Source organism: Dermacentor andersoni, chromosome 5 (genome assembly GCF_023375885.2).
Source record: "Dermacentor andersoni chromosome 5, qqDerAnde1_hic_scaffold, whole genome shotgun sequence".
In the NCBI taxonomy this organism is placed as follows: Eukaryota; Metazoa; Arthropoda; class Arachnida; order Ixodida; family Ixodidae; genus Dermacentor; species Dermacentor andersoni.
In genome coordinates, this window is record NC_092818.1 from 174,999,248 (window position 1) to 175,143,426 (window position 144,179).

Sequence of the window (144,179 nt, forward strand, 5' to 3'; positions counted from 1 at the left end):
TGCAAAGCCTCCACGTACGTGTAACTAAAACTGTCTAATAACTGTTGGTGGGTCCAGCTGCTTCACGTGGACATGTTGCGTGAACACCTTATAGACTCTCCTTTTGCTTTCACACTAATGGCTTATGTCCTGAGCAGAGATTTGAGTTGTGTTTTAATACCTCACTTCATTTCTGATCCCAAATCGCGACACTGTAGTTGTCTCCCACGCCAGTCAGCTGCTCTTTGTCACTGAGTTACATTCTAACATCACGGCATCTATGGCATACCTGCTAACCTGGCGAGATCAAAAATCGGGAGACTTGTTATTCACGCCACCTTCCGGCGGGGGGAGGGGGGGGGGGTGTCGTTAAAACTTTCAGACAGTGTTCGACGAGTCGTTTTGCAGGGACCTTGCAGTAGCAGACTTGGCTCACTTCAAAAATTTGTCCGAGTAGCATTGCTCAAAACATGGTCCAGACTGGCAGCCCTTCACTAGCAGCAGCTAGGTGTTGGAGGGTTCTGTTGCACATTGACGAGCGGAATTCAGTCCTAGTTTCTCGCGCCGTGCTAAATATCCTCTCACACTCGGCCTTGCTATGCGGTATCACGAGTAAATCGAGCATCACCTTAGCAATTCGGTGAAACATGTTTTCCATCAGTATTTTTCATTTTTCCAACCATAGACCACTGCACATCCTACCTTTCTTCATTCAGAATGTCCTCTTTAACACTGTACGCCTGTAGTGTGGCAAACTCAGCTTCGAGAGCATCTAAAGCGTCTTCAGCAGATTCATTGGAATCTCGAGGCAGGAGTTGAGGGAAACTCTGAATAAAGAAACGAAGACTCGAGAGAGATGCCTGTGAAATAAATTTCAGGTTGGCCACCTCCGTATCCTTTAGAGTTGCGTTTCAGAGTTGCGTCCACATCCATAATGCTTCGCCTCGTCTCATTTCAGAAACATTTTCTGTAGAAGAGTCACAACATGGTCACTGACACTGAGGGGTAGATTGTGTTCGACGAGGAATCCCGTAAACAGGCACTCCACACGCATGACACTGTCGTCGCAATTGTTCCGGATAAAGTTCACTATGTTGTCTTGCTGCTCAGCGGTGCGAACATAGCTTTGATGCTTTGCCGTGGAAACGTGCAGTTTCAAGTCGCCTTTGCCACCGTGAGAAATGCTGACGTCGCATCTACACGTTGTACAAAATGCAATATGTTCTCCTTTTCATAATGTCAAAAAGCACGGAAATTCAGAAGTATAAGATAGCAAAAACTTCTCCAAATACATTTTCTTGGGCTTTGATAGCGCCATGGCATCAAGCACATGAGGATTGTAACTTTACATGGTGCACCACATACACACGGCCTAGCCAACACTAATCATACACACAAGCAGCAGCAACAAGGTGCACCATGGTGGAAGGCATGCATGAAATGCAAGAGTTACATTGGCTCTGGCTTTGGTCGGCTTACTAGGCGCCGTAGTCGGCTGCTTAGTCGATAACACCGATGGTGCTAATGCTGCCGTTGTTGGTAATGCTGACGATTACGATGTGGCTGTAGATTCCGCCGTGCCGGTTTTGCAAAAACCATTATTGCACGAACAGAGACCACTTTTCGGGATATATAAGACAGTAATTGTACAATCGGGAAGTTCAGTAAACCCGAAGGTTTGTATGTTTGGTTCCTTCATAAATTGGATGCATTCCAAGATCATTTGAAAGCAATTAAATAAAAAGAAATTAAATGAAAGTGACAGGTTACACTCCCAAGAATCTTGTCATGTGCCAAGAAATGACTTACACAGAGGAAATTGCAACCTTCAACTTAAACTGCCAAAAACAGAAGACCATACATGCAATCTATACCTTGCCACAGCAGAGAAATCCTCACTGTATGGCAATCTCAAGATGTCAAAATCTGCCAGGCTGCATTTTAGAGTGACAGCTCTACTACTGAAGGTACAAACCCCGAAAATGCCTGGTTCCGTAAATCTGATTTTCAAGCTCAGCCAAGGTCAAACTGGGACTTAGCCTGCCACTACCAGAAGCTGTTTCGCATACCGTGTGGGTGCCCATATCCTGAAAGCGATCTGCAATGTGGACAATATGCCTCATCTTCAAAGCAATCTATGACCTGTACAAGGTATACTGAGTGCTGGTAGTTTCGTATGCGCTGTGCTTTCAATGCTTAGTTTGCACTGAAGCAAGATGCAGCATGAAGGTCAATTCGCTTGCTGCTGCTGGCAAGCCGAGCAGTCTGTGTGTTGTTTCGTGGTGCGATTGTCGATGCGGTAGCTGCCAACGGTACCAAGCAGACGTCTGTGTCCTTTCCCAAAGCAAGCCAAACTGTGCTATCGCTTGACTAACTTCGTTTAACCACCTTCTACCACGGCAAATTTTTTCTTTCACATTAAAATTGAGACGCATTTTCACATTAAAATTGAGACGCATGTTGTCATCCATGCCTGTGCAACAACAGCACAGCACACAGATGCTTATTGGGCTCTTCTTACATTTGTTCCGTTTCTTCTGATAGCGGGAAGCCCAAGGACCAGGCATCAGGCGTCGTCATGAAATTTGTATCGCAGAGCCCCATGCTGTATCCCACTGAGTTTTCCTCCTGTGCAGAAGCAACCATCCAACATATGCCTCCTTCTCTACGCAGAGCCTGCCACTGCCCGCCACACCCTGAGATTACTTCACTGCCACACCACCTGAAACATGTGCGGGTGTTACCGACAGCCCCATTCCATTTTTGTTTCAATTGAAAAGTGTGGCAGGTTTTTTGCGATGCAATCCTACACGCAATGAGTGAGAATAAAGGGAACCGCAGGGCTCAGTTTTTTGTTAGTTACAACCAGATGAACCAACAGACATTAAGCTGGAGAAAGCATACGAGAAATAACCTGTCTTTATTTTAATGGAAATTTAGAAATAATAAGGAAAAGGGTAATGTAATAATAAGGAAAAGGGTAATGTAAGCAGATGAAAAGACAACTTGCTGCAGGTGAAAGTTCACTCCACATCTATAACATTATGCGTCCAGCGCTTTACCATTATGCTACCCCAGCAACCGTCATCCAATTAACTTTTTTGGGTATCTGTGTATGTGTACATAATTAGGCCTGGAAGTGTTAGCTAGTGCCTTACGTGCAGTGCGACAAGCCTATATCTGAGGACAGCTCCACCTTTGAACAGTCTGGTTGCAATGAACCAGACTCAAGATGCTTTAGCTTTGCAGCTATTTGCCAGTGACGATGAATGAGGTAGTAAATTCAGCTGAAGTAAATGCTTTCTGAGGTTGTTGCATACGGCGGCAAGCACATCTGCTTTTCAGAACAGACAAACATATTGCCGTTTACTTGTATACGGGCCATGTTCAAAAAATTTATAACCAAGAACTAAGTGGCCTTATTTAAGCAAGAATAGATTGTAAAAGACTTAAAAAGATGCCGCATTTTCTTGGCACATGGTGATGGGTCCAAGAATGATCTCTTTATGATACTATAATGAATAAGCCACAACTAGGATTAGAAGTTAGCATCTTTCGCTTTTTTCTTCCTTCTTTACTAATCCTTTTAAGTTTAGACAGCTGTTTCCTAGAAAGGAAAATATTTATGTCTTGGCAGTCGTGGCTTTGCGTTTCCTTTTTGAGACTGGTGTTGTCTTCAGTACGGGAGCCTTTGTCAACCCAACCTGCAATGAGCAAAGTGAAAATGGAAAGTGCATCTGTTAATGGCAGTGTCAGCAACATCCCAGGGGAAATCTGCAAGATTTCACTCAAGGTTATGCAGAAATTGAAAGAAACAGGAGCTGCAACTTAAGCCTGTTTCACATGCAAGTGACTGCGCGGTGGTGGTCGTGGCAGCTGAGCGGCACCGCAGCACACAGATGCAGCTTCGTTTCACATGCTCCATTTTGGTGCGACGCGTGCCACTGTGATGCACAGTGTTGCTTACAGAAAGTGCCTGTGAAACGCGGGTTTTAGCAGTCTTCAAGAGCTGTACCTTGCTCCACCTTTCAATGTTTCGGCACACTTGAGCTGCGGTTTTCATCAGCGTATTAGAACTGGCAAGTGTCACAGCTCCCTAAGTAATTTACTGCAACATTTGTTTGTACATACCAGCTTCAGTACTCGTTAGGTGGAAAAATTATGATGTCATGTGGATACCACACATAACACAGCCAGAAAAGACGTGCACAGCTCTTTTCTGTATTTTTTTTTTCAGCAACGTCATCATTTCAAGCTTTACTGCTACTTGGTGTTAGCAAGTTTAGCTATATATCAACATCACAGTAATATTGCCAAGTCACCAGATCTCACACCAGGTCTGGCGCATTGAGACTTACAGTAATCCCGCGTTATAACAAAGTCAGAGGGACGGCTAAAAATTTTTTTAGAAGTGGTAATTCGATATAAGCGTCCACTCAAGAAAAGCTAAACCAGTTGACCTTTAATTGCGCCACAACCTTGAGGAAGTCAAAATACAATATATTCAGTCAAGCAAAACTTTATTCAGGCGCAAAAAAGGCAGTGAGCTTTGGCTGTTTCAAGTTCCTAATGGGTGTGAGCAACCCCTGCTTTAATTTGCCCAAGCATTGCATGAGGCTGTGGTCACCGCCCATGCATTCAACCTTATTTCACAGCAGACGTAGTTACTCCCGCATCTGCACCATAGTTGGCACTTCATGTGGCTCTCCATCCGCTGGCTCTTCATCATCGACGGGGCCCCCAACAGTGTCAAGTATCTCCGCATCTGTCGGTGGGGCAACCACAGGAGCAGCATCGTCAGCCGATGCGAATGTCTCGAAGTTGCCTTCAACCCCTTGGCCAGCAATCTTATGAACAGCCTCATTCAGATTACTGCAAGTCTGGTCATCGTCAGGCTGGTTATCGTTAGGGTTGCTGACGATGGTGCGGGAAAAGCTGGCGTGCGCAATGCAGTTGGTGACCTTTGAAGGCACAAGTTTTTTCCATGAAAAGTTCAGCAAATGGATCACAACAAGCAAATGAACGTTGGTTGTACCTCTTGCTGACGTCATATACTGTGAGCATGCGCTACAAAAGAGCCTTGCGGTACAGCTTCCAGGGGATCTCAGTGATGCCCTGATCCATTGGTTGCAGTACCGTGGTTGTGTTTGCAGACAAAAATTCCACAGCTGTCGCCTTGAGGTTGTCGATCTTCCCATGGCTCGGACAATTGTCAATTATGAAAAGCACTTGCCAATTCTTTGCTTCGAACCGTCTATCCAGAAAGCACACATAGTCTTCAAAAATAGCAGCAGTCATTCATGCTCGCTTGTTACTTCTGTAGATGCATTCCTTGAGAAGAGTTGCATTTCGGAAGCACCGTGGCTTCTCTGCCTTCCCCAGTATCAACAAGAGAAGCTTGTCCTTGCCTGTTGCATTAGCACCTAACAGCACTGTGACACGCTCCTTGCTCCGTTTTCCTCCGGATGAGGATCAACCAGCAGTAGTGAGCATGTGATTCGGTAGCATCTTGTAGAAAAACGCAGCCTCAGCTAGGTTGTAGATGTCTTTGTCTTCATAGTTTTCAAGTAGAGCTTGGGGCTGATGCTGGCGCCCACACGTCTACAGTGTCACGGTTCACGGTTGCGCTTTCGCCAACAATCGACTTGGAGGTCCCATCGTGTCGTTTTTTCAACCGCTGAAGTCAGCCATTGCTGCACTTGAAATCTTTATTATCCATTTGGAGGGCGAGAGCAGTAAGTGCAGGTCCATGTACGGAGAGGTTTGTACTCCTGGCGTTCTTCAGCCAATGAAGTGCACCTTCCACTTTGGGGTATTTCGAATTGCAAATCCTCTTTATCTTTGCCGAGAAGCTCTTTTCAAAGCCATCCAGCACAGCTTCCTTGTTTTTGAATACACTTGATAAGGCAGATGGCAGTATGCCGAATTCCTTCACGATGCCAATTTTCTGCCAGCTGCCTTTTTCCACGTCTTTTATCAGCAGAACTTTCTGCTCCAAAGTCAGACACTTTCGCCCGGAGACTGACGGAGCCATTTATCACTGTAGACCACAAAAGCACATGCAAGGCACACTGAACGAAGCACTCCGAATAACACACAATCATATAGCCTGCAGCATGGATCCAAACACATGTGCCGTCGGCACCAGAGTGACTGAACCTGGCGACAACGCAGAAGGCAGAAGCTTCAAAATGTCGTCATGGCATCTCGCTTGCCTCGTCAGTGCACGCTCGTGATGGCGATGGTTGCAATGGCGGGCTTGGAATCAGCTTCATATGTAGCACAAGAAAGGCGATCGGAGTTGTGGAGACCAAGAAGCAGAAACCGTGGAAGGGCACTCGTTGGTGGAAGACTGCTCGGGAGGGCATGCCAGAAGAAAGCAGCTTTTGAGGAGCAGAGACATTGAAACTGGCATCAAGGAGGCTAGGAGTTGACACGAAGACGAGTGAAAGGAGTGCCGGGCGTCGAAACAGCTTGCAGACTCGAGAGCAAATGTGGGGGGGGGGAGGAAGTGGCCGCATTTATGGGGGGGGGGGGGGGGGCGGCGGTCACGGAAGACTACAAGAGCATTGCGCTGGAAAGCATCGCAAGTGCCGTCGCTAGAGTGCGAGTTTGTGTTTGTTGTGCTTAGCCGCCAACAATTAGCCGCCCATTATGGGTACACAGTGCAATCGTTAAAACTGAACGATTATGTTGTAGAGGCTTTGCATTATCACTGGGCAATTTTTACAAGGGTGTGCAGCCGTGAAGTTTGTAAAACGCGAGTCTTTCGGCACACCGTTTGTTGACGACACTGCTAATTCTACGGTTTGAGTGTCGGTGTTTGTGCATTGTCGCATCCGTGCCATTAACAAATGTCTATGAACAAAATTCAATGATCCTACCACGTATTTAGACCATTTGTCTAAAGTCAGATGGCGCGAATCAAGCATGACCGGCTCGAGAAAATCGCTCGGAAAACACCAGGTTGCACTGACCCACCATGTTGACTGCCTGACTCTCTGCTGACGACGCTCAGACTTTTCATGTTTTCGGCAAGTTGTCGGTCAATTTGCACTGTAGAAAGTGCAACGAAGCTAGAGGTGGTATTTTATTGTGATGCAGGCCGATTATGGCAAGCGGCGAGCAAATTTCTGGACCAGCTTCTCCAATGTCGCCTTCCCGATTTGTGAACGCCGCGTCGGACATGGCACTTATAATCAGAGGGACACTTGTGCTTTTCGGCACGTTTCAGCGCCAGAAGTGCTTTTGAGCGCTTTGAAAATTTTGCTCATTAAGCGCACCCCATGGAATGCTACGGCACAAGTCTGCCCGTCTTTTGCCCACTTTCAGCATCCAACAGACCGCGGTTTTCTGGCATCACAAACCGTTAGGATAACTTTATTTTCATGTGGATTCTATCAAGGGTACATCAGTGATGCGACTGCGACCGAGATTAATGGTTCGGGCACCTTGCACCATGACAGTTTCTGTTCGCTCCGCAGTAAACATCTGGGAGCACTCGGCACTCGCTTGGCACCTGTTATTAGGCGGCCATCGATCGTGGGTTTGGAACTTTTGTGGCCTGTTCTATAACTGCATAAGACTAATTCGTCGGCGGTAATAATTTAACATTGCATGTGCAAAACGGTTGCCACCGCTCTGTAGCAGCGATGCCTCCGCTCACCACTTCGCTCGAAGCGGGTCCAGCTCTTCGTGTGCTTCGAGTAATGCAGCTTAATATGCATGCGCTTGGGTCAGGACCAGAAGAACTTTAGAATAAAGCGATATTTCAAGTAAAGTGATTTCATTATAAAGTGAAACCTCGTTAAACCGTAGTTGACCGCAGCTAGGAAAACGTACATACTAAACGGTAGTACTGCTTAACCGAAATAGCACGATATCGCCCACTTACCTGTCAAAAACGGAACTTAGAGAGTGCGATGAAAGGGGAAAAAGACATGCAGTATTTATTCACTTCGCGCGACAAAAGTGTTATTTACATTTGATGCTGCAGTGGCCGAGCAACGACGACAGCAGTCTCAAATTTACTGAAGCTGTGAGCCAGCTTTTCAGCCTTCTCGGCAAACACTCCCATGGCAGATTCCTCGTTGGCGGTACGTAATCTGTGTGCACGTGTGCAGTAGCGCTGCAAAAGTTGCGGGATGCCTTTTTCATTGCAGGGTGCTGTTCTTGTCACGACGATTGCATTCGTGAGGCTGACGTAACGCGCAGCTTCCACCACTGCCGGGCCTGAATCGCCCGTGCTGTCGCTTTCCGTGCCATCCTCATCACTGTCCCTAGTCAACACTTCGGCAATGACGACAAAAAGCTGAACCTCGTAGCCGACATCTCTTCGCGGTTGCAGCAGTGCCACCGAGCAACTTCTTCGCATTCCAAGTGCCACACACCGTAGTCGACAGCAGATCCCTGTCGCGTGCCAGTGCCGACTTCTTTGTGTCGCATTCGATAGCATGAACCATAGGCACGAACGATGTCTACTTTTTCTTCTATGCTGAGAACCCGGTGTCTTTTTTTATCCGAGCTTCAGCATGAAGCGAGTCCTTGATTGCACGACCCGCCGTGGTTGCTCAGTGGCTATGCTGTTAGGCTGCTGAGCACAAGGTTGCGGGATCGAATCCCGGCCACGGCGGCCGCATTTCGATGGGGGCGAAATGCGAAAACACCCATGTACTTAGATTTAGGTGCAGGTTAAAGATCCCCAGGTGGTCGAAATTTACGGAGCCCTCCACTACGGCGTGCCTCATAATCAGAAAGTGGTTTTGGCACATAAAACCCCATAACTAATTTTTTTTTTTTTTTTGATTGCACAACGCCACAACGCTCTCTGGCACGGAGCCGAAATGATGTTGATGTTGATGTGGCTGCATGCGCAAACGCACAGGCCGCTTGGAGACCGTTCCAATCTCCGAGGCTTGTTGTTCTGCTGGGCCGCCCGATGGAGACAACGCACCGCCGTGTTTGCGCGATGAAAAGTGGAAACACTACGTGTTAACCGATACGTACGCAATAAGCTGGAACGGTTTATGCGGACACAAAACACATTATGTTCAATGGCCGCTGAGTCGGGGATTTAGCTTTCCTACTTTTAAAACGAAATTACTGTTCAAGCGGCTATGGTTTAACGAGGTTTTGCTGCATCGGGGGATACTGTACTTTGGTATCAAATTAAAATATTTTTTTTACCGTATTTACTCGAATCTAACGCATACTTTTTTCCGATAAAATGGGTCCAAAAATTGCGTGCGCGTTAGAATCGAGCACGACCCTAAATCTGCGTTACCATATCACCATCGGCATTTCAAGATGGCTGACTCGTACACGCTTTGAGCCTAGCTGCCGTAGCTTTCTCCATGTGCTGTAGTACGTGTGCTTAGGAAATGCTTCCTTTGAATTAGGTTAGTGCACCGTCTGTCTTCTTGTTTTCTCCCTTTGGTCTATCAGCATGGAAGGACTGACGGCAAAGACAAGAGTTCATCAGAATGCTGCAATTAAAAGGAAAGCGATTACGTGTGCAGAGAGGGACGGAAATCGGGCTGCATCACGGGCGTTCGGAGTTCCCAAATCTTGCTTGCAGGACTGGTGCAAGCAGGAGAGGCATTCTACGCCTGTGGCTGCTACATACAGCGTGGCCGCATGGCCCCTATCTTGAAAGCCATCTCCGATGGAGACAAGAGTCTACACATCTAGGTGCACCACACTGTGTTCTCATCGCTTTGTTCGCGTCGAAACAATAGGCCGCACAAAGATCAATTACCTCGCTCCTGCTACTGCACTTTCTCACCCCAGCGTTTAAAGAGTTTCTGCAATCGAGTGAGACGTGTTCATGTTTGTGCACGCGTGACACCATGCTTGTTAATTTAGTTAGTAAGCGAATGTTTAAAAGTTTATACGGCCGATAAAACTACTATCCTTACTTTTCGTATAGCTGTCTACTAATTTGCTACAGTAATCAATGCTTCGCCTTTCGGGCGAAACTGACTTTTTCCATTTATTGCAACCTTAGTGCATTGGGAGTAAATATTTAATTTTTTTCCAAATGAGAGAAAGTTGTATTCCTGTATGAAAGAATGAGGTGCGCAGTGCTGTTATGGACTTTTCTTAGGTCATGGCAAATTGGTACGCCTTACAATCGAGGGCGGGTTTCTTTTTCCTTTATTTTGGGGGGGGGGGGGAGTAAAGGAAAATGGGTGCGCGTTGTAATTGAGGGCGCGTCACAATAGAGTAAATATGATAAGTTTCATCTTTTTACATACAAGCAGCATGCGGTAGGAGTTTCTAAAACTTTGAAAATGAGTGTCACTATCCCTTAAAACTTCAAGTACGGCTGTTAAGACAACAAATTGATGTGACACAATGCTATCACTCACCTTGGGAGAGACAGCCTGAGGGGTGGAAACAATGGGACCCCGACGCCGCGTCTTGGATCCTGGCGAGGTGAGCAGCTTGGCAGACTTCTTGGGCGACGTAGCCTGCCTGCCAGGCGTCACATCCACAAGGGTAGTGGCTGGTTTGCTGGGTTTTACCTTGCGTTTCTTGCGTGTGCCAGGTGGAGTCTTGAAGGTGATGCTGTCATCGCTCGAGTCGACCACAAAGGATGGCAAACCCGAGTCAGTGGTCACACTAGCTTTGCTTGTGTCCTTGGAGTCCAGTGGCTCTAAGAGCTCAGTGGGAACCTGTTCATACCAATAGGCAGAAGCTGTAATGGGCATGGAGGTGCAAGAAAATCGCAGACAATAATCCGTGCCCAACGAAAACAAGCAGATTACATGAGCGCACGTAAGCTCACACCTCAATTCTACATTTGCATATACACAGACCTTACCTCCCTATCTGATATAGCTACAGAAAAGTGGCTGATACAGGAAACACTCCCAGGTGTCAGCGTTGGCATGTGCTTTCATGCAAAAATGCATGTCCAACCAAAAAATCCAGGTTACAAAGGAGCATGTGTGTTCACACTATAATTCAATCATTACACATAGCTTCGAGCCTGTTTTAATTAAGCCCCATAAAGCCTAATGCACGGTTTCTGATACACTCATTTTGATACCTCCAAACTCTGATTTCATAAGGCCACAGTAAGATGGCTGATACAGGATGCACTCCTTGCAGTGTGATATGGGTCCACAAGCAGACTTGTTAACTCTTCCCAATTTACACCTAGCGTATTGGTACTGTATCTAGATGGATCTAGACAAATGGCTTGACATCTGCATGCATTGCTATGGGCAGCCCTTGTGCTCTACTTATTACAGTCAACGACTGAATTCTCGGACGCCCAAATTTTCAGACATGCCTGATATTTCGGACGTCTTCGCGGTACCGCCACGAGCCCCATAGAATCAATGTATAAGGACATCTGAAGTTTCGGACTCTCGAACCCCCCGCAGTCCAATTTTCCGGACTTTTTGACGCGACGGAAGGTCCTTTGGCTCCTCGCGCAGCGCCCTTGTGAAGGAAATCGACTTGCAGCCGAAGCATATCACCGCTTTGAACCACAACTAGCTGAATCTAGCCGTCACACACCGATTTGGTCTGGCCACGCTGGCTATGTTCATCGCCGCACTTCCGCCTCCGGCGGAGTTTCCGGAGTGGCGCCATCTCGTTTGTTTGCGCAGGTACAGTGTACTAGCACAGGCCACGTTTTGGCTAGCGTGGTGTGTGGTTGTGCTGTTGTGTCAAGTGTGCTCTGTGACGCTAGGCCTAGGTGCTTCGCGCTCGTCAGCGAACTCCGCTGTTCGCAACTTGAGGATTTCGCTTGCCCCCACTCTGTCTTCGTCGTCCTCGCCGATGGCATCGAAGCGCGGAAAGCAGTACCGTCGCTTAGCACCGGCGCAGAACTGACTGACGAGGAAATAGTCCGTCAGGTTGTGGGGGATTCAGAAGACTCCAATGTTGAAAATGAGGAGCCAATGCCTGCGCCACCTACAAGCGCCGAGTTGACGCGAGCACTGTTGGCTCTTTCATCGGTGTACAGTGCTGACATGACCCTTGCTCAGATCGAGGTGAATATGATCGCATGCAACCGGAACACCGTCCAAACAACAATCAACAAGTACTTCAAGCCACTGCAGCAATAACACCGGCTGCCCGATGATGCACATGTACATAATAAACCGGCAGCCGGCTGCCCACAGAGTTTTTAAACACCTCTTTTTATAGCCACTTCACTGATGCTTTGGCAGGGTTTCAGAAGCCTGGTACTTCGCCCTTTACCTCTAGATCCGAGAAAAAAAAGAAAAAAGTGCGTTTTTTTGCATGCATTCATTTTTTCGGACTGCCTGAATTTTCGGACGTTTTTACGTTCCCTAGAGGGTCCGAAAAATCGGTCGTTGACAGTATTTCGCTATCTTTAGTAAAAACCATAATCTTGGCGATAAGAGTACGATGTGCTAGAATTCACATTTTCGTTCCGTGGCTTTTGATACTAATAAATGCGGCCACCCATGCAGCTGCCAAAGACGTTCCACCGACCCCCGAGCCAGGAGGCGGCGGAAGTTGTGAACGGCGGTGCAGAGCGGACAGCAGCAGTGGCTGCGAGTTCAGCTGAATGACTATGCAGCATTGCGCAGGTTACCAGCCTCACCTCCTAGTTGCGCCTTCACTTTTTGAGCACAGATGTAGGTCTTGGAAAGGGCTGGGATTGGTTATGCTAGCCACGCTGCTCTTTGATGCGATAGCGTGATAGGCACCGTGTCGCAAAAAATCCTGTGCCCCACATCCAGCGTCGACCATCGTTTCGGCAAAAATGATTTCAAACCATGCATACCCACCATGCAGGCCCTCCATGTAGGGCAAGAAAGTTACTGAATTGCATTTCTCAAGGTAAAATACATCAGAAAAATCATAAAGTACAACTTATAAACTTCTTAGCATTCCAAATGCCACACACCATGGCAAATCCCTGTCGTGTGCCAGCGCCGACTTCTCTGTGCCACATTCGATAGCACAAATGATGTCCAATTGAACGATGTCCAATTTTTCTTCTATGCTGAGCACCCTGTGTTTCTTTATCTGAGCTTCGGCATGATGCGAGTCCTTGCTTCCGTGACGCTGAAATGATATTGATATGGCTTAAAGCGCAAACGCACAGGGCTCTTGCAGGCCGTTGTTCCAATCTCTGAGGCTTGTTGTTCTGACGGGCTGCTCAATGGGGAGATGCACCGCTGTGAGTGCACGCCGAAAAGTGGAAACACTACGTGTTAACCGATACGTACACAATAAGCTGGTGTGGTTTATGCGGATACAAAACTGTAGTATAGTGTCGCCCCCTGTCAGATCTCTGTGTCATCGTACATGTATGTTTTGTAGTTGTTTAGCTAGATGGCGCACCCCCCTTCTGTCATGTGACGAGCTTGTACCAATCGGGAGGTGTCATCTAGCGTGTGAAGCCTTTATAAGTAATAAACAGCCGCGGGTCGGCGGAGTCTTCGTTCCGGTTTTCAGCGGGAGCAGTTAGCTCCGTGTCTCCTTCACTGCGCCGGCGCTAGCCGCGCGTTCGCCCGTCGGGGCCCCCCGCTTGCCTGCCGCTGCCGACACAACATCTTTTGGCGACGAGGATGGGATTCCCGCAGCGGTTCCGACCGAAGCCCCGGGAAACCAACGAGCTTCGTAAGTGAAGCGACCCTTCCCGTGTCCGCACGGCAGGCAAACGCCGCCGACGCACTTGGCGTCGCGAGGCTTCCGAGCCTAGGCCTTCTCGCCCCCTTTGTTCTTCCTTGCCCCATTCCTGCTGCGAGCTCCGGCTTGTTTTCTGCACTGTCTCCTGCACGCTACCGGGCATGGCGTCTTTCACGGCGAACCTTCCCGTTTTTCTGGAATTGCCCGGGCCACCGTTAATTCCATGGTATCGCTGGAAAAAAATTTTTCAGGCCCACCTCGAAGCGGCCGGCGGTGGCGACTGGACGGACGCGCGACGAGCGTCCGCGCTCGTCAGCGCTCTCGGGCGTGAGGGACAACGGAAGTACTTTGCAGACGAGGAGCAGGAAGCAGCAAGGCAGTTAACCAGCGCAGCGTCAGCTTCAAGCGAAGCAGCAAGGCAGTCAACCGGCGCAGCGTCAACGTCAAGTGATGCGGTCCCGCCAGCGTCAGAGTTTCCGAGACTCTTGGAGCGGCTTGACCGGCTGTTCGCCGCGTCAACAAATGTCCTGGCGGAACGGCACGAATTCACCAGTCGGAAGCAGTTCGACGGAGAAGGATTCCTGGAATTCGTGACCGCATTGAAGGAGAAGGCGGTACAATGCAACTTCGGCACAACCTATGGCGAGCGCGTCCGAGACCAAATCATACATGGGGTAGCGAACGTCAGCGTTCGCGAAAAGTTGCTGGCTCATGGCGAAACCCTGACCTTGGACAAGGCAGAAGAAATTGGACGCTCGTTAGAAGCCTTGCATCGAGCGAACCGCGCGTTCGGCTCCGAAAATGTTCGAAGAATTGAGGCATCTCAACTTGGCGTTCCGTCGACGGGCCAAGATGGCCGACTTCTTCCGGGGAGCCGCCAAGATGGCCGACGTAGTCCGGGAGGCCATGAAGATGGCCGACTTCTTCCGAGAAGCCGCCGAGACGACAGACTTCTTCCGAGAAGCCGCCGAGACGACCGACTTCTTCCGAGAAGCCGCCGAGAGGGCCGACTTCTTCCGGGAAGCCGCCGAGAGGGCCGACATTTCGCACATGGCTCCTCCGGGAACCGTGGTGCATGCGATCGGTGTGGCAGCACGAAGCATATTGCAACGTACAGGAATTGTCCAGCAAGGAATCGGCGGTGCAACGCCTGCCACACGTTGGGCCATTTTGTATCAGTTTGCCGAAAAACCCGTACTGTTCAACACGTCTCTTCCGCAGAGACGCTGTCTTCGACTTCCGCAGGGCAGCCGTCCGCGTCTGTCTTGACGGTAAGCGCTTTTGAAACTAAAAAAGATTTGGAAGTTCCAGTCGTAGTGAACGGCGTCTCCATGCGACTGCCGGTGGATACGGGAGCGTCTGTCTCATTGATGACGGCCGAAGATTTTGGAAAGCACTTTGGTCGACAGCACAGACTGTCACAAACAGTGGACTTGAAAAATTTCTCCAAGCAATGCATCGACATTCAAGGCCTGTTTCAAGCCACTGTCCAGTTTTTCCAAAAGTCATGCTCCGTCACGTTCCACGTAACGACTACAGGAACATCACTGCTGGGTTTAGACGCCATCCAACGCTTGGGCATACAGATCGACGGTACGTCGCTGACATGTCGTCTACCATCGCTTCCTTCAGTACAGAGCCCCACAGGTGTGCCTCCGGGTTTTCATCACCTTTCCAGTGACGAGTTGGGCCTCGTCAACAACTTTGTGCACCGAATTCATCGGCAGCAAGATGCGAAACCAGTATCTTCAAAGTTGCGCCGACTACCCCTGGCTCTCCGTGACCAGGTCACACATGAATTGCGACGTCTCGAGGACTGCGACGTCATCGAGAGCGTCGAGGCTACTGAGTGGGTGTCTCCACTCGTGGTGGTGCGCAAGAAGGATGGAACCATGCGGCTCTGTGCAGATCTACGGGAACAGGACAGTCTTGTGTCTCAAGTTCAAGAAAGGGTCTTGCAGAAACAGTCGCAGACTAAACAGTACGTAGACAAACGTAGAGGTGCTCAGGCAACTCGTATCAAGGTGGGAGACACCGTCAGAATCAGATTTAACAGGAAAGGAATTTTTAAGTACAGTAAACCTCGTAAAGTCAAGGCCCAGATAGGACCATCTATTTTTGTACTTAGTGATGGGCAAACGTGGCATGTGTCTAAGTTAACCGTAGTGAAGGATCCAGCAGGTAGTACGTTGTGTACAAGTAATAGGGACTTTTTGTACTCGTATTCAAACTTGGATAGTCATTCCGATGACTTGTCTGTAGTGACAGCGTCTTCTCATAGTCATAAGCTTCAGTTAAGTTGTGCGTCTGACTGTATCACTTCCGAGTCTACACAGTCAGCAGTCGTCTCTGATTCCGTTGGGGAATTGGTAGCCTCCCAGGACTTGTTGGGACGTCGAGAGGAGCTTCCTGGGCAACCCTCTCCAGCTTTGAGAGACAACCACATTCAATTGTCCAACCAGGGGGAGGGAAATAGTAGTGGGACGACTGGGTCTTCGAAGTCGACCGATACGCGTCGCAACCCCCAAAGTTCTTCTGAGGTACGCACGCGTCCTCATCGTGACAGAAAACGGCCTCCGTGGCTCGATGATTTTGTTTATGTAGTGTAGAGTGTATTTCCGTCTTCGAAATGCCACGGCTAAGGGCCTCGTTGTGACATTTAGCGGACAGTCCACATGTTTCATTAACACAGGTATAAAATGTGCTCCTTGTTGCGGTGCAGTGAGTTTTGTGCCCTGTTTCTTGTCAGACTTTGAGTGACTGCCCGTGTTTTGGTGCCCAAGACTGGTGCACGTGTATGTGAACTTGGGCAGGGATGGATTGAATTTGTTGTGGACTTAAGTGCGTGCTTGTGTGCATCTGGTGCACGTGTGTGTGAACGTGGGGGGAACGAACTGAAATTGCCTTTGGACTTAAGTGCGCGTCTTGTGTGCGCGTTTCACTGTATGCTTGCTTTGTTTCCAGGGGGGGATGATGTAGTATAGTGTCGCCCCCTGTCAGATCTCTGTGTCATCGTACATGTATGTTTTGTAGTTGTTTAGCTAGATGGCGCACCCCCCTTCTGTCATGTGACGAGCTTGTACCAATCGGGAGGTGTCATCTAGCGTGTGAAGCCTTTATAAGTAATAAACAGCCGCGGGTCGGCGGAGTCTTCGTTCCGGTTTTCAGCGGGAGCAGTTAGCTCCGTGTCTCCTTCACTGCGCCGGCGCTAGCCGCGCGTTCGCCCGTCGGGGCCCCCCGCTTGCCTGCCGCTGCCGACACAACAAAAACGCATTATGATCAATGGCCGCTGAGTCGGGGATTTGACTTTACTACTACTGCTTAAGCGGGTACAGTTTAACAAGGTTTTACTGACAGTTTAACGGGGTTTTACAGTATACGAGAAAACACAATTCTGTTACGCGGAAACTCAAAAACAAACCCTTTTTCCAGCGTTTCTACCATTCATAGAGCAGCCATGGCTTCTGCTGGCGCGCAAATCTCAAAGGCCATAAGGTGGCCATAAAGTTCCTTGCAACACCTCCAGATGGCGCTCGCCTCCGCCACATCGTGGCCCACGCAAGAGGCCATGTTTCTACCAGAAAGCTTGTCTTCGCGCATGGCGTTCGTCACCAGCGTTTCCCAGTAAACATTACGGTTACATAAGCTGCAGTTGCCAGGAAGCATGAGAAGCAGTCAGGGATCTTTGAATGCTATCACATTCCACTTTTAAAGGCAAAGACTTAGGTGTCCTCCAAATTTTTTCTTTATTCTCTGTGTTTGTATCCGTACACTGTGCTGTGTGATAGCTGTGCTGTTTCAGCAGGTACCCACTAGCAAACAATGATGCCTTGCAAGCGGAAAGCCCTCTCCCTTCAAGAGAAGTTGGACATATTACAAAAGGTGGATGAGAATCCCAAAAGACCTGAACCTCGCATTCTCAACATTGTGCACGATCGGTGGACAACGCGATCAAATAATGAAGAATGTGCTCTTCAGCACAGAAGCGAAAGAGGCAAAGACAGCCTACCACGTTAGACTGGAGGAAGCTCTATTGAAGTTTAAAGGTTTAAAGGTGATTGTGGCTGGCACGAACACTGATGGTAATGTCTTCCAAGAAAAAGCCAACAAGATGGTGCTTTTTTTGGGCATCGATGGGTTCTAGGCTTCTGGTGGCTGGCTCCACTGCTTCAAAGCAAGGCAATTACAGGTGGTTTGGCTGCACCAACCACGGAATACCGTGTGAAAGCACATTTGTAAAAGCAGAGCTGTTTAAGCTTTAGTTACGCCATGGAGCGTTACCAGAAAACTCAGTCCAGCTGTGAGCCACCTCGCGTTGCGCAGCAACCAGCTATGAGAGCACCGAGCCACAGAACCTCCTCGCACCCCACGCGCATAGGGCATAGTCGTGACGTCACAGGCGTGTAAAGCTCGCAACAGCCGGTGCAGCGACACACCTCTCGCCTCCTTTACTCCATGCGTATGTGCCGCTGCCAGGGGAATACCGCAGAAAGTCCGGACGCCCGAAGAAGAAGCGGCTTACCAGGAAGAGCGCCGTACTGCCAAGTGAGAAGCGATGCGCCGCCGAGCTGATACAGAACACCGCGCCAAAGCTGTGGCTGAGAAGAGGAGATGCCGAGTCGAGGATCCCGAGTTTCAGGCCAGGGAATGCGAGAGTTGGTGCTTGAATGCTCGACGTCGCTGAGAAAGCAATCCCAGCCAGTGACTGCTCGATAACTTCCAGCGTCAAGCCCGCCACGACAACAACTTAACAAAACCTAGCATAACCTCGCAAAAACTAGAAACAACTTAACCAAGCCTACCATAACCTCACAGAACCTAGAAACGACTTAGCCAAGCCTACCAACAACTTAGCAAAACCTAGCATAACCTCGCAAAACCTACAAACAACTTAGGCAAGGCACGTAAAATCTATGTGATCACAAGCTCCACTATTGACTCCAGCCTTGCACCACTAATGCAAGCTGCGCATGTTTTTCTTGGACCAACTTAGCCATCTTCTTGCACCAAGTTAGGCACTGGTAGGCCGTTGTTTGACCGGTTGCTAATCAAATCCTTTGCAGTTGCGATGTCACTGTTAAACTATTGTTTTATTGCACACATGATACGCATAGCCAAGTACACTGGGTTGCATAATGCGTACAGGGTTATTTGGTGGACACAGGAGGATTGCAGACTTGCACAAAGACCATTTTGTCGTTTCAATCCATAATGGCCAGTGTTGTAGAGCAGCCTTCGCACTTGGATGAAGGGTATGCGAGGGAAAATCATGCACTCTGCTATACACTTGAGTGGAGGGAGGTGGGCAGGCTTGACCAGATATTTATACTCAATGCTCACAGAGTACAAAGGCACTTTAGTTTGGGCAAGCGAAGACTTACACATTCTACACCCCTTAAATGAAGATCAATGTCAGAAAAGGCCAGAGCCAAGGTCGCATACATGGAGGCAGTGATGCAGTCCAAGTCCTTTAGGTGCCAGTCAGTCACATACAAAACACGCAAAGCCGAACTGGCCGTCCATGAAGTCAAGCTTGAAGCTGGCCTTCGCAGCTGTTGCCAAAGACAGACGTTCCTTGGCCTTGCGACACTGGTATGCAACATCTGCAGCTAGGGCTTGTTGCTGTTCATTCGTTACGGCAGCACACTTGGCACACTTCGCAATCTCTCGTTCTCCAATTGCTTCTGCCAGTCTTTGGCAGTTTAGTTGGCACAATTCAATGCCATGAATTGTCTTCTTTGTTGCTACAGTCACCATTGCTTGGCCACATCTTTTTCACCAGTTGACTCCCACTGCCTCTGTCGCCGAGCTCGTTGTTGTTTAGTGCACTCGGCGAGACACATCTCTTCTTTAGGCATTTCCAATGACGATCCCGATTCACTTTGAATATTTATTTCATAAATACGCACGCGGGCGTTTCCGGCACTGTCTTATCACAGTGCTGGAAACACCATCACCTATCGACATATCCAGTGCTAACCATACAAAATATTGCGAAAGTGTATCTGTATATTACTGTGCAACAATACGGCCAAAGTTTGTAAACGCGTTGATGCACACGTGTGTTTGCCTTTGGCCAAGACAGTCCACGATGGCAATTTTGTAAGGATTTCATAGCGATTTTCTTTTCACACTTCTTACGCTGCGTCAGACATTGGCTCACCCACGTTATCAACAGCATCAGCCAGCCATGAACAGTGGATGATAAGTCATCACTACAAAATCTTGGCTCACATCTCAACCATTGTCATGCAGTTGGCATAGAAATACAGTCACTGCATCCATTGAATCTTCATCTCCTGGCAACATACCAAAAGTTGATTGCGATGCAATAGTTGAGTGACCACATATTTCTTTGCAACAGTCATTGTTCAGCGCTTCCCTTGCCATCCTCATCGGCGCAGACATTGAGGGTGGAATTGGCGTCAGTTGAAAGTGCTTCAAGAAATCACCCGGGACCATGTAGCAATTTACCATGTAAGTTAACAACTGGTGCACACACGGAATGAAACTCATACAACAAGCTATGCAAATAACAAATTCAATCTTTACAACTTAGTGGCTTGGCTTGTCTTGCGGTTTGGGCAACTAATAGATCAGGTAGGCTTCACTAGTTTCGGTTTCGAGGAGGTGCAGATGACATAGCCGACTACTCCGGCAATGGATCAATACTAAAATATCACTACTTCTGCTAGACTCCATGGCCAAATTAGCATGCAGCCATGCAGTCAAATTATCGCACAGCAAACTGCAAGGTGTCCGAAATTTCAGTCACATATTTTAAGTCTATGGGGCCAGTGGCCGTGCCACGGATCTGTCCAATTAATCAAGCAAGCCCGAATTATTGGTGTCTGAATTATCAGAGGACGACTGTAGACAGGTGGTTGCTCACCTCAGGGACAAAGTCACAGCGAACTCCCATCTTGCGCAGCTGAGCCCTAGTCCGCTCCAAGGTGGCCAAGCGGCGATGGGCACTGCGCTTCTCGGATTCAGCCGTGCGACGGCGGTTGTGGACGGTGCGCACCACCTCCTTGCGCAGCGGGAACGGGTAGCGGAAGTGCCGGAACAGGCCCTCGTGCACATGCTCCCTAGGTACCACGCTGCCTGCAGCAGCAGCAAAACACGAAACATATCAACTTAGGCCACTAAAAATCACTTTGTGATTCAGTGTTACCATCAGCTGAAAAAAGAAATTCTACCCTTTATCCAGCAGAGCGAAGTTATATCTTCTTTTATAAGGACAACTAGAGAGAAGCACTAAATCAGTTTAAACTGATAAACATATCCTTTCAAAACTCTATTTGTGTCAATTTCACACCAAGAGGCCAATTATTAGAACAGAACCTGAAGACAAAACTTCCGCTTACTGAATTTTAAAACATTTTCCCTGTATTTGAGCTGCTGTGGAGCAGTAACAGTTCTCAACAACATTGCCAAGTTCAATTTTTGGCTTCTTTAGAGTACAATGCAGTTCATTCTTACAATGAAAAATTTGCTAGTCCCGAGCAGATACCCTCAATATCAATGACATCACAGCAAGTTGGTGCGATAACTTCAAGGTGGCATTGCCGCCCATCTTTAATTTTTTGCATCTTTTCTGATTTATCAAACCTAGTCTCAAAGTAAGAGTGATATTTTTTTATCCGGTTGTAGAAGGGTAACTTACTAATACAGCAGGACTTGTTTTTCTGATTAGTGGGCCTAAATAATCCTTGTGCACGTTGCTGCATGGTTCCTTTGAATGGCAAACTTCTAATAGAGCTCAGTCACGCAAGATGCACAAAACCAGAACTTAGTACTTCTACAGTGTTTTTCACAAGTGTTAAGAGAATGGAAAGCGCCATACCAATTACCAGTAAATCCACTAATTGTGGAAAGGTGCATTGCAAGGAAAGCAAGGAAACAAGCGAGTGGAGTGGCTGCAGTGCATTGGGCTGTCGGTATCCAATGGGTGCCAGGATCTACGTTTGCGGCCATCACTTCATGCCGGAAGATAGGTAACACGATAGGGAGTTTTAGCGTGTCCAGTATTCTGGTAAACACAGGCAGACTTGGCATTTTTGCCAGATGGGTGGAGGTGCAAACGTAAGTGGCCTGCAAGGTGCAGCCACCTGGTAGCACAGAGCTCAACTAACCACATAGCTACTAATATAGCAGTAACCAAGTGTATTCTACTTTGCTGCTGGTGTAAATCTTTAGTAGCAGCATAGTCGTGAACATGTACGTTTTTTGATACGTTTAAACAGTTTCTCACTTGGTTACAACAATATTAGTAGCTCTGTATTTGGCTGGTTAAGTTCTGTGCCACCATGGAAGCAGCTCACAATGTTAATTTTGTCTGATGGCTTCTATGGCAGTAGTATGGGGGGCCTTTAATTTACGTCTCCGTGCATCTGTCAAAACACCCAGCTTGCCTGCATTTACCTGAATACTGGACACGCCCAGTGCTGCAACAACACTCGCAATGCACGCTGCTTGGATAGCTCTTGATGGAGATCGACAGCCAGGCGGCTAGCGGAGAAGTTGAAGAGGTTTTGCGAGAGTCGAAGATACCGGAAGTCGATGACATGACGTCACATCATGGTACAAGAGCCAGTGAAGGTGGTGCTTAGCCCTGATCACTGGACGAATGAGTTGAGAAGAAAGAGCATGGCTAGGGAGGAGGGTAACTCATAACCATCCATAGCTATATTAGTGAGACACTGCACTTAGATTACAGTGGAAACATTTTACTGTAGCTGTACCCTACGCGTCTATAAAATTTGTCCAAAACAGTTTCAAGGACCCGTTAGGCATCTGTTAGCACAACAAAAACTCTTGATATCAGCCACCATAAACTACCAAAAAAGCTATAACATTCATGTGCATTCTGTGTACCGTAAAGAGTGGAAACTTCATTCGAAGTGCGCCAACAAATTTAGCTCACATTTCATTATCTTGTTGAAGAAGAGATAACCATCCATGGTGTCAGCAACAATCTTGGCAACATCTTCAGACAGAAACTCAATAAAAGCATAGCCACGGCTGCCACCAGTCTGCAAATGAAAACACATGAAAGTCAGTGAGCACAAGAACATTTGACAAAAATTCAACTTCTTCCTTTCTGCAAACATGAAAGGCTTCTCAGTAGCCTTGCAACAAGGTAAGGAACACAAAAGGGGAAACTAACTGTACATTGTCTAGGAATCTGCCAGCACCTTCTATTTTGATTAGTTAACTGGATTGGTTACTTAGTTACCCTTTAAATTATTTATCTGCAATTTATGGGGTGCACAAATATTAGAAATTTAGAATACTAATAGAATATTCCCTGCTATATGATTCGATAATTCACTTTTCATTTCTTTCATTTGAATACTACGTACAAGGAACAACAGCAGTTCTGGCAGCCTACAGGGAGAAAGATAGATACAAATGGTGACTTGTCTGAATAAGAATGGCGCAGGAGAACCACAGTTGTGCAGATAATCCAATTTGTGAACAAACACATGGAGCAGGCCATTTACATACAATAGTTGCTAGCAGGTGAGTAAGCATGTCTCGCCTTAGGCAGCCTATGAATTTGCTGTCTCTGTTTAGACAAAGCTCGCCATGGTTCCATTCCTCCAAAACTGTGCAGGATGCTGTAGTATTGCCCTTAGTGCATTCAACATGGACTACATGGACATGGACTCTTAAATGTTCCTTGAGTCGAGTCGCGGCGACGTCGCACTCGACTCAAGGAACATTTAAGAGATGCTACGAAAGCCACCCATGCTACACGTGCCATGACGGAATTGGTTGATCATTGTTTATCAAAGGGACAGATGTTCGATTTTGACAATGTAACCACGCTAGCACGGGAACACCGATGGGGCCCAAGAAAATTTGTAGAATCATGGTTCATCCGTCGTAATCAATCTTCATGCAATTCTAACCGTGGCCCCCTGCCGGATGTTTACGGCAGTTTCATAGATAAATAGGATGTATTTCCCATTTGTTGCCATTTATGTACTGACGATGCCACCCGCATAGGTGGCGAAACGTCTATGTTTTTTGTTATTTTTCGTTGAGTAAAGCCAGTGAAAACATCACTTTGAAGAAAGAAGTTATGCAGAAGCTGACCACACACATCGATGCGTGAATTCGAGCTGGTAATGGACGTCTGCGTATATGTTTCTCGCGTTTCAAAGACGTAGGTGATTCTAAAGCGTCACAAACAAATCCCGCAGGAACAAAAAAAAAAAAAACTGTATCAACAGGACGACCGTTAATTGAAATGACATGAAAAGCAGCTTTCGCGCGCAACTTTCTGAACGTACCTTCCCACTTCGTGATAGCCTCAGGTTAGTTACCGTACCGAACTGTGAGAAATACTTCTTCATTTCTTCTTCGTAAAACCCGTGCGGGATGTGTTTGATGTAGATGACGCCACGCCTCTGCTCCTTCTGCGGTTCCTGTCCGGGCTAGAAAGATAAACAAAAGACACGCCATTACACGTCACGTTCACACAATGCCACGAGTCATCATACGTTAGAAGGTTTTGTAATCAGAATGGTTACAAGGTAGCGGTCCAGAGTCGAGAATCACGTGTTTACAATGCGCAGCTAAACTAAACCGTTGCTGGTAGGAACATTATCAGCGTAAAGCAGATGTCAGACATTATAGTTCGAAAACGCGTGGTTCATCGAGCAGTTCAGGAATACTTGCCTTTCCATGCTCATTTTTCTTCGAAATCACCTTTTTCTTAGCCATCTTTTCGAAGAGACGCGCACACCACGCTGCCAAACAACGACAAAAAGAAATAATTGTGCTAGCGTTGCCAGACCAATAATCTGCCTTATGTGTTTCCGCTGCTACCTCTGAAAAGCAAAAACTATGGTTGCTAGCGTGCACTCAAAAAGCAGCAGCTCTAAAGAAATATAAGTAACTAATTATAGTAAAACCTACTATTTGTATTTTTTCAATAGTTATTTATGTTGTAGCAAAACATATTATTCAGAAAAAAAAAGTTATTCTGGTTTCGTTTTCAGAGTGCACTTATGTCGCGCTTGCGTGCTCGTATTTAAGGTCCCTTATTCGTGTTCTAGTAATTTCCTAACTTTCCTTGTCGTACTTTGCTTTAATTTCGCACTCATGAGCGAGTATGTGATCACGATATCATGATAATGGCACATAGTTACCTACAAAAATTGCTGTCGCTAAAACTACCGATTAAACTTGAATAGTGTAGGTGGATTTGAGAAGTGTAGAGAAATTTGAGAATATTGGCTAACGTAGCGTAAAGCATTTACTGAAACATTTCACGTTCGTCCAATAAGCAGTGACTTTATCAACATGGTGTGGAGGGCTTTTACTTAGCATATTTTAATAACAACGGATGATGACAGCTGAAATTTTGCGCTTGCTTTCATGTAGTAAGGTGACAAATCAAGAACGGTTCAAAAGAGTACGAGTAACACGATTTTCTCAACACGAAAACGCTCTTGGCCCAAGTTATGCCAGCAAATTTTCTAGTGCTTGGCACTCGTGAAAGGAGAACTAAATTGTGCAGCATGCGCTGAGTCATGTTTTTAACAACGCGATGACAATTGCGTGCCGCACCGTATAGCCAATTTCGGTAGCGTACTTGTAGCTTTTGAATAATAAAGTCCCTAAGTGCGTCCTAGAAAACTGTTTTCATAGCAAGTTTGTAACCTTCGAAGTCGCTAGCTATGATGCCACCAAAGTGGTCTGTCACGTCGCAATAAAGAAAAATTTGTCGCTAGAACATTACAACAAAATAAGTCACTACCTCTGTAGCGTCCAAATTGCTAAAATTGCAATCCAGGCTGCAGGTATTACATCATGGGGGAACGATGACAAAAAGATTATGGAGTTATGCGTGCCAAAACCACGATCTTATTATGAGGCACGCCGTAGGGGAAGACTCCGAAAAATTTCGACCACCTGGGGTTCTTTAACGTGCACTTAAATCTAAGTACACGGGTGTTTTCGCATTTCGCTCCTATTGAAATGCGGCTGCCGTGGCACGGTTTCGATCCCGCGACCTTGTGCTTAACAGCCCGACACCATAAGCACTAAGGAACCACGGCGGGCAATGATGACAACATATTGTGTTATAAACGTAATGATTACGCATGGACACAAAGACTTATTGCTAACTTGCCGCGTTTACAAAACTATGATTTGTTGGAAATTTAGAAATATAAAGCGTCTAGAATAAAGTCACAAGAACATCTGAAGCCACAAGCACGAGCATTATATAGTCCATGTACAAACCATCATTGCCATGGTTGCTGAACGATTTCAGGGCGATAGTTCCCTTGAGTTTTGTATAAAATTCTATAAATTATAGCGCTGGCAGGCAGTGACTTTGCGAAACCGCGAAGTGGTTAACGGCTCACTTTAAGCTCGCGCTTATTTTTGCAGCAAGATACGTGCTATAGCATTTCTTTAACAGCCCTGGGGGCATTCTGTAAGAGTCCACATTTTCGATTGTCCATTTGGGTCACTGCTGGTTGGCTGGAGCTTTACGAGCGAGGAGACAGGCGCCCCCAACCACTCTCTTTCTCGCACGTCGCAAACGTGTGAAACTGCGTGGCAGCTGTAATAAAGTTGAAAGGCGATTGAGCCTCTATATAGCAGTTGTGTATTGGGGAGGAATCACTGCGCATCTCTGCGGCGTCTCCCCTCGCGTGAGAGTAGTAGGGGGAGCGTCGGTCTGCTTAAATGTTTTGACTGCACTGTCTTCGGGAAAGGTTCCTAGTTTTAGTCGGCACTACCTTCGGAATCGGCTTACATTTTTAGACTGCACAAACCCACGGGAACTACTTTAGACTGCACCACTATCGGGATCGGCCCATATGTTTAGACTGCACTATCTGCGGGACAGGCCCACGAAAGTGGCTGGAACATACCAAACAAACCCAATACGGAAAGGGGAGAATATCTCGCAAAGGAAGACACTGTATAAATGGTCAGATGATTCCCTATCGCTGTGGCTGTATTGCAAGTCATTCCACACCCATTTATGGTCCAGTTATCGACAGAGCTTGTGCTGCGGCGATCCCAGCTTTCACCCCGGTGAGCGCGCAGAAAGTAATCAACCAGACCCACATAGACAAAACCCACGTCTGTCAATTTATTTCACGTGCTCCCTTTCCCGGTGGGTGAGGACGAAGCGCTTGTCGAGCCACGACTCGACGTCCCGGTAGAAGTACGTAGTCCAGCGGATGTGCTCGCGCGCGTTCTGTATCATGCGCTGCACCTTCTCCTCCTCACTGGGTAGCACGTCTCGGGTGCGCTCGTAAATGGAGTGAAGCTGCGTAAAGAGAGTTTTGTTTTCACGTACGCTCTCGCTCGCGGACCATCCTGACTTTGCTCAAAAAGGAATGCCAACAATATAAGTGCATATATTACCTGCGGAAATATCAGTAATCAGTGTAAGCACATATATGTGCACAACATTGACATATTGGTGGAGGAGACGGCAGGAAAGAAGCATTCATGTTGATGTAAGTCGGCACGTGATGATGGAATATACATATTTATGCTTACTGTAGAACAATATACTATATGCTAGGCAGGTTAATTGAATGTCAGGCTAAATAACATCCAGAGATGACGTCGTAGCTGGATTGCATGAGAATTGACATAATTGCGGTTGCCGTGATGGTGAAGTACAGGACAGCCGTGGTGTAAAGGTCAAGCAATGCGGCTATGAACAAACGCGCACGATGGAAAGATTCGCATTAGTTCAGTCCGTTTATCTCCCACTTATACTGTATAAGGCACCGAATAGGACAGCCATATGGCGTTCGCGACATCACGTAACCTCCACTACCTCTGCTTGTAGCAAAAAGCCATGTGTAATAAGAAGCACGACATGTTCGCACGTGATTGGCTCCCATGTTTGTCCTCGCTACGAACCTTTTCGAGCTCGCTTTCATGTCGAATGTTGTCCACGATTGTTTGCAGGATGGAATCGAAAAGGCCTTGCAGCGTACCGAACCTGCGAAGCAGCCGTAGGGTGAAAGGTGAGCGCTGGCACGTGAACTCTTTGAGACACCAGCAACAGCATAATACACAATACTTCAGCCTGAATCTGTTCAAAAACAAAGTTTTGAAAATTAAACCGGTTTGCAAATTTACCTTTATTGGTGAATGTTTACCCGTTTAACGGCATATGCCGCTTGAAACTGGAAACTCGGAGCTTGTAGTTGAATAGGCTCAACACCACGATTAAATAGCGCAAAAAACACGGACACGTACGATACAAGCGCTGCACATCAGATGCGTCGCCTTTCGCTCATTCGAGTTGTGGGCACTGTTTCACTTTATATGGAACGTATCTAGAACTTCTCCGCGCAGTGAAAATTTACAAACCCGTGCTCGACACACGGAGGTTTGACTGACTTTTCCGGAGAGAAAAAATTATTCACCTTTCCTCCTGCACACTGACCCCCACCCCTCACGGGAAAACACTTCCCAAGTCCAATTGAGGCCAAGCATCGTATTTTAGCGGGGCCCGGCTGTGACCACGGTTGTAACATCATACCGGTTGAACATGGCGTCCTGGTGGTCGGTCATGAATCGGATAACACTCTTGCTGCCCGATATGCTGGTGCTTGAGATGGCGTTAAGCAGGTTCGCCGCCTTCTGCGTTGTCTCCACGCCGGAGTTCTTGTTCACCAACTGCAGCAGCAGCCTGCGGTGAAAGAAGGAACAACGGAACACTGTCTAGGACAAGAAAGCGGTAAACAGCTGGAAATTCTTTCTAGCGTTTATGCAGCTATACACAAACGAAGCCAGGGCCTCATTAAATTTGAGTTGATGGCTGTGTAACATCGGCTCCCATACGGTTAAAAACTAAAGCAATACGCACTGTTAAGCATTTCGTCCGTAATTGAGGTGCAGTAACCGCGCGACATCGGAAATAAGTTGCATGTGGTTGTCATTGTATCTTTACGATGTCAGCGAACGCGTCAAGAAAGCTCTGCATTGCCGCCTGCTCTGCGGAATTACTGGCGAAATGGAGGCACTTTCGTAGGGGCTCCTCTGATGTTATCCCCATAGACGGCAATGTTCGCACCATGTGTGTGTATTGTTCTACAGACAGCCGCCTGGACATTGGACAATTGCTGTGGACTGTGGAAGTGTTCATGCCTTGATGGAAACCGGGATCAATACAAGGCAGTGGGGCCCTTAACGAATGGGTGTACCCTGCAGGCGACAGTCGAAGCGCTCCAATGGCGCGATAGAATGTTATCGTAGAAGCTGGCCTGCGGGGTCATTATTCGTAGTCATGAACATTTCCTTTCCTTTCCTTCACATGATTAACGCCTTGAGCAATCCTGTGCTGTTAAAGTTTCATTCATTTATTTCTATGCCGAATGTCTCACCTCTCTAGTAGCTTGAGATCCGTGGTACAGGACAGCGCCTTGAGCAGCACCACACGCTCCTGGGTGTTGGGCGACATCTCGTAATGCTTCCACAAGAAGTTGAAGTCATTCTGGTTCCCATGCTTGATGGCCTGGCAGAACACGATGGGACGGTACGAGTACGGCACCCTGCACGAAATTGAGCGGTCGTCGGTGCATTTCTACCGAAGCCTTCGTCGTCGTGAGTAGTGACTGCGACAGCTTCGCCTGCACATTCGGCTTACAGCTGAGTGTCCCGAACCTGACGGTTGCATCATATACGAAGCTCGCCACAGGTAACTTAACATTACAGCATGATGCAAAGTGCTGCGCAACATACATACATACATACATACATTTATACATACATACATACATACATACATACATACATACATACATACATACATTACATACATACATACATACATACATACATACATACATACATACATACATACATACATACATACATACATACATACATACATACATACGTACATACATACGTACGTACATACATACGTACGTACATACATACGTACATACATACATATGTACATACATACGTACATACATACGTACATACATACATACATACATACATACATACATACATACATACATTACAATACAATACAGTTTTATTCGCCCGTTTTTTCATACACATGAATCTGCTGGTCAGCCTAAGCACATAGCGCTTGTCGGCTGACCTGGCAGCTGGTGGATACATCAGCAGTTACAAGGCTCAATGATATACAACACAAACACAAGATAGCAGGATCCCGTCCAGCTCGACATAAAAAAAAAGAAAACAGATATAAAGAAAGGAATCGATAAACAGAAAAGCAAGTATAACTTGACAAGCTGCGATAAGTAGGCTAGACACATGACGTAAGAGTAAACATGGAACGGAGCATGACCCTAAAGCCACACAGAATTGTCATTCTTGCATTGTTTCTAAGCACCACTTTCTTATCTTTTTCACCAGTGTTCTTCTTTTTGCAATATTGCATAAATCGTCACTGAGATCATTACATACCGCTGGGACATAATAGTTCCTCGTTTTTTTTTCCATAGTTTGTGAAAACTCTTGGCTTAACGTATCTGTCTGTTTTCCTTAGTGTCACTTCTTTGTAGACAGCTACCCTGAAATCTCTTGAAAAATAGTGTCGCAGAACCACTGAAAACCGAAACATTTCGCTTACCTTGAGTATGCCTAGTTTAGAGTATTTTTCTTTTGCAGAAGCCATGTGTAAGACTGTTCCATAAGATATACTATTTACTATTCGATTGATAAGCTTATTAATCGTTTGCCTTTTGTATTCTGAGCATGTACCATATGACGTTATTCCATAGCGCAAAACAGACTCCACTAATGCTTTGTATATTGTAATTCTTAAATTGAGAGGACATTTCCCACGCAAATTATAGATTAAAACTGCCATATATATAGTTCGTAACCTTTTGCGCAAGTGTTCTACATGATTATTCCAAGTTAGGTGTTCGTCCACAAAAAGTTCTAAATATTTTACCACTGAATCAGGCTGCATGGGCACACATTCACAAGTGCCGCAGGTAGATTTGTGCAAGTATAAGTTAGGTCGGTGAGGCTTACATGTTTATGTGGATTTCTGAAACATAAAAATTTGGTTTTATGAGGCTTGATGAAAATACAATTTTCCCCAAACCCCTCCATGATTTTATGTACATCTTCTTGGAGGCGCGTGCATCCTCTCTCATATTCGGCGGTACCTAGAATAAGCGCGGTATCATCTGCATATTGGAATATGTTGGAGTTCAGTTGTAAATTGCCCAAGTCAGCGACATAAATATTAAAAAGTATTGGTCCCAAAGTGCTACCTTGCGGTACACCGTATTTTATGTCTTTATAGCTGCTGTATGTATGCTGTATGTATGTAAATACATACATACATTATTTACAGCACATACAGTACACACACACACACACACACACACACACACACACACACATATATATATATATATATATATATATATATACACGCAGGCATGCAAACAGACAAATAAATAGACAGCCAGACAGACAGACAGACCTGAGTTATTGACTTAAGGCTAGAACTACGTACGTACATGTGGTAAGCGGCGTCATAATTAGTCTTGAGGTTTTCGAACATCCTCCGGCAGAACGAGACACACGGGTTGTGATCGTAGTCGCAGCTCAGCGTCAGGACAGAGCTTCGCAGTATTCTGTAGTGAACAAGACGCGGTGCACACATGTGTTTAGAATGTAAATATGAAACAATAATATCTAAACAAATTAAATTAGGGGGTTTTACGTGCCAAAACCACTTTCTGATTATGAGGAACGCCGTAGTGGGGGACTCCGGAAATTCGGACCACCTGGAGTTCTTTAACGTGACCTAAATCTAAGTACACGGGTGTTTTCGCATTTCGCCCCCATTTAAATGCGGCCGCCGTGGTCGGGATTCGATCCCGCGACTGGTGCTTAGCAGCCCAACACCATAGCCACTAAGCAACCACGGCGGGTAAAAAATATTATCTCTTTGACAACTTCATAACAGCCCGTATTGTTGCACTGTTATTTTTTGTTTATTTTGTTTTATCACGCTGCGACGACTGTAGGTCGGAGTGTCAAATACCGGCTTTTTGTCGCGGCAGCATATACCGCGCCGCAATCCTATTCGTCCATGCAAGCAAGAGAACTCGTGTAACGTTGAGCCCAAGCACATATCGCATATAAAATACTGCGGAGGTATAAAATGCCGATGGTGCCCATTTCATACTTCCCTTTTGTTTCACTTTAAGGAGACAGAGACTAAAGCGTTAGGTTTTCAGAACTCGTTAATCAGTTTCGTGCCTTCGGCGCCTACCGCATCGCAGACCTTGACAGCGCCCCAGAAAGTGCTCCATTGATGGAGCGCATGCGATGCCGCGTGCGCTTCCGATAATGAGAGAGGAGCGTTTGGTCAAGTGACGTAAAGCGCGGTTTTTCTCTAACACGACCAAATAGTGCTGAGACCCACCGACTACGCTCGCCGTAAAGTGGAAGTGTATCCCTCAGCGTTGCGTTAAAGGGCCATATAATGTAAAGCTATTCCAATGTGTTTTTATTCCAATCTCCTGACGTCACATTTGCGTAACCGCCGATGCGAGCATCGGACGGTCACCCGCAAGGCTGTATGAAAAAAACCAATCAAACGCTCTCCTCTTTCATAGGAGGTCACTTTTGTTTCCTTGAAAAACGAATAACATTGCCTACGCTGAGCGGCTTGTCTTATCTAATTAGCTGGCAAGAGGCGAGGAGCACGCTCAAGTGGAGAGGGATTCGACGGGGCCGAGCCATTGCACTGAAAATCGATAAACGGACGAAGAGGGTGGTGCCAGCGTCTGCGATTGGTCCGCTTTCCCTTACTTAGCTTGCGTTGGCTAGTTGAAAATCACGGCGACGTGCAACGGAAGCTTAAGAATGACGCTAAAACGGATCCTTAGCAAAGAAAAGTTGGCAGAACGAGATCGTAAATATGCCGAAAGTGCTGGAAAACGTCACACGGCCAAGCAAGAAGTTTTATGATACGCAAATAAACCCATGTTTTCCAGCAGGTGCGAGTATTCAGTGCCTGAGCGATAGGCGGCAGCCATCGGGGGCTGCCTGCGGCTATTCAGAAAAAAGCTCAGTTTTGTTCGGCATATTAATGCATCTTTAACGCGTACACGTCACTTTGACGATGTGAGTTCTAGCGGTTTTGTGACGTCGCATGGCAGCCAGGTGAAGTGGGTGCAGCCCGAAAGCTTTGACCAATAGCCGAGGGCTAATGACTAAAAGGCGTCGAATCAAAAATCTTAATTTTTCTTTTGTTGAGCCAAATCATGCATAATCAGTGTGTACACGTCATATCAGATGGGGAGCTATCGCTTTTTTCCTGACGTCGCGTGACAGACAAGTGAAGGAGGGCTGGTCCAAAAAGTTTTTGATCAATCACGTAGGGCTGATTGCAGAATTGGAATACAAAAGTTTGGAATAGTTTTACGTTACAGCGCCCTTGGTGTCTATGAGAGTGCCGGCGGTAGTGGCACGCTCGGTGAGCTTCTGCGCGCTCGGCTGCGTCAGTGTATGCTTATAAAGCCGGCTAGCGCTCGGTTATTGAAGAGGAACGTAGTAGCTTAAAGCACAACGATGCGGAACATCCTTCACACTGAAATTTCATGGAGAAAGCAGGGCCTTCTCACAAACGATTCGGCGAGTCGAGATTGTCTCGCCCGTACCACAGCTATACAGCTTAAAGGGCCCCTAGCTCACCAGGCCACATAGCAAATTTCGGTTATACAGTGGAAGTTACGCACCTTTAAGGAGTGTTCTACAGCAAGAATTTGTCGCAGAGGACAAAAAACACTTGGGTTAAAATTTCAGCGCTTTTGGCGGCGCGTAGCGTTGTAATACTTAGTAAACACGATCGTTAGCGCGCATTGTATGCACTGCGCTTGTCAGCTCAGTATGGTCAGAGCTGGTGAGGGGCCCTTTAAACATTCGTGTTACACACTCATAACTGTCGTGTGATTTTTTAACTATCGCTCCCCTATTGGCAAATAGAGGTGCTCACTTTAGACTTACGATATCTGCATCGATTCGTCCTTGCTCTCCTCGGACATGAGACGTTCATACTGGTTCGAGAGCAGGTGGTTAACGAACCTCTGAAGAAGGAGGGTGAAACACGGAATGACAACAGAGCCGTAACGTACGTTGAAGCAGTACAATTTGTTATGCCGCTCTGCTTTCGTAAGGTGCGAGACTCGTCAACTATACGTATAAGAATCGTTACACGAATGCAAGTAAATATCAGAGATCCTATCTCTACAGGCTGCCCCCTGAACAACACAGTCCCTAAGCACTGCAGAACATCAAAATGTCATGGTGCTGTGTTTAGTTACCCACAGACAGCTGCGATATGCGCATATAGGCAAGGAAATGTTGACTGTATATGTAATACACTTTCAATTAAAAGTTCACAGGTGGCGTAATAGGCTTTTACTATGCGGTACTTTCGTTGGATGTAGAAAGAAAAACCGACCGACACCAGACGTTTAAAGGGAAACAGAATAAATATAGCAACCCTTAAGTTAAATAGCTAGATTATGCTTCGAAAAATAGGAAACAAGTCACTTTTACCAATAGCACTACCTTGCAGGAAAAAAAGATATGTATACAATAAAGGAAGACCGTAGAGATAGGGGCCGACATTGGTGGACAATACATCGAACACACTTATGACGTATTTTCGGCGCGTCGGCGTGCTCAGAGGTGTCGACGCGATCATTTAATGTTGAGGGATGACCAGATTTTAATTTTGGCTTACTCTGTCGTGGCGATCTTCTGTTACCGATGAAGGAAGATATACTCTAATTATGGAAAGCATGGTATGCATTCCCTGCATAACTTAAAAAGAATGTTGCAGTGTGCTCTTTATTAGTGAAATTAGATCTTTTTTCCGTTTACTTTCTCGTCTCAGGAATGAAGTTTACTTTTCGTTCTTTTCGAGCAGTCATTTCATTTCATTTATTTTCGCCCAGGGACGAGGAATTACAGAGATGAGTGGGTGGTATCAAAACAAAAACAAAACACATTCACACAGTCATTTCGTGCTCTGCTCAGTCACAATTCTTTGTCTTTATTTAGACGACTTGTGTCTCACGGCTTTTTTTTCTTTTTCTTAGTGACACGATTGTAAAGCATCATTGTTTTCCTTGAAGTTGGTTCCAATTTACGTTATTTGCTGTAATTTGATTTCGTTCCATTTATTGTAACCTCAAAGGAACCCGAAGGGGCATTACGTATGTGGGAGCTGTAACAAGGTAGTACGATATATACGAAAAAAGAAAACACCAATAACTCAAGAGAAATACGTTAGAGATACATAAATAGCGTTTAGTTATTACGTGAATGCTGAAACAAAGGAGCAATGAAATAAGCCAAAGAATAACACTGAAAACAAGCAAGTTAATAAGGTAGTGGCAACATTCGTTTCAATGTGAAGAATGGTCAAAAGTAAAATATGCAAATATTTGTTTCAATCAATCAATCAATCAATCAATCAATCAATCAATCAATCAATCAATCAATCAATCAATCAATCAATCAATCAATCAATCAGTCAATCAATCAATCAATCAACCAATCAAATGTTTGTTATAGCGCCCAGGAGCAGCTACGGAGCCTTCGTACTGGTGCACATAAACATTAATACGCGAGACAAAATCTACAGAGAAGACAAATAAGGCATACAAAAAAATGTAAGACAGGAAAACAGAAACAAATAGGGCAACAGAAAACAAGGAGGCCGTACGTAAAAGGGAAGTTAATCACCCAACATGCTTATCTACATATATACAGAACATAGGAAATGAACTCTGAATTATGTCCATATTGTCAGAATACTTATTATATATCTTTTGCAGTCGAGCCATATATAGGACAGTCTCTAATGCAACAAGGCCATGCAGAAAAAGCGGCATTCTGTCTGGTATGCGTTTGTGGTACGGAAAATTGCACATGATCAAGAAGCTTTGGACAATGTATAATGCCATGGTCCACCTTAAAGAGGAACAGAAGGTCTGGTTCAATACGTCTTGATCTTAAAGGTGAACGTAAGTTGAGGTATACTTGAGATGACTGGGCTATACCCTCCAGAACGGCAAAAGCGGTGCTTGAAAATAGACACCAATTTATTCTGGACGCATTCAAGAAAGTCAGAATTAGATTTACACGTTCCGTCCCAAACTACAGAGACATATACTCTAGTAGTGGAAGGCACGCAGTAAAATACAATATCAGAAAGGCAACAGGGGAGTGAAAGTCATGAGACACAATCAATACCAAAAACATGAAGGTCACGTTGTTCCACATATTTGGCGTGTGGAGAGAAGCTTTGCCTTTTTCAAAATACACACAAAAATCTTTCATTTCATCGACTCTGGGCCATGGAGCATCCTGAAGGGTTTATGAAAATTGTACACGGTGGGTTTCCCGCATTTAGCTTAATACCATAGTTTTGGAAGCATTTAAGAGTAGTTTATTGTCTCTGCACCTGTTTGAGAGTGAAAAAAAACTGTTTTTTGGAGATGAATGCAGTCGTAAACATTGTTGACAGTCCTAAATAACTTTAAAGACCGCTTTAAAGGTAAAATAACTTTAAAGACTAAGGAGCACCTGCCGAGCAAACGCTGATGAGCGCAGAGACAAGGGCTACAATAGTGTTTACAACGAAAAAGACTGTAATACAAGGACGTTTTGATATATCAAGCAGTTTGACACCCCTTTATCTGCATTTTTTTTCAGAACGCAATTTTTGGACATATTTGTACCTTCTTTGTTAAAAAACTGCTGAGTGTATGGGAACTCAATTTTATGAACATTTGAGTTAGTGCTTCGTACAAACGTTGAACTATAATGATTATCCACATGCCAATGGTAGTTTAGAAAACAAACAAGAGGCATGAAATTGTGGTGGGTATACAATGTAAAAAAAGAAAGAGATGTGTTGCCCTATTTTTTGTACTGATCTACATAGTTTTAGTTCCTGTTGTGTAGCAGACCATTGTCTTTCGTTTCACAAAATTTGAAAGCTCTGCATCTAATAGTTTTTACAAAAGGTACATTTGTGAAAAATTTGAAATAAAAATAATAATAAACTGAAATTAGCTTTTTTTTTTCATTTAATATTTATGAATAGCCCGACTCAGACTGATACCATATAAAGAATGTAAAAGGAACAACCATGTAAATTACTCATCTGATTGCAATTCTTCCATACTGCCTTTCAAACTTTTTACATCGTCAGCATACAGAAAGAATAAAGAGTGTTGAATTGCTGATGAAAAGTCATTTATGAACAGTAGAAAAAGAAGTGGGCCAAAAACGGATCATTTAGGAACTCTGCTATAGTGACCTCATAGCCAACAGAGCTCTGTCAATGAATGGCAACGATTAGACACCAATTATATACCAGGGCAGGTATGGAAGACGGTATCTTCATTCGCGTGAGATTTGTTATGAGACGCTCATGGCAAAGCACATCAAGTGCTTTACTTCGGTGAAATAGTGTCTAATTCTGAACTTTAACGTTACAGCGCGAATACCTAAGACGAACCACAAGAAGAAAGACTCGACACACACTGGCGCTGGCGCCAAATAGTGTCTAATTGGCACCTACATACCACACTGGAAGTACGGCTCATAAATGTAACCAAGTTCATTGTTGTGGAGCGCACTGATACAAATCCACGCTATTCATCTATTAAAATGTTCTTAGCACTAACAGAAAGCGGCAATGTGGTACAGATTGAAATACTTTTGATGCAACACAGAGGATATATGTAGGCCAGTAGTGAGCAACTGCACTTCTAGCCCCGCAACTTGTGTACGGGCACTACCCGTGCTACCTTCCAAGTGCTAGGAAACGTACTAGACTTTAGGGAACTGCTGAAGTTGCTTGTGAGAACAGGGACAAGTATGTTTTTATACGTCTTAAGCAGTGCGGAAGGCATATTATCCGCGCCACCGGAAAGTGTTGAGGCGCTGTATGCACTTCAAAACAAGGTCTTTATTGAATAACAGCGTGCGCACCGTAACAGACTGAGAAGGAAGGTTACTTGAGGAAGAAGCAACTTTTACACCAAATACTGAACAGAAAAGTCCTGAAAAGGCATCAGCAGTTTTCGAGACATCACCATTTTCATCGAGACACACGTTTTCGGCGCTCTATTTAAGAGAGTGAGAGAGCGCTCGTAGTTCCAGAAATACTTTGAATTACTTGTCATGTTGGCTTCAACACGTTCAATGTGGTCATGTGTGTCATTGTTATAATAATATCTGCAAAGATAACGACAACGCCTAAATTCAAGTTTGCACTTACCTAGGCCTGCTTGCCCTGGTTAATAAATAATAATAATAATAATAATGATAATAATAATAATAATAATAATAATAATAATAATAATAATAATAATAATAATAATAATTGTTGTTGTTGTCTTATGTCAATCTAGCAGCGCAGTTATCGCGCGGCGCTATGTATGACTGATGGCAACGGCAACCAATGTGGTTGTTGCCGTTATATCGCACATGAGCGCACTCACAGTGCCAGTGGTGGGCAGAATACAGACCTTCCACTTTTGGTAGATCTTGGTGTGCCTGAGCACCGGGTCTAGCTTCTGGAAGTTGGTGAGTGCCGCGTTCCAGGGTACGTGGTGACGCTCCTTCGGCAGGTACTCGAGCACGTCGAACGCCAGGTCATACTGCAGCTGGCCGCCTCTGCAGGCGCGCGCAGCTCAATTAGGTTTATTGTGATAGCAATTAAACGGACACTCGAGGCGCGTTCGCGCGTTTGTCGCCGCCGTGCTGTCCTGAGTTTCAAAGCGCATGCGCGGCCAGCGTAGGCCAGCTCGCCGAGACCATAGGTGCAGCGGCCGCGCACTCTGTGTTGGAGGTCACGTGATCTACTGCGGGTGCCAGTGAGAGCATGCGAGGGCGAGTCGAGAAAGCTGGTGGCTTCGTGCGTGCTGTCTTCCCGCGCGCACAATGCTGGAGGCCACATGATCAGCTGAGTTTCGGAGGCGCGGCTCAGTTGAAATGGTGAAGGGAGCGGCAGCAAGGAACGTTCGATTCCGGACAAGCCCACGCACTTTCCGTTGCCGGCGCTACTCGTTGCACCAGCTCTGTGACCGCGAGGGCTCCCTGTCATCGAGTTAAACCTCTGGCCTTGTGTCTTTTGGACGCGTGACACCAGGCGTGTTTAGGTAGCACGCGAATGTTTTCTGCAATTTGTGCTGCTAATAAAACGACGAACCTTACAACGTGTAATAGTCTAATACTCTGCTATCGCTGTCAGTGTTTCGCGTTTCGGGTGAAACTGCACTTTTTTGTTGGCGTGTAGTGTCAGATGATGTCAGTCCTTTTAGCCATGAACAAAGCTAACGGCTATCTATTCGACTCTGCCCTATCCTGGAAATCAACATTATGAGATATACGGCACAATTGTCGTTCCAGCCAACAACTATTCTCCTATTCTGGACACTGTTCAATTCAGCCTTTTTATTTAAATTCGACATATTGTCGTCTCTGATTGGTTGACAGGGTCGCTACGGCCTCTCTGATTGGCTCAAAACGCCAACGTGGCGGTATTCGACAGTTTCCGGAATAAGCACTCATGGTTGACAGGCGAAAAGGACCATGGGAGCTGTCCCATTTGCATAGCGCGAGAATACCTCTTGCCTTTCCGAAAATTCCTTGTGTGTTTCTTTTTTTAAAACTCGCATCGCAGGAACTTAAAGTTGTACTGCAACGTCTACAAAGCCTAGCCAAACTAATGCACTCTTGGCTAGCACCGATCAGCACGGCCTCATCAGCTGGAAATGAGGTCGTACTGTAGGCCACGATTTATGTACACAGAGTAACATAACAAAATGAATCAGAACTGCGTGTAATTTTTCAGGGCACGCTATTGCACTTTCATTTTTTGGTAGCTGACTCTGCCTTGCGTACCCGCGCATATATATACTATATTCAACCACAAAAACAGAGAACGCAGTGGTGCAAGTCTCATCCTTTCCGCTTTTCTTCTAAGCTCTTTTTTCCTAATGTTGTCCATGGTACTTTTATTGAGCAAGTATAGTTTTAAAAAATGTATTACCAGTGCACGTATTGTAAGTCTCAATCGAAATTCTGAGAGACAAAACGAAACAATGCGCGCTTTGTTGTTCAGTCGTATCCGCGGTTCGAAACAAGTCGCTGAGTGGGCGTTGAAGATTTATTTGCTTTCATAGTTATCCACGAATGCGATATGTGTTCTCCGGCTCGCGTCCTAGTCAAGTCTGTCAATGCATGTAGGGGAGAATTTTCTAGGCAAGAAAAACATAAGATGATCTCAAGTGGCGTCCCTAAGCTCATTACTGTGTGCTTGTAACTGGTGTAAGTATCGGTTTAAGCTTACCAGTGAGTGACGAAGTTAGTGAGTATTGAGTGCAAAGACGATTGGTCGGAAAGAAAAACAAACAAACAAAGCAAACTGAACGTTGCGAAGACCTACCGGGCAAGGTCGAGGGCATCATCGATGAGCTGAGCCCGGTTGAACTCGTGAATCACCTGGCAGAAGGGGAAAGTAAACGCAATACGCACTCTGCGAGTTTGAAATACTGTAAAACGTGCGCTGATGAACGTCATATCAAAATATATCAAACATAAGGCAGCTTTTGACAGAGTCACAGCAGCAGTCGCAAGTTGAAAGGTGCCGAGCCAATAACGGAAAATTAATGAGACCTCCACGAGATTTCGCATAAAAATAAAAATAAAAGTGAAGTTAAATGTATCAATTATTCCATTGCTACGCGCCGCCTGGTTTTGTTTTGATTATTCTCGCAGTCAAAGTCTACAGTTGTGGCGGCACCAGTATGGCTTTAAGGAATTTAGCGCTGCTTAGCGCTGCTTGCACAAGTTGTTAGTCAAACATGAAATGCGAGTACGAAATTCGTAATTTGTATCGGTTGCCTGAATCTGAGTCCATGGTGAAGATATAAAATAGGGGCACGGTCATCGGAAAGGAAGACGCGAGATTAGCACAAACAAGTTGCTGGCGAGAAGTTAAACTGGAATATGTTCACCTTGTGGTCAGTCTCCAATTGACTGACGAGCAGCAGCCAGTTGTTCCTGTCGTAGTTCACCTTGTAGTAGTAGGTCTCCTGAGCGTTGAGCAGCAACCAATGGGTCTTGCTCGGCGCGCCGAAAAGCGGAGCTGTGGATGAACGAAACTGAATCAGCAAAAAAAAAAAAAAGCGCAACAATGTGATTTCCAGCTTCGGTAGTCCTTTCTTCCCGGATGCCTGGCCCATCAAACCATGTGGTCAGTGCTTAAAATCGATGCGCTTAATTAAATCTATACGCTTTTCTAGCTCTATTTCGACGTATGAAAACAATGAAAACAGCGAACGGAGGGCGAACGGGTGAGTGGTATCCCCCGCAGCAAATAAATGAAATATGGGAAAGTATAGGCTCAGCGTAGGACCTTTACATTGGACAACGCTAATGAAACTTATGCGGCCGCTCACAATGCTACTTGAAGAATGTTCGTCCGAAAAGAAGCGCACATTCTGCTGCCCGAACAATGCTATCGCAAATGTAAGAATCACTCACATGTCCTCGTATTGAACCAGTGCTTGGGGGCGGTCGCTGTGAAGTCAGGGTTGTCCTCCGTGACGATCGAAATTGGGATGTGCCATACGGTGCTGTCGAAGGTATCGGAAAGAAACAGTTGAAAAGTAGTGCAAAGTCTTACAAACGATAGAAGACTGTTACGCATTTTTTTCTTGGAAAAAAAACCTGGAAAGAAAAGCTTTACATTTGCTTTCCCGCTGCACATTTCCTCTCTGTTTTCGTATCTGCTTACGCCCTTTCTATTGGCAAAAATGCGAGTGAATCGCCAAATAATGTAAATGAGTGCGACACTATATAGACACGAATATTTCCCTCCAGTGTTGATTTAATGCTTTGCAAAAACGAGTTATTGAGTCAAGCACTGCGTTTGTTATGCTGCCTTAAGGCTCTAAATACACGACAACTAGGCACTTGGGCATTCATTGTAGCCACCAAAATTAGATTCCCTAACCAGTGCTGGGCAGTATAGAAGATACGTGTATCTTAGCTACTGTCTTAGATACTCTTTGGGTATCTTGCATCTGTATCACGATACGTCTGGCAAGACATTATCAGTATCTGCTTTTCCAATACATGAAAGAATGTATCGTGTATCTTTAGATGCAATATACTGGTGGGGGGGGGGGGGGGGGGGTCGCAGCATCACTGTGCGAAAGTATAAACATTGGCTAAACTACGCTTTCTTAAGCTGATACTGCTGCCACTAAGCCATCTGAATAAAACTAAAGGCAGAAAAATTCTTTTACCTTCCCGCCAGAGCCCTCCAATGAGGGCAGGCGATGAGATCTGCGCGTCCCTATTGTGGAGCAGAGTCAAGTGGTCGCGCTCCATGGTCGTATTTCTCTAAAACTCCCCAGCGGTATTTGCGCCATCGTGCACAGGCTTCTTAATGATGTTCTTGTAATTATATGGCGACCCTCTAACTGGTCGGCAACCAGGGCAACGACTCCCATCAATTACAAAAGCGACAAGCTTAAGCACGAGGTCACGGGATCGAATCCCTACCACTTTGAAGAATCAAGTTGCGCATTCAAAAAAGACACCACAGGAAAAGGCGACGGAGACGGAAAGGGCGCAAATAGTTTGCGCTCTTTCCGTCTTCGTCGCCTTTTCCTGTGGTTGTCATTTTTGAATGCGCAACTTGGTTCTTCAAAGCAATGCCCCAACTAGCCCAGCAAGAAGTTCTAAATAATCCCTACCACGGAGGCCGCATTTTGATGGGGGCGAAATGAGAAAACATCCGTGTACTTAGATTTAGGCGCACGTTAAAGAACCCCAGGTGGTCCAAATTTCCTGAGTCCTCCACTACGGCGTACCTCATAATCAGTTCGTGGTTTTGGCATGTAATACCCCATAATTTTTAAAAGCGACAAGCAATAACCACGGACAGCGCAGCGTATAAAGAGCTTTCATGTTAAGCAGCTAAAGCAACCCGAAGTTGTTTCAGAACGAAAATATACTTTGAGCAAAAAAGACAACAACTTTGAGATACTAAAAGATATTTCATTAAAATAAAACAAGTTTGGTCGGAGTTAAGGAATTTCCAAGCAAACATTTTTGTGCTTACGCGTTTGCTGCAACATTATATACGTGGATCTATGGTAAGAAACTTGCGAATGTATCGAAGTATCTTAAGATACAAATGGAAAGTATCGTATCGGATACAACAATTGCGGTGGTATCTTGTAACTGTATCGCAAATACTCGTAGCCCGAGTATTTTGTATCGTATCATGATACAATTGCAAGGTATATATGCCCAGCCCTGGTCCTAACCGCCTATGATGAAAGAAAGCTATCATTATCATGAAAGTTAGAAATGCATGGGCGACGTTCCATAGCGTTAACGCTTCGTAAATTACAAGAACACGAAAAAGAACCCTAGAAAAAGAAGCAGCTAGCTGTGTACTCAGCCTCCTACGCCTATAAATGATGCGCATTCTAACTGAAAACATGCCACTGGCATTCAACTTCTGCAAAGCACTTGCGCAAAGCAATGCAATTTTATAAGTGAGTTGGTATCACTGAACCGGCGATGATAATAAGCACATTTCCTGCGGATTCAAGGAAGGAACAGCTGTAAGCTTAATATACTAATTAGACAGCTGTCCGCTGGTTGCCTGGTCATTTTGCTTGAGCGCATCACAAGGAAGGACGAAGCATAAGCGAAAGGGGATATACATAACACACGGCACATTGCGAGCCTCATTTTTTCGTGTCCATCGCTCTTACCAATGTACCTGTGTTTGCCGAAGGTGTTCGGGTAGTTTGTGCATAAATGGGTATTGAAAAGACTGTATCATGGTTAGCTAGTTTGTTCAATAAGACGTCTGGATTTGGGAGATTATAGGCCACTCGCCACACAAGGAGATAAAGATAGCGCGAATAATTTATTTGTGGTGGTGCGATGCGCCTTAATATTTTGGCACTTTGCATAGCAGCCGCAGATTTTGGCAGCTAACTGTTCTGTGAACGTTATTTGTTTATCAACCAATAAGTAATGTTGGGTTGCATTCGAATGTAAGCAAAGACACTAAACGTGACCGCTGTAGTGAACGTTTAACAAACAAGAAGATGACAAACGTCACGTTCACGTCACGTGCCGCTAGTTGGGGGCAGAGCTCGAGAAATTTTAGTCGTCATTTTTGTTGATGATAATACTCTCTTTCCTGCCAAGGAAATGCACAGATAGGTTTTTGAAGAAGTATTCTACCAGCCTAACAGAATTCGCGTTTCACTTTAAGGGTCCCTTTAAACATCTGGCAGCGACGTTCAGAGAACCAGCACTTGCTTGTCGACGGGTCCGGTGCCAAAAATGAAGCGCCTCTGGGAGAGCGAGAAGGTGTTCGTCTCGTAGGAGCGGTTCACGAACACCACCGGAAAGCCTGGCATGTATGTCCACTCACGCATCACGGTGGTCAGGTTCACCGTCACCCGGTCGTACATGGCCTTCTGAGCCTGCCCATGTGATGAGGAGAAAAAAAGTCGACAGGGAGCTTTTAAATACACGTACTTAAGTAATACGGGCTTTCCGCATAGCTGATGTTGCTGTGGATGAAAACGGCGTGACCGGTGACTGCGATGCCCGGACGTCAAGGCAACGTTTGACACATACTGGGAATCTTTTGGTGTACCCCAACCTTCACGGTTGGTCCCGAGTTCAGAACTACGCAAAGCATAGCAAGTTGGTCAGGAATTATGGCACGGGAATGTAGGTGTGCTTAACGCGCGCACAAGAATGAAAAGCTCAACGCAAATACAAAACAAAAGTTTGGGTTTCCTTTCTCGTTTTCTTCTGTGTCCGAGTTTTGCACGCCTGCATTCCCATACCACGGTCCCGAGTGCACCTTATGCTCCTTGTCCCGCAGCGGTAGCCCATATGGCTATCGTTGCGCTGCTGAGATCGAGGTCGCGGGTTCGATCTCAGTCGCGGCAGTCGCATATCGATGTGGGCGAAGAGAAACGCAACAACACTCGTTTACATAGGTTTACGCGTGCCCGTTGAGTAATCCCAGGTAGTCATATCCGGAGCTCTTCATGACAGCGCGACTCATATATCCTTGTTTTGGCACGTAAGTACCCCAAAATTTAGTTAGTTTAATATAATCTCATTCTACGAATAATTAGGTGAACATCCGCATTATTTTTTGTCAGGTGTAAAAATCGAATATCGATCGCAGCAGAATTCGCCGAACAACATTGCATTTGCTCCTGGAAATTTGTCTTTGAGAACCGAAACGTTAGAACCAACGATGCTGTTACCAGTACGAAAGCAACATCATGGCTGGCACATTTAGGTGTAAAATATGAAATGACTTTTTTTAATAATTGTGATAAGAAAGTATCATTTTGTGGTGTTATGAGCACTGCTAGGTATAGCACTGCGGAGACACTCCGCCCTGCGCAGTTTCGCAGATGCGCTACGTGTTTTTTATCTGCATCACTATGCATTTTAAAGGATGAAATGCGAAACTGATAGCCGTGTGACTGGCTTTACTGGTTTGACTGTTAACCGTAAATTAGAGTTCTGATTGGCCTTTGATTTGATGGGGATCAGTGGCTGTGTTATTTCTTCCTTTTCTGTGAGTACAGACAACCGCGAGTGGTTAAAAGAATTTAGCTCTGACACACAAATTTATATGTTTTTTGTGACGCAATGTCTGCCCCAAAATCGTTAAATTGTTTAAATTCCGCGCTTTCGACTCCCTAAGCATTTTCAACTACATTTAATTCTGTTTTATTACGTTCTCCTATTAGGCCTCCGGCAAAACAGGGAATGATGTAAAAAAAAAGGAAAACAAAAACACGATACTATAAAAAAAAGGCAATCAAATGGCTGGTAATGCTAACAGTGAACAGCAGTTCATGCCCATGAGCAGTCACAGTGCACCGTTGGGGTTTTCAGTGGCAGTACTTGATAGGTTTAGCGGCTGATAGGTTTAGCAATCCCTTCATAAGTACATATACTCACAATGTGTATTTCCTTGTATAAATGCTGAGGATGAATGGACTGGTAGCTGTATTTCTTGAATAGTTCCTGCAAAGCACATGTCCATTAGACGAAGATTAAATGAAGTCTTATAATAATTATTATACTTAAAGATATGAATGGCTTGAATGTTATATGTGCTATTTGAATCTTAGAAACTGTCTGTACGTTTTAAATGGTATTTCACTACACAGACGTTTCATTCGTCGCTTTTGCACGCGCTTCACGATCATTGACGCTGGGAAAATGTGTGTGTGTGTGTGCGTGTGTGTGTTTGTGTGTGTGTGTGTGGGGGGGGGGTTGTGTGTGTGTGTTTGTGTGCGTGTGTGCGTGTGTGTGTTTGTGTGTGTGCGTGTGCGTGTGCGTGTGTGTGTGTGTGTGTGTGTGTGTGTGTGTCGTAATCAACACGCGGTGATCATCTCAAAGAGGCAGACGGCGTCGGAACAAGAGGAATATACGTGCGATCGTGGCTCAATGGCTAGAGCATGGGGCTGTTGGGCTGGGGGGGGGGGGGGGGGAGGAGAGATAAGCAAGAGCTACTCCTCAGCAAGAGAGCAACAGTAGCACCCACCCACCCAGCCAGCAGCCACGGTCGGCAAAAGTCCGGGAGGGTTCGAAATGAAAGCTTCTATATATATAGAAGATGACCGCGGCAGAGCAGCTAACACATCACAACTGTGGAAACGGTCTCTAGAATGAACGCAATATCGCTTTTTGTGGAGGATCGCAGAAGGGCGCTAAAAGCGGCGGTCCCCCGCTCGCTAAATATAACGTGTCCGACCTACAGTAACAAACGTAGGTGTTTTCTTACATTTACTTACCGTCAAAGCCAGCCGAAACAAGTTGCTCGGAACCACATGCGCCATCATGCGGACAAGAGCTGCGCCCTGAAAAGAGAGACGACTTCGCTGGTGGCTATAGCGGTGGAGGCGTTCGTAAAAAAAAAGGCTTTTATTCGAATAGAGGTTAAATGTGACGGCGCCTGTGGAAGATGGCTTAAATATGCTATCGGGATTATTTGGTCAGGCAGACACGACTTGCACGACGAATCCGCTTGTTCAATTCGCAAATGACAAGCAATGAAAAAAAAAAATCGAGCTAATAAGGTTCTAGTGTGAGTTTCGATTCCGGAACTGTAGTTTATCGCATTCCAAAGTTCATGCTGTTTCGTAACTGCCTTCTGTCAGAGTTTTTTTACATGAATATAGATATACATAGTATATAGATAGATGGTCAGAATTAATTCTGTAGAATTTAGCAGATCATTTCGCCTTATCATATATTTGTCATTCGGGCTGCACAATACATGTATACTGCCCATAAACAGAAATCGCACTTTTCTTAAAGTTTTTTATTTGGTCTGGCTCTTGCGGTCTACATAGTACTGAGCGGGTTGTTTGTGGAAAGGGTATGATATATTTAGTCGACAAAAAGTGTTGAGCCATGAATACACATGCTGTCTGTTGACAATCAATAGGCTTCGAAGAAAAAAACTTCAGTGGGCATTATTTGGTGATCTAAACGAATATTTGTGAGGGTTGTGTGTCAAGATGGTAGTTGGTTGAACATATTGTGTCTACTGATATCGTTAACTGACACACTGTGAAGGAGCGAGGTACATCCTGGTATCCTTACTCGATTTGATTGACGATGACATGAGCCATGCTATTTCGCAAGGCGCGCGACTTTCCTTCTTTTGAAGTGATGCCTGCTAGCTCCAATTTTATGCTCCAGATATTGCAACGCAAGATCGCGATGCAATAGCTTTACGAGATAAAATTCCTCCAAATAACTGCAAACTACTAAACAGCAATGCGAAAAGAACGCACTAAACACTGTAATTAAAAAAAAGTATAAAGCTTTGTTACTAATAGTGATGAACGGCGTGTTTTATTTATGAAAAAGAAAATGAGAAGATCACTTTAGAAAAACTTGGGAAGAAAAAATATGAGAATCACAACGAACAGCCCCGACGGCTTCAAAAGATTTTACGTATTCCGCTGCCACATGCAGGGAAAAAGAGAGACATCCATGCTCAGACATATAAATGAAACGGCGCAGAGTCCCCTGCCGCACACAATTGGTCAACACTTATATACAGAGTGTGTGCACCTTGCGAAGGCGTTGAAGTATAATTGCACAGCATGTCAACTTCGCAGTGTAAAAAAGTGAGTCAAACATACCGTATGCTATAGTGGCAAGAGCTCAAATGCACTTTCTCAGCAAGTTACTTTGCCTATATTTGCAATCAAGCGCGAAGTTGCTCTTGGCTGCGTTAGCGGAACGATGATCATATCAGCCGTTCTTAATGTCAGGCGAGTGCATGTCGAAGCGCAGGTACACAGTATACCCACCTTAGACAATGTAACCATGTTGATGTGCTTTCGAATATCCGAAGGTGAGTTCAAGGGCCTGGACACTGCCGCAGACGAGTTGAACCCATCCGCCTCCATGGCGAAGTGAGCATCGGCCTCCAGTATTGTGAAGCTCTGCGTACGATTCGCTCATTATGCGATATGAGTGCAACGTTCATTGCTTTATTATTACTGTGAAAGCATTCCGCGGTGCGAGCGTTTAAGGTGCTATTAGTCTAGCAACGTTGAGCCAGACATGTGACAACCAACGTTCCTGGTCACAACCATGTCACATGCGTCCCATCAGCCCTAAATGAGCAGGCGCATATGCTATCATACTGCGTGTCGCCCACGTTCTGTACTGCCAAGTCAGACTTATAGTAGTCCGCCATTTTAATCCCTACTTGATCAGAGAAGTACGTGGTGTCGCGGCATCTTCCTTAACGCGTCGTTCATAGCGAATTAAACGCAGGCAAGTTCAGTTCACTCGCTACTTCATTTGCTGTGTTCAACTAGTTGCTTTTGCTCGACGCGTCTGTAGATAGTGACGCCAAAAATTCGTTGAGTATGCTACACCAGAAGCCTGACAATCGCTCAGAATCTAGTGAAGCCGCAACTTTGTCATCAAAATTTGTTTCAGGAGTAACGTCATCTGTTGATTTTTTCCTCCTTGAATATTAGAATTTCTGCTGATGAGTGCATCCTGTTTGTAGGAATTAAATAATGAAGATGACTGCCACACTGCGTTCACCTGCATGATTGCGCTTAAGCGATTGCGCCTTTTGTTGCGGGAAAACCGCCCCTCTATGCAACTTTATGAAAGGTCTCACTATTTAGCAGAAAATACTTTCTGCAAAGTGACACGAATTCTGCTCAGGAAATTCGAACTCTTGTTTCATAATAGAATAAACTTTTGTTTTTCAGCGCATCATAAAACATAGCCTTCATTATATATATGCAATAAGAACCATCAGCATTATAGTTTTCTTTGCTAAAAAAACATGTATCGATAGGGACAGAAAATTGTGTCGGGTGAGTAAAATTGCGTAAAAGAAAAGAAAGGTTTAAGCCTTGCCTGCTTCACCTAAGTATCGGAGGTTGCCGATAGGGACAGAGTTAAAGCTGCAAAAAGACAAAGCAGACACGAGTTCAGGGTGCTATGCTCTTCCTATATTTTAACATAGCTTGAAAATGCCGTTCACGTAAAAATCATAACGCTAGGGGGATGCGCTCGCCAACTTGATCACATGAGTTTGACCAGCGATGCAAACATTACGTTTCTGAGACTCCGGAGCTCATAGTATCCATAAAAATAAAGTGGTTTGACGATAAAATACACGTAAGAGTGCGCTCTGAGCTGGCCGATAACATGAAGTTCATTTCTGCTGCTTGAAACTAAGAGTAGCACGCGTAATGAGAAGCACTCATTTGGGTGACTTTTTCTTGTGTACCTTAGGAAAACCCTCAACAACTCGTGCAACCTTGAAGACTCACAATCCAAATTCCAGCGAAGCAGAGTCCAAGACAAAAACTACGCATATCTTACATATGCTTGGAATCTATTCTAATACGAAGCATTTGACGAGAAACGTGTGTGCTGGGTGACATGTCTTAACGTTTCGATTTACGTATTTGGAGCACTGATGAAACTCCTTGAAGGGACATCAGAAGCAAATTGGAGCATATACCTTAGGACCTGTTCTAAATACCATAATTGTGAAACCTCCCCAACACCTTGTGTAGTAAAACGCGAGATGCCATCTCGAGTACAACGCTCGACACACCAGCGCAATTGCAACTAGGGAACACCACACATCATACGTGGCGCTGAACTAGGCGGATCATCTGCTTTGTGTACGAGAGAGAACTAAGGAGGAAAATAACGCTTCGCAGCACTCTCAAACACCTACAAACGACCTTGCGGGTGCGGCGCGTTGGCTGTGATTGAGGGAACATCTATAGTGCCACCTGAAGTATAAAGAACGATACATCAGCGTAGAGAGAATGACGAAACGCTCGCACTTATACAGCGCACAACTAAAGTATACTCAACACAAGCTCGGCGTCTCACAGCGCTGTTTTCGCGGGGAAAGGATAGTGAAATCAGACGCGCTTCCGCTTATATAAGTAAATTGTTGCTATGCAAGTTGACACATGCGCCAAGCGTCTGAAAGCGCTAGCTTGCACGAGAAGGGCTGATAAGGCTGTTATACAATGCTAAGCTACTAGCATGCCTCTGTGACCTAATGAGCAGAGCATAAAGCAGTTGCGGTTGGGGTACCCTGGTTCAAAACCCACCATCGGACATGCAGACTCCCATGGAGATATGGAGACTTGAAATAATCAACAGTGGTCGAACAAGAGTTCTCTGAGACAAAGGGACTACTAGGCTTACATGTTTAAGCTAAATTTGGCACAGTAAACCAAACTTTGCATGTTTAGGTACGGTATTTGTCATTGTGATGCAGTAGGCCTCACGCTAGCGGTGGGCGCTGTTGCTTTTGAGAAGCAGCAAAGTGCAACTGCACAATATTCTTTTCAGCCTCTCGTGATTGCAAAAAATTAATATGAGACGTTTCTTAGACGAGACTTCTCTATTGAGAGCGAAGGTGCTTGCCACGCACGTCAGAGAATTTAACTTGGGCTACATATACAAGCGTTTAGGTATTGCCATCATGGCGAGGCGTAGCTGGAGGCCGCAGCGTTGACGCCTTATGAGGCTCTTTTCGAGGTTCCGCTTTTCGCTGTCAAGTTTTCGGTGGAGGCCCGCCCTTGGTACAGACATGCTTTACGCAACACAATAGCTTTTCGATCAGATCACACTTCAATGAATCAATATCCCACAAGATGTCGTAACCAGTGCTATACATCAGCCGCGGTGCTATTATTATTAACACACATGATTTGCCTTTTTCGAGAAGCAGCAGTAATTGGAAGAAGTATGAGCAAAGACGTCTAGACGGGGTGCCGTACCACTTCCGTCTGGGGGTCAGCCCTGTTAGCCGCTGTGTAAGTGATGTAACGAGAGATGCCCTCCTTGAGCCACATGTCGTCCCACCAAGCCATGTTGACCAGGTTGCCCATCCACTGTCAAAGAACGACAAAGGCCGGAACTTAAAATCTAAAATCCCGCTTGATAAGCGTGCAGCGCTTCATGCGGACGGGCTTCGGCCCAAAGCACATATGATATTGGGAACGGGAGAAAGAGGACGAAAAAAAAACTATCAGCGCATTCCTCCTTCGTGGGAACAAGAAAAATGAGGTTCCGAATTCACAAAGCCTTCCATTCGTACAAACTGTTCGCCAGTGGTGGCTCGCATTTGATAATAATAATATATGTCCGCTGTCAGAATTGGTCGAATTTCCTTTTTGCAAATCACTCTACCTTACGAACTGTTTTTGAGAACGTGCCTTTGGCCTGCATTTTGTAACCTCCCAGTTCTGCTTTTCCTACAGTGCGGCACTCCGAGTGAACGATGCCATTGATAACGGCAGTGCTGCCACAACATGCAAGCTAATGACGAAGGACGAAAAGAATTGAAAACGACATCGAACGTTAGAAAATACGGCTCTGGGAATCAATTTACAACGCTTTCAGTTTGAAAATACTGTTCGCCGCTTTCCAGCTGCCTTTTGTGATAAAAACTTCATTACGGCGATTATTCGGTGCCTGTTCTTACGGACACTTTTGCTATTGGACTTGTGGATGCGGGCTCATTACCTGCTGCGCGATCTTGTTGGCGATAACCCGGAGCGAATCGACCTTCATCTGGAAAGGCGTATCGTCGCTGCGGAAGGTGAGATAGACGTCCTGGAAAGTGATCATACCCCACTGGTCCATGGCCGGCGCAGGCAGAATCGGAGTGGACACAAGGTCTGCAAGCGAACGGCTTTCACGTGAAACGGGTGTCCACACCCCCGCACCCCACCCACCCGCCCCCCGGGTATGACAGTAGTCTAACCGACACCAAGCGCTCGTATGAGACTTTCCTATCCATTACTGATGGCTATGCGCTACAGACCAGACCCTACGAAACTAATATTTACCAGTGCTGTCTGTGGCCAGTCGCGTCCGCTTTATGATTGTGGCTAGGTGGGGTTTCCCAAAGCATCGAACACGGAGTGGAATGGCTTATTTCGTGTTGAAGTGTGGCAACCCAGCAGCCGTAACCGTTTTCTAGTGCTTGCATAACAGTGAACAAAGGGGCGTGTTATTGCGCAGGAAACATCGTAAAAAAAAAGAAAGAAATATCGGCGCTCTGGTCGAGGTATGCACAGGTTAGAAATAGAACCAAACATTGCGCTGTGTTTTTGTGCATTTCTGCGTTTCTCATACTCAGTGCTGTTTCTTTATCTCACAATATTCTTAACGTCATTTACGTCTCTGCCATGTCTTCTCCGTGATGAAACGACGTTCCACCCATGACTTGTATTTTAGCGAGAGTGACCTGTGGTACGGAGAATGGAACGAAGAGAATTGCCTTCCTTAGTCAGAGCTCCAAGGAAGCCGGTTAGGTTTACTAACAGGCCAAGACTTGATCTGGCCCATTCGCTTGCCCGTACCACAGGTCACTCTCACTAAAATGCAAGTTTGCATTGCACGTCAAGAGTACATCAGGTCCGAATGTGCCGATGCGTGGCCGCCAATTATTCATATCAACTGAGACCGTATGCGTGCACTGAATGCGTGTGCCTACCGAGCTTGGGGATGGGATAGTTCAGGCCGAAGGTGTCCTGACAGTACTGGAGGATCTTGGGTGCCACCTGGATAGCATAGTCCGCGTTGCGCACCTGCTGCGTCGTGCCGTGTACCTTGATCTGCGGAAAGCAGGGCCGTGCGTCACCACGCGATGAGAACCGTTACGCCATTACTCTCTGTACCACATAGTACACGCATGCGCTGTTAAGGAAAAGTTTCGCTCGCGAAGTAACATTGAGTTCATTTTACAAGCACACGAAGAATGCGGTGCGCCAAGTCCAAGAAGAACGTTCTCATCCACGTATACTAGGCAGAAAGGAATTGGGTTCAGTAATTTAAGCATGCCAGCAAAGACGACAAAAATGGCCAGTTCTCAAGCGGGAAGTTGAACGTTTTAAATACATAATAAAACTCAACATATACTCGACAGAGCACTCAAATAGCACAAAACAGCTCGTTGAAAGGCGTTTAACGAAATACTATTCTGCTGCGTAACTTTTCAGAGGGCCTATTTATAAAGTGTGCTGCACTGTATGGTGCTAGTGGTGTTCATTTAGTTTTCGCAGAACGTGGATATGTTTTATTGCTGGAGAGCTCAAAATTACGTTTTTTTTTTTTTAAATTTCGAAACTTTTCTATTTTACCAAATTTTAGAGGCAATAGACCGATGTAGCAAAATAAATAGTTTGCTCTCTAAAGTGAGAAAAGAAATCGTGCTGTTTGAAGCTCAACATTTCTTTTTATGCCTCTTAAAGGACTACTTAAACTCGATCGTTATTTTTCTGCATATTCGGATAAACGAACCTGTTACAAGGTGTCGCTTGGCGTCTGCGCGAAGAACACTCTAAGTGCGATCGAATAGCGTCCGGTATGGCCGCCGATCAAAAGAGATATTCGGTGATACACATTTTGGCCATGATAATGTTGTTATTACACGGCACAAAATGGTCGCGCCGGCGCCGAGTGACCAGACGTCACAAATAGGCTACTTATAGTTGTCGCTTTATACCAGAGCACTCCATGAGAGTAAGCCTCTCATTTCATGGTCTTCACCTCACCGAAATTCCTGTCATGAAAACTGCCGACAATTTCTGCCTGAGCTCATCTTTTCTTCCTTTACGACGTTTATAATAGGTTCGTTAAGCTAGAAGGCAAATGTGTGCGAACGAAGGGCATTTCGAATAGGGATTTAGCTTTACCGAAACTGCTAGTGCGGAGGAAGTATTTGCCAACAATAGTCACAAATGCAGGCAATAGTCAAATTTTTATCTTAACTGCTTCAACTGCACCCAGTAAGGCTTATTTCACATACTGTTTCAAACATTTTGTACGATTTACTATGCATAAACATCGATGGAGCCCTTGCAAATGTGAAACACTACTGTGCGCCAACCAACCTGAACCTTCGCTTTAAAAAATAAGATTGCCGCAAGCAGTGTGCTGTTGGCCCTTTTACGCCTACGAAAAGTACAAAAAGACTTCGCACTGACCATGGCATTTCCGGCTGTTACGTATGGCCCGATAACAAAACCCAGGCTGTGGCTTGGCATTGGAGGCGTCCTATCGAAATAGTCAGCCACGAAATCTCGGGACCTGGAGGAAAATAAGAGTGTAGTTGAAAAACAAAAGAAGGGAAAAGGAAAACAGCAGAGAAGATATTGTTAGCGATCATACAAGAAGGCCAGCTTAGCGATTTCGGCAGTTTGGTCAAAGTTCAAGGAGAAAGAGTAGCATAACGCACCGAAGTGAATTAAAATTTAATTAAATTATTCAGTGCCACGCATAAGAAACCACGATCTCACTATGAGGCACGCAGTATGGGAGAGTCCGGATACATTTTGGCCCCTGTGGTTTCCTCACGTGCACCTAAATCTAAGTTCACGAGCAGTTTTGCATTTCGCCCCATTGAAATGCGGTCGCCGCAGCCGGGGTTGAACCCATGACCTCGAGCTGTGCAGCCCAACGCCACAGTTACTAAGCTACCGCGGTGGGTAGCACAAAAGATAGTGCGGAAGGAAAACTAGAAGTGTGATTAAAGAAAAGGAAAAGTGTGTTATAAATATATTCGCTTTGGTGCATTATTTGGTTTTAATAAAATCTGCTTTGTAGCTGCAATTCAGCAAAACAGCCGATCAGTGCAACAACTGAGAGAGAGTCGACAGAAATAAAACGCACAGTGACTATTACTGCAGCTGGCCGGCAGCTCTTATGTTGTTTCGTATTTGTCAAACTATCAGTTCTTTTTTAGCGTGTAGGCGGTTCCATGCACGTTCTTTAAGGTTATTTATTTGACGCATTACTAACTTGGCGTGGACGCAGGCGCTCCTAAAGCATTATGTGAGGCTTTAAGTTGAACAAAAGAAAGAGGGGGGGGGGGGGGGGAGTGGGCCAATTGTTTAATGATATGGTACTTTGTATTGGCACTCTGATGTGATGCTGGCTGGGTGCATTTATTTAAAACGTTTTGCATGTATTTATTTTTATTTTTGCAACGCTTTTGTGCTTTGTCAATTTTGACTTTTTCTTGTTTGACTATGCTTGTATATGTATTCATGGTTATATTGCGCTCAGTTTTACAAACACGATATAAGGAAGGACAGGACGTGGACGGATGTAGCGCAAACTACCAACTGTTTAATACTGGTAAAGAACGCGCTTATATACAAGGAGATATGGAGCGGGGGGGGGGGGGGGGAAGGGGGATATATCTCCTTGTATATAAGCGCGTTCTTTACCAGTATTAAAACGTTCACCAACTAGCCCCCTTCATTGCTTTACTAAATTGTATATGTATGTTTGACATTGCGCCGGTACCAAGCACTGACTTCCGGGCCTGCGTGCCTCGTCAAGCTGCCGAAAAGCAGCTTTTTTCCGCAGTCCCGCCATATGTATGAGCGTAGAAGGTGGCAAACAAAACGATGTGACGGTCGGTCTGATAAAGTGCTATTTGCCATTTGTCGGTTGCCTTTGCTGTTAGCATCTCCCACATCACAATTAGCTAGCATCTGTTTTAACAAACAATTATAGCGTAAGAAAATGTCCGTAAATTTGAGCCCGGACACGTATTTACACAACAAGTTGCCCGCTTATTAGTTCGCAAGAACAGACTGCGTCAACTTGGGATAGCGAACGTATTATTAGCGAAGGCCCGGCAGGTAGGTCAATGGCAAAACATTCTCGCGAATGAAAACTTTTGTGGATTCATTCCCTGCGGGCGAATTAACAAAACCACACGTTCAAAAGAATGGTTTGTTATGGGTCGATCGCCTTCGCAAATGATATGCTTGCTATCACTATTTAATGACACTTGTTCTTCCGAATACCGACACTTCCACCCGAATTCACAAACATTTTAGTTCTTGATAGACGCTTCTTATTTGTCAGGCCCCTTCACCAGTGAAACCTTCGCTGTCTTTATTGGCTGATATTAAATTTTACAAAGTGACATAACGTAAAAACTACTGCTGGCCAATCCTGTTGGCGAACACATTATCAGAGAATGAACCAGGCTAATGATTGGGAAGAATAAAATGTGCAACGCAGACAAGGACGAGAGGCCAAGGAACACGGCCTAGCGCAACGACAAGCAGTGTTACATACTAACAAAAAATGAGGTGGGCCAGTTAATACAAAGTACTTTAAACACTAAAGTACAAAGTCCGGTAAGTGCACTAAATAAAGTACGCTTATGTACGCGGGCAAATTCTGATAGCGAACGTATTGGAGGATGGCCACTTAAGAAGAAGCTTTAGCTCAGGCCCAACTCCGAAACCGCTTATTCAAATACATGTAAAACACATAAACGCTTTTCTGAGATAACCCCGAACCAATTCTAACAAAATTTTTTCTATTTGAAATATAATGTTAAATTCTAGTGAGAGTTAAAAGCGGAATTTTGTTTTAGGGCCTGAATTTTTAAAATATAGTTTCAGGAATGTGTAAGTTAAAAAGAAATAGCAGCACGAAGATCACAAATTCTTAGCTCGGCGCTAAGAACAGATCTACTTTCTGTAAGCTGCGTAAGAAGTTTGCAGGGACGGCATGGCCGCAATTAGTACATGACCGGGGTTGTTGGAGAAGTATGGGAGAGGCCTTTGCCCTGCAGTGGGCGTAACCAGGCTGATGATGATGATGATGATGATGATGATGATGATGATGATGATGAAGCTGCGTCCATTAGGCCATCCAAAGCGGACAAAGTTGATAAATCAGTTTATATCTTGCGAAAATTTGTTACATTGTTTACAAGGGTTTTGCGAAAGGTCTATTCACATATTAATTTTTTGAGAGACATGTGTAATACATCAATTTTGTCCGAGTTAGATGTACCATTAGGCGCAATTTACAAAACTGTGATATCACATTTTGTTGCTGAGTTAGAGTTGTAAACATGATAGTTTCGTTCTCTGAGAATGTGCGATTTTTGTCAATTTTCATTAATAAATTGGCAAAATAAATGAAAAATTCGAAACCAACAGTCACTAGATTCTAACGTTTGCTTTAAAATGCAACAAACCTTGTCAAATTTGGTGGAGTGGTTGCCGGGAAAAACGATTTCTCCTTTCCTGTGTATTTAGACAGAAGCACCCGAGCTAAAGCTTCCTCTTAATGAAAGATGTTCATGCAACTTAGTTAGGTATAATCTAACTAACACAATGGAGAAACAGGAGGCACAACTCGCCAGCTCAGACCCGAAGGTGCAGAAGGATTTTCTTGGTCACGTTCGGCTAGCGGCAGAAGCCATTGGAGCCCTGGACTTGGGGAGCCACTCATCAAGCTCCTAATCCCCTATCCCCCTTTCCCCAATTCAATAAAGTTATTCTCTCTCGCTCTCTTGCAAAACAAGACCTATGTGAATTCTGGCCCTGGAGCAGAATTCCTAAAGCATTTCGTTCATAAGGGTTCTTTGCCGTTGATCGAGCGCTCTCGCTATTATTGTCCGTTTGGCTGGCAGATACTCTTGCGTACAATTACTTCTATATAGAGCAAACTTTTCTTCTTTTTTTTTAGAAATACGGGTCCTCGTATTTTGCTTAAGGCCGTTTCAAAGCCCAGAATTTGAAGCTCGACATTCTGAACAGAAAAGGAAATAAGGCAAGCGCCACGCACTGACAAGACAATTTTGCCGGTAAGAACTGGTGCAGAGGTCGGCATGCACCTGTCCACGGTTACCTCTCCTCGCTTTTCGAGAGCGGCATGTTTGAGAAGCTGCGGTAGTGGCTGGGCCGCACCACCACCAGGTCGAAGGTGGTCCTCAGGGAGGGCTCGTCGAAGCACGGGAACACCCAGCGAGCGTAGGTTGGAAAAAACTGCGTCGCCACAACCGCGCTGTGTCGAGAAAAAAAAAAACAGATACGTCACATGTTTAGCACCTGCGCGGATTACATTTCGGGATCTGTGCGATCACATTCTCGACGCAAGAGCTGTAGGCCTCCTTTAAGACGACAAAATCTTTCGTTAAACGTTCAGATACGAACAACGCGTACTTTTTCGGAACTGGACAACCTGAAACAAGAAAACATAGGTTGAGCAGTATACCTCTCACCACCTCCACTGCCTCTTTCTTTTCTGTCATCTCGTGTTCTCCCAATTTGCAGTGTAATGTAGTTTTCGCGTGAGTGATGCGTCAATGAAGCTGACAGATGAGAAAGTCTAGATAAAATAAAAATAAAACAATAGACATAATTATTGCTTTCATGTTCGCATTATCTGACTGGCAGCGTTCGTGACGCATCCGCTTGCTTGTGGCGTTTGTCGAAGTGATTTTGCGGCATCCCAGTTACGTGGCAATTACAGGTATATGACAGCTCTTCCGGCGCACACTAAATCGCGGCACCCGCTATTGGTGATTGAGCAATGCACTCGCTCACAGCGATGGTTTTTGTAGCCGTCGCAAAACTAAGCTCCGCGACAAAGAATTGCACTTTATATATCGACCAACTTAAGTTTCAGCTATAATTTGGAACATTTTGCAAGTATTTTGAACTTGCCTGATTAGAACGGCATTCTACATACCATGAAAACGTGTACGGAACAACGTTTCATACATTTGAATCGCATACTATTTAAATACATATAGTAAATAAGTGAGACTATATTCTAGTCGCATAGCCACAGCTATCCGGGGCAGTGTTCTGTAGAGCTGTACTTATTATCCTAAACATTGCTCCACGCTCCTGTACTTGAAACCATGTTTAAGTATGCAATCCCGCATACTTAAATATGGTTCCAGGTACAGTCGTCCGCGCCGTGACGCGGACAGCGCAAACGCGTCTCGAGTGTTAGTATATATAATTGCTTCCGCAATAATATTAGCAATAATTTTGCTCTTATAACTGCAACCTCAGTGGGATGAGATTAAGAATGCATAAGTTTAGCCGATGTGGCTAATATAGAGAGGCAAACTGAGCTGGTGAAATCCGGATTTTCTTTGTACTTGCATGTCGGTTTTACGCCTGCAAACTGTCAGAGCGACCGCTGGCTTGTCGACTTGCTGCTTTCGAAACACTAATTTGCTTTAAACTAGGAAAGTAGAAGTTCTCGCATTTTTAACATAAGTTTAACATCCGCAGTTGATTACTGTTGTAACTTAGGAAGATTTGTTGAGTCAAGAATATTCTCTCCGCTTAGATATGGCTCCCAAGGACTCAAACAGAACAAATTCAGCATTTGAGCATTCACTTGAATAATTGCTTAGCACACTTCTTAGCTCGGGCTAGATAGATGACCAACCACTTCCCCGTTATGCTACCGAGTTGAATGTTTTGCTCATCGGGCCCTTCGATCTGTTTTAGGCTTTAGCCTTCCCTTCTAATAACTTCTGTTGCCGTCACGCTAGCTTAGTGGTTTTGTTTGACGCAAGTATGTGCAGATGTCTAGCAAGTTCAGAAGCTTTTACGCTTAAGTAAGCCATGCCAAGGGTCTCCAAGAGATTCTACTGGGAGAGTGGCAGTAGAAAATTTACACTTGCCCATGGATACAGCAACAAAGACACCTTGTGCAACTTAGTTCAGCTTGGAATTGAGTACGCCTTCTCCTTTCTGTCATGTGTGTCCCGTTGCTTTGAGAAAAAAAAAGCAAAAGGAAGGTAACTCTAGCCTTTCCCGACTTCTGTAAGGCTACTCACACGCGTTCGTTGTCGCTGACGAAGTAAGACTTGTAGATGCCACGTGGTACGTTCCGGATGGCGCCGGCAAACTCAATGGAGAGCGTGTACGATTCGTTGAGCTCCAGTGGCGTGTCCGTCTCGATCTTAAGCATCTCGAGGTCATCGTTGATGGCCATCTTGCCGATGCCGACGAACGTTTTGTCAGCTTCCCGGACGAGCGTCGTCTGCTGCTCCTTGATGGTGAACCCGGACGCGTGCAGGTACACCGTTTGCGTGGGCTTGACGCATCGCAGCAGCACGATCGTCTTGCCCAGGTAGTAGGTGTCGCCGAACATGAAACTTTGGTCCCGGTTCGCGTCCATCACAATCTTGGCGGGACCGAGAGCAGAAAGAAAGGGCAATGTCGGTCGACGCCGCTAACAGGAGCCACAACAGAAAGTGCTATACTCCCTTACTTATTCCAGCACTGTCACTAAACGGCTGCCATGGAAAACGTATATATATATATATATATATATATATATATATATATATATATATATATGATAATTTTAGGCTTTATTAAAGAGCGTTTTGTTAAAGAAAAGTCAGCGGTACAACAGTGTATTATGGCGAGCTTAATGGCGCATCTCACCAAACGGATGTCATTCTCGGAATTCATTGCAAGTGGATACGACTTGTAAGCTCACCGGTTACAATTCTGAAATTGCAATATGCGCCGTAAAGTAAATAATTAAGAAGTTAATTAGCGAATGTTCGTCAATTAGTCGCATATGTGTTTTAAAATCTCATGCAAGTAATGCCCGCCTCTCTAAACAATCCAGCTCAAGAACTATAGTTACGTAATCTGCAACATGCGATTTTCAAACATTCCATAAAACTTTAAAAAAGAATCACCCCACATATGCGATACGTGAGGAGGCAAGGACGGCCACCCAAATTCGAGGAGCGCGAGACACGCGCAACGCACAGGGAAGTGTGTACTATCACAACTGCGTTAGGCGTCGGGGCATCAGAAGCGCTGTAAAGGAACGATATGCGCGAGGTATACCGCGCCGAAGAGCGAGCTATTGACAGACCTTGATCATGATGTCATAGTGGAGGGGAACTACGTGGAGCGGCAGTTTCTCAGGAAAGTCGGAACGCGGAGGAGGCAGGTAGTCATCGTCGGGCGAGTAGGCGCGCTCGGACAACAAGTCGGGGCCCTGAGTGGCAGGAGCCAGGCTCCCGGGAAGCGCGACCGGCACCGTGCGCTCGTCGCTCGTCCTGGGGCTGATGGGCAAGCGCGCCGCTGGATGCGGGGGCCGCACCAGGGAAGGAGGAACGGGATTCTCCACTGGCGGCATCACCGGCTGCGACAGAGGGATGCGAGATGTTCGATACGTGAGGTGGGATTCGCAGAGCTCGACCGCTGTGGTCCAGCGACTCTGCCACTGAGCGGGACGTCGCAAGCTCTGTTCTCGGCCATTGCGATTGCATTTAGATCGCAGTGCTTGCTTGTTAGCCATGGTCACAGAGACGTCTCCCATATAGCGGACTCTCTAGTTGCCTGCATGAAGGCGCGAACCTTGCTGTGCCGTTGTGAAAAAGGAGTCGTTAGCATTTCCCTGGCGATTTATCTCCCAAGAACTCACCAAGCCCAATGTGTGGTCAATATTTGCCTCATGTTCTAGGACGAGAAATTTTTTTTTCAGTGTGACATTGCTGTTTGGGTCTGATGAGGAACGGAGGGCAACAGATCCTGCAGTGGAATTTCGGTACATAATTAAGAACCTGAAGCGGTCGGACTAAATCGGGAACGTCCTACTAAGGTATTCTTGATAGACCATGCTTTCACGTTAAAATCTGGGAGTAAATTAAAAGTTGGATCGAGAGACGTTGTCCTATGCTGCTTTTATCTTTAACAACTTTTGACTCTGCGCTGGAATAAAAGGTGAGAAAGGAGCCCCACACATTCCCTCGCGAGTTGTCAGTGACAATGGCGAATGATGCATACTCAGGAAAATACAAGGGCACTAAAAGAGATAGCAAATTTACTGTCACGTCAATGTACAAATAAGTCCATGCTGGCTTGGATTCGTTATTACACATAAAGTTGAAGCAGCAGACACAACAAGAACTATGCTATACGTGTGCGCAGCGAGCAAATTGAGTCCTTCCGTCAAGACAACACCAAAGGTGGTCAATAGTAATAAAATAAACGCCGACTCCAAACAGCAAGAAATACAACACATTTCGGCTTCCGTACAGGAGCCGAATCGTATTGTACTTTATGTTCCCAGAAAAAAAAAAAAAATCCTTGAGATCAGAGGTTGATTGGGTACGCGTGAATAGATTGCGCAGGACGGCAGCATAAACGGCGGATGGAAAGCTGACGTCATTCTGATTCGTCGTGACATCAGTCGTTATAATTATTAATGACTCGAGATGAAAAAGCGATGTTGGATTTCTTTCAGCAGCCAATCACATGCTCCCCTGCCCAAACAATATCATATACTGTACTGTCACTGTAGAATGTTCAACGATAACAGCCCAAAACACACCCGTTTAGCCGCATTAGTCGTATTGCTCCTTGAGGTGCCTTTCTAAATTTCCAGTTTCACCGATCTATACGTAATTGCAATCCCTCACCCATGTCTTGAGGCACCCATCGCGTTTTACTCGCGCAGTTGAGATCATGGAAGGATTCTTCGGCAAAACCTTGTGGCTTGCAGCTTAACCTTGGCTTCATCGACATATACTTTTATTGGTTCTGAGTTGCGTATTTTTCTTTTTTTGCTTCTTGCATGCCATAGTTTGCGCACCTTTACAACCAGGCTGTACCGAAATGATGACGACTGAACTGGCTATCTTTCGGGAACACTGTGCTTGCAGAGTGACGTGGCGAAGACAAAATGACGAACTTATGGTAAATTACTTCTGCGCTATGCTCCACTATACCCGCTTTCTGTCTCTTCCTCTCTCTCTTCTTTCTCTCTTTTTTCTTTTCTTTTTCTGCATGAGAGATTTTTTTCTCCACTTTATTGAGATTTCTCAGTGTATAGGACTTCCCCTTCTGCAGTCCGTCTCCCCGTCCACACTTTCGCCGTCACAGTCGTACGCACGACAACAAAACTCTAAGAAAAGTTTACACCCTTTGGAGTGTGTATCTGCCACACAACAACAATCGTCATCTGTCTTTCCCGCATTTCTTTTCTTGAAAACGCTGCACTCGTTACTTTGCTGTCGGAAATACTATGTCGTGCTGATAACGCGCATGCCGTTCAATACTGGAAAGTACCGGGCTCGCCGCGTTAAAGAAAGCAAATGCGGACAAGACAGATGACGATTATCGTTGTGTGGCAAATATACACCACAAAGGGTGCAACTGTTTTTAGAGTGAAGAACGCACCCGGGGCGGCCTGGCAGGAGGCGCGGGGAACGCCGGTCCTTTCCTCTCGGGCATGTGCGGCATGAAAGGCTTGCGCACCAGAGCCGGAGGTGGCGAGGGCATCGGCGGCGCGTCGGTGGGCTTCTTGGAGCCGCCCATGACCAGGAGCCAGAGGACGATGAGGCCAGCCATGCACACGATCACCGCTACCGACACGTTCATCCGCGAGAACGGCGTCTTGGCGTTCGCGCTGCCACCCGAGGCAGCTGCCGACGAGCCCTCGGAGCCGCCGCCACCGAATCGGTACGAGCCTCCTGCAGCCTTGCTCGAGCTGCTGCCGGCAGCAGAGCCATCGTCTGTGGCCGTGGACATGCTTGCTGCGCGTAAATAGCTACACAGAGAAATCGGCAAGGGGTCAATGCGTGGAGACCACGTACCGGGTCAAACGTCCCGGCCATTGGGCTCTTACGTTTTATGCTGCTTATTAAAGTTCATGACTGCTCATTTCTATAGCCCACGTTGTTTTCCCGCATTTTGGATAGGGTGTTTAGTATAAAAGAAACAAGGAGTTGAGCTGATACCACGTGGGGCTTATTTCGTGCACATTTACGGCGTATTTGTGGCGCCGCGTCTGCGTGCATCGCGGAGCGGGATAAGCAAGCCAAATCAACATTCGACAGTTCGCCCGCCAGCCCGCCCAACTGTTCGCTCGCTCGCTTACTCTCACTCACTCACTCACTCACTCACTCACTCACTCACTCACTCACTCACTCACTCACTCACTCACTCACTCACTCACTCACTCACTCACTCACTCACTCACTCACTCACTCACTCACTCACTCACTCACTCACTCACTCACTCATTCGCTCGCTCGCTCGCTCGCTCGCTTTAACTCGTAGCAGTTGTTTTCACACCCAGTTATAAGCATACACTCACCAGTCACGGGCTGATGGAGTGGGAACGCGCCAACCGTCTTCTGTCGCTCACTGAAGGCCGCCTTATTTCAGCGTCCCATGGCGTGCCCTAGCGCCTCTCGCGGTTTCCACCTCCGACGGACATGCCGCTGAGACAGAACAAACTTATACAGCCACTCAAACATGTAAAGTGATTGACTGATAACTTAGGGAATAAATAATGAGAAATAAAGATTGATTGCGAAATAAAGATTGATAGTCTGCAACATAACACCGTCAATACCACCGATTTGGTTCCTTGATACAATCATAAAGGTGCCAGACAGCAGCTTTACAGCTTCGAAGACCTGACAGTAAGTTAAACGCCTAGCACACAGAAAGTTCTGCTTCTGAGTATCGTGGTGATATTATTAAAGAACGGAGGAATAAAGAACATGAATTAAGAAACGCGGACTGATTCACCACATTCAGTACAATTTATATAATTTACACATTCGCTGGATATGCACATAAAAACCGTCTGCGATTTCATTTAGCCTGTCGAAGAGGCCACCAGTATCTTGAAAGCAGCAAAATTGTAGTTAGAGATAATCTTAGCAAGCCATAGTGAATCAAGAAAGGGAGAAGTAGGGATGCAGCTGTGTGCAATGAGGTAGGCCTCTAGAGGTGAAAGTGCGGATGGCGACGCTGCCAGGACGGCTGGTTTATAAATACTGTAACAAGTTTTACGTTTTGTGATAATGAAAACTTAAATTATTATTTAATCATATGAACATTAAGTCAGTGCGCGCTTCAGGTTGGAAATATAACAAATGGCTATGAAAGGCAAAATTGTCATCCACCCGAATGTAGCACGAAGCTACAAAGTGGTGGATGACAATTTTATCTTTCATAAATGCTTCCTCCACTTTGCGGGATTCTGCAGAACTGATTTGAAACAAATGACTATATAATGTGACATATATATATATATATATATATATATATATATATATATATATATATATATATATATATATATATATATATATATATATATATATATATATATCCTTTTTGGTTTCAAAATGCGCGTGATAGATAATCCTGCAGTTTTACGACGTCGTGAAGCACACAGTGTTTTTCAAACAACTCGCAAAACAGGTTTATTTCTCGAGCAATCATGTTCTTTTTTTCTTTGTCCGCGGTACCGAAGTTTTGAACACAGTGCTCGGCGATTAACTTCGCTTCCTGCTTTTTTTTTTTTGTGGCCTTGAATATTCAGCCTTGCATATATGCATGATATTAACTATGATACGGAGAACACCGTGCACAGCGCGAGAATGAATGATCTTAAGCGGTCGATAGCGCCAATGTCCACTCAGATTAAAAAAGTCAGGTCAGTTGTCACATAAGGCACACAGGCTTGCATAGTTAATGCATCTGGTTTAGTAGCATTGGGGGTCTCAACTGAGCAAATGTAGAGCAAAGAAATCAGCAAATCAGTTTACAAACAGCAGAAAAAAAAAAATTGTCGAATCCGCACGATTCGACAATTCGTCTGACGGATTTAGCGTTGATAGAAAATACAGGTGAGTGCATACAGGCGTTACCTAACGGTAAAGCTAGCTTCATGCTGGCCCTTTCTCGCCAAGGGATAACAACACATGCTGAGCGCGCGTTTCGCCTTGCGAATGAGTTGCGGAATCTTACTTCAAGACTGCATTGAGACGAGTGAGAAGGAATCAGTACTCACACTTCGCGCTGGTCGAAAGAGTCTTTAACTGCGGGTACTTGCGAAATTTGCCCAACGATGGCACGCGCCCCAACCCCGAGCTTTGTTCTCTTCTTCTGCGCGGTTTTAGACGAGGCTATACGGTTTGTTGTACCAAGTGAAATGGCGCTGTCGGTGATGATGATGATGAAGCCTAAATTAATGGCACAAACCCACTATGGGGGATAGGCCACGAATCGGGTGGTAATATGACTGAATAAATAAAAGAAATTAGTTAATAAATAACACAAAAAAGGAAAATAAATATATAATCCAAGATGAAAAATAAACTGTGAATACATGAGATAAGTAGTCATCAACACTATAGTAAGCCTTGCGTTGATAGGAATACTAAAAAAAAGAGAATAAAAAAAGGACATACTTAAACTTGATTAAGTTAAATTTTGAATAATAATACTAGTAAGACATAAACTGTGAACCCGCCGTGGTTGCTCAGTGGCTACGGTGTTGGGCTGCTGAGCACGAGGTCACGGGATCGAATCCCGGCCACGGCGGCCGCATTTCGATGAGGGCGAAATGCGAAAACACCCGTGTACTTAGATTTAGGTGCACGTTAAAGAACCTCAGGTGGTCGAAATTTCCGGAGTCCCCCACTACGGCGTGCCTCATAATCAGAAAGTGGTTTTGGCACGTAAAACCCCACAATTTAATTTTTTTTAAAACTGTGAATTTGTGCTTTTACTTTTTGAATTTTCTAAACTGAAGTAGAAGTTGTCTTCTGAGGAGGACAGGCAAGAACCATGTCGTTTAAGAGGCACGAGCTAAATTAAATTCGAGAAAAAATATATCAGGGGGTTAACCTTCAATTTAAAAGTTTTTTTTTTTAAATCACCTGCCGCAGATGGCATAATTGAATTAATTGCGCTGGAATAATCAAAGAGGCAGTCAATACTTGCATGAAAAATGAGTGTATTGAAATGTAAAATTTGTGTATTTAAATGTGAAAGATTTGAAACAGAAGTCACGAACCGTTTCATCGTACTGAAGGGAAGAAGCAAAGCAATACAAATATTGCAATTTATTTTCTCACTAGACGGGGAAATTTTACTTCTTGCTCACTAAAGTTCAATCACTTCGACTTGTGTCTTCACATTGAAAGCATTCAAATATTATTTGACTGCTTGCAAATGGCATGGTCAGGGGTAAAATAATAATAAAATTAAATGGGACATTTCACTACTCTCGTTACTCGTGAACGCATGCGTTAAGTTGTTAATACGAGAAGAAAGAGGGTTAACCAAGGGGCCCGATTTTTATTAATAATATCATGATTGTGTTGGTTGCATCATTGTTAGTTGATTGTCGTGATTGTCGTTGGCTTCTCATTATTCGATTTGTTGATGAACGTATACTGGTGATAAATAAAAAATGTACTACACTTGCAGCGTGTAGTTATTTTTATTTTAGGCTGTAAAGTGATTTGGGTTATATTTCCTGACTGTAATATAGAATGAACTATTGATAAGATATTAATATAAGTGTATATGATATTAAAGCTGCTCACTTGCTTCTAGTTGAGGGGTCTGTCACCCATAAACTTGTGAATTGACATCAGTGAATAATCATTCTTGATCTAACCATCATTAAAATCGTCATAATCAAAGCTATAGTTCTGCAGGCTACCAATGTAACGATGACGATGGCGATGTCCTTAAAGCCAGTGTCACTTACCTATTATGTAGGTTCGGCCAAAGATAGGCGGCGCGGGCAATATGTGTATGAAATCTTCAGCTCTTGTTCGGATCGCCACATTGTGCATGAAAAACACGAATACGATTACAAGAGAATTGTTTCTATACATTAACTTATGATTTTTTCTAAGGTGCACGTTCATTTTTCGAAAACGTAACTGAACTGGAAACGAAGATAGTACGAAAGGCTTCCGTGAATTTTATAGCGATACCTGTCAAGGATGCTTCGTCCAGCTTTCATGACATCTGTCACAGAATCATCATAGTTCATTGTAGAACAAATACAAGCACTGGGGCGCTTGCAATAAACGGCGCTATAGTAAGTACACTGTAAGGGGGATTTGAACCATTACGCTTGTAATACAACCACGTTTTGTTGGTGGTTCATCACCGTCATCGTCGAAATAAAACAATTTCACACGGAACCGTTTTTCTTCTCTACCCCTAATTGTCAGGAAAGAGGCGAAACAAATTCAATTCGCCTAATGGATGCAGAGCGATTCGGCTCCGGTATTATCGATCGACGGCGCGTGACCACTCGAAACCACGTGACAGTTGATCTCTTCCACAGAGTCACGTTTGTCGCACGGTCTCCGACGCAGCGGTCAGTGCTCCGTGCCGTGAGAAGCCTGCCAATGAGCGATTGGCTGTCCAATCGAGTCCGAGCCTGCCCATTGTTCCCCGGGGCGTCCGGAAACAATTACCGCGACCTTTGCGTGAACGCGCTCGAGCGAGTATGTCACTTCCGGAAGCTTGCTGACGGGCAGATCCGGTCATCGCCTGCGCGAACTGCAGCGGCTGCAATTACTAGGGCAGCAACTACGCGCGGTCAACTCAGTGTTGAGAGAAAAATAGAGAGTGGGTTGGGGAGAGGCATAAAGAGGATTTAGCGACCCGAACGCTAACGCCCTTGTTTTTTACGCGCTCCAAGAATGAGGTCCACACGTACCTCAGCGCTGCCCATGTTCGCGGTGTACCTTCAGAGCGCCGGGGAAAATGGCATCTCTGGCACTTTCTAGAGAAACAAAAAATGATGAATGGAGTCTGATGATCGCGTGCTTCAGAAAAATCAGTCGTTTCTTCGGGTTTGTCTTCTTAAGCGGCCCTCGCATGCAGTTCCGCGGTTGTATGTGTGCCCACTTTAAGCGAGAATGCGACATGCCCTAAAATGTGGGAACAAACCAGCTTGTACTCTTCTCTTATGCGGAAGTTAGCCTTCACTGCAGCAAAAGGGGAGGCGACCCTACAAGGTTACCGTATACGTGACACGTCTTGCTCGGCCACTTAAACGCACTCTACCATGCAGAATCACTTCGCTAGTAGGGTGTAAAATAATTTAGGCCCTTAAAAGTGAATAAAGGTGTATTTCCGTCTATAACTAACACCCTTACATTCTTGTTGAATAAGGGCGTAAATTATTTTACAGTGTACTCCATATAAGAAAACGTTCTCACCCGCCTTAGTGGCTCGGTGGCTGTAGCGTTGCGCTGCTGAATTCGAGGTCGCAGATTCGATCCCAGCCGCGGCGGCAGCATTCTGATGGAGGCGGAATGAAGTACGTCACACTGGCCTCCAGCCGAGTCTACTGGAACGTGAGTTGGGCTATTTCAAACTCACAACAAAACAAGAACGAGAGAAAGTAGAAGAAAGAAAGAAGAGCGTATTAGCCTGCCGTCTGTCAATCTTAAGTGATTGCGATTTCTATTTCTTGACGAGAGGTGAGGACAATGCTATATGTGCAGCTGTTTTCATTTTCAGTGCTTTCAAATGCGAAGCATTTCTTGGCGAACATTTGCCACTTTAACATTATGTATCTATCTAGCCACCTACGTCTTGGTGCTCTCATGGTGCTCTCGTTAGCTTGGTTTGTTCCAAAATTGGCATAGAATGACAAGTGTGTATGACGATCATAAATGATCGGTCATGACATGAAAGTTATGACATGCGTGCCATCTAGGTCAGGAAACAGCCGCCTATGTCTTGGTGCTACTATGGTTGTTTCGTTAACTTGGAAGGCTCCCCGCACACTGCTTCGCATAACATCGATTCCCACAGGGCGTGCGATCTGCCGGATTTTTTTTCTGTATTTTTATTCTCATTGTGTTTTGCTCATTTTCATGCAATGAAGTGTTTTATATTTGTTTTTCCTAGAATAAAAAAAAATTACTTGCGAGTTTCAAAGTTGTCCGTAGTTCCTTTGCTCCATTGCCGTGAGTTTGGTTGCGTGGCTACTCAAGTTTTATTTTCTAATTTCGACGAAGCGGTCGCGTTTGCTCCGCAGGGCGACGTCGGCTCCAGAATCGATCTCGATTCGCCATTTTAACGCACGGCCCACGTTCCCAATCTGCCATTCAAGCACAACTGCTACAAAAAGAAAAGCAAATTTTGCTCCGGAAGTGCTCCAAATCTGCCACTGGGATTCAACGTGAGCTAACGGTAACCTCAGCGTTTTGCTGCTTATGCCGGGTCGTAGCGTGCACGAAACGTACTCGGAGAGTGGCGATGACTTCGCATATATTTCGGAGGCCACAACAGGCAGTAGGCTCACAGAACATAGCCGGTGCGCGATACAGCAGTCGTTCACCGCTCGGTTGTCAACGCAGAACTTGTCAGCTTTCAGAGTCAGGGACGACTATGCGTGGTTGTCAGTGCATCAGCCGCTTTCGCCAGCACAGTTCTGGAAGATGCATGTGTGGAACCTATAAGTTGTTTGGTTGATTGAATGATTCACAGAGCAGAACGTCTAAAAACAACACAGGGGCTATGAGAGACGGCGTGGAGACGTAGGGACCCCTGTGTGACACGTGGTAGTATAGGGCACAAACTGTAACCCGCTACAATATTCTAACCATTCAGAACAAGTAGCGTATCTTTTCTTGCCGCTGTATGGTGTGTTTGATTAGAAATGGTTAGCTCTTTGGTGACGAACGCGCGTGTATATCGGGTGTTTCAGCGAACGCTTAAAAAAATGCGCGAAGGTTGCCTGTGGCAGATTGCACCATTCTAGTTCGTGAGGTGGTCTACTCGAAGAGGCGGACATTATTTGCACAAGAAATTGAAATGCCTACTCGAATAGTCAACAAACATTTACTAATTAAATTTCCAACTAATTATCTTGTGGCCCATATAGAAATTTACAAATTCTAGCCGCGGAGTTCGCAAGACGGATCCACCTCTTTTGTTTTTTTTTCATTGTATTGTACCCCCAAGACTGTGTATTATAGAGGGAAGTGGATAAATAAACATATACATAAGTAACTAACAAAGCAGCAAAAAGTAGTTAGTTCATACAGCAAAATTGATGGGTAATTTTATCCGTGAGCGAAGATGTCTGATATGGCTGAACGAAACTTTGAGTTGTCCTTGATTGCAACAACTGCGCCGGGAAGGTGGTTTCATTCCTGAGAGGTCCTGGGAATAATTTACTCGTGACAGGTTCTGGTGTGGCACTGAATTGTTCCAACCTTATGGCTATGGTCAATGCGAGAGGAAATCTAGGTAAGAGATGATATAAAGTTATCGAGCAGGCAGAAATTGTGGAACTATAGTCTGTGCAATAAAGCAAAGCGAAAGCATTTATGTCGGGATGAGAGCGGAGGAAGTAGCAAGGAGTTTTTCATGGAAGTTACGCTTGACATGCGGCTTAATTGCTATAAATGAAACGCGCGCCATTGTTTCGGATTAGTTCACGTGATTGAATAAGGGTTTCGAAGTGTGGGTCCCAGATGGTTGAGGCGTAGTCAATTTTATTCCTAATAAGCATTTGTATAAGATTGACTGTAATGGTGTAGGAGCAAAAAAAAAATCGGCAAATATAACCTAGCATGGGGTTACTATTGTTAATTACCTTATCGATGTGTAACGACTAGGAAAGTGTAGAGGCTATGTGGACGCCTAGGTATTTATAGGAGGTTATGGCTTCTAGGGGAGTATCATTAATGTAATAGTTCGGCGGAGGAATATTGCTACGAGTTACACGCATACATTTACATTTAATTACGTTAAGTTTCATTATCCACACGTCCCACCAGTTAGAGATAGCGTTAATACTGTCTTGTAGGAATTTGTTATCAAATTTGTCTGAGATTTCACGGAAGATAACGCAGTCCTCTGCGAAAAGGTAAATGTTAGAAAAAACATCATTGGGTAAATCGTGATTTAAGTTAGGAAAATAAGAGGGCCTAGAACTGATCCTTGGGGCACACGAGAGTCTACGGGGTCAAAAGGGGCATGTAGCCATTTGACGCAACGTACTGTGACCGACTAAAGAGAAAATGTTCAAGCGATGCAAACAGGTTAGGATAGAGACAAAATTTACTAAGTTTAAATAGAAGCAATTTATGACAGACTTTGTCGAAGGCCTTAGTGAAATCAAAGAAAACATTTTGCGAATGAACCTTTGTCGAGTATAAGATGAAGGCTGTGAGCAAAAGAAGTTCAGTTTTGCAAGAGAAGTTTCTTCGGAAACCATATTGTGCTTTTGTCAAAAATGAATTATTATGTAAGTGCTTTGCTGAATGCCAATACAAAATGTGCTCAAGAACCTTGAAAGGAATGCTGGTGAGTGAAATGGGGTGGTAGTTGAGGGGTGAATTTTGGCTGCCGAACTTGTGAAGTGGGACCACCTTACCGACCTTCCAATCCGCAGGGAGCTGATGGGTGTCTAAAGATTGCTGAAAAATTATTAAAAGTAGAACAGCTGAATAAAAATAGCGTCCTTTTTTTCAGAAGCTTTGCGTTAATGAAATCAGCACCAGGATTTGGCGATAACTTCAGACCTTCAAATACATTTTCTACCCCCAGAGGTCCATCCATAGCTGGGTAATTGCAGCACTCAAGAGTAGGAAGAACAGGATAAGTACATACGACAAAGTTGTTACAGAATACAGAATTACGGGCATGGAAGCATACATAATCGGGTATCAGTGAACCACTCAAATCAATCAGCGTGACCCCATTACCTTTGGAGTGGTTAATAACACGCCAAAACTCTTTAGGGTCATTCGAAAATATTGGGGGCAATGTGTGTACTTGGGATGCCTTTTTGGCAAGTTTTTAGCATCTGTGTAGGTATTGTTCGCCTCATTGTAAGCATCGCATTTCGAAGCCGGTGCACTTTTATTCGCTATTCGATAGAGTAGTTTTTTTTTTCGGTTGGAAAGCCTTTTTTAACTGGGGCTTGAACCAGGGCTTCTTAAGATTGCATGATACTACACTTGACGGAATAAACTTATCGGTGAGCTCACGTATTTTATTTGTGAAAACGATCTAGTTCTCATCACATCTGCGAGCATCAAATTGGCTTAGGAAAAGATCAAGAAAGTTAGCTATCTCAATACTAATATCGTCAAAATTTGTCCTGTCATAGTGTAGTGATAAACATTTTTTTTCGACAACTGGTTTTAACACAGGGGACAATATATTGAACGAAAGACCCAGGTGATCGCTTAAGCCCGGTAAGCATGAAACATTGGTAAATATGTCAGGATGAAAGCATAAGATTAAGTCATGGAGGTTAGCAGCGCTGTCTGAGATCCTAGTCGGTTCCAATACTGATTGTGTTAGGGAAAATAAAGAGCAGAGATCAAGAAAGTCGCTACTTTTAGAAGAAAATGGATAACAGTGCAGAGGATCAGTAGTCTAGCACATGTTGGGGAAGTTGAAATCCCCCAAAAATATAAGGCGTTTTGAAGGATACCGCAAAGTAAGTGTGTTAAGCACATCGTGAAGCTCGGCGGTGAAAGTGGATGGGTAGGAGGGAGGGCGGTAGCAAACAACGATCGCAATTTTACGGTGACCGACATCAACGCAATCACACATAACTTCCATGCTACAGTGAATGTGGACGTGATGACTGCAGGGACTTTGAAATAACGAGTAGTACGCCTCCATCTTGGCGAGTTGTGCGATGGCAACGGAAGATAGGAAAACGAGACAAATCAAAGATTTCACAACCTTGCACATGAGGTTGTAGCCAAGTTTCAGTTAATGCAATAATACCAGCATCACAGCTATCGACGAGCGAGTCAAGTGCCTACGCTTGCGAAACACACTTCTAGCATTAGCAACAATCACGGAGGCTTGTGCTGTTAAAACTACACCATTGCCCCTTGCGCGTTCCTACGTAGCAGGGTGATGACGCAGATTGTCAGGTACGCTTGCGTGATCTGGAACAGCACGTTTAACTCGCTTAACGTTGTCACTTGTTGGATCACACATGAAACATTGCTTATCAATGAAAAGCTTCTTAAAATCCAGTTTAAATGAGGGGGAATCAGGCTGGTTTTTGCCAAATTCGAGAAGCTTCTTCCTAGCGAGCCTTGTCGCAGGCAAGAAGTTCTCAGATACTGAAGTGTTACTACCTTTAAGCTTGCTGCGCGACAAAAGTATGCTCTCCTTAATTTTAAAGTTCGATATTTTCGTTATAACCGTACGGCACTTCGTACTTCAAGAAGCCCTGATTCGATGCCCCCGTTCAACGGAGTTTGGTGTTAAGGCATTTCCCATCGCTGACGACAGGGCATCCAGAGTTTTCTGTACATTTTGCAGCCATGATTCCCGGGAATCGGGTATGCCGTAAAAAATCAAGTTATTATACGACTTGATCTGTCCTCCAAGTTGTCTAAGCGCGAGTCTACGGTGTCCTGCTGCTTATCCAACTGCTCAGCGCTCTCTTGAATTATGACGAAATCATTGCGAACAGTTTCTTGTACTTCAAATTTACTTTCATATGATTCAAGACGGCGGAAAATATCAGTTATAAGTTGCTTTCAATCGCGTTTTGGCTAGTTTTCACAGCCTTCATATCTGGTTTCAACTCGGACTGATCTTTAGTAAGCTCGACTGTTGTCTTCTTTATGGCTTTATGAATGAATAAGACAGTGCTCATCTGATCAGACTGGGATTAGGAAACACGTCTTGAGGCAGAGGCACATTGAGCCGACTTCGGCTCCTTTGAAGGCGCCGGGTTTTCCCTCAACATCACCCCATTGAAACAACAACATCGCTGCGTCGAGGTAATCACACACTGTAGCATATAAGACAAGTGGGCATGGGAGCAGCAAAAGGAAGTGATTATCGCCCCGTTTAGCATACAAAGACAAATTGTTGCGCACCTGCGGAGCGAAGAAAAGTTGTGTAAGAGGCATTGTGCAACAAGTGCTGCTCACATGCCCACTGAATGAGTAGTTCATCAGCATGCTGCTATTGAAGGGGCTGGGGAAGGGCGGAAATTCAGCACGTATCGTCGTCCTAGAAGCGATGAGGTGTGCAGATTATGCAGACCACACATGCGGGTGACGAGCTACGTCACCCGCATGTTTGAAAAGCAAACATATATAACGTATGACGAGAATGAATGAAGTAATATATGAGCGGCGCTGCGCGCTTTTATATATGTTACCACAGTGTTAAGAATGGCCATACGGGGTGGCAACGTGCCAGCTTTCAGCCCGCTGCACGTGTTCCAAGCCCACCAGTCGGGGCGCCCTTCCGAGAACTGTGGACGGCCGGCAGCCACGTGGCGCGCGGTCAGCTCAGGAATGTGGTACTCCGCCGCGCCACCCGAGACGGAGCACAGTTCTACGAAGCCCTCGGTCGTCGACTCCGGAGCCTTTGTGTGTATGGGCTCGAACGTGTGTGCCTTTGTGTGTGTGAGCCATAGTGAGGAGCGGCGGCGAGTTTGCAATGCTTGGACGAACCTTCCCGACCATTCCTGCTCCGTCCCCGCCGAACGATGACGTCGAACTATGACGTCAAGCGGAGAGCTTATAAGCAGCGTTTGCCGGCTGCTTATAAGCTGCTTATAAGTTTGCCGGCTCGTTGTCGGGAGCTGAGTGCTCTGTCATGCTAGAAATGAACTAGTGAGCTGTGTGCTCGTAAACTGTTTGCTCTATGTTAGTTTTGCGGGCTCCATATGGGAGTCGCGCTAGTCTGCCAATGTATCCTGCTTAAACTGTTAATATGTAAATAGATCCTGTTCACCGAGTTCCTGTCTACGACCTTCATCTCCTTCAAATGGTGGCAGCGGCGAGATAGTCCGACGACTCCTACATCTGGTCGACAGCGGTAATACCGTCCGACGAATCTAATAACAGTTGAATGCGAGGTGAACATCTGCATTAGAAACGGTATTTCGAACACTGGGAATGCGTGCGTGCCCATGAGTCGGAAACTTCCGACAGCGGGTTTGAGCAAACCGTGCAAGCTACCTTCACGTTCGCACAATTCAGTGAAGTACTAAAGGTGCCTCTGGTACGGTGACCACGTCTGTGGGCCAAAGTGTATCTGGGACCGCCCCTCCTTGTATGCATTTGCCGCAGATTGCTTTTGATTTGCAGGTATTTCGCCTACTGACGAAACCTCTTCCGAAACAAGGACGAACAAGGCTGAGGCTCACAGCGAGAGGTCGCTTACCTTTCCTTGGCAGCCCCTTAACAGCGCTTATTCTCTGCCACTGTCGTCGAATGCGCAGATGGTCTTTGCTTGAGGTCATCTGTCACGGAAACCGAACATCTTATACGCGTTTGGATACTCTGCAAACGCTCTGAATGTCAAAGGAGTAGCCTTTCTCTTGGGCCGTGGCCAATCGGCACCGCTACAGCATCTCACTTTGCGATTCCCACGACTGTCACGTCCAGACGAGAAACGGGGCTACAGTGTGTGATTACCTCGACGCAGCGATGTTGTTGTTTTAATGGGGTGATGTTGAGGAAAAATATGAAAAATAATGTTGAGATAAAACTGGAACGCCAATGCCTTTCTCCGCAAAGTTCGGGAATCAATATATCAAAACTGGTGTCAACCTGAGAATTCATGCCGTGGATTCGCCTTCCGAACTCCACGGCTAGAATTTGTAAGTTGCATAATGGGCCATAAGGTAATTAGTGAGAAAGTTAATTAGTCCTTTTTTTAATGAGATCATCATGCATTTCAATTTTTTGTGCAACTAATGCCCGCTTCATAGAGTAGACCAGCTCATGAACTAGAATCGTGCTATCTGTCACAGGCAACCCTTAAAATTTTTTAAAAGTATTCGCTGAAACACCCTGTATACAGACAATTTGACAATGAACGCGTTTACTTTTCTTTTCATTAAATCTCATAAGGACAATTTCATGTTTCTCACCGCGTGTGCACTGCGGTGCATATGAATCACGTACGTAGTACACTCTTGCAAATTTTTGATAATATAGCGTGAGCGTCAACCTCACGGCGTGTCAGCTAAAATGTAGTGGCAAGTGGCGGCGGGATCGAAGACCGCATGTGCAGGCGGGCAAGGCAATTTTAAGTTGGAATGTATCCTGCTGCACTGTTGCTCCACGAGTGCCCCTCACCGCTACAATCTCGCTGAAATGCCATGCGGTTGCCGCTCGCGCGATATTATTAAAAAAAAATTACAAAGGTGTATATGTAGAGTTTGCTATAGAAATCGAGTTGTTACCTTTCGTCTGCCTTTCTCCCTCTTCCCCCCTCTTTTTGGTTTTGTTAATTTGAACCACTAAGCCGAAACTGCTGTTACTCGAACCTTTGTTTTCTTCGTTGCACAGTGCGTACTGTTGCATTTTATTTGAGCTTGCGAACAACCATTGTTCCCTGAAAAAGTATTACTTTACTCGGCGAAAACGAGAACAAAAAATTTGCTGTTCAATTTACGTATAAAAAACGATGATTTATGTCAACCATCTGATGAGCGCACGTACGCAGGCAAAACTAAGCACATCTATAGTTGCCCATATACTGGTCTGAACCAGATTCCGCACATAAGCATTGCTCCGATACTTAAGGATTGTGGATTGACTTTGCGACTGTGAAAGCCGTAGTCCGTCGCATCGCGTTAGTGTGTGTCTTCTTTTTTCTATTTCCTATTCCTTCTCTCCTTTTATTTCCTTCTATTCCCTTTATCCGTTTCCCGAGCACAGGGTAGCCTGCCGGTATTTGTACTGGCTAACCTCTCTGCCTTTTCCTCTCTTTCTTTTCCGTTTCCTAGTTGCGCACACGTATATACGCACGTACACCAAACATATATAAAACCACTGTCGTCGAATGCGCAAATGGTCTCTGGTTGAGGTCATCCGTCACGGAAACCGAGCATCTTATACGCGTTTGGACACTGCAAACGCTTTGAATGTCAAAGGAGTAGCCTTTCTCTTGGACCGTGGCCAATCGGCACCGCTACCGCGTCCCACTTTGTGATTCCCACTAATTGCCTGGAACAATGCCAGCGTTCTGCCCGAGACCAACGTGGTTATTCAATCGCATCCGGCACGCGACTGTCAGTAGCTGAGCCATGCCGAATCGATACGCAACCAGCTAACCTCATTTGCTTGCGTACTCGCCGGCGAGGCACTAAAGTGCGTGTCCTGTAATAAAAGCAAAACAAAGATCAAGTCTAGGCAATGAATGCTTCCGGTGCGGTGACGAGTTCGCGGAACGCACTGGCAAAAGAAATAACGTATAACTGCTCAACAGGGCGGAGGGTGGGGGGGGGGGGGGGGGGCAAGGGAAGTGGAGGGGCATGCTGCCAGAACAAATGGTGGCGGTAAGCATCCGAGAAATGCAAACATGTATAACGTATGAAGAGAATGAATTAAGAAATATATGAGCGGCGCTGCGCGCTTTTATATCTGTTACGACAGTTGAGTGCGAGGTGAACATCTGCATCACAAACGGTATTTCGAACACTGGGAATGCGTGCGTGCACATGCGTCGGAAACTTTTGACATCGGGTTTGAGCAAACCGTGCAAGCTACCTTCACGTTCGCGCAATTCAGTGAAGTACTAAAGGTGCCTCTAGTACGGTGACCCGTCTAACTGGCGTCAAAGTGGCCCTTCTATACGGATAGAGGTGATGTGCACTTCAACGAGTTGAAATCAAAGCTATACGCAGTCTCCAGCTGCTTCAAGTTACAGCGAAATAAGAAATGTCAAGAGACCACGAGAACCGCTCTGGCCCTCCTGCAAACCTTTGCGCAGATTCCAGAAAGTCAAGCACGCAGCCATCGGTATAGTTACGTAATTGTGATTATTCTAAAACGCAAGAGAATAAATTCAGAACGAACGGCTTACGCGTAGCCCGAGATTCCTAGAGGCAGTGATTGTGTCTCACCTTCAAAAACAAAACAAGAAAAGAAAGGAAACAGTGTACTTAAACAAGAAAATGGGGCGCAAGGGCGCTCTAGAGCACAGTGTTCTCTACGATTAGCAAGCAGCTGGATTAACACGAAAATTAGTATCCCCAACTTATTCGTTATTGGTGTGTCGGATGTCAGATGGCCAGATAGCTGACCTCTCTGAAAAATGTCGCTGCCGTACGGGAGCCCTTGAAAAAATATAAACAAAGAGCAGCATGTGGCATTGATTTTTATGTGGTCCAATGCTTTGCTGCAAACATAAGAGGATATTTGTGCCTCGCGTAACGCCAACAGCACACAGAGAATAAGCGCTGTTAAGGGGCTGCCAAGGAAAGGTAAGCGACCTCTCGCTGTGAGCCTCAGCCTTGTTCGTCCTTGTTTCGGAAGAGGTTTCGTCAGTAGGCGAAATACCTGCAAATCAAAAGCAATCTGCGGCAAATGCATACAAGGAGAGGTGGTCCCAGATACACTTTGGCCCACAGGCTGAATTAACCCAGCGGCATGAGTTCCGTGACCTCGATACAAACGGTGGTTGGACGACCTGTCAAAGGTGTCGGCAGATTGGCTCTGTGGGAGTGCGTTTGTGAAGAGTTTTGAGAACTCGCAGAACACGCCTGTCTGAAAAGCTGAAGAGGCCCCCAATTGACTATGAAGGCCCGTCGTCGGTACACGCGCGACTGCTCGGTTCCGCACCAGGCTGGTCGCTCTTCAATGCCCTTTTAGAATAGGCAGCTTTAGGAGGTCCGTTGACTTCCGGTAGAAAAATGAACCTGAGCATTGCCTCCTTCTTTGCTAGACAAGCATTTCCGGCACGCGTGAGCTTATTTTTTTTTTCCAAAGCACGCATGCGTGTATCTGTTTTTGCACGCTTGTACATATATGCCTTTCAAATACAGTTGCGTAACAGCCTACGAAACGAGACTGAGGGTAAAGGTGTGAGAGTAAAGACTTCTGAAGAGGCGTCACTTCATTACGCAAGATGTCATCGTCAAAGGCCAACAACTCGAATGCGTGTACATGTATGGACGTGCTGTTTCCAAACTGGGAAATAAAAAAAATTGACGGACGACATATGACGCTCTGTGATCCACCAATGCTTAAAAGGCTCAATGCTAGAAACACGACTCAGCCGTTTCTACGACTGTTACCCACTTATTGTGCGTACTTTACTTGTTGATTGCAGAACGTGCCACTTGTTTCACTTCAGGCTGAACACAATTGAAGCAGAAAGGCTACCACTGAGTAGGCGCTTCACCATTTGGATATTTGCCTTTATCCGAATGGCTTCAGACGGTTAAAACTGCAAGATTTCCGAACAGAATAATATTTGTTTTTATTTGTTTAGAAAATTACGAATACTCCTGCTGTATGGGTTTTTGACACAACTAACGACGAATGGCTGAGTGACGTTATAGTTTCCCGTTATAGCTCTTGAGACTCCCTTTAGAGACAATCACTGTGCAATCTGCGGCCAAAATTTTTACTGAACATAATTTCTATAGGCACCAGGCGCAATACTGAAAATAAGAACATATTTAGAGAAATTAAGTGTTTGGTGCATAACTACCCACATTAGGATAATTCTTCTTAGATACCTTGGCTACGGTTCACGTCGTCACACAACAAAAGCAAATCGAAAGGAGTGGCCGCTTAAGCAATATAAGTTATTTTGACGCGGGCCCTTGTGGAAGTTAGGGAAGTGTTGGTTGCTGGTGTGCGTATGAGCATCTGTGGCACTCAGGGCAATGCCTAACTTCTATTCTATAAGGTTGTGCTGCCGTGGCTATGTTGTACTTTTTCAAAGCTGTAAGTCCACGCCTCTATTGAGAAAGATACACTGTTGAGAAGGCTAGGGGAGAGGGTCGTCGAAAACCGCACTCCATCTATGCTTTCCGAAAATACTCACGGTAACATACTTGATCACACTGCGATCGAATCGAAAGTAACTTTATGAATACATCCCGCCCAATTTCAAGGAAAAAGAACATGGTTCTTCCAGGATTAAAGCGAAAGACGGAGCAACTTGCATAAGATAACTTCTGTGTCGCGTGATGTGCACTCATAGACAGAAATAATACCATGCAAGCAAATTCTTCTTTTTTGTCATTCACTCTGCCCATCCTTGCGAATTCATTCATACTTTATCAGACCTGACTTTATTCTCCGTACCATACAAAGATCTTCCTACAGACCCTCTCTACTTTCCCTGTTCCTATTTATACTTCCCCGTCCACACATGTGGCGCCCGCATTATGATGGGGCAAAATGCAATCAAAAGAAAAATATAGGTCGTGTACATGTATTCGAGTGCGCATTAATGAGCCCTAGGTGTCCAATATTACTCCAGAGTCTACCATAGACTTAGTGTTGCTTCAGGGTGTTCAAGCCTCTCAATCAAATGGGCATGGCAATCTCTTAATTTAATACAAATATTGTTTCTATACTTTCGTGAAAGACCATAGAAACCGCATCAAGGGCCCACTTCTACCCTCTTTCTTAACTCTTCTGGAAGTTGAACACACGTTTGAGGAAGAAAAAAAAAATAGAATGTTACTGTGACTTTTCTCCACTTCGTTTTGGTTCAAATTGCACTTACTATTTCAGCATACACCGATCTTCTCAAGATGACTAGCTGCTATTCTGTCGCCCAATGTCGCAAGATGCGCATAATAAAAGGCAGTCTTTCTTTTAGCGAGCTCTTTATGTGCTTTGTTCCGGTGTGTAAACAGGGGCAAATATGCCGGGCAACGTCCCAGCCGGTACTGCGGCGGGCTTGCTCCTGGCCTATGAAAACCAGGCGTCGCAAATATTTGCAGATTGTACAGCTCTCTATAGCTAAAACAAAATCTGGTGTAGTCGGAGTGCAAACAGGAGCGGCGACCAATGAAAACCTTAGTCAACGTAATCTCGCTGCACGTGTACTGTATACTGCATCTCCTTTTAGGAGAGGTAAAACGAAGTCAAGCACTGGGGAAGGGGCGGTAAGAGTTGAAGTATTTCCTTCGACTTCCTTTTGTTTATTAATAATATTAGCGTTCTTGGGGTACTTCACGGACTTTCCTAGGGATAACTGTTTGTCTACCTATGTACCTATGTCTGTAACCGTGTTCCCGCAGTCCTGGGTTACTTTGCAGTTCATGGTCGAATGGTTAGAGCATCGAGCTGGCTGTGCTGAGCTGACAGGCATCCCAAAAGTAAGAGCGCCAAAGATTTTTCACAACCCTAAGGATGCAATCCGCATTCACCTTAGGGCGATCCACCAGACTCCACACCCAGCCTGTGTGACGTATGGACTCACTAGAGAAAAAGCAACGCTGTTGTAGCGCATCCGAACCCCCTCCTCGTACATGCCGGCTTGGTTATTCAAGACTGGACGATGCGCTTCTCCGTTCTGTGCCTTCTGCGGTGAGATCGCCGACATCGAACATTTCATTTGGATATGCCCGCAGTTCGACACAGAAAGGAAAGCGATGGTCGACAGCCTGTCTTTCTCACAGGACCTTTGAAGACGTCGTTTTCCCCGGAGGGCCTGCGGCAATCAGGAAGAGGGCACCACGACTGCTGATTGCCTTCATGCGAGACACGTGGCTCTTCGATACCTGGTGACACACGCAGTGACACTCACAGTAGGCTCAGGCGGAACAATTGCCGGCTAAGTATGCCAGGCTAACTTCGCCAGGCTAACCCCGCAGCCGAGACAGGAGCCCGGCTGCATTTAGACTAGCCGCCTTCGCGATGGGCGATTTCGACCAACCGAATGTATTATTAGAAAACCTCTGGAAATTCTGCAGAGCTGGGTAAACTCGAACCCGCTTCACAGCGGTTTCTCAAAGACAGCAGCCCGACAATTTAGCAGGCTACGCCACAAATTCATCGGGTACGTGCACATTTCAGTGAACGTCTTCAACATCAACGCTTAGCGAGCTGCGCCATGAATGCACTGGGTATGCGCGCCGCTCTTCAACGAAGCTCTCGCCAACTTGGGTCACTGATGTGTGTGCCACTGGGCGTGCGGCAAGAAAGCAGCGTTCGCACGCACCGGCGCACCACGCATTTAATCTCGGATGAACCTTCTCGGCAGCGCCACTAGATGGCGCAGCGGCTTCAGAAAACAGCGTGAAAGAGGAGCCCGGCTGTCTCATGGTGCGTTTCTCAGCGCATGCACCGGCATGCTATGCATTTCGGAGGCCACGCGCAGGCTTTGCGGTGGCGCGGGGTGCTCATAGGAAGCCCTAGACAGGAGTCCCGCTGCAGTACACACCCCATGCGTAAGTCGTCTCGACGGTGGCAATACGTTGTGTCACTATATAGGGTGTCCCAGCTAACGCAAACCAAGCTGTTCAACGAAAAATAAGATAAAAAATACGATGCAAGAAATCAATATAAGACCTACAGTGTTGGGTTTTCAGACCTCTGCAGACCGAACACCGCAGGTCTTATATTTGCATCTTACACCGTGTTTTCATAATCTTTTTTTTTTTCATTGGATAGCGAGGCTAGCGTTTGCTGGGACACACGGTACTGCTTCAATGATAAGCGCATTACCATCAACAGTCATTGTAAGATGGGTTCTGCCAATTTTTTCTACGGAAGAACAACTTTTCTTCTTTGCATATTATAAAATAAGTGGTAATTACAAAATCAGGATAATAATCATACATTTTTTACGTCAGCGTCTTGAAGCCTTGATACAAGACAGAAAAGTTATGGCGCAATATAAGAAATATGTGCGCTACTAGCTATATTCTTTACCAATTCCCCTTAGTGCGCATGCGCCATATTAGAGGCCATCACCATTACCATCAAAATTCCTGACGACAGTGTCACTCTTTGGAAAGTGCACCTCACAACGCGGTATGCACTCAAGCACAAAGTTCTATTATTTGTTAGGCCATTCCGCTCAACCCATTGCACGAACTAAACAAACACGGAATAAAAAGTATAAGGAGCTATCGTGCAGTCCGTAAGGAGTACGAAGGCTCACTAACAAAGGTGCAACGTGGTTTACAACGATAACATGAACAAGAAGATGAAGGCAAGCAGCAGCTTCATCTTGCATCAAAACGACATTCGCCATGCTGTTGTGTCGAGGGTGCAACAGCACAACCAACAACAAGGAAATACTTATGCCATTGGGTTGCACCCGGAAACATACAGTAGTTTTCTATGCGCGCGCTAGTGTGCACGCCTTTCCGTGTCAAGGCCATATATACCTGTAGGCTGTATGTAGCGTCGTCCGGCCGGCAGAGGGCTCGCCAGGGAGCGAATGATAAACAAATCTCGCGCCGCCAGGCAGATTCGTGCTGTTCCTCGTTGCGTCAGGAGAGACCTCCTTTGGCTTCTTCGCGCGCTTCGACGGCCTGGGATGAAATATGAACCGGACCGCTGATCCCTACAAACGCTGGAAGAGCTTTCATAAGTGGTTTCCTCCTCCGCGATGAAGTAACGGAGTTTTTTCGTGTTTTATTGGTGTTCTCGAGTTTATGGCGCTGTTTCTGCGATGCTCTCGAACGCTGAACTCCAAGCCGTGGCATGTGACATGTAAAATTCACGCGCGTTGGAGCGCAACTCACGTCAAGCATACTCCGACGGAGTGTGCAGAACTATTTCTATTCGCTGAAGAAACACTTGCCCATGAAAACTAACCATATGATAGAATGATCATTTCTGTAAGGCTCACGAAATGAATACAAATCGACGGAAACCATAGGAGGATGGCTGGCAAAGTAGCTACACGGTAGACCTGTTGAGATGAGCTGCTGGGGGCGCTTATTCGTTACCTCTATTGGCTAAGGCTATGAGGCCTGGAATAGGGGAGGGGGAAGAGATGGGAAGCGAGGGAGGGGCAAGAAGGGTTGTGGCGTTGCACCTACTCCATGATGAGCTCGCATTACACACCACACAAAGCCACTGCGAGGACACACATCGCGCACAGGTATCAGGACCGACCCACCAAGCCACCACCTTTCATTGCACTGTCTCCGGGACCACCCTGTTTACTCGGCCAGACAGCCGACCACGCAAAGTGGGGGGAAGAGCGAAAGAATTCTTCGCTTTAATAATCTGTGGTTCATTCATATTATGGATCCTCATCTAGGTTTACGTGAACAAAGCTCTGGAGCAGGATAGAGACACGCTCTTCCAGCCGATCTCTCCTTTCTCTTAAGACCTCCTCCTGCAATACTCTGCGCTCGTACTTTATTGAACTTGCATTTCTTTGAGATGGAAAGAAAAAATTGTCATCCACCCGATTGTAAAATGTTGCTACAAAAAAATTTCACACGGGTTTCTCAGAAAGAAAGCTTCCAGTTGAGGAACAATATCGTCCTTCCGGATTTCAAACTCAGGGCGAACGCCTTTCCGGGGCCGTCGCTCTACCATATATGAGCTAACCAAGGGGCTAGCAGATCGGTGCGCGAGAGAGAATCGACACCTGGAAGCGCAGGGACACTGAATATGACCTAGGCCTATACTATCAAAATCTTAAAAATTCCGGGACCTTAGGCCATTTCTTGCGGGCAGCGCAAGACAAGCACAAAGTAGAATTCGAACAAAACGCCTGTTCAGGACTGTCATCCTTTCTCCACTCCGAGGGGAAGGACATTGGAAACCTCAATGGCGACATCCTGGCCTACTTTGAAATTTCCTGTTATGCTATCTTCCACGGGTTTCGTGCTCGGTTGTCATTCCTTTAGGAATATGTGCATCACCATGGTGAAATTTATTCTCGAGTCCCATCGACTTTTCTCTGTTTTTCACCCTTGTTCTCCTTCCTTCTTTATTTTTTAGGCGAAAGCTTTAAGTGGCTCGTCGCAATGGCTCATAACCAAATAACGCGGCGTCTAATCGAGTGAAGCAAAAAATATCATCGTCAGCAATGGCTCGTACCCCCGTAAGCAAGCAAAGATGCAATGGCGCATGTGACTGTAAGCAATGGCTCACACCCCCTTAAGGCAGAGGCTACAAGCGCTCAACAAAGTGAAACGAACAGTGCATACATTCATTGAAATCACTTGAATTCATTGAATTCGACCTCGAGTGCTGCTTTCCCTACTGAGAGGATGCAACGTAAAGCCGAAGAGAAACGTCGTTTGCGCGAGTTTGACTCCGCTATGCGGGCGCGCGAAGCCACAACTAAGCATCGAAAACGAGCCGAAGGCGACGAACTGCGAAAGCAGCAACGCGACGATGCGAGACGGCAACGTAGAGAGGTGGCCGAAGCTCACAGACAACGGGTTGCCACACGTGTACTTCACGCTTTGGCTCGTTATTTCTTGCAAGAAGCCTGATCTCTCCGATCGTTTAACTTAATTCATTACCAAGTGTGCAGCTGGCTTTCCTTCACGTGTTACAGGAGTGCAACATGCTGCCGAACTTTTCCGCACGGTGTGTGTTGTTATATTTTGCGATTGTGTTCATTTACGCTGACTGCTTAATCACAAGATATCGCTACTCTTCTTGCCTTCATTTATTTGCCATTACTCTTACCATTTTACATTAATACATTTACGAAAGCCACCAGACTCTTGATAAATCCGCCTGAGTGGGTAGATGACACTGGTTTTAAGTACATCCTAATCTTTACTCTGCCAATAGCTTGGGCTGCTAACAATTATTCATCAATAAGCATTCACCAATTGTCTTCATATTTTTAAGCATACGGTACTATGATCGATCGCGGCGCCTGCTGAAAAGAGAACTTTTCGCGGAGTTTTTTACACTCGACCCCGTTCGATTAAGTTGCAAAACGATAACTTTCAGTTGGTGGATGAAATGCAGTCCCCGATAAAAGGGTACATAAGTGCACGTGGCAATACAGTTAAATGTGCGCAGAAATTTGCAAAAAAAGATATACCTAAGTAGCTTCTGAAGCTTGTCCATAATTAGGCTACTTGACCGCTCGTAATATGTGGGCTGCTATGTGCGTATCCTGGCACTTGCAAGCACTTCCTCTCATATGGCCTTTGTCCCTAGACAGAGCCACAGCAAATAGTCAGCATTTTCTTCAGATACTAGGGCAGCGCTTCGAATTACGTACGACACAACTCGGTTCATCAATAGCATCGCACGTGGCACGACAAAATTGCCGGGCACGAAGCGTTACAGGGATTTTTCTCGGCGTACCGCAGCGTGTCATTGCTCTTCGGCCTGTGCGCACGGATCACGGGGAATAGACGCAGACCATGCAGAAGGCCGGGGAGGTCCGCTGTATACACGCGTGACCCGTCAAGGAACGCAAGCGCTCACTCAAAGCGCTGAAGATCGGCGCTGCAGATGAGGGGCGCTTGTACACCCGCACAGCTGCCGATGCCGGACTTCTTCCGTGCCAAAGCTTCTGTCTCCACAATTCCGTGCTCGCGCCAGAGCGCAGCATCCGGGTGAAATTACTTCCGGCCGTGCGAGCTGGCCACCGCGTGCCCTCGAAGTCTCTCCGGCTTCCGCAGGAAGAAATGAATCGCATTTCGGATGACCTCGTCTCCTTCGCTCGACCACAGTGTCCGGCTGAGGTCAGTTTACAAAGGAGGTCCGTTGAAAAGGGGAATGAAATGAGGAGGACACATGGAAAGGGCCAAGAAAAAGAAATGAAGCATGACGCGACAGCGGAAAAAAAAAACACGGTCAGCCGCCGAAGGAGGGACTCGTGTCTAGCTTCGTGCCGGACACGAGTGAAGCGTGGACAGCGAGATAAGCGGTCCGCGTTGATACGCAGTTCGTGTCGGAGCGCAATATAGGGCGCCGGTGTGAAGGTGTCGCGGCGAGAACTTGTCGAAGATTGATTACGGCAGACTCGGAAACCTAATTTTGAAAATCGTGGCAATTAGTGGAGCTGCTAGGAGCTCCTAGTACAACATGGAATTGATAGAAATGCGAGAAAATTGCTAGTAAGTTTAGGGGAAAAGAAATCGTGCCCTTAAATAACAGCTTTCGCGCGGGTCCATTTCTAAGCGTCTTTTCGGCCTCAAGCTTTTTATTGTTCACGAGTAGAAACTAGATATTATGGAATCTGCAAATTGCGATGGTCACACTAAGCGCAGAGTGCGAGGGCTGCGGCTGCTACGACTGGAGAGCCCGTTCGTACAGAACATGCATTAAAAGAAAGGTATAAACCATCATAGTGGAAGCATCACCAAAGAAGGTTAAGGATAAAAGCTGTCTCAATTCAACAATGCTAAGTGTTAATGAGTAGTAGTCGAACAATGAATGACGCTTTAAGCCAACGTTATGACAAGGAGAACAAGTCTCTTTGTCGAAACGTTGGCTTAAAGAAACATTCCTTGTGCGACTACTAATCATCATTCCACGTCATATTTCTGGTGGATCACCTAAACCAATGTAAACTAGTCTTTTGCACACCACCACCATTACTCACTCGGATGGGACGGCCAGGAACGCAACCAGATTTTTCCTGCTTCGCAGGTGAACAACATAGCTTCGTGCAGCAAGGTAAATGATTAGAAAATAATTGGTGTATTGTGCTTTATTACTCAAATATGCATTTTTACTTGTGGTGCAAGTAACGTCCAGCTCTCAGTCATCTGGTTCACTGTCTAGAAATGAACTATTTACCGCAGCAGATTTGAAAAAAAAAAACATTACTTCTATTAAAAGGGAGCTTGCGTTCCATGCCCCATTCATCTCCATGTTACACTACAATGTTCGACGGTATACGTATGCAACCAAACCGGCGCCCTGCTATCGGCCTTCTTACAGTGCGTATGCAAATACCCTAGCAATCCTAGTGCAAGACAACCCAGTAGTACATCGAGCATCACCGGTTTATTGGAATGGCAAGCTCGGCGTATTGCGCCGGCTGATGCGTGCTCGATGTCGACGTCTCGTTGTCGTCGTACACGTAGTAGTACTCGAACACTTCCTCGTACCTGCGATACATTAAAGAAAAAACAACTACTTAACTGAACCAAGGTCGGCCTATTGTGACAATTTCTTCCTAATTGTACTCCTTTCTGCTCTACCACCCCGGACAAGCCGTGCCTGGTGATGTCTGCGGGCGCATCGCCGATCAACGATGAAGCACGAGAAGGAATAATCACATAGTAATGGCAAGCAGTAGCGTAAAGTGGTCTCCAGAAAATATCATAAAGGACGCAGTAACTGTCACTTGTCCCGAAGAGCCTACCACAAACCAACACCTTCCGAAACCCGATCATTGTTACCCAGAAACCATTGTTACCCAGAACTCTATTGTGATCGATGTAACGACTAATCAACGGGCGGACCTCAGACACATAATCTGGGCTTGCTCCAACCAAGGACCAAACAACACATACACGAACGCGGAGCAGTGGGAGACCGCGCTGCCCAGCTCAAACAGCGAGGTCCAACTACAAGTCATCAGGCAAACCAAATATGCCGCCGGACCCAGCGGCTCACAGCGGCCACCTAATGGAGGCAAGATAAACTCCTGTGACGCTTGCCGTTTTCAATAAAATTTGTTTCATCATCATCATCCGAAGAGAATTTGGTCGCTAACAAAAAAAAAAGAAACAGAATTCAAGCATTTCTTTGCGCACAGACGCTCCGATAGGAAAACTAACACTATTCGTTAATTTTACCATATCTGTTTGTGTGAAAGCAGGTGAGTCCACAATGAAAGGTTATTGAGGAATGAGCCTTATTTCAGACTGCCAGTTCTTGCGCTCGACCATTGTGTCCGGTTGAGGTTGGTTTACGAAAGCGAAATTAAATCAAAGACAAATGGAGACCGCCTTTCACCTATAATTCTCATTTCATATTCCCTTTAAGGCGGCCTCCTTTTTAAGCTAACTTCATCAGGACACGATGGCAGAACATGACCTCAGATGGAAAACTACAATGTAAAAGGAGCACACGTGCATACGTACCTTGAATGTGCAACACATGCAGCTGCTCAGACAAATTTTAAGACTGCGAACTGCCTAAACATAAGGCTAAGAATTGGTGCAGTTCCAGTTCCAGTTCACGTGGACGGCCTGAGCAATAAAACGCGCTTCCGACGAGCCTTCGGCCGCGGTATAGGCGAACTCTCTTTCGCTTTACATACAGGGTGTCCCATCTAACTTGGACCAAGATTTTGAAAAACCTATGCGTTCTTCAGAAGAGAAGGTGCGTGGTTGTTGTTAGCGTTCATCTAAACTTACAGTACCATTTCTTGCTCACCTTTTTTTGAGAAATTAGCCGAGATAAATTAATTAACTTTTTAAATATAGCTTGAAACGTTCAGGCGTCAACAGGAAAGTTGTGGAGGTTCACAAATGTTGCCCAGCCCAGGCACTTCCGACGAGATAGACTTAGCGTGGCCGCTTTTATTCGGTAAAAACGAAAGCCCGCGGAGTTTTAAAAATACCACGTGACAGCACGCTCCGTGCGCCCGAATGCGCCACGATTACAGCGCTCTCAACCGTGCTTTGTAAAAAACATCGCTCGCTTCGCGCCTTTCGTGCTTGCTGCCCACGACAGAGCTTCGCGTTGTGCTTGGTTCCGAGATAAACGCCAGTGGGTTCGTGCGGCAGTTGGAAATAAAGCGCTGCTCCCCTTTTTGCGGCGATAATTGCACTCTTACGCTAGCAGAATGTATGCGGAGGAAAAATTACAAGCTCATGAGTTCGAATTTGGGAGCAAGACCCCAACAAGCAAACACGCATTGTAACAAGCTCGATAACGTCGTGTGAATTACGCTGGTTGTCACAAAAGGAAGAATTGTAAACTTACACGGAAGGTTGCTTTTTAGCTTCCTGCACACAGATGGCTCATTTCATGGATAAAGGTTGTAGAGATTTATTCGCTGCGATGTCTGTCTGAAGAATGTGTTCAAACAAGTCACCCTTTGCCACAATGCATTATTGGCACCTTTTCAGCACGTCCGATGTAGCTTTTTGATGACGCAAGACGGTATCTTGCTGCAGGCCTCAGCAATCTCTGCCTTTAGCGCTTCTGGTGTAGTTGCAAGTTTGCGGTACACTCGGTCTTTCACATGTTCCCACAAGAAGAAGTCAAGAGGTGTCAAGTCCGGTGACCTTGCACGCCATGCCACTGGTCCATGCCGCCCGACCCACTGGCGTTTGGAGGCTTCGTCAAGCCAGGCTCGGGCAAGGCTGCTGCTGTGAGCTGGTGCCCCGTCGTGCTGATACCAAGTTCGCTTTAAAAACGCAAGAGGAAGATCACAGCGAAAATCGTCGACTGGGCCTTCCAAGATGTCGTTCACGTACCACTGAGCAGCGAGCATGTGGTCAAAAAATATAGGATCAATTATTCCACCGTCAAAAATACCGCACCACACACTGAATGACCATTGGTACTGGTGTCTGGTCTGCGCCGCCCAATGCAGGTTCGTATCGCTCCAGTAATGCGCATTATAGATGTTGACTTGAGAATTTCTGGAGAAGGTTGCCTCATCTGTCCAGAGCACTTTGTCAACAAAATCAGGGATTTCGTCACTGTTCACAAGGATCCAATTTGAGAAATCAAGCCGCTATTGAAAGTCTGTTTCTTGCAGCTTTTGATGCAGTAGGAGGTGATACGGATGGCATTTCAGCCTTCCTAAGAACTCTTGACACTGAAGACTTTGAAATCCCGACCTCACCACTCATATCGCGCACGCTGGAATGAGGGTTTTCACTCATGAAAACCAAAATGTTTCCTTCAGCCTCTTCACTGATGGTCCCCTTTCTGTGCCGCGTCTTCTTGAAGTTACCCGTTTCTTTCAGCCTCAACTCCTCCTAATTGTCTTACCTGTTTCTTTCAGCGTCAACTCCTCATAATTGTGTTCGCGCTAGGTCTTCCCCCACATTGCCAATTTCGGTATACCTTGGCAGCTCTCCTCTTGTCGCCCCGTGCCGCTCCCAAGGCTAAGACCATGTTCGCCTTCTGCTCGCTTGAGTACGGCATGCTTTAGGCACTGCAAACAAGTTGTTCGAAACGGCTGCGCGGCACTACAGTAATAGACGGTCGAGCTCACATGCATCTAGCCGCTGGCACAGATAGGAAGAAAAGCGGCGTTGTAGCAAATGATGCTCTCTCTCGCACAGGTTCCAGATGTATGATGCATGTTATGTGTGCATTTTTTCTATTCCGCATCCCCTTGAACGCTCGAAAAAAAATTGCACTTCTCGTCATATCGGAATAAACGGCTGATGACGGCGCGTTCTTCTGCGACAGGCGCGGGCGGCTGCTGACGAAGCACTTTTTCGGAGCGCCGTCGCCAGCCGCTACCGGTAATGTCAGAGCCGAGCAAAGATTGAAGCCCTTTCTCGTAAGTGAAGGCGTGGCACTGGGGACGTTTTTTACAAAGCACGGTTGAGAGCGCTGTAATCGTGGCGCATTCAGGCGCACAGGGCGCGCTGTCACGTGGTATTTCTTAAACTCAGCGGGCTTTCGTTTTTCCCGAATAAAAACGGCCACGCTAAGTCTATCTCGTTGGAAGTACCTGGGTTGGGCAATATTTGTGAAGCTCCACAACTTTCCTATTGACGCCTGAACGTTTCAAGATATATTTAAAAAGTTTATTAATTTATCTCGGGTAATTACTCAAACGAAGACGAGCAAGAAAATGGTACTGCAAGTTTAGATAAGCGCTAACAAGATCCACGCGATTTTTGTTTTGAAGAACGCATAGGTTTTTTCAAAATCTTGGTCCAAGTTAGCTTGGACACCCTATATATATATATATATATATATATATATATATATATATATATTAGTGTGCCTTATAAGTGTCGCTTGAATTACTTAGTCTGCACCTAGTATACTATTCCTTCGCATGTAACTATGTCCGGCTGCATCGTAGTCGCAAGTTCAACAATAAGAACTGCTTAAAATTATTGTGTATTCTTTAGCTAGTAAAGCAGATGGACTGCGGCGTGCTCCATCACAGCATTAGAGTAACATTCCGCGGCGCAAACGTACGGCTAACTTCGTGAAAGTGTCGTCACGCCGAGAAAGATCCAGCGAATAAACATTGGGAAACAGCTTATGTAAGAGAGAATTTACGTTCTCCGCGACACTATCGCCCACCCGTTCCATTTACAAGGCGCGGTGGGAGAACAAGGCAACGCCCCCGTGGCCAACTCGTCGGTCGCCGCCCGGCGCGGCGCGTGCCTGGACCGAAGTGTGCCGTCGTCACTCTGCGTGAATACGCGCTCGCACGCGAATGAAAACGCCGGCGGCCGATCCGACAAGTGCGATGCCGCCGCCAGCAAACCGGGCTCGCGGGCGACGACCAAAGCAGCTCAAGGCCACCAGTCTGACCCAGTGCCGACGGGCAGCAACCGCGAGGCGAAGACGGGCACACACCGGTCGGAAATTGAAGTGTCTTTGCCCTCTGCCACCGTGTGCCACAACGTCTCGCTGCCAAGTCGTCCGACATTGCGAAGCTTCTTAACAGGGCTTACAGGGCTGCTGTTGCTTAAAGGGCCTCTGTTGAAATCTGCCCACTGGCGCTTCGGGAAAGCGAAGATATGTCGTACTGCACGTTAGTTCCGAGGCTCTACCTTGAGGCAGGCCGACAATGGCGAGGAATGGCATGTTATTTAACAACGAGAGTTCCCTGGACAGCACACGCACACCATTCTTTAGAGAAACACAATAGCGCGTGTTGGCTGCTGTATGGTGTAGGGGTGTCATCCGACGTTAATTCACGCCGTTAGTTGAATGGTAACAGTTAGCTAGTCTAAGCCTCCGCTCAAATAAATCAGAATCGGTGACATTTGTTTTTCCTCTCCTGCCTTGAATTACTTTGCTTGTTTGAAAACCGGATTGAATGAGAACAGACGGGAACCATTCTCCTTCCGTGAGTGTATACATATGTGGCGTAACACAAGCTACAGAATTGTTTGCTCGCTCAATTACCACCAGAGGCCACGGGAGCTTGTCGGCGCACCACAATACTAACTGAGAGCTTGGCCCTAAACAAATGCGCTTGCGTGTGCGACCTCTTGAGAAGGCAAGGATCGCAGCGAGGCGCCGACACGCACTACAGTGCAGAGGTTTTGCTGAAGTAAGGCCCGGCGAGAGCAGGGCTCGGCTGAATTTCGCCACAGCTACAGCGCGAGTGCCGCAGCTGTCAGCGGGCGTCCTTGGAGTGTCCCAGTGGTGTACGAGCCACGTTCGTGTGATCGAGAGACCAACGCTGGCGTAACATGTGCGGCCTCATTAGAAGCGCGTAGTACGCGACCGGTGGGATAGCGGCTGTGTCTACAGGTGGAAATTCACAGCGTCTCCACTTGCTGGCGATTGTGCCTTTTGTCTTATGCTAATTTCGAACAATGATAAAGCGTAGAATTTTAAGCGAATCATTCGCATATATGCATGAAAGCTGCTGTCGTACTTTGCTGAACCTGCAAATATCAGCAAAGCAAGGATTCGCAGAGGTATGTGCTACAGCAACGATCATGGCGTTCGGGAGCTATAGTTTCTAAAACGCAATGCCAGCGAAACCTGTGATTTCGTGAACAACATTCGACGGAGAACGTTTCGAGCCTTTGATGGCATTGCCTTAGACATTTTATTTGCCATTCTCATAAATGAGGCTTTTTAACTGCCTTCGTTGTGGCAATTACCTCTGTGTTTCGCAAGATTGTCTGCCACAGCACTGACTAGAGTATCGACAACTTTTCCTGAAATAAAATTCTAGCATTATTTCGCCCTTTTCATGCGGCCTGTATTTCACGCAGGTAGTACTTGATGTTCACGAAAAGTTGCATTTTTCTTTTTACTTTAGATTACAAGTGCAGCATTTATTAAATAGAGACCATGCTTGTTTCAGTTTTCAGAGCTTAATTGCAACTATGTACGAGTAGTTCACGCCGCTTCCACAAAGTCTGTGCGCGCATATGTAAATCCTCTAACCCTACATGTAGCATTCGCGAATACTCTCGATAAACGTCAGCAATGCTTAAGCGTTGGCAATGAAGCCTTTCTCACGAACTTATGATGCGATCGAGGTTGAATTTATCGTGGCAGAGAGAAATAGGGTCTATGTACGGCCATCCCGAAACTGTTCCAATGGCCCCGCCTTCAAATTTTTCTCTTCAGTCGTCTGTCCAACATGATGCCCTGGCGCTTATATCCGGGCGTCAGTTCTGTTCTTGTCGGCGTCACTCTCATGTGTTAGGACGGACGCCACCGCCGCGATTCTATGCCGACCGTTTTACCATTTCGTCCTTGTTGCTGAGGCGCGTTTGTGGGACACATCTAACGTTACCGCGTGAGTAACATAATGCGGATACATTATACCTCGTTTAGTTATTAGAGAGTTTAGGTTAGGGGACGCAAGCGGCTTGCGTACGCAAGACCTAGGGGCCACGGTACTGCGCATGCGCGGACCCCTACGTCCGTGTCTGTGCATGCGCAGTATCGTCCCCCCAGCTCTTGCGTACGCAAGCCGCTTGTGTTCCCTTATCTAAACCTCTCTATTTACGCCGCGCGCACAGAATGCACGCAGCCATACTCACTCGTCGAGGTTCACCGATGAGTTGAACGTTCCGTTTTGGGCGATGCTGCCGCCGGTCACGGTCGGTGCCGACGGCAGCGAAGCGGGTGCGAACATGGTCGCCGCCGTGTCTTGGACGGCGCTGGGCGTCGTCTCCATGACAGGCGGCTCCCATTGAGCCGGCGTCGCGCTGTCCGGCGTCAAGTCCACATCCTCCACCGCGGCCTTCGTCGAAGCTGCGGTGGCAGCGGCGGAGTGCGAGCGCCGCCCGGACCTCTTGCTCTTCCGGCCCGGGTGCTTCGCGTGGCGGCGACTCCCGCCGTGGGCGCGAACACTTGGTGGCTGCTGGTGCCACGTGGTGTGCGCGAGGTCCTTGCCCGTCGACGAGGACGGCGGGACCAGCACATTGAGCAAGCCGCCTGCGAGAAGTGATGGCAGAGCGTGGACGGCACGTAAAATTAATGTGCAAACGAAATTAGAAAGGGAAAAAAAAGCTTTGACCTTTGAGACGAAGGCGTATGGAACTTTCCGTCCGGCTTGCCGTTCTGCTTATCACCTGCAATCACTTTACGACACTTTGTAGCGCCTAATAAATTATTTTCATATATGGGCACAGATATTACAATATTTTGAGTATCATTGTATCGTTTATTAAGTACGTCTCTTATGCTTGTAGTAATACCTACAGTGCATTATCAGTGCACATCCTGAGAATTCTTTACTTTGAAGTATTAGTCGAACTTGTATAGCGTTATCCTGTTTCTGCCGTTGCAGTGTTCTCATTGACAAGTATGTAGAGCTAAGCTTATAAGTTTAAGCATTCATTATCTGTGGTGTATATCTTCATGTGCGGTCACAGACCCTGCCTTTAGTATCACTCTTTTCTCTTTTTCTCTTTTTTTTTTTTTTGCTTTCTGCTCTGCCTCGCTGCCGCATGCTACCAGGCGATTGAGAGTTTTTTACGTCTTCTCTTCGCGCTTTCTTCCTCACCGTCCTCCATTGGTAAATTTGAACTAACCTACTAACTGACTGACTTGACTGACTGACTGACTGACTTGACTGACTAGACTGACCTGACTTGACCTGACTTGACCTGACTTGACCTGACTTGATCTGACATGACTTGACCTGACCTGACCAAACTGACTAACTGATTGATTGATTGATTGATTGATTGATTGATTGATTGATTGATTGATTGATTGATTGATTGATTGATTGATTGATTGATTGATTGATTGATTGATTGATACGTCGGTACTTGGGCGAGAAATCTCATCGCAATCTTAAGTGCTAATGGCGCCGCTTTGCTACAGAATAGTTCAGGTGTCTACCCCGAACGAGATAGTTACGGTTTCCGCAGCAGGAGATTGCTTTCCAAAGGCAGTTTCATAAAACTGACCACCTTCGATATAACTGTTCTTGAGCTGTGTAACTAAAGTATAAAATTTTAATTGGAAATTCTAAAGTAGCTACTTAGCCATTTATGCGTACCGTGCCCTAAAATACCTTCAAGGAGGAAACGTAGCAGCTGAATATTGTCACGTGGTGGTGACGTAGAAGAACACAGTAGCAATACTGTGAACGAGAAAACTAACTTTTATTGGGCGAACAGAATCGTCCAATGTTCCAGACTAATCGTTGGGACTCGCGTGCCTTCCACAAAGTTCTACAGCATTCGCGTCAGGCGAATAAATCAGATAACACAAGGTTCGGCGACAACAGACTGCGGATAGAAGCATCGATAACTTTCCAGAAACTTCAGATACATGCAAGCGCGTCCCGCGCTGTGCGATAAGATTTGTTAGGCGGCGAAACGTGGTCGCCCGATAAATATAAGTACACGTGTCAATATTCTACACGGTGCTTTCTTTATTTGCACCAAAATTTTAAAAACTGCTCGTGGTAGATAACACAGTTCTAACTTTTGAACCAAATTACTCAATGAAGTGGCCATTACTTCTAAAAAATCAATATGCTTAACTAAATAATTAGCAGGATAGCGTTAATTAACGTGTTAGTTATTTACTCTACGCCACATGAATAAATCTACGAACTATAGTTAGTGAGTATGCATGGCATATCGGCTTAGAACAAATTCTCAGGACTATGCCAGTTTCGAGGTGATTTTCCATGTGTCAGACAACATACAATGGCGTGCTGCAATGCATAAACAGCGTTTTCTTGAAAAAGGTAAGCGGAAAAACCGTGCACTTTGACCGCAAGTTTGACGGCGCATATCTCGATGCAAGACAACTACACAATGCAACAGCACGACACGACACCGGTGCACGACGCAGCACAACACACACACACACACACACACACACACACACACACACACACACACACACACACACACACACACACACACACACACACACACACACACACACACACACGCACACACACACACACACACACACACACACACACACACACACACACACACACACACACACACACACACACACACACACGCACGCACATACACACACACACACGCAGAGAAAAGGAAAGACAGTAACAAACCGTGTCCCTCCTTGGCGGCCATGTGAGAGTGGCCTGGGATGTGTGCGCTCCTCTCGCTCACTGCAGCAGAACAATGTCACTTAATCAAGCATTCACATCAAAGACACGTGGCGAAATTGTCATCGTACTGAATCGCAGAGTTATATGCCAGGCGGCAAGTGTATATTCGACAAAAAGTGGCACGGTGTATGTACTATACAGGTCTGTATTGAAGCGCTTATGCACCCCAGCACCCCAAGGAAGCTTGCGACAATTTAGGTGAAGCAGGCGCTGTCAATCAATACAAGATGCATAGGATGTGGCTATATGGCGCTGTTTATACTGGCGGCGGTTTATGTATGGCTGCTTTCTTCAGAGGGAACACGTCAGTAGTATTCCAGTCTCTAGCGCACACATATGATTGAAATGAACGGCTGGCGGTTATTCTCAAAATGAATATCATTGTTAGGTGTTGCATCGGCTACTTCTCCCCTTAAGTTAGATTAGATATAATAATAATAATGAGGGGTTACCGTCGAGAATGCACAGAACCCTGCGCATGCTACTTCTCTTCTAGGGGGAAATACGTCAAAACATGGTAACTTCATTTTTCCTAGTTATTCATTATGCGCGTACTGCAGATATCATTTATCTGAAGGCTTACATTAACAATTTAATCTTCCTATATCCCTTCCTCGCACTTGGTGCCTGTTACGTCAATCATTTTTTTCTTTTCATTGTAAGTTTCTTTGTTACCCCCCCCCCCCCCCCCGTATTTACACCATCGTTTAGTGCTGGCAGTATTCGGCGATTATAAACAAACATTTTTTCAAATATATCGTTGAGCTAGAGTTCATGTGAAGTGCATCTCAAGATGCTTCCTTCTCCCGTGATTGGTTATCTGCCCTAGATGAGCACCCTCGTTCAGTGTTTCAAGACTAATTGAATGATTACAAGAATGATTACCGACAGAAATTTTTGTTTGCAAGTGCCTAAATTACAAATTCACTCGGACAGGTATGCTCGACAAGGGCTGCAAGAAGAATGCCAGAGTGACAAGCACTCTCTCTGAAGCTTAGAGGGAAAAAAAATATTTTTGTGAGTTCTGTTCACTACCTTATAATGCGTCAATAGAAAGGCAGTCAAGTGCGTGAATGCAGCCTGTATAGTGAAGTCGTCTATGTATGAAGTTTTATAGTGAACTACGTCTATGTAGGTGTGCAAAATTACTAGGCGGCTCACTCGTCTTGGATGCGAAGGCATAGGAGAAGGCGCACAGTGCCATGCTGCCAATGAGGAGCGCGTAGTAGGCCATCGGCATTCCCAGGATGCGGCTCCGGCGTATCCTGCGTTCAAGGACGAGAATGCGCATTGGACTTCTTTTGAAACGATAACTGCGGACTTCAGAGTTGTACTGGAATTAAAGACGCCATTAATTAAACCTCTTTACTGCGCTGCTAAGCGTAAGTTGTTCTTGAAAAAGTCAGTCAATGACACTTACGCCAGCATGGCCCTGGTCGAGGCGGGGATCGTGCGTGCCTCCGATCCGCTGGCCAGAGATTCCGCGGAGCCCTCCTAGGACAAAAATGAAAGACCGATGTTGTGCTGCGTCCCACAACACAAAAGCAACACCACTCTCCGAGTTTACCAGACAGTGTGGCGAGAGTCATGGGGGTACTCGTAATGCGATTCGCCGTTTCTCTCAACATCACACAAACTAAGCAGTGCTTGGCTCGGTCACTCAGAGGAGACAATGTGGGGGCGTTGTGCGTCAATGGCTGAGCCTAATCTATATGAAATAGCTCATCTACAGTGTTGAAGCGAGACAGCTACAGCAGCCTCGGAAGCAGATGCCCTCCTATCCCACTTTCTCCTTGGCAGACACCTTACTTATGTGTGAAAACGCTTAACGCAATGTTTTTTAGCGCTTACTATCCCACCGAAGTCACACGAAGTGATAATTATTCGACAATTATTGCCTATAGCCCAACTACAACTGAACTTTGAACAACGTAAGGGCCATTAAATAAAGTGTTCATGTCGTCCGGCTCATGTCGTCCGGCTCTAGCGCCCTATCAGCGTTTGCGCGGGAAAGCCGTATTCCTAATCAGCTTTCATCAAACCTCGGCGATTAAGATAGCAATCATTCCTTTGTCGTACTGGCGAGTGGTGTCGTACCTTCTTCAGCAGTACGCGACTCTGGCCGGAGTGGGCTGCCAGGGTGCCCTCTTCACTTCTCGCCATCAGCGTGGAGGCAGACGTCAGCGAGGGGAGGTGGACGCTGTACAGCTGCCTGGAGTCGGTAGATCCCGCCGTAGATGACACTGCCTACGATGGTGACAAGCAAATCAGTGCACGGTACCACGGGCAGGTTCGCACAAAAGGCCACCGGCAAACCGTGAAACGGCAACTGTAGCTCATTGACTGTAACTTACAGACTGTGATCGATCGATCGATCAATCGATCGATCAATTGATTGATTGATTGATTGATTGATTGATTGATTGATTGATTGATTGATTGATTGATTGATTGATTGATTGATTGATTTAACATAGCAGCTACGCCTCGAATCCGACGTGCACCAACAGAAGAATGATCAACACACCCGCGCTGCTGCGTTACGGTCGCTATAGCGAAAATGGCACGCTCCGCCCTGAAGCAAAACAGCCTAGCCATAGCCGTCGTTACATTTACAACTACGGATGCAAGGGTGAGTACTTGCCTCTGAGGAAGACGGCTCGTCTGTCCTGGAGCGGCCCGACGCGTCCAGGCCCGGCAGGAATCGAAAGAACTGCGCGCCGAACAGCTCGGGCAGCTGCTCGGGCGGGATCTGGTGCCTGTCGATCCGGCGGTGTCCTGTGCTGTCCTGCATCCTAGAGAGTAACGGGCTATGTAGGCCTTGCGAGAACCGACCGCTCACGTCCACCTGGCACGTCCAGCGAGATTCAAATGCCGAGCGCTCGGCTGCCCTGATCGCTGCGGAATGCCGCGTGGTAGCGTGCCGCGTGAGCTCTGCGCGTGCCTCCCTGCATTTCTTTTTTGTTTGCCACCTTTAAAGGCTTGCAGAGTGCGCTGAAGATTTTTGTTGCTACCGCGGCACCTTTAAAACATGGCATATATCTTCAAGAATATCTCTGCGTCTGTTTCATCATAGAGCGCGAGGTTTAATCGAAGCTGTCGGCCCCAGGACTGCGGTTACACTGCTCGCTTTTAGCTTGCCGCTTGTCATGAGTAATTTCCCTTTACACTGAATATTTTTAATCAAACGAAAATTCATGCTTAGCATCGAAATCGAAGTGGATTTATTTATCTTAACAGAAAATAAAAAAAGTAAGCGTAACCGCAACCAGGCGCGACCTTCCAGACGCATCAGATTGCCATGTTCGAAAGAGCATACTATATCCGTACCGTACTCCTCCTATTCCAAGGAAATAAAGCTGATTGATTGATTGATTGATTGATTGATTGATTGATTGATTGATTGATTGATTGATTGATTGATTGATTGATTGATTGATTGATTGATTGATTGATTGATTGACATAATTTTGCATATGATACTCTTTCTCGCTGAGGCGGAAGGGCTGGCGATAGCGTACTTCAATGGGATTTTAGAATAAGAACACCGCTCTTTACAGTTGTCATCGACTGCTAAAGGGAAACATTTCTTGCGCTTTCTCTTCTTTCAGTCGTTACCTTTCTCACTGGACATCGTAACACTAGATACTGACACTCTTTTCTCTTTAAAACGTTTCAATGTTAGGCAAGCAGAAGCTGCCTCTATGCCCAATTATGGGCCGCATTAACAAATATGTTATCACGTAAGAATGCGTTGAAGTGGACCGAGGTTTCTGCGTCAGTCGATTTTGAGCTCAAAGGCAAAGCACAGCCTCCTCCCTCCTCCCTCCGTCTACGAAAAGAAGAAAAAGAAAATCCCAACAACTCAAATGTGAGGCATACAGTCACGTAGCTCTACAACAAAAATAAACGCCAAATATTGTGATTGAGCCTGCCATATAACTTTGAACGTAAAAAGAATTCATATAATAGTCCTGGCTCAAGAGCATACTGCTGCTACCTTCTGGAAATAACTCATGCGAAACGCGTAACGTATAGACAGCTAACGCCTAAGGTACATATACAGGGTGTCCCAGCTAACGTAAGCCAAGCTCTTGAATACCACAGATAGAACACATGAGGACGCAACCAATAGTATTCTGTCAGCAGTGACGTAGTGCACCAGGTGCATCTTTTGTCATAGCTGAACTATCCATAATTGGATAAGATTAATTAACGAATTTTTAATTACTGAATTGAAGGCGCGAGTTTTGATAGAAACGCAATCAATTTGTTTTAAAACGCCCAATTCAGTTGCGTTCAGCGAGTTATGTCTCGCGTAATTATTTTTTCCACGTTGTAAAGAAAACGCGCGAAATGTGAAAATGGCCGCATGATTAAGCGTCCGTGCGCCGCGACACCAGCAATCCCAGGCATTAGTCAGAATTATTAACTCTGCACAATGACTGGTCCGGCTGCCACGTGAAAGTGGCGAGGCATCGGTATTGGCGCTGATCACCGCGAACTGCGAGCTACCTTCTCCGCGCGAAAAATAATTACGCGGGACATGGCACACTAAAAATAACTGAAACGGTTGTTTTAAAACACAATAATTATTTTTCTATCAAAGTCCGCGCCCTCAATTCAGTAATGAAGAAGTTCGGTAATTAATTTCATCTAATCCTCGATAGTTCTGTCCAAAAAAAAAAAAGAAATCCTCCTTGTGCAGTTCATCATTGCTGACAGAATAACATTGGTTGCGTCCTCGTATATTCTATATTTGGTTTATAAGTGCTTGGCTAACATTAGCTGGGACACCCTGTACATACAAACGCGTTACGTACTCACTGGTTCGTTTTCCCCACATTCGAAGAAGGCGAGGCTGATTTAATAACAAACGGGGCCTATTCAGATGTCAAATTTGGAGTTTTACATGACGTGCACGATCTTCGACTAGTCATTGCACCTTGCGCAAGTACGAATGTACTTGCGCAAGGTGCCAGACTTCAACAGAAACCTGGTCCGGAATAATGCGATGTTTCTATTCCAATGCTGCATTCATTTTCGCACTTCACCAGTGGTCCGAGCGGCTCTCCGCCCACTTTATCACCGGCATCGTCCACATCAAGAACGGTAGATGATAAGAATGGAATAGAATGAAGAGATACGAATCCTTCTATTATACCAGCGACATGGTCATTTGGGAAAGAAAGAAAGAAAGAAAGAAAGAAAGAAAGAAAGAAAGAAAGAAAGAAAGAAAGAAAGAAAGAGAGAAAGAAAGAAAGGTCGTGGAATAACCTGGGAATAAACCAGTGACACATAACGATCCACTCCAATCTAATACAGCCGTGATGTGTAGTGTTATGAAGAGAGGTAAAAAGCGTTATTAGGAAGCGTTGATTGTCGCTTTGAATGCCAGCACTACCTTTAAACGGCGATGGTCAAGTGCTACATAGCTTTTCGTAACATTTGGTTGTTTCTTGTGCAATGCTTATCCGCTAGCGTTATTCCGGTTCAAACTGAGTCTTAATTCACTCAGAACACGACCCCTGACACTGCTAAATCTTTGTGCACGTCAGTTTAAAAGCAGCGAGAGCAGAGCCAGTTTTGCGAGAGTCTTCGCCAGTTCGGGTACAGCCAGTGGCATGGCGTTGCGAAAAGACAAGTCACAAGTGTGGTTAAGAAGTATGCTGCATCGAGCTGATCACAAGGCTAGAGATCCTTTATACAAAAAAAAATCAATTTTACCGATATATCAGAAACGTGCGCAGAGAAAACGTGCACATTGTAAATGCGAACACCATAGTTGTATACGCCTATCACTGTCACGTTGCTTTCATTTTGCTTTTCCCACCGTCCTCTTTACTCCTGCACAGAGTAGCATGTAGGCCACAGATTTAGCTCCTTCGTTCTAGATATCCGCCATTGTTTCATTAAACATAACTCACACACACGCACGCTCTCTCTTTCTGGGGAAATAGCGCTCACACTCGTCGCCAACTGCGCAGGGGATGACTTCTGCATTAATCCTTAACTGTGACGACGGCCGTTCTAATAAAATAAAATATACAAATAAAGCCTAGAGGAGGAAGCGTGGCATGCATTACTAGGCTATCACGAAAATTACTCGAAAGAGGACTCCGGCGCTTGACCGTGCACAATAACAATTACCGTTCCGTAGGCGAACGCGCAAACGCACATTTGCGAGTTTCCGGTACCCGCCCTTCTCCTCAAACGCGGGTACTTCGTGCCGCACGCCAGCATATATCCCCGAGCGCTGGGCTCCTTCGCCTCCTCTGCGTCGATCCCTTGCGGCACAAAATTATCGATAGGGCACGACAGTAGGTGCGTTAATCAGCACGGCTCGCTTGAAACAACTTCGCGGAAGATGGAGCGGTGCATGTCGCCAGCCAAATTTGGACAACCACGAACGTTCATTTGCAAAAAACGTATCGTGCAAACGGACTCAGCTTGGCCAACGGTACGGAACAGGCAGCCTGTTCACGGGAGTCAAGCTCGCCGATGATCTTAGCGCCCTAGATTGGTGCCCGTGCTCAAGCCTGTAAGAATGATAGCGGAAGAGAATATAGAAGGGGCGGTGAGCGAATTTCTCACGGAGGATGGTTCGACACGTTCTGTATACTTCTAGTTGCGCACATTTCTCACCTTCAACCTATGTAGGAACACTGCACAAAGGCGACGCGAGCTGCTTGTCTCGTGTGCAATCTGGCAGTTAGATAGATGAGAACGCACAGAGCGGCGAGCGTGCAAGCTGCGCGAGGCTCCGCGTTCAGTTCCGGAGCGCCGCGTAAGGCCCGAACGTCGAGCGAAGCCCACGTTCGTGACAGCGCGTCGAATGCGCTTAGGGGCCCCGGGTTGGGTGCCGACCAGTTTTACCTTTCGCCGCGCAGCGAGCGCGCGCTTCCTTTCGGGACGATGCGCGCATCGAGATATTTGGGCGCCTCTTTATCCTCCAGTGCGTGTGCTTTCGACTGTGCGAAGCGCGCGATCCGCAGTGGCGGCGGATGGGCCACGGCGGAAATTACTTATTGAAGTCGCGTCCGCGCCGCAGCGAGCGGGTCGCAGATACGCGTGCATGCCGCGGAATCGGCGCGAACGCGTCGACAGGCCAGCGTTGCTGAAGGAGCGAAATCAATATCGTGCAGCCAGTTCGTTGCTTGATATATTATGGATTGGAGTCCTAGCTTGTCTGAAGCTCCACAGGTCGCATACTTACAAATGCGGAGCACATACTTTTCTTTTTCTTTTTTTATGCCTGCTTAGATTGGTAGAAAAGTAACATTTATCGCGTCTTACCTGTGCAGAAAGCACACGCGACCAGACATCCAACACACGAGCGAACGGTTATATTGTTAGAGATTGCGCGGAATGGTTGTCTGATAGGTTATATATAATTTCTAGGGGGTTTCGGCGAGGCAGATTGTGAATGGAAATGCGATAATGCTCTTTGTTCACATATAAATGCTCCGTATCTGCAGCAAAACTTCAGTTGTCAGTCAGCACTCGTTCCGTGTACTGTGTGTTCTTTGTCCCCGTCACTATTGCGCTGCGTTCTCGGCAGTTATCTACATCACTGCTACTTTCTCCCGGTGCAACTGGTTTATATCACGCTCAGACACAACTCTTCCTTCCTATGTCTCTTACCTTCTCCTTTTCGCCTCCCCAAATGGAAGGTAGCATATCGAATACTGCCATATAGTTAACCTCTCTCCATTTCCCTTTATTCCTCTTTTTCTCTCCCTCTTTTATAGTGAAAAGCTAGACTTCTGACATTCGTTTCTAACAAGTGCTTGCTGTAGTCCGATTAGTGGTGTACACGAGACCAAAAACTAAAGGAGACCACTGCCATTGAGGATGTCTCGAAGGAGACAACCTACCGCGTCACATTGAGATGGGACAACGACGCATTTGACAGCTGGGCAAGATGCTGCGATCAAAGTAGCTTGTAGAGCCACGTGAAATGGGGTCATCGCTCTATTGACGTGCAATAAACTACGTAGACAATCTCGCTTGGCATCCGCAGCGTTGTGGTTTTTTTCAATATCGCCGAGAGAGTATACGTTTGCATCCGCGCCCCTAACGTTGTGCCAAACCCACTTCTACCGAGAGAGTCATTGCTCTCCAAAGGCAAGCTGGGCCGAATTGATCCCTGGCGCGGCATTAATTACGTTGTCCCTGGTCAAACGTCGTGCGACGCAGATGGAAAGTGGTTACGCTGCCCTATTCCCACAAATGTCTGAAGTTCAATGAACGTGCTGGGTGCAGCTCCGGACAGAAACCCTGCGGTTCTGACCGACCTAACCCATTGAGAATCAGCCATTTAAAGCTCGGCACACGTTTACATGTAGGCTACGTATACATGTGTACATTGTGTCCTTCCATTCACACAATATTATAAACCATACCCAGTCAAAGTGGTGAATTGATCAAGTTGCTTATGCATTTCGAAATGGTTTTTGCCCTCGTGTGTCCTGTACCCCCTTTTTTAGTCCGCGTCTTCTAGCGCAAAAATAGTTTCGCTATCATACACAGGAATTTTGGGCATTGCCCCTTCGGCAATCTGTTGAACTTCGCCGCAACACACTAGCGTAACTCAATCGGCAGCCCTTTCAAAAATTGCATTTAAAAGGATCTATATAGTTTCAACAAGCTTTTGTTAGGAACGTCAAGAGAGTACTTCCTTCTAATAACATACGCGTTTAGGACACTAAGCCGGCACTTAGTGTTGGGTTATAACAGTGTTTTCGTCGGGACCAAAACACCGCTATAAAACATCGAAGACGGACTAAGTACCGTAAATGCGTATGCAATTAGAAGGAAGTACCATTTCGACGTTGCTAACAAAAATTTGTCGAAACTAGATAGGTCCTTTTAAATGCAATTTTTGAAAGTGCTGCCCATTGAGTTACGCTAGTGTGTTGCGGCGAAGTTCAACAGATTGCCCAAGGTACAATGCCCAAAATTCCTGGACATGCGCGCTAAAATTGTACTAAGAGCACAATCTTGGCACCCATACCACTTGCCCATGTCTTCAACTGCGCATAATTTGGTGTGATTTATTTATTCATTTTATGTATCAATACTGCAATCCACACTGAGGATTCTAGCAGAGTGGGATATAATACATATGTAAAGAACACTATAGCATAGGCAACGAATACAATACAAATAAGTTTGACAGAGCCGGAAGATAGCAGTGGCACAGCAAGACAACAAATTTTTACTCAATACTTGAAACAAACGCTGAAAGTGATGATTTTAAAACTTGGTCATTGGTTAGATGATTCCATTCAAGTACTGTTCGTGGAAAAAAGGAATACTTAAAGCAATTAGTACGCGTGAGAAATGGGGTTATTGTTCGACTATGTCTTCGCCTAGTAGTGTAACTAGATGAAAAAATAATTATTCCAGTGAGATCTGTCTTATAGTGACCGTTAATAAGTTGAAAAATGAATTTTAGTCGTGATACACGGTTTCTTTGCGTTAATGGTGGCAGGTTTGCTTTTCTTAAGAGGTCTGTGACTGAAGTGCGTCCGAAGCTTCTATAAATGAAAACAGCTGCTTTTCTTTGCACAATTTTTATCTTGTTAAAGCCAGTTCTAGTAAAAAGGTCCCAAATTAGACGTGCATAGTGTAGTACAGGCAGAATTACAGCTTTATATGCGGGTAGGCATAAAGTGGGAGTAGAAATTTTCAAAGCCCTCCTCAAAAACAAAAAAAAGAAATGAAAGAAAACAGCTTGCGGTTAGCATTGGCTTCGAGGTGCTTAGTCCATGGGAGGTCATTAGTGATCCAGAGTCCGAGATACTTACAATGTGTTACTTCGAAAAGAAATGTGTTATTACTACCGTACGGAAACGTTAGTTTATGCTTCTTATGTGTAATGGACATAAAAACAGTTTTCTCGAAATTAATCGACATTTGCCAGGCATCGAACCAGGCAACAATTTGTCGAAAAGCATCGTTCAGCAACTCCTGGTCAGTAGTATTGTCTCTTTCTGAGTGCAATACACAGTCATCAGCATAAAGCTTAATACCATGCAGCATATCATTAATGAATAGAAGGAACAAGAGGCCCAAGGACCGAGCCCTGGGGAACACCAGAGTCTACCGGAAGTCGTTGAGAAGAATGATCATTAAAAAGAACAAACCGTTCTCTGCCTTCAAGGTATGCTGTGAACCAATTAATTAGTGGGGAATTTTTCAGTACCTCGATCAATTTGTGAAGTAGTTTTTGTGAGAGATCTTGTCGAGAGCCTTTGAAAAGCCCATGAAAATAGCATCTATTTGTTTTTCATTGTTAATTGCTTTCGCAAGGTCGTACACTTTTAAAACCAATTGGGTGATGGTAGAGTAGCCTTTTCTGAATCCGCGTTGATGCTTTGTTAGTATATTGTAGTTGTCCAAGAATTCTGAGATATGATTATGGATTATGTTTTCCGAAAGCTTACATACCGTAGATGTGAAAGAAATTGGACGGTAGTTTTGAAGGCAGTGGTTTTTTCCTGTTTTATGTAGTGGCTTCACTCTTGCTGTCCTACAGTCATTCGGTACTTGTTCCTCGCACAGTGACCTCATTAACAGAACGTTCAAGTACTTTGATGTCCATTCTGCATACTGTTTTAAAGATGTGTTTGGAATGTTGCCCGCCGGGCCAGAAGAGTTCTTTATGTGCAGATTTAAAAGCATGTTTAATATACCTGGTTCGCTTATTTGAACATCGGGTATAGGCGGCGCAGACATTTCGAAAGGTGGCATTACATCATTATCATTGGTAAAGACGGACTTAAAGTGTTTGTAAAACGCATTTGCTATTTCCTTGCTTTCGTGAACTGCGTTACCATCAACATGAAATACAACGCATTCCTTGGAGGTCGAAGAAATAGAACGCCGAAAATTTTCTGGAGCCGTGGTTATAAAACTTGGTAGTGATTCACCATAGTAACGTTGTTTATCGGCACGTACTTGACTTTTAAGCTAAGAGGACATGCCATCGATCTTTTGTTTTACGACTGCACGTTTCCGATTCATAATTTTTTCTTTAGGCGTTTCAGTTTCCTTTGGAGCCGCAATGTCTTGCGGGAGATCCAAGGGTTATTGTTATTTTTCTGTTTAATCAACAACGGGACAAAGCGATTAGTGCACTTTTTAACTATATTTTTTAAACCTGCACCACAGTGAAACTACATCGTCCGTGTTACTTGGAAAGACGTCGAAGTTAAGCGAAAGTATGTCAATAATTGATAAATCATCGGCTCGAGAGAAGTTTGGGTGAGATGAACATTTCGATTTCTTATCTACCACGGCGTCTGCAACGGTGAGTAGTACAGCCTCGTGATACGGTATGCTAGGTACTATCTCACGTTTGGTTTTGGCACAAATTGATCCGCTGACAAAAAAAGGTCAAGCATTGACTGAGAACTGCCGTGAATTCATGTGCTTTGTTCCAAAATATGCAAGAAGTCAAAGGCAAAAGCAATGTCCAGCATAGTTTCCCTAGAGGGTCACGTTTTTTAAGTGAGAATGTTGCCCAGTCCACATTAGGCAAATTAATATCTCCTGATAACATAATCCGATTACCGGGTTTTACATTCGTATACAAATCTTGCCTCAGCTCATCAAATATGGCAATGGTAGAATTACGGGGTCTGTATATTGTCGCAATACCATATCTAACATTTGCATAGTAAGCTGTAGAGAAAATGCACTCTACATTGGGTATTTCAGGCAGTAAAAATATTCGCAAGAATGATTTAAAAAGTATGGTAACACCCCGCCTTTACCATCACGGTCTTTTCGATACGAACTGTAGCCAGTGACGAACTGCCAAACAGTGTCATTAAGCCAAGTCTCAGTCAAGACGACTATATCTGGAATGTGCAAGAGCAGAAAGCCTCCAACTGAGTGGTCTTGTTAAGAATACTCCTACAATTCACATTTAATATTTTCAGGTCCGGAGTGTCTTGGTCGAAAGTCAGTTTGCTTCTTTTTAAGCTTGAAGCGAGAACCCTTTGTTTCGTCCCAACCAAATAGGACGCTATCAATGCTTAGTTTGTCGAAGATTAGTTTTACCTTGGCTCCGTCTGAATTTTCTGCTTTTTCTTCGCAATTCTTCCACAGATGTTTACGTATTTCCCGAACTCGCTTTGAATAGTCCTCAGCTATCGATATTCCGGAATCTTTGAGCTTATGACATGATCGTAATATTGACATTTTTTTCACAGAAGTCGAGGAGTTTCAGAATGATTGGTCGCACCCTGCCTGCTTCCTTCTTACTCAGTCTATGGCATCTCACGACGCCACTCACCGTTAAACCAAACTTTTTCTGAAAAGCACCATCGATTACTTTCATTTCCAGTTTTTGACTAGACTCCATGCTATTATTGTTGTTCTTTTCTTCGGTGCCAATGTGTACTTAAAATTGTAGTTTAAATTATAAGGTCATAATCCTCACGCCTCCATATGACGAGGTTTGTGTCATTTTTGTGCTATACTGAACTTTCACTGATATGATGAAAAGCAAAGCAATGAAGGCGAAGTGTATTCGCGCTTACGACAATCCGACGTGCCATGCTACTGTGCGACGAGGGATGTGCTTGCGGGAAAGGTTGGTGGGGACACGACTCAGATTGGTAAGGACAGTGAACACCGCTGTTCCGACTGTGTCAAAGGTTGTAGTACTCATTTGCTGTAATGCCACTTGGTGTTATTTGGCCTTCATCTACCCCGGCCGCATTTCACCTACACACTACGCCAAAGGACAGTTTCGTCGGTGACATGCATTGAGCTCTTTACAATGCACGCACGTTATGAATACGTCCTGGACGCTTTCCACTGAGGTATGCATGCTGTGCGATCGGCTTTCACAAATTTTTGCATCAGGTAACCTTACGCTTTTTGATGACGCCATTTCCTCGACCGTCTGGCTCGCTCGCTCGCTCGCTCACTCACTCACTCACTCACTCACTCACTCACTCACTCACTCACTCACTCACTCACTCACTCACTCACTCACTCACTCACTCACTCACTCACTCACTCACTCACTCACTCACTCACTCACTCACTCACGCACGCACGCACACACACACACACACACACACACACACACACACACACACACACACACACACACACACACACACACACACACACACACACACACACACACACACACACACACACACACACACACACACACACACACACACACACACACACACACACACACACACACACACACACACACACACACACACACACACACACACACACACACACACACACACACACACACACACACACACACGCACGCACACACACTGTGAAGGGACTGAGTGGCATTGCAATGATCGCAGTAGAAAGCATGAAGGGCTTAGACGTCTGCCTGGAATAGGAGACTTGATTACTTAAAATGCTGCCGGGGGCCCACTCAAGAGAAGCAACCAGCACGCGACAATAGAAGCGAATATTTCAGAAGTTTACGAATCTTTCTCTGCTACTCTGTTTTAGATCTCACTCAATTGTGTGCGGTTATTAGTCGAGCTCTTGTGTGGAGGCGAGTTGGGCAATGGAAATAAAACTGTTCGTGTTACCTGGAATTACTGCTTCTAAGAATAGCAGCTACAGCTGTCTACAATAAGGCAACCTGTAATTCCATCCCACGCGGTGACGCTGAAGAAAAAGCAGGTACACAGTATCTATCAGCCTTTACAAAACGAATGCCCCATTTCGCTCGAGCTCTAATACACCCTCATTCCAGAACCTTGCTTTAGAGTGAAGTCATATTTAGAAGTGTTAGGGGGAAAAAACGAACGATGTTTGTCATACCACTATGTGCCTTTATGCTGTAAAGCAAGACATTTCGGAGCATCTAGCACTTTACACTTATTTAGCACGAAAAAGAAAGGAAACTTCGCAGATACGATGAAGAGAAAGGAGGCGAGGTCGGTCTATAGACCGTTTCTCTAACCTTCTAGTCCTCCCCGGCATAAAAAGTAGTGACTGGGAGAGAGAGATGTAGATGGCAGGTAATTAGGCAGTAGCACAGTGAGCTGCAACGATGTCTAATATACAGATGTACAGACTAAGCGCAGGAGTAACGAGTCCAGGCAGAATGTTCTTGCGCAAATACATGTCACACACTCTTCATAGCAAACATGTTCTAAAGACGAACGTCTAAGCCCGTCGGACATTAATGCATAGGTTATATACAAGGTGCTCCATCTGAAATGGTCCAAGCTATTAGAGGGACAGGTTCTAAAAGCCCTGCACAGGCCAGGTTTTCTAGTCCTGGCCCGGGCCGAGCCTGAAAGCGTCAGGCGCTGCCTGTACTTGCCCGGCCCGGTGGTTTCATACTTGGCCCGTTCGCGACACGGCCAGGTTCGACCCGTTAGCCGTTGAGCCTGAACGAAGTGTGCTTCACATCTCAGTTATTGTGAAGGCACGAGCAGCACAGAAGCTCTTTACTACAGAGGCAAATTGGACTGTGTCAGGTTTGGCACTGGATTTGCTGCTGACGAATGAGCAAGTAAATGAGAAATAAAAGATTACATCTGTCTATTACGCTCGCGCGTGGCTGTGGGATATTAACGCCCATACTGCATTTTTGAAAATGTGGTACGGTATGTGAGAGGGTTTTGTAAAGATCATCTGCAGAGCAGACAACGCAGTTTCTTTTTTTTCTCCATCAAGTTCACACTTCGTTCTCGCTGACTCACTGCGAAACCACGTAGCGCCAGAAAGGACAAGTATAAAGCAATAAACATGAGGACGGCACTGTTTAAGGCATGAAAACTTCGTTAAAATTGCAATGGGAGATAATATTTTTCTGCGTTATGTTCCGTTCCACATCCCATTCACCAACGTTGAAACTTATTGCAGCATCCGCGTTGGTTCTAAGTATGTATTTAAGAGCAACTGAAATGTCTTAGTTAAATTGTGTTGGACTAATTTCGCGATAAAATTCGGCACATTATTCAACTCGCTGGAACAAATAATAAAGAAGTTAAATGAAAAACAGTACCGAGTTGCACTATGCCTTATCACGTAACATTATGGTTGAACGTATATACAAGAATTTATTTGTTGGTACGTTGATGAAATATTTCACCCCTTTTAGAAAGCTTTTTAAACATTTTTCATATTGTTTTTGCATTATAGTGGTCACATGTAACGCAATGGAAGACGCCACATTATTCACTGCTGCCGAAAGTCTGGATACGTTTTTGCAAAAACAAAAGCTTATCCAAAGACTGCTTTAAAGACCCCGTCTGCTTTTTAAGAATGTAACCAGCTGCAATGAAATTTATTGCACTGCTTGCATTTCTCGCTGCTTTACGAAGAATACTGTTGCCAAGTGAAGACAGTCTACAAAATTTCTTTTGTATGTGCTTTTCAGTATTCTAGCAGGTGTCCCATCTCCTTTTACCCATCGCAATGCAAATATCAGCGTAAATACTGTCATTTTGCTTCGACTCTGGGACGTCTTGCCACTCTTGAAGTTCGTTCTCCACCGCCATTCATCACCCGGCAAACACGCCTTCCATTGTTGTCCGACGGGGCCGCTTGCGCTCTTCTCGCCACCGGCGTTCGAACATCGCGCCTTCGGAGTCCCATCGCGAAGCTCAGTTGAAGGAATCGAGGTCTTAATAACCTGGGAACTACGTTGACCAGAGTTTCCCAGTGTCGCGAAGACGAAAAAAGTGGGACGTCCAGGTGGGCGCGGGTGGCCACTGACACTGTTTTGCCACAGTCGGAGGGGTGCCGTTAACGTACGCTAATCGGTGGAGTATACCGCTATACAATATGTCGTAGCCTACTTGCCTCTGCTTTCCCATAGGCCTGCAAGCACCATTGAACCAAAATTATGTACAGGCGGAAATTTTTGTACACGATCGCTTCGCAATTTTATAAATATCATAACCGGGTCTATTACAGGCTCGACTGAAGAACGAGGCCGAGCCAAGCCCGAAGCTCCTAGGGCCGAATCCGGCCAGGGCACACTTCAAAGCTGGCCTACCCTGCTCAAGCCCGCGCAGGGCTCTATGGTGAGATACAAGGAAGGCACCCGCGTTCTTCCGTCAACAGTCGTCGTCCCTCAAACTAGGAATTTTTCTGTTGTTCATAATTAGCCAATCAACGGTTCAGTATTTCAAACAATAATTGGTGGTCTTGTATGTCGTAACTATGAATCCCAAAACGTGCTTCATATTCGAAAAAGCCGTATTCAATTTAGCGCGCTAGGTATCGTTCTTACACATTTTTTTCTCGCGGAATTCGAAACGGTTTACACAAATATGGGATCGTAATACATTGATCCGGCTTTTGAGACTACGCTCGAGACTGAGCAGATGGCTCTCTGACAAATAGTATGGAGACACGTGCATGCGCAATATTGCTCTATTGATTGGCTGGTGCGAGCTGTAGCTTCTGCTGCAGTGCCGCATTTTCGAGACAGAATATAAATGGTAAACTCACCATATCCGTACAGCATGCCAAGACGCTTAGTCAGACACTGTCATTCATCGCAGCGCGAGCAGCCGTCCCTGTGTGCCCTTGAGCCGCAATCGGTGGAGCGAGGCATTTAGCTCACTTTGAGACTTCGCAAGTAAGGCTTACATAATGAGACATACTTCGATCATTCCTCTTCCTCCCTTCCCTAAATTGGCCTCAAGTCATAATTTAAATACATTATTCTTATCTTTCTTTATCTGTCTGGGAATACACAACCCAGGAGAAACATGTTTTCGATTCCGACTGAGCGGGACGCAGTAATCACTTCTCTAGCGGACCGGACCTATCGTCCACCGGGGATTAGACTAATAGATACAGTGCAGTGGGAAACCCTGTCTTGTCATCTATAAAATAAAAACAAATGTAACAATTAGTAGAATACAAACACACCGACGCTAGTGCTACTGTTAAGCAGGCATGTTTCGCTCAGGAAACTTTGTAAACATCAGAAGATTTCTCGGATGCAGCTCGCTTTCAAGATTGGATTGAAAGACATACGCACGTCAGTACTTGGAAGGTGATAAGTGGATCATACCAAAGAGGTCACATTTCCTGCCCTGCGCCGCACGTCTTGGCCATTGACTGCGGAAATTAGCCCTGACGTGACACAAATCAACGCACACATGACGGGCGCATCCCGGTTATACGTCTGTAGTTGCGGTGTTGCTGACCACTGCAGGAGTCCCAAACCGGCATTTATGATACAAAGTGTATTTATGAGTCGTTCCCGCCACAACATTTCTATTAGCTCGCTTCTTGCTATCCATTGATAAATATGGTTTGCAACGTCACCTGCACGAAACTGCTTAGTAGTCGGCCCAATTTACGGATACTCAGGCCATTGCCCATTCGCCGACAAGAAGTCGCATCAGAGCCAAGGCTATCTACTCTGGCGCATTTCTTTTAGACCAGTCCGCACATAGGCGCGGCTTTTCAAGATAGATTTTGGCGATAAGTCACTGTGTCAGCACAATAATGCTGTAGTGACATCGCGCATTTTGACAGCATCCTCAGTTTTAAGCAGAAAAACAATCTATGACAAACGCATTCAGGAAATTAGATGATCGTCTGGTGATTGGACAGACAATATTAGAACACCGTCCCCACCGATCATTGGCTCAGAAGGCACTAAAGGCGCTTCTTCGTTTTCTGAGAACGTACGGCTTGTGCAAGCGCCTTTGACTATGTAGTGCATTTCGTGGACGTCTGTCTACCCCCATCTCTCTCGTTCTCTCCCTTCTCCCTTCCCCAGGAGCAGGGCAGCCAAGCGTACTCTTGACCGGTTAACATCCCTGCCTTCCGTATATATATATATATATATATATATATATATATATATATATATATATATATATATATATATATATGTATATTGACAGCGACTCCACAGTCAGCTACATTGAGCAACGTGCGTTGCTCAGTGGTTGGCAGAAAACAAGCCACCGCTTCCGGTATATTTCTGTCTCTACTCGAGCAACCCAGACGGAGAGACAATCACCTTCGAGATTCAATTAAGAGAAATTGTACAGCACTGGTTTTATACGTTAGCAGAAGCGCAGCCTAGTGTGACCTGCTACAGCAACGTCTGGGCCGAGCAAACGTCCATGGCGTTATGCCAACCAAGATCTGCTTGCACCGTTGATACCACTACTACAACCGGGCCCACCGCCAATAACGAATGGACGCAGCAGGTGGAATGGTGAGCGCCGGCCCACGCCGGTCTCCTGACAAGCGTGCTTTGCGGCCGAGCTTGTCAGAATGGGAAAGAAGAAGCAGACGCGCCATCCTTCCGCCGCCGCGTCGGAAGCAAGGAAGGAAAGAAAGCGAAAGCGGCTCTCTTTGTTCCGGTGGGGCCTCGCTCACTTCTCACAACCACCGTCTAAAGGCCGCGCTCCTTTTTTTCGCTAGCTGCCGTCGCCGCTGCTCCCTTTCTTCGGCTGCTACCAGCGCCGTCCTGCAAGCTTCTCTCTCTCGCGCAGGTTAGTAGCTGGGGGTCAACCAATGAGCGGGCCGTGCCGGGCATACGTAACGCGAATGTCGCCGGCGCGGTTTCCTGCGGGAAAGCCGCCGTCGAGATCAGATCGGTAAATCGAGCCAGCGCACACCTCCGTCGCGCCAGTGTACTACCTCCGATCTTTGCACGTGCTCTGCACCGGGAGACGCTACGGTGAGTTTCGCTTTTCTGTTCTCGTGTCACCTACTTTCCCGTCTCTTGCGCTGCGCCACACGTCTTGGTAGATGTCTACGGAAGCTCTAGACTCGTATTCAAGGGACATTCGCGTAGTTCCGTTTTGTTTTTAACTTGAGCGCCCGATAGCATTCACGGAGTCCCCATGAGCTCTGCGCTACCTCAATCATCCGGAAGCCCTCTCATTGCTAACGAATGTGTGACAAGTGGGCGCGTTCAGCGTGCGATACAGTTCAATTGACACTCCTGCCAAGATATCTTCAAGAGAAATTTCATAAACTGTGTACAAGATCCCTTGTGGGTCGTTCTCTAGTGACATCAGGGACATCTACGCCGTTGGTTTACACCCGAAGGGGACGTTTCAAGAGTTCTGGGCTCGGCCTTATCGGGAAAAGGCAGTTTCCAGGGAGCAACAAACATGACTAGATCTGTCACTCACACTTTATTCAAGTGCACGGTTTGCTTGACACCTGCTATATATTTGCGAAACTGCGGGAAAAGTCGTCACGCTGCTGCGACTGAACCCTAGAGAGAAGCTTCACAGCAAGCCACCACCATAAACCGCGCGCCTTTAATATCCCTGTCGCTAACTTCTGCAACTCGGCTCGTGCTCGGGGATTTCTCTTTCGCAGTGATGCTTTACAGTTGTTCGGAAAGAAAATAACATTTTGCAACATAGGTCAACACCAACTGTTGCCGGATGGCCACACGTTGCCATGGATGCAGAAAATTATTCTGAAGATGTTGCTTTCATTGACTAATGAGATATAGCTCCCTATAGTTCGCTTCGGCTCATGAGGAATGTCGCAGTGGCGCGCTCTGGTCTAGCATTGATGCCCTGAGGTTTCTACTTTTTGTGGTTTTCAGCAGTACAGGGGGCGTAATTTGTCGTTCAATGTACGGCAACGATAATGCTTATATAATGTCGTTGTATGCTGTTTAGCACCTGTGATGTAGGAACTGTTAGTCGCAGTGTACATGCAAACAAGCAAACGATGTATAGATATGTATAACAAACGAATTATGGCTATGGGCGGTTAGCATGAACCGGACACGCCTTTCTCTTGAAGCATTGCTCCATCGCACCCCTATCGCAGTGTATCAGGTGTTCTATGAGCTTTTGTAAGGTGTTGTTAGTGTCACAGCATTCATAAATATAATTAAGTAATATAATTCTGTCAGTGACAAAAGTACGAGTCCGAACATGCGCCGGAATGTTAAGGGGGTCTAAGTTGATGAAAACGCTTTTACAAACATTCTCTCTAAGATCATATACGAAACAACAGCCGTTCAAGTGCGTCATTACAACAGTCATTACATCGCTTCTAGCGTCCTTGCCGGACCAACGCACGCGAGAAGGACAAGTGGTGCCCCTTGTCCTGTAACTTCACTGATTGCCGTACACACAAAAAAAATATGTCATGCTTTTCGCATATTCAAGATCAACCAATTATATTTCGCGATAATCGTAACGCTTTGCCAGGTATTACACAAAGTGTACGGACGCCGCTGTGGTCGACAATTGCTGTCTGTTCCGAACTGTTCATTGCTCTCGGACTCTTGAGAAAAGTACAGTTTCTCGCTTTCTGAAGTAGCAATCAACCTGCAAATAAGAAAGTAGGGTACAGTTTCGCTCAGTATATTTCAAGTATTGCACCTTCTCGCTTTGCCTCAGTAAAACAAGATATCCATGGCAGCGATTTGCGGGATTTGCGGATTTGCGGGAATAGCGGAAGTGCACGGATATGCACTGGGATTTTCTTATTGTACAGACGCCGACAAGTTGGTTCCAAGGTCGCTGAGAAGACGTCATGTATTAAGAAGGGATTTAAAAAAAATAAGAAATCACCGCTGGCAGAGTAAACATTCCAAAGCTGATTTGATTAGGTTTCTTATAGAGAAGGCATAAATTGGACAAAACATAAACACAAACCCATTCCGCACTGTAAACTTCCTGGCGTGATTCTTATTATTTTTTTTAACAAATATCCTGCGTTAATTTATGTTTGTTTCCATTTTGCCTTTGTTGGTTATTGAAGGTCGAATGTGCCAAAATCAACGTTTTATGGCTATGAGAATCCGGGTTGCGTACCGGTCGAAGGCAATATGAATCAATAAGGAAAAGTTAGATCACCGGTTGCGTGACAGCATTGCATTGTCACGGTAAATGATGGTCCTTGGTTTAGAAATCAATTCAATGAACGCGACAGACAGATGCAACCGAACAACAAAGCCTCCACAATTTTTTAGAACAAACAATAAATGACGTAATGGTTTGTCGTAATTAGCATCGCTATATATTACAACTGTTTGAAGTCACGGAAACAACAAAGAACCCAGGATTTAATAAAGTACAGCGACCGCACACTACACTGCTTCTAAATAAAACAATGCGCTTCTTTCTGAACTACGATTTTGTAATGGTATATTAGGATTTGCATCCCCCTGGACAGTGTCTCTGAACAAACGTAGACTGGTTGCGCAGGACACGGACTGAAGATGAGAGGCGTGTTGCACAACACCAGTGAATAGCACCGCCAGGAAACGGGGTCAAGGCAGGGCAAGAGAATTGCGGAATAAAAATACGTGGTGGATCTTGGTTGATTGCCACAGGCGATACCTCTCCAAACGTAGGCGTGTACTCGTAAGATAGCCAATAAATCGCGATTGCCACGATTCATTTGATCCTGCAGAACTGATCGTTCCTGATTGGGTAAAAAGAAAAAAATTATATACATTTGCAGGCTCCTCGTTTCTACACTCCACATAAACGTTGCAGACGACAACCGGTGAGAGGGGAAACTTTGGACACGCGATTCACAACATTCTTTCTTTTTTTAGCGCACTTAATATCCCCGTTTAATATACTGGAGATGCTGTAGCGGATAACCATAAATTAGCGTCGACAGCATGGTGTTCCTCGCGTGCACTAAAACCTCAGTGCACGAACGTTGCTGTATTCTGTCCCCAATGGACGACCGGGAGTCGAACCAGCGACCACGTGCTCGGCAGCACAACGCCACAGCCACCGAGTCAACGCAGCGAGTACATGCATTTGTGTGCGGGCGCGTAGCTGCGTTCCGATACGGGTAATAGTATTAAATGCTATTGTGTCGATGGTTATTATCAGTATTACGGCAGAATTCTGCCTTAAGGCGCCGTCAGTCCATAATTTTAGTTATAGCTGAACAACATTCTTCATATGAATGCAGTTACATACTTTCTCTCATACTGAACAAGACTGTGCACAAATAGCTTTAATAATAATAATAATAATAATAATAATAATAATAATAATAATAATAATAACGCTCATTTACTAAATTTATTTATTTGTTTATACATTTGAATGCAAAGCAACTCGCGCGCCGGAAGCAGACAGGACTCGTAAGTGAAACTGCTTGCATGTGCTTCATTCATATCGAAAGCCTCGTTATAAATAACCCATCTGAAGTATTTTGTTTTAGGTTCTCGGCTGATATACTTTGATCTTCTTGCACCTGCCGACTCTATCTCAGCGGGCAAGCACCGCTGTGTATTTAGATAGTAAATGATCTCGCCTTACATGTTTTGCATTTAAATTAACGCATACCGTTTGTTTCTATTACCGTTGCGAATGTCTTCATTATTCTCACTCTTCGAACAATAACAATAATACTCTATATATCGAATGCAGCAACGATTTTGTTGCCTTCACGAGTGTTCGTCGGGATGAAACATGGTAGCTGCATAGAGGCGTCGACAGGCGTTAGTTTGCAAGTGCTAATGGCAAGGCACCGATGACAACAGCGACAATAGTTATAGGACAACGCTGGCAGAGACAATACTGAGGACACCGTGATGATGACGACAATGGCACGGCGGTGAGATTTTGTTGGGAAAATTGTAACTCTCATCTAATTATCTCTCTTTCTTTCTCATGATAATTATTTAAAGTACGTCGCACTCAATTCGTTACACGACACCGTGAAACGAAGCCGTTATGCTCAAATTTGGTTCTCTCGGACACAGCTGTTTTTCACTGTAAAATTAAGCGAACATGGTCACCGAACTCCATACGTTATAAAAATGTTTTTGCATCAGCACAAATGCTTGAAGACCATGCACTGGTTTACTCGACACTTTCACGCTGCACGTGGCGCGGTAAAGAAGCCAAGTAACGTCTGTTAACCGTGCTTCTAAATCAAGCGCGCACGTTTTTCCGGATAAGAACCGTGGAAAAGTTGCATGCGAGCGCATGCGCGTCGCACAAAATTCGTCGCGGTGTTTTGGTCAGATAGAAAGAACGGGTTGAGAGCCGTCTCAAGTCACGACGAAATGTCCGCACACTCTGGGTCGTGCATGACAAGGAAAGAAACAAAAACGAAATGCAGACGCTTATCGTTGTTAGACCACGTGCTTTCAGCACATGAGGATGGGTGAACTAAAGTGCGCAAACACACGTGAAGGACACGTTGAGCCACGTAAAGTGTCAATGAGCGTGAGGAAACGAAGCACGAACAGCTCCTCTTCTCGGTATGTTGCTATTGATAGCGTTAAGTTGTGAAACCGATAAGGTAAGTTCGTTTGTCGCGTAGTACTCGGCCTAACCGAATACAGAAGTGTGGCACGCTGCTTTCAACTATCTTCTATATGAGAGGGGAAGTACCTTTCATTTCACAAATTCTAATTTTTGTGTATTCTTATCGCTGCTTGATTCGATTTGCACTTCTTGGTTCCACCGCAGATTTTTACAAAACGCACAAGTGAGCGAGTTGTGCATTTTTATTTTAGAAATTAGGAGAGAGAGAAAGCGAGGAAACGAAAGGCAGGGAGGTCAACTAGACGAACGTCCAGTCTGCTACTTTACACTGGGGTAAGGGAAAGGGGGAATAAAAAGAGGAAGAGAGTGAGCACTGAGTGCACGTGGGAAGATGCACTGGGACACTATAAGCGATCTCTTGAAAACGGGTGCACTTCAAGTACTGTACTAGCTTACGAATCACTTTTTATGCCAGTGACGGATGTGGCCACGTGAGTATCTTTGACGCAGGTAACGGTCTTGAAGCCAGTCGGTTTAAAATTGTCCTGAGATGAAGGCATTGTACGTCGCAGCGAGGACATATGCACAATAGGTGCTCGATGATTTCCTCGCACCTACAGGAGTCGTACATCGGGCTCTCGGCCATTCCCACACAATAGGAGTAAGCATTCGTAAACGCCACTGCCAGCCACAAGCGGCACAGCAAGGTTGTTTCGCCCCGGGAGAGGCTAGATGGCAGTTGTAGCCGTAGGAAGGGGCCCAGCTTATGCAATCGGCAATTGAAGGTGCTTGAAGAACTCCAGCAAGCTTGTGACTCTTTGAGTGCAAGCAAACGAAATTCCTTGGCAGCGTCCGACCTCACCAAAGGTATTGGACACGTATGAGTGTTTTCGCAGGCAGACAGGGCAGCCCTGTCAGCAAAGTCGTTGCCGACGATGCCACAGTGAGCAGGAATCCACTGAACGATTATGTTGTGCCCCATTTCCAGAGCATAGTGGTGTATTTCCCCAATGTCGGATATCATCTGCTCGTCCGTTCTGCGATGTAACGCAAGCTTGATACTGTGAAGAGCTGCCTTAGAGTTGCAAAATACGATTCATTTCTGTGCCGATTCTTCGGTGACGTAAATCATAGTGGCATGGAGGACTGTAAGTTCTGCCACCGTAGATGTGGTAATGTGTGACACTTTGAATTTAACTGTAACCTGCTTAGCTGGAACGAAGAATGCGACAGTTGTGCTCGTAGATGAAGTCGAACCGTCGGTACATATACGTGGCGGTCATGATATATCTGGTGCAGTAATAATAGCGTCACTTGCTTCAAAGCTGGCGATGGATGTTAGGACTTTTTTGTAATTCCGGGAATAGCAAAGTTCACTTGAGGCTGCCGCAGGTATCGCAGGGGAGTTGAAGGCTTCGCCGCCGGTGTATAAGATGAGCGCATGCACTCTTGATGAGCGCTAATCACCCGTGAAAAGGTAACTTGAGGTCTCTCGGCTCGTAGGGAAGCTACAGATGGAGAATCCTTGACAGATGGAGAATGTGCGCTCTGAGCGGGTCGACAGCTACGTGTGTCTGGATCATATGGTCTCTCGGGATGGCAATTGTTGCTAATGTTGAGGTGCACCGAGGCACCTTGAAGATGTGTATAGGGCTTGACTTTATATGCCAGCCAAAGCGGGAATGCTGGTCTTGCATGTATTTCATAAAACTGGCAAACGGTAACGCACGGATCGCTGGAACAATATCCTGTACAGCTGCAGCATAGCATGGACTGGTGTACGCCAGGTTTTCCCGCAAAGAAATTTGAAGACTTGAGACATGGTAGATAACTTCTTCTCCAGTTAGACGCAGTGAGGGCTCCACGAGAGGTTGCGGTCAATGATGACGCCCGGAAAGCGATGCGCCTTAATATAAGATACAGGTTGACCCTTGATTCTAACGGGATACAATGACATTTGTTTGCGCGTAAAGCAAACCAATGCGGACTTTTCGGTAGACACACTGAGGCCTTGCTCTCTGAGACAAGACGCCGTCATAGTTGCCACCCGCTGAAGCCTGGCCCGCACCTGAGGGCGAGTCACCGCAGAAGCCCTGTTGCAAATGTCGTCGGCGTATATTGAGACATGAACTGTCCGCGGTAAGTACTCAGTAAGTCCCATCAGGACCTGGTTGAATAATATATGGCTCAACACCCCACTCGGCGGCACACCATGGCAGATGTAATATTCTGAACGTGAGATGTCTTCGGTTTGTAACAAAAAGCCCCTCTCCGTGTAATAGTCTAGGATCCATTGATACATCTAGCCAATAACTCGCGCAGCCTCAAGTGAGTTCAGTAGGACCTCAGCCTCATGGTCGACGTCAATGTATGCTCCTTTGACATCGAGAAAAAGTGCCTTTGATAGGCGCTTGAGGTTTTTTTTTCCTCGAACCTAGGTGACGAGATCAGTAACGTTGTCGGTGGATGACCGACCTCGATGAAAATTCGCCATGGCACCTGGATAGAAGCGCAATCGGACGATATGATCATAAATCAAGCGGAGACTTTCAAGATTACAGAACGGGAATCAAGCTGCTCGATTCCCATCGTTTAGAAACGACGCCGTTGTGCCACGACTCATTGTTGTACTTGAGCAGCTTACCATGTGCGTCATGTTCAAGGCGCCATAGGGCAACGTACGGGATGTCAACTGGTACTGGTGACGAAGAACGCTCGAAGGTCGCCAACGCAGCGTCGATCCCTTCGAGTGAAATTGGCACGTTCATTTCTAGTGCACATGCCTCAAGGACGTCACCCAGTACTGCGTTAGTAGTAATGACCACGGACCCAGCAACCCACGCACGTAACTCTTCAGCCATTTCAAGCTACGAGCGGTGATGGCAGAGGGCCAGAGAGGCAAAGTGCTTCCTTTGATACGAACATGAACGAAGACTACTAAATTGTTCTCCATATATGCGCCAGCGATCTTCGGGGTTCAAACGACTGACAGAAAGATTTCTATCGCTTGTCTTCCAAGTTATCCATACGATGCTGGATTTTCTTTTATATGCGTCGTGAAGCCCTCAGGTTGAGAACGGACTTCGTGCACTGATACCTTCTTTCCGCCTGTCGGTGTGCCGCAAGCAGCCTCTCCAGTTCTATGTCGAAGTCTGTTCACCTTGCTGACCTTATAAGCGAGCAGATGAATGCTTTCGTTGCTTCCGCGATTGTATCTTCTATATTGTGTGAACGGCCTTCCTGACATGCGTCATCCATACGCTCCTTAAACCTTCACCAATCAACTGTACGAAAGATAGTAGAGGAGGATTGCTCGACTCCACTAATCTTTATGTATGTTGGAATATGGTCGCTTCCGTGTGTGCCTAAGTCCCTAAACCATAGGATGCTCGAGTTGAAGCACCATGGCACCAAAGTCCACGCAGCTACTGTAGGTCGTGTCCCACAGAAATGTAGGCTGCCATCATTCATACATCATATATCATGGTCTGCAACAAAGGAGGCAAGACTCCCTTGGATTCAATTTTATTGCTTCCTCATAGCTGGAGATGCGCGTAGAAGTCACCTGTGCTAACCCAGGGGGCATTGGTCATTAGCAGTATTTCTTCAGGCATTTTGCGATCAAAGTGGTCCGCTGGAGACACGTAGGCTCTAAGTTTGAACGACACAGCTTTCTTTTTGACATGCAGGCAGACGTGCCTGATTGTCGTCATGATTGTCATGTAGGATTGTCGTCATGAGGCTCTACCGCGTGGGCGACATATACAAAATCCGTGCGGATGTAGATGATTAATTTGCTGCGCGCACCGCATGTGGACGAAACGAAATATTCGTAACCAGACAGTCTGAGTGAAGTCGATGTATTTGGTTCGCAAATGACTAGTATTGGGAATCAATTTGTCAAAACGAGTTGGCGAAAGTCCGATATGCGGGTCCTCAGACCTCTGACATTCCATTGGAAGATCGACGCACCTTTAACTTCAGTGCGCGCAAGGAAACTATTTGTCGAGCCATGGTGCCCATATGATACTAGCAAGCACTGCATTTAATGCATCCAGTATACGCAGAGCACTTTGATCTGCTGGTGTTTACAGCTTCTTCAGTATCATACGGATTATATTAATTAGCGAATTGCCACATTACAGCCACTCACCTGTCCTGGTCGCACAAATCACCATTAGTAGACGCCGGGGGTTGTCCATCAAAAAACTGCTGTGATTCCGTTGGTGATTGCTGTCGTTTTGGTAGGGCCGACCAATCTGCAGAAGGTGTGGTCTTCTCAGTGGCCTTTTACTTCGTGCTCCTTTCCACAGTGCATGGCTTGGGCTGCAGAGGAGGAGGTGATGATGTAGGAAATGGCAAGCGCGTCGCAGAGCCAATGGTCTTCCTTGAAGAACGTCGGCGACGGGAACTTCCACTCCTGATTTTAACGAGAGCTTCTCGATGAGATGAATAATCTTTCACCATCTCTTTCAAGATGGCGATTTCCTTCCTAATATGCGGGTAATTTTTCTATTAAGCCTGATGAGACCCGCTGCAATTCGAACAGTTCATTAGAGTGGCGCCACATTTAGCTGCAGCGTGGGGCTCAGCGCAGCGGAGGCATTTTGCCTAGTTTTCACGTGCTCGCGTGTCCCAATTTCATGCATTTGTGCCATTGAAGTGGCTTCGGAATCAAGGGCCGCACGGCATGTCTGAAGTGTCTCATCTTAACATGCGAGGGTAGATATTTACTCTTGAATCCGATCTTGTCAAGTAATGTCAACGATGATACTATCATCTGCTGGCTTGACAAGAATCGGCAAGTCGTTATTAAGAATGGTCACGTCTACGCCGTAGATCACGCCGCCGGTGACTACATCAGATCGTAGAGGGATGTAGGACACCTGAATGTCATCAAAGTCTCTATACACTGCGTAGAGTGGCCAGAGCACCCTTATGTTGGACATCATATTGACCGCAAATAAAGACGTGGACAGCGGAAGAGAACACAAAAACAACACGGGCGGTAATTCTATACATGGCCGGTAACAACACGGGCGGTCAATGTGATATGCAGTAAACACACATAGGCCAAACTGAAGTTCTCATGCTGGACATCAACTGCCAGTAGATTTTTTCGGATGTTCACTCGAACGCCCGATATATTGTCTAGCACCAAGGCTTTCCGTGACATCGACACTGATTGCCTGTTAAGTAGCTTCATTTTGACGATAGGAAGCACAGCCACAAATATGATGGGATTGGCGTCTGGCCTCTTCATGTGTCTTACTGTTTGCGTACTTAACGATGAAGACGTCATGGTGTTCCTTCTCTTTGTTTTGCGGATCTGCACAAGTCCTAAGTCGTCATCGGACGGGTCCTCACTGCACGCTGTCACTGTCGTTGTGTTGACTGATCTGCTTCCTGGAGGCGGCCGTCGCTGACGCCGCCGTCGCCCGCAGACGTCCGGGGTGGTCCACTTACATCACCCCCGAGCAAGGAGCGAAGTACCAACGGATGCACTTTGATTTTCACAGAAATGAGTCGGAGCTAGAAAGAACAGCACTGTGTCCAAAGACACTTCGTCCTCAGAAACTAGGAAGTAAGAATTAATTCATTGGGTTGCTAAGGGCTCGAGGTCGCGGGCGGGTAGTTTATGGAGATAAAGTTTACGTATGCATAAAGAGTGGTGAGCGTGGAACTTGAGGTTGACGTTAAGGTTTGAGTAATAGGAACATTTCGTTAATCGACGGAGTAGAGTTGGCGAACCTGTAAATGAATGAATAAATTTTCTGAGAAAAAATTTCCCGCTATGGCCTACTTAGGGTATGAAAACAATGGCTTCTCCGAATGTCAAGACGTAACGAATTTAGGTATAAGATTAAAAAGAAAGAGGAGGACGCATGCCTAGACACAGAAGGCAGGCTTAAGTCACTTACTACGCGAAGTAGCTAATGCACGGCACCGCCGATGGCAACCATAGCGGTGTGAAAACTACGACGACAGAGAAGGACACTGAGATTTACACGATGACGACGATGAGAGCAGGACGACGGCATTTCGTTGCCAAAAATTTCAAAGTATAATCTCCATATCTCTCTTAGCCTATACCCACAAGAAGCATATCCAACGTGCGTTACATGAAAGCGTTACACAACACACTGAAGCAATGACGTCGTACTCAAACTTGTTTCCCTGGACATCACTCTTTTGCGTAGTAATTATACGAAATGGTTAATCGCCAGTTTTGCTGGCCATACTCTTGGTAAAAATTGGGCTTTTATGCTCTTTCGGCTTTTTAGCTCTGAATATGTTACAGCAATTATGAATTTAACAAGTGGTGCGCATTAACGAAGTAGCGCAATAATGAGCAAATTCTTAGGATGCAAAAGAAATCCAATATAACTCAATCGCAGCGACCTCTCATATATATATATTCGAGTTCGCATGAAGCAAAAGTAAATTGAAGACAGCAGTGGAAGGCTGCTCTATGGGAAACTTATTTTTGCTGTTGATTTTTCAAAGTGTAAGAAAACACTTTATTCCTGTTCAGCATACCCTATAGCCTTTATCATATGCTTTAAATCGTGTGGCGTTTCAATAGTGCAATCACTGCACGTTAGATTTATTGAGCATAACTATTAGCAGTAGGCAGACAGTGTTTCACCAGCACAAGAACTTACTCTAGAGGAACATCTCCTGGCCGTTTCCTAACGCCAGAAGCAGTCCGTTACATACTGCAGGATCACCAACGAGTATGTGTGGATTTCCCAGAAGACATGTTGTTTCTGTTCGAAGGCTCGTGCAAGGTCTGTTCCGGGACCGAACGAAGGTCACGGCGAAGGACAGCCCAAAGGGGGCCTCGAGAAGTCCCCGTAGGAAGTAAGCAAACGGAAAGAACAACGGACTGCGCGCAGAGGCGTAAGGCGTACGTTTGACTCACTTAACGGCTCGCGTTCCCGCCGATGCACGGAGCGCGGTCATGGAAACGGATAATGGAAAGGAGACGCGTTCGCAGCCCCCAAGACGGCGTCACAAATGATGATCGCGCTTTCCCCTGCGCTGGTCCCTCGACCCAGAAAGACGTTGGCACGGAGCCGCGACGAAGGCATAGATATAAAGAAGAAAAAAAAGAGGAATTACAGATGGCGCGAGTGGAAGCAGACAAGGGGAACGGGCATAACATGTTACGGGAGAAAAGAGTCAATTCTCGCTGGGTCAACTGACCGTGGCAACAACGCGCTCGCGTGCCGCGCCGAGTGCGTCTCACGGGCACGACACCGTGCAGAGAACCTCGCCCATGTGCCGGGCCGGTAATGGATATAAAGCTCCCCACTTTCTTTTCGGGTTGGAGGGGGCACTGCGGCGCGCGGTGGGGAAGGGAACGCGCGCATGCGGAAGCTACTTCCGCGTGTACGCCGCGTCCCGTCGCGCTTGAACAGGAATTGTGGAACGCGAACGAGAAAGCAAGCTGACGGCAAACAAACAGGGACGATGGTTGACCGCATGACCGTATTTAGAGCCGCAGGGAGGGGGGACGAGGGTGCCGAGCGGATTTGAAGTAGCGCACGCCACGTTTATTCCTTCCACTCGACGAAGTGCACAGCTATAGGCTCGTTGGAATGGACACGCTTTGCTTGCGACTGTGGCCCCAATTTCGTTGTCGTTAGAAGATTTAGAAACAGTGGGTGTAGGTCTTAACGTAAACTAAAACTTTTACATGGCTGCCCTAGGAAGGCCTCTATTGCCAGACAAAACAGCGATAGCTGGCTGTGGACTATGGCAGCGGCTGAAGGACAACGACACGATGACGATGGCGCGAAGCCGATTACTAAATGACAGAGCGACGAAGAAAAAAGGCACGGTATTCACGGCGGTGATACTGCGACGACGATAGAGATTTAGCCATGTCGTTTTATGCAGGTGCGGAAAAGCACCTTGTCGAACAGTGAACCATTCCGAATAGTAAAACTGTGCATCTGAAGGGCAAACGATTGCCATAGCTATGAGACAGGAACTGATAAAAAAACTGCTACGAGTTCGCTGACACGAAAACTTGGCAGCGCGAAAACTCTCTGATGAGACTTGGAATCTCAGACATCGCTGGTCCAGGGCAGTAATGCTGTTCGTCTCAAGCAAATTACTCCGCGAAGCATAACGCAGTGATAATACCTGCGACATACGTCACAAAATTTTGATGGTGATGATGATGACTCATCGGCCTCATGAAGCAGAATTGCCGCTCCACTTGTTTGTGTCCTGCGACGGATGCCCGATTCCACAGCAAAGGCGTAGAACACTCACTGGGCACTGTCGGCCGCCGTCAGACGGATCCAACGATGAATTATATTCATGAGCTTCATCTTATGTACACAAGGATGGAAACGAAGACGATATTCATGAACGCATATTTTGTTTTAGGCGGAACACCGTGTGCAAGAACCCAAACTCGTTTGTAAGCCACACCACTATACACGATCCCCAAACCTATGGGTCTGTCATTTCCAGGTTGGCTAGCAAGAGTGGCTAGCTGCTTTAAGTAAAAGCGCGACCGCTGACATGTGAGAAATGGACTACGCACTGCCGTTTTCGCGCGCTTTTGCGATACACAGTGCTATAGTTGGACAGTCTTAATGAACACCACAATATTTACAAACGTATCGGCTTCGTTCGTGTGTTGCGAAAGATTATTTTTCTTTATTTTTTGATGTAAATAAATATGAAGTTTCAAAAAGATAATTTCATCTGTCATGACGATTCACACCGCCGGGCGCCTTTTAACCAGAAGTTCATGTTAATCATCATGATCAATAGCTTGAACGATAAGCCAACTGCATAACAACATCATACGCGGACTCTGAACTTACAAGCAACGTGCCGACCACAACAGAGGGTAACGGATGGAAAATACTTTAAACGTAATACCACAACTGAAATTTTCTTTATACAACAAAACTCCACGGCGAAAACACTTTACCACATTTATATATAGGCGGAGGAATCCAGCACTCAAGCCAGTAACGTTCTCAGAAAAATGAAAAGATCGCTGTGAACATGAATAATATTTTTTTATTCGCTCTCTTGGCAAAGTAATCGAAGCTCCAAAAGAAACTGCTGGCACTCAAAGAAAGGGGATTTCCTTCGGAAAGAGCACAAGCCTACTTCATGAAGTTTATGTCAAAGTGCAGAGTATAGTGGGCGCGCCAGAAGAAGATAAAAAATGGGATGCGCAAGCAGTTTTATGGTGCGCTCGCACGGGTAATCACACAATGATTACCCTGTATCTAATTCATCGTAATTGCGCAGCAAGGCCAAAGTCCTCGCGAGCTTAGAGACAAATCTTCGCAGCTTCCTGGTTCGCTCTAATGGAGCATTAAAAGAAACCGGGGCGAACCCAGAGCCAATACCGCGCGCTCGGCACGGCGTCGTAAATTACGAAGTGGAGCGAAATCGCAAGTAAATAAGCACAGCTCGTCCCATTTTCGCGGCTAGCTTTGTAACGAGTCGAGAGTCCCCGTGGCGGCGAGACTCCATTGTCTCCATTGTTTCGCGTGGACGAGCAACAGCAGTGTTATATAAGAACCCTTGATCCCAGGCGTGACGACCGGCACTGCTCGGCGTTGCGAGGGAGTGGCTCCCGCTAGCCAGCTTGTATCACACGGCGTTCGTTCGCGCGTTCACGTGGGCGCGTGTGGCTGACCGTGTTCTCCGTGGTGCGAGGGTGGCGGGTAATCCCGCAGACCAGGAAGTGCTTTTGTGAAGCGCGTACAGACACAACAACGCGCGCGCAGCGCGAGGGAACACACACACACACACACACACACACACACACACACACACACACACACACACACACACACACACACACACACACACACACACACACACACACACACACACACACACACACACACACACACACACACACACACACACACACACACACACACACACACACACACACACACACACACACACACACACAACACACACACACACACACACACACACACACACACACACACACACACACACACACACACACACACACACACACACATGCGCGCGCGCGCAGACCGCAAGCATCCGTTTCGCGACAGTCGTGATGTGAAACTGACGAGGAGAATCATCACACTACCTTTGAGCGGTTAACTATCCTCAATACAATGCGGCCGTCATATGCCGTCAGAGCAAGGTGAAAATCTACAAAACAAAAAAGGAGTAGAAGACTCTCTGGAAGTTGTCGATGAGACCGAAATCATTTGTAACGAGGCTGCAGAACACTTTAGAATGCCCAATACGCCGTTAATCAGTTTCAGTCAAGGCATTAGATTAACCCGGAGTCGACGTCTCCCGCGGAATAATCAAGACAAGGTCCACAAAAGCGCCCCTCTAGGTCGAGGGTTGAAAGATAAAAATTGTGTCAAATAATTCTCGCCCGCAGCGGTTGCGATGCGATGGGAATAGGGTGAGTTACAATGGGAAATTAATAAAACATGGTTTCATCCGAAGGCGAGGCATTGAAAGCGATAGCAAGGTTTAGCATTTCGCTGAAGGCGTCTCGATGGCTGGCGTGATGAAGAGCACCGCCGACGGCGTCGCAAACGTCGCATCTCGATGGTGCGCGAGATGAGACCGAAGGAAAGCCATCGTCGTTCGTCAGCGCCCAAAGAAAGGTTTGGTAGATTTATCTCGATGTTTACTGGGCCGTTCCGATCACGCCAGTGTATGCGCTACGCGATGTGGTTTGCTCACACTGCTCAACAGTAATGCCAATGTGCGTGCGCACAGTGTTCGTGAGCGTGATGGAGCGTCCACTTGGCTTCTTCGCTTTTGCTGCCAAAGCTACTGCGCGTCTCTGAAGGCCTACATGCCCGTGCCGTGCATGTGCGTCCGTACCGTGAAAACACGACAACGCCAATGTCGCAAACGTGCCTCAAGTGCTCGCATAATTGTTATTGCAGTAAATAAACAAATAAACAAATAAATAAATAATTAATTAAATATGAATGCCTGTTGTATTCAGACACAAGATGGGGAACCTAGGGGCCCAATTTTTGTTATTCGCAACCATATGAAGGTATTTACGAAGCCAGTGAAAAGCCAAAAGTTACTTACTTTTTTTTTCTTATTTTTATTTTTATTGCTACAGCAATTTTGCGGACTGTCGAGGAGCCGTATCAAAAAACAGAGTTGCAATAATTCAGCTTACCCAGCTTACCCAGGTTCTGCATACATTCGGTCGGTCGGTCGGTCGGTCGGTCGGTCGGTCGGTCGGTCGGTCGGTCGGTCGGTCGGTCGGTCGGTCGGTCGGTCGGTCGGTCGGTCGGTCGGTCGGTCGGTCGGTCGGTCGGTCGGTCGGTCGGTCGGTCGGTCGGTCGGTCGGTCGGTCGGTCGGTCGGTCGGTCGGTCGGTCGGTCGGTCGGTCGGTCGGTCGGTCGGTCGGTCGGTCGGTCGGTCGGTCGGTCGGTCGGTCGGTCGGTCGGTCGGTCGGTCGGTCGGTCGGTCGGTCGGTCGGTCGGTCGGTCGGTCGGTCGGTCGGTCGGTCGGTCGGTCGGTCGGTCGGTCGGTCGGTCGGTCGGTCGGTCGGTCGGTCGGTCGGTCGGTCGGTCGGTCGGTCGGTCGGTCGGTCGGTCGGTCGGTCGGTCGGTCGGTCGGTCGGTCGGTCGGTCGGTCGGTCGGTCGGTCGGTCGGTCGGTCGGTCGGTCGGTCGGTCGGTCGGTCGGTCGGTCGGTCGGTCGGTCGGTCGGTCGGTCGGTCGGTCGGTCGGTCGGTCGGTCGGTCGGTCGGTCGGTCGGTCGGTCGGTCGGTCGGTCGGTCGGTCGGTCGGTCGGTCGGTCGGTCGGTCGGTCGGTCGGTCGGTCGGTCGGTCGGTCGGTCGGTCGGTCGGTCGGTCGGTCGGTCGGTCGGTCGGTCGGTCGGTCGGTCGGTCGGTCGGTCGGTCGGTCGGTCGGTCGGTCGGTCGGTCGGTCGGTCGGTCGGTCGGTCGGTCGGTCGGTCGGTCGGTCGGTCGGTCGGTCGGTCGGTCGGTCGGTCGGTCGGTCGGTCGGTCGGTCGGTCGGTCGGTCGGTCGGTCGGTCGGTCGGTCGGTCGGTCGGTCGGTCGGTCGGTCGGTCGGTCGGTCGGTCGGTCGGTCGGTCGGTCGGTCGGTCGGTCGGTCGGTCGGTCGGTCGGTCGGTCGGTCGGTCGGTCGGTCGGTCGGTCGTTCGTTCGTTCGTTCGTTCGTTCGTTCGTTCGTTCGTTCGTTCGTTCGTTCGTTCGTTCGTTCGTTCGTTCGTTCGTTCGTTCGTTCGTTCGTTCGTTCGTTCGTTCGTTCGTTCGTTCGTTCGTTCGTTCGTTCGTTCGTTCGTTCGTTCGTTCGTTCGTTCGTTCGTTCGTTCTTGAGGCGATTAAAAACAACACTCTGGGAGATAACGCAAGGGAGAGCTCCGGAATAATTTCGATAACCTGGCATCCTTCAAAAGTATGTGCACCTATTAAAATCAAAGGAGAAGAACGTTCTCGCATTTCGCCCCCATCTAAATGCAGCCACCGTGACTGAGATTCGAACCCCAGACCTCGTGCTCAGCAGCAGTCACCGGGTCACCGCGGCTGTTCTCTTTCCGATGAGCAGCAAATAAGGTACAGGAGCACACTTGCATCTGCAGCCGAGCTAAATACGCGGAAACCACCCTTCCGAGTTTGGTAGCGCTTTGCCACAGTGCGTTCGCCGAATGAATGACTGCAAAAACAAGTTATAAATAGACACTACACCAACGACACTGACAACAGGGCGAAGCGCTGCAGCGTTTGCTGGCTCTCTCAACACAGTTGACGCACGCATTTTTGAAAGCAATAAAAGCAATGTCAGAACATGCGTCTTTCTCAATTATTTGCCGATAGGTATCAACAGTACTTCCTTGTAGCAGACTGAGAGATTCAGTGCGCAAGTGGATTTCAAGGCTGCCAGAGTGCTTGTTTACTTCCTGTAGTCTGCAGACCTGCGATAAATGCTGCACTAGGGACGAGTGCCGCATCAGAATTTTTTTTGTGTGTGTGCCGATCTCTGTTTCGCAAGTCATCTTTGTCCCTCTTCATCTCTTTCAATCCATTTTCCCCTGTGTACGGTAGCTAACCGGACTTGTTTTTTCCTGGTTAACCTCCCTGCTTTCCATTGCTTCATTCTCTGTCTAAATTTGTCCCCAAGACCCAAGAACAAATTTACAACAACAACAACAACAGCACAACAACAACGACGACGACGACAACAACAACAACAGCAGCAGCAGCAGCAACAACAACAACAACAACAACAATAACAAAATAGCCATTTACTTTATTGGAAGGCGCATCGTGCATTAGTACCGAAAAATCGAGCTCCCGTTGCGCTCTGTTCAGATGTTTAGTTTCTTTATATACACATGGTGACTTCTGTGCAAGGTCGGCAGTCACCCTATCCACGACACGGCATCGACAGTCGTTTGCTCACGGGATTCGTTTGATTTGTTGTTGATCTTGTTGCTTATCGAACATCCTACTCACTTGTTGGCCAATAAATTGGTGGATTACTCCAAGATACATTGAAAAATAAAATTTCTCAATTGCTAACGACTAAGTGCTGTAGAAGGTGAAATTACCTGTTAAAGTGACCGCAATAATAGGAAGAATTTATTAATAATAGAAAAGTACACACACAAAAAAAGAAAAATATATAATTTTACCAGGGCATCCGGTTGGATTCCATAATAAATATCTGAACAGCGGAGCATGCATCCCTGTGGCTGAATCACAGAGCGGACGCCCCAAGCACAAGACTAACAGTTTCTGCTAAGTGCGAGCCAAGTTTCTAGGTCCAGATACTTACATGTGTACTTCTTCGTCTTTGCCACTTCTGCATCACGGTCAGGTCTCTGGAAGTTGTGGAAAACAATATTAAGCACTGTCTTCATATGTTAGACGTAGAGCCTGACGCGCTGCACGGGCTCAATGTTGACAAAGCAGATCGATGAAGTTCTGCTGTCGACCGGTATAGACATTTGTACGATGATATACCATGAGTATGAAAATAATAATTCCCCATGTACGTAAGACCGAAACTGTTCAGTTAAATGTTAGCTTTCATACATCATACGCCTTGTTCACGTATAGTCGGCGGAACAACTGTGACCAGATGACTTAGATGGCTACGACAACGGCCAAGAAGACGGACATAGGAATTTAAGTTAGATGTGAATCAAGCAGCGTTTTTCGGGGTTCAAACTAAACGCCTTTACGCGTGCCTTTGACATGAAATGGCTGTGAATTGTCAAGTGAACCAATAAATACTTGCACGCGAAGCAGAGCATAAGCGGGTCGGGAGGCACACGACGAAAGTAACTGAGAACAAAATTAACATTGTATTTGCTCTTTTCGAGACATCCGGAAACTTCCGCGCTCCTAGACGTGAAAAAGTTTATAGAGGAAAATACAAAGAAAATAAAAGAGTTGCGTATGACGCTCACTTGGAAAACCGTAAGTGTACTCGTACCATGTAACAAAAATATAGTGCAGCTTCCGACAAGCATTGTCATTTCTGTCATGTATTCCGTAGACTAAGTGCCTTATAAGTATGAAAAGAGTCGCTGTCACACGCGCATCTCGGGTTTCTGCTTTTCTTTTGCCATATCTGAAGGTATGCTGCTCTGTAAGTGTACGTTGCCAGCCCAGCTCACCCTTTTCAACGTTTACGCGGCGTATTCTTTGAGCTTTGTTCACAGCAATCGTCGGCTTGAGGTTCCGAAATGGTCTATAGCCTCACGTAGTGCAGGAGTTCGCGCCAATCTTGGCTTGCAGCTCGATGGCGTTCATACACCTGCTCTATAACATCTCCAGCATATCATTAAAGCTTGTATATATATATACACCTGCCCAACATGTGACTAGCTCAATACAAAGAATACAAAGGTCTGTCTTCAATACAAAGAACACAAAGGCATGTCCGCAAGAAAGTAGCTGTTTTGACCGAAAACTGCCTACACCTGAGGTGCATGACTTCGCCGTGATGGTGTGAGAAAGGGCTGCGAAAGGCGTTGCCGCGACCGTTTACTCGTCGCATGGTATTGTTGAGAAGGTGTACTTCTTTTCGGGCTTTCCATTTCCGTTCCCCCCATGGAAAACCCGGAAATGCTGGATAAGATGGAAGGGGCTATTACATACGCCTTCTTCAACTGGCGGTGTTCTTTCGTATTAAGAAACCTCTCAGGGACAGCAACGCAGCTTTAGCCTACAGCGACCCGCGTGATGCCTCTGGCGCTCCGTCAACTGCGAACGCTGAGCGCGACCCGAAGTAGTGTGTATAAAAAAAGGCTCGAAAGCTTCCGCATTGCCTTCTTTAGTTCAAGTGTCAAGCCCTTCTAAGATTCTAATCTAAAGGCACCAAGGTACCGCTTACATTCGCAAAGAATCATCGAATAAGGCAACAGACCCATTGGCGAGGCACCCTTTCTACTTGCGCTATACCACAGCTGTCTCGAGGCCACCGCGGTGATCGGCGTTACGCAAGACCATTCACCTGCACGGTCCGTAATGCTCGCCGTATACCGTATACGCCGGTAAGTAGGAGGGAGGATATGAAGAAGAGAGAGGAACGACGCGGGCTAGCAGCCACTTTTGAGTGGCCCTTTAAGGTCACTGGATCAGGAAGCGAAGCCCAACACCACGGTGCGTCCTAACACGGCCGGACGCACGCCATCCGGCCCGGCCCATTACGTCACGCACCAACGATGGTCAGAGAGAGCCCGTTACTCGTAGACAAACAAATGCGCGCGCTGCGCCGGGCTTCACGCTAACCCAGCATTGGTTCCTTTGTTGTTGCTGCTGCTGTTTCTTGCGTTTATATCCCGAGATAAAAGCTGAACCAGCCATTTCGAGGGGCGCCGGCCCGTGTTGCGTGAAAGGAATAAACACCGGCGGTGAAATGTGCGGTTGCTGGGTCGCCGCCCACCCTGAGAAAGCAAGGGAGAGGGCGGGGGGGGGGGGGGTCTTTCTCGCGCGCTGATTCCTTTTTAAAACGCGACCTTTCCTCAAACGATAACGATATTTCCCGCGGACGCGCTTTAAAAATGCAAAACACAAAATACAAGCGAGGTCGGATCCGAGAGGGAAGCTTGAAACTAGACTGCGCATGGGGAGCAGCCGGTAGCTGACATCGATGCGAAATAAACACCGCCTGCCAGTGAAGACAGAAGGAATCCCCGTAGCTTGCGGCACTTCCGTGCGTTATCCGACTTTTACGCTGAACGTGAAGAGACCGAGCTGTTGAAGAGACACCAGCCCTGGCTGGCGCCATGTGTTTTGCAGCGACCGGCCCGACGCAAGGGATTCCCGTTGGTTTATTCCATTCCTGCTGCACCCGTACGTAACAGCGTTATTTTCTTTCATTGATGTTAATTATACCAACCTACGACTCTGCCGCACATTTCTTTCGTGCTCACGTTGTGATGTTACAAAAGGCTTTATTTGTTCGCACTGGTCTACAGAAAACATCCTTCAGTTTTTCTTTTTTATCGTAGATAAATCGTAGAGTAGACGCAGCGTTAGGTTATATAGGGCTGCCGCATTGTACTTAGACATCTAACTGGCAGTAAGTCTATATACATATTTGTGGTAACTTGTGTGGTTCTCGGGAAACTTGCAACAAACTTCTAGTTAAACCAGAGTAATTAATTCATTATGACATTTTTCAAGCTAGAATAGTTGTCTTCAGCCGATGTTGTATTTGCTTTGAGAAACGAAGGCTCGATAGGAGTGGAAGAGGAGGCGCTAGTTTTGTATAGGTCAGCAAAGTTCAAGAAAGAGTCTTTCGAATACGAGTATGGAGCACTATGTTCATGCGTGTGAACACGCACCATCATATGCCAAGCCGCCACAATATGTCATTCCTCGATGAGAAAGAACTAACCCGAGAAAATTTTGGAACGTAATAAATCCCCAGCAATCGCACGACATCACCCTTACTAATGATAACGGCGACTCTGTTAGTGATGCTCAGTGTGCCAATATATTTAATACTGCCTTTTCATCAGTATTCACGAAAGAACCTGAAGATACATTCCTTTCACCACCCTCCATTACTGAACTAGCAATGCCAGCCATAATTTTTCATCCAAATGGCATCTCGTGCGCAATCGACAAATTGAAAATTTCAGCGTCAGCCGGAACGGACGAAATTAACACTAAGTTTCTCAAAAACACTAAGGACATTTCATCCAAGTTTTTATGCTTATTGTTTTCTCAGTCACTCGCCACAGGTATCATCCCAGAAGACTGGAAGATGGGGAAGGTCGTTCCTGTTTTCAAATCAGGTAACAGAGACTCTCCACTCAACTATCGCCCCATTTCCCTAACTAGCATCCCTTGTAAACTAATGGAACACGTCATCTACTCCCAGATAATGCAGCATCTAGACTCTATAAATTTTTTCACTCCATCCCAACATGGATTTAGAAAAGGCTTATCATGTGAGACACAGCTTGCCACCTTTCTTCACGACGTTCATTCCAACCTTGATGCTTACGTACAAACTGACGCCATCTTTTTAGACTTCGCCAAAGCATTCGATAAGGTACCTCATCAACGTCTACTCTTAAAACTTTCCACACTAAACTTGCATCGAGAAATTATTGCATGGTTAAAAGAATTCCTCACACATCGTTCACAGTACGTTACTATTAACAACTACTCCTCTAACCGTCTACCAGTAACATCGGGCGTTCCTCAGGGAACTGTCCTTGGCCCCCTGCTATTCTTAATTTATATTAATGATCTACCACAAAATTTATCATGTCATGTCCGTCTGTTCGCCGATGATTGCGTTATTTATGCCCCAATTACTAATACCGCTGATCAAGAATCCCTTCTGGACAATCTTAACCGCATTCAATCATGGTGCAATCACTGGTTGATGACGCTTAATCCCAATAAGTGCAAACTCATGTCTTTTCATCGTCGTCACAACCCGCATTTATTTACATACAAGATTTCCGATTCCCCTGTCCAATTTGTTTCGTCCTATACTTACCTCGGTATCACTATCAGCAATGACTTATCATGGCGCGAGCACGTAACAAAGCTAATATCATCTGCGAATAAAAAACTAGGCTTTCTTAAACGTCATCTTCGCGACGCCCCTCAAAATGTAAAGCTACTTGCTTATAAATCATTAATCAGGCCAAAACTTGAGTATGCATCCGCCATCTGGAATCCACAGCAAGCTTACCTCATCGACTCATTAGAAGCTGTGCAAAACAGAGCCGCCCGTTTCATTCACCGCTCATACTCACCCTATATCAGTGTTTCATCTCTCAAGCTACATTCCCAATTATGCAGTCTTTCCCTCCGTCGCCGTATTTCTAGCCTGTGCCTATTTCACAAATTTTATTATTCCCAGCTCAGACAGCAGCCATACATCTGCGCACCGCCATCACGCACGTCTCGCCGAATTGGTCATCCGCTGAAAGTCTCACGCCAACGTGCCCGTACGACTACATTTTCCCAGTCATTCTTCCTCCGAACAGCAAGCGACTGGAACGACCTTCCCCATGAAATTGTAGCCATCACCTGTCCATCAACCTTCCTAGAAAAAGTTACATCCCACCTGTCATCATGAAAAAAAAATGTTTTACTTTTTCACGTTAAACCCACCCCTTATGTAAAACCCCCTGCAGGGGGTCTTTAAGGAAATAAAAATGAAATGAAAAAAGTAGGTTGGTGTTCTCGAGAAAAACGATTCCAACCGCTGGTATTTAATTTGAAAAACTAGAAGCGCATGTACATTATACCTTTTCCGCATATTTGCGTGTGCAGTCAGCAGGCTAAACCATGATTCAACTCTTAGTCCGGTGAGCCTACCATATTCTATGTGTAAACTTCCAAAACTGCCAAATGAAATGGCGTTAAGATGAAGCTTTAGCTCGAGGGTTTCTATCGAAATACATGGGAATGGAAAAATTGTTTTTCTCGGCAACTGCTGCACCGAATTTGATGAGTTGTTTGTTACATTTAAAAGAAAAATGTAAAATCTAGTGACTGTTGGAGGCGGAGTTTTGATTTATGCCTTCGATTTTTTTATAAAAATTGTTACAAATTTCAAATGATAAGAAAACACGAAATTATCAGGTTTAGAACTCTGTAACTCAGCAATGAAAAATTATATCAAAATTCTGTAAATTGCATCTAATAATACATCTAAAGTGGACAAACCTTATGTATCAAACAGGGCGATTACATACAGAACTATTACGTGAGTAGGACTTTTGCAAAACCTTGTACACATTGTAACAAATTCACGTATGATATAAAAAGAAAATATACCAGGTTTGTCAGCTTCGGTTTAAACTTTTCGTCAAGCTTTGTGAAGGAATTGAGGCCCTAGGTCAACATTTCGTTTCCGATAGGCCCTACAATTTAACTTTCGCTCTCAAATACAACAAATTTCACTGAAATCGGTACAGGAGTCATCTCTGAAAAACATTTCTTCGTTTTACATGTATTTGAATAGGAGGCATCGCAATTGGTCCTGAGCTAAAGCTTCCTCCTAATCCGACGAAACAGCGACTGAGTGTGAACGCAGAAGTTGTGTGCATTTGACTCGCAAATACGCACGGGGTGCTTATTCACGTAATATAACGCCGGCCAGTACTTAGATGGTTTCACGTAAGAGCGTATTTGAGGATACGTGCTCAATTTCTAAGTCATCCAGCTTCATCGCTAATAGTACGCTCGCTATCGTGGTCGGCAAGTAACTTACTAAGCGCAGTATGACCAATGTTTTTTGTAATAAGAGCGCACATAGAAATTACGGTCCAACACTCCGACAAGTGCTTGGAACGACAGTGAAAACAACTGCAAATTGAAGTTCGCGGTATACGAGGTACTACCCAGAAGTTCGGGGGAATTTAAGTGGAACACACGAACTGGCTTAGTACAGTTTTCTACCGCTAGATGTGACGAGAGGTAACGCCTTGTGTATCAGTGTACTGACAGCCGTGCACCTCAGAGGAAGTGTTGTTTTGCTGAGTGTCGTCTTGGCAAGGCTATGTCTTATTGATTCGGCGCATTTATTTTCAATGAACATGGCGGATTTTAACGAGCAAAAAACCTGCATCACGTTTTGTTTCAAACCTAAGATGGGGCAGAAACCCATCGTGTGTTACAGGCAGCTTTCGTAGTCAATGACGTGACACAAAGCAGGACGTTTATGAGGTATAAACACTTGAAAGACGGCCGAACATCAGTTGACGATGAGCGTTCCGGACGCCCGTCAACGAGCACGACATCGGAAACGATAGCAGACGTTCGCACGGCTATCCTTGCAAATAGCACGCTAACTGTAAAGGATGTCTGTGATATCGTAACACAGACATACGGCACAGTTAAGCGAATTTCGCTTGACGTTTTGGACATGACGCTAGACATCTTGAACAAAATTTATTCCAAAGTTTGCTCAGCGACGAACAGAAGCTCCACCGTATTTCTGTCTGTACGGAACTGATGCAACAAGTCACAGACGACCCGAGCTTCATCTCCAATCTCTTAACTGGCGATGAAACGTGGGTTTACAGTTATGATCCTGAAATCAATCAGCCGTCGTCGCAATACAAGTTGCCCATTTCACCACGGTCGAAAAAGGAACGTCAAGTTTGTGGCCATGTCAAGAAGTCCATGCGAAGTGTTTTCTACGATCTTCATGGAATTGTCCACAAGGAACTCGCACCTTCTGGACATCAACCGTCCATAGCATGTTTCACTGTGAGGTTTTGAAGCACATAAGTGAAAGAATTCGGCGCAAACATGCGTAGAAGTGAAAAAACAACAACTGGCTTCTCCGCCACGACAAGGCGCCCGCTCACACATCCCTCGTTGTTCGACAGTTGCTGACTTCCAAACACGTCACAGTGCTTCCGCACCCACCCTATTCGTCTGACCTTGCCACCTGTGGCTTTTTCTTCTCCCCGAAAATGAAATTGAGGCTAAACCGGCGCCGGTTCAGAACATTTGAAGATATCTAGTCAGAATCGCAGGAGGTCCTCAACGCACTCACACCTGAAAACTTCCACAAATTCATGGAATTGTTGGAGAAACGCTGGTATCTCTGTATTTATGCTTTAGTTGACTACTTCGAAGGAGAGAGTGCAGATTAGAAGTTATGGTGAGCAGATTTTATTCTACTACCAAATACCCCGAACTTTGTCCACAGATAACATACGTAAACAAGAGGAGGAAGAGGAGGAGGAGGAAAACACTTTGTTCAGGTCCTGTACAAGGGTTTGCCACCTGCCTGACTAATACCATGTTGGGACCAGGAGGTCAAGCCTCAAGGAGATACCACAATACAGATTGCCTGTTTACTTCCTAGTTCGATTCAGCGAACGTGTTTAAATGATAGTCAACCAATGGTTACATTATTATTATTATTATTATTATTAGTAGTAGTAGTAGTAGTAGTAGTAGTAGTAGTAGTAGTAGTAGTAGTAGTAGTAGTACCATCGTCATCACCATCATCTTTTGACGTCATCGGTCCACATCGTGTTCAAGAACAATACACAGGCGGTTTAAGTTCACTTATTCTGCGTGGAGATACCGTTGAGAATAACAAACTGCAGGAGATTACAGGTTTCACACTGCTACTTCAAAACATTTATCTACATCTGTTTTCGATCGAGGTTAGGTGGCATGTATTCGAAGCTGACAGTGCTGCTGATTGGAAGTGGCAATTTATTTTGGGTATTATTGCCAGCCCAACTGTGCCTCGAAAAGAGGATAGGGCAGGGTTCAGGGGCCGTTTCGGTTTGATGCACGAGCGGAGAAGTTCAGACGCTAGCTGTTTTGATATGTTTTTTTCTTCTTTATTAAATGTGCGAATTGGGAAGTTTGGCCACAAGTAGGGCCGCCGATCCCAAGATCCTAAAAATGTTAAATAACCGCAAAAGAAAAAGTGAAACTGCAACGCGCTGTCAAGTCTATAAGAAAATGGAAAAATAATAACAGAGCAAGTCCGTAGGTAACGAAGAAAAAAAAGGAAAGAAGTTATCGTACTACATGAATAACACAAGTATGTACAGGTAATGGGAACATAGCGTAAATTAAGAATGCTCATGAACTATAATGTTCACGTTGACATTATCGATTCTTGGAAAGTATTGTAACTCAGACATTTCCAGAAACAATAAATTGGGTGTGATAAAAGTATGCTAACGTCAAGTGACGTAAACAACGTCCTGGCTGTAAAGCACTTTTCACAAACGTGATTACGCAATCAATATAATATAGAAAAGAAGAACAGCAGCTAAATGTCATTTCCTGTCGCTTCTTCGATTGCACACAAGTCAATCCAATTACAAAATACAAATTATTAGTAAAAAGGAACACAGAAAATATGCTAAGTGTTAGCAAAAGCCGTTTAGTGCATACCCCTGTAATGACGGGAGCTCTCATTGCGAGGCATCGTCGCTTCGCGAGAACATCCCCAGGATCCCTGACGTGCGTGCTACGCTTCGACGTCTTGCCTGCTGCTTGTAATAGGCGAGTTCTTAATTTTGCTCGGCAGCTATAGTTACATCTGGCAGTACTATCCTGCAGTAGCTGTCTTTCCTAGACACACGCAATCTGAGGGATTGACCAGAAATCCGGCAGCGAAAACGCAACAAATTAACGCATACGCTATAAAGTGTATACAGTTCCACAGCTTTCTGTCGTAGTTGTCGGTCTCACAGTACGGGCGATGGGCCATGAATAGACGTGTTTGTTGTCGCAGTTGTCGGTTTGGGCTTCACGAGATGGACGTTGAAAACAAGGAAAAATCTGGGAAATATGAGCTGCAAAAAAAGAAAAAAAAAGGGAATTAGCGAAGTAAGCGATTGGCATCAAAAAGATAGCCTTGAATCGCGGGTCAAATATTCCTGTTGCTGAACCTAAGAAAGGTGAGGCAACAGTTACAGATCAATGCAAAGAAAGTCTGCGACAGTGAGTGCGACAATAAGGTACGATCAGTTGTTTCATATCCGCAATGGAATGAATAGAATGACAGGAAGGAACCGGACCAGTGTTCTATAAATTAAATTTCAATGGATGAACAAAAGCAACTCAGCCTCGTGCTCTTGGTCTTGCCATTTTCAGTCATCTTACCCGTCAGGAAGGACTTGTCAAAGGGCTTTAGCTCTGCCCAGACTTCTTAATACATATGGTCTATTCCACT

The 144,179-nt window shown here is 45.9% G+C and overlaps 4 protein-coding genes across 4 annotated transcripts; 1 reads left to right on the forward strand and 3 right to left on the reverse strand.

Moving 5' to 3' along the window:
- Window positions 1-3,517: 3,517 nt before the first annotated feature.
- LOC126531635 (MKI67 FHA domain-interacting nucleolar phosphoprotein-like) lies at window positions 3,518-24,401 on the reverse strand. The gene is made up of 6 exons (XM_050179251.2): window positions 24,292-24,401; window positions 23,904-24,047; window positions 22,529-22,637; window positions 20,495-20,706; window positions 10,350-10,655; window positions 3,518-3,683 (listed from the first exon to the last, which is right to left on the reverse strand). Exons 1-6 carry the CDS (start codon window positions 24,334-24,336, stop codon window positions 3,603-3,605), a joined length of 897 nt encoding a protein of 298 aa, XP_050035208.2. The 5' UTR covers window positions 24,337-24,401; the 3' UTR covers window positions 3,518-3,602.
- Window positions 13,391-16,769, forward strand: LOC129385154 (uncharacterized). Its single transcript, XM_055071317.2, has 2 exons — window positions 13,391-13,593; window positions 13,854-16,769. The coding sequence occupies exon 2, from the start codon at window positions 14,934-14,936 to the stop codon at window positions 16,209-16,211; it is 1,278 nt and encodes a 425-aa protein (XP_054927292.1). The 5' UTR covers window positions 13,391-13,593; window positions 13,854-14,933; the 3' UTR covers window positions 16,212-16,769.
- A 2,310-nt stretch (window positions 24,402-26,711) lies between the features above and the next one.
- LOC126532194 (aminopeptidase N-like) lies at window positions 26,712-63,711 on the reverse strand. Its single transcript, XM_050179865.2, has 22 exons — window positions 63,249-63,711; window positions 60,937-61,209; window positions 59,876-60,225; window positions 57,922-58,077; window positions 54,240-54,342; window positions 52,748-52,868; window positions 51,772-51,926; window positions 51,024-51,137; window positions 48,051-48,185; window positions 46,518-46,583; window positions 45,679-45,744; window positions 43,999-44,165; window positions 41,188-41,279; window positions 40,659-40,789; window positions 40,088-40,143; window positions 38,166-38,313; window positions 33,619-33,698; window positions 31,119-31,235; window positions 28,986-29,153; window positions 28,142-28,291; window positions 27,514-27,595; window positions 26,712-26,905 (listed from the first exon to the last, which is right to left on the reverse strand). The coding sequence occupies exons 1-22, from the start codon at window positions 63,597-63,599 to the stop codon at window positions 26,726-26,728; spliced, it is 3,261 nt and encodes a 1,086-aa protein (XP_050035822.2). The 5' UTR covers window positions 63,600-63,711; the 3' UTR covers window positions 26,712-26,725.
- Window positions 63,712-88,500: 24,789 nt separating this feature from the next.
- On the reverse strand, window positions 88,501-100,707 carry LOC126531641 (uncharacterized). The gene is made up of 7 exons (XM_050179259.2): window positions 100,401-100,707; window positions 99,858-100,003; window positions 99,181-99,254; window positions 98,922-99,025; window positions 97,701-97,760; window positions 95,191-95,587; window positions 88,501-88,623 (listed from the first exon to the last, which is right to left on the reverse strand). The coding sequence occupies exons 1-7, from the start codon at window positions 100,552-100,554 to the stop codon at window positions 88,512-88,514; spliced, it is 1,047 nt and encodes a 348-aa protein (XP_050035216.2). The 5' UTR covers window positions 100,555-100,707; the 3' UTR covers window positions 88,501-88,511.
- Window positions 100,708-144,179: the final 43,472 nt, after the last annotated feature.

Coding starts and splice junctions, on each gene's coding strand:
- LOC126531635 (XM_050179251.2), bottom strand. CDS start 24,336: ATGGCTAAGAAAAAGGTGATTTCGAAGAAAAATGAGCATGGAAAG. Junction 10,656..20,494: donor GCTGTGACTTTGTCCCTGAG/GTGAGCAACCAC, acceptor TGGTATGAACAG/GTTCCCACTGAGCTCTTAGA. Junction 3,684..10,349: donor CTCAGGCTGTCTCTCCCAAG/GTGAGTGATAGC, acceptor TGCTCATTGCAG/GTTGGGTTGACAAAGGCTCC.
- LOC126531641 (XM_050179259.2), bottom strand. CDS start 100,554: ATGCAGGACAGCACAGGACACCGCCGGATCGACAGGCACCAGATCCCG. Junction 97,761..98,921: donor TGCCTTCGCATCCAAGACGA/GTGAGCCGCCTA, acceptor GTTCTGCTGCAG/TGAGCGAGAGGAGCGCACAC. Junction 88,624..95,190: donor TCATCGGTGAACCTCGACGA/GTGAGTATGGCT, acceptor AATGTATCGCAG/GTACGAGGAAGTGTTCGAGT.
- LOC126532194 (XM_050179865.2), bottom strand. CDS start 63,599: ATGTCCACGGCCACAGACGATGGCTCTGCTGCCGGCAGCAGCTCGAGC. Junction 58,078..59,875: donor GTCAGCGACAACGAACGCGT/GTGAGTAGCCTT, acceptor TTCTCGACACAG/CGCGGTTGTGGCGACGCAGT. Junction 31,236..33,618: donor GACGAATCGATGCAGATATC/GTAAGTCTAAAG, acceptor TGTTCACTACAG/AATACTGCGAAGCTCTGTCC.
- LOC129385154 (XM_055071317.2), top strand. CDS start 14,934: ATGCGACTGCCGGTGGATACGGGAGCGTCTGTCTCATTGATGACGGCC.